This window comes from Salvelinus fontinalis, chromosome 41 (assembly GCF_029448725.1).
Source record: "Salvelinus fontinalis isolate EN_2023a chromosome 41, ASM2944872v1, whole genome shotgun sequence".
NCBI classification, from domain to species: Eukaryota; Metazoa; Chordata; class Actinopteri; order Salmoniformes; family Salmonidae; genus Salvelinus; species Salvelinus fontinalis.
Genome location: NC_074705.1, coordinates 10,321,334 through 10,465,512, shown reverse-complemented (window position 1 = coordinate 10,465,512; position 144,179 = coordinate 10,321,334). Strand labels below are relative to the sequence as shown.

Below are 144,179 nucleotides of genomic sequence, written 5' to 3'. Positions count from 1 at the left end.
TTTTGGTTACTATATGATTCCATGTGTTATTTAATGTCTTCACTATTATTCTACAATATAGGAAATAGTCAAAATAAATAAAACCCCTGGAATGAGTAGGTGTGTCCAAACTTTTGACTGGTACTGTACAGTATATGTGGAATTAAATTAAACAATATTGTATGTTGATGCTAATCTTATGCTAATGCTAATGATAACAATAGCCTAATATATTCAATATGCTGTAAACTATTGTCTTTTAACAGTTTCACTCAATTCATTTGATTCAGCCCAATAATTATGACACACCCCTCACTATTTTCATTGGTTGCACTAATTGCACTGTTTTGTCTACATCGCCTGGTTCAAGCGTTCGTGACATTACCCTGAAGGAGGCACATTGAGGCCGAAACATTGGTAATTTACACAATAAATTACTGGGAGTTTATACATAGTGTGCTACTCTCTTTGTTTTCATAGAGTTAGCAGGGTTAGCGGAGTTAGCAGGGTTAGCGGAGTTAGCAGGGTTAGCGGAGTTAGCAAGGTTAGCAGAGTTAACAGGGTTAGCAGAGTTAACAGAGTTAGCGGGGTTAGCAGAAGTCCCAAGGCAAACTTTCACTTCCTGATGCAGCTTTTTTCACGTGAACATTAACTCTTTACTGTTTCCTTTTAATTGTGCATTTTTGCTAAAGACCACAGGTTCTGTATACCCCCCTTCCCTCTTTAAAAGGCCCCTTTAACAACCTTCCAAGGACTCCAGATGAATTGCGAGAGACAGCTTTTGAATAGTTTCTGTCTATCAACTCATTTTCAGTATAATTTAATTTGTAAATTAAATCCCTGAACAAATTTGGCATAGGAAAAAGCATGAAGTAACACAATTTGGCCTTAATTGAAATCCTTACCACAATACCACAATTTAAAAGTTATCCTTCATTGCGGCATTGACTTTTGGTTTGATTCTATTTCTGAGCACTATGAGACACAGGTTTAGTGTTTATAAACAAATGAAGTGTAAATTAATGCTTCACTCTCTCTAAAAAGGGTTTACAGAGTTCCGGCAGATTGTTTTTGATGTTGTGTCTGGAATCCTCTTTGACCTTTTCACCCTTATTATGGGCTGCCCGTTGCTAGCCTGTTGAGTAGTTACACCATGTTTAATGGAGTCCTGGCCCGCCTAGTTGCACTAATGCCCTTGTCTGACATTCAGACCAAATCATGGAGATTCCAGGGAGTATGTTTGCATTTGTTTCATGGTCTTAAGGGTAAATATCCACTGCTATTGGGTAGCATGAGGGCAATGTATATAGTGATTACGAGGCAATTAAATGCAGTAAAATCAACTAGTTAGCAATTACAATATTTCCAATTACGATATTGTAGACCGTAAAGCAGGAGTGGGCAACTCCAGTCCTCGAGGGCCTGATTTGTGTCACACTTTTTCTCCATCCCTAGCAAACACAGCTGATGAATCAAATTGCATTCTAAACTGAAGATCATGATTAGGTGATTATTGGAGTCAGGTTTGTTAGCTGGGGCTGGGGCAAAACTGTGACACCAATCAGGCCCCCAAAGACTGGAATTGCCCATCCCTGCCTTACATGTGAAGTGTTCACATGTGAAGTGTTCCAAAACATGTTTTCATATGATTTCACATGTGAAATCATATGTTTTTTCTCTAAAGGTACAAGTCTGTAACAATTGCCTATCAAGGTCCAACACTAAAATAATGATTAGTCTCTTGCCCCTTTGTTTGGAAATGATATCTTCTTTATCTTGAATAACGACTGACTTAATTATCGGAGACAAACGGTGCTATGCGAGACATTTGGCACTCCACCACTCCTCTACTCCTCCACTCTACCTCTCAACCACTCCTCCACCACTCCTCCTCCTCCTCTCCGCCACTCCACTCCACCACCACTCCTCCTCCTCTCCGCCACTCCACTCCACCACTCCTCCTCCACTCCACCACTCCTCCTCCACTCCACCACTCCTCTACTCCTCCACTCCTCCTCTCCACCACTCCTCCACCACTCCTCCTCCACTCCACCAATCCTCCTCCACTCCACCACTCCTCTACTCCTCCACCACTCCACCCCTCCTCCACTCCTCCTCTCCACCACTCCTCATCCTCCACTCCACCAATCCTCCTCCACTCCACCACTCCACCACTCCTCTACTCCTCCACCACTCCACCTCTCCTCCACTCCTCCTCTCCTCCACCACTCCTCCTCTCCACTCCTCCTCTCCTCTCCTCCACAACTTCACAACTCCTCCTCTCCACAACTCCTCCTCTCCACAACTCCTCCTCTCCTCCACTCCTCCACCACCACTCCTCCTCTCCACTCTACTCCACCACTCCACCACTCTACTCCACCACTCCTCCACTCCACTCCTCCTCTCCTCCACTCTACCACTCCTCTCCTCCACCTCTCCTCCACTCCTCCTCTCCACCACTCCTCCTCCTCCACCACTCCTCCTCTCCTCCACCACTCCTCCTCCTCCTCCTCCTCCTCCACCACCACCACTCCTCCTCCTCTCCTCTCCTCTCCTCCACTCCACCTCTCCTCCACCACTCCTCTACTCCACCACTCCTCCTCTCCTCCACTCCACCACCACTCCTCCTCTACACCACTCCACCACTCCACCTCCTCTCCTCCTCTGCAGTCTCTCTCTGTCTGTTGGATTCACATCAGGAACTTTTCTTCCCTAGATTCACCTGTGAACCTGGCCGCGTTGAGCAGTTAGATTTTTCTACTATGTGCCTCGGAGCTACGTTGTGAACCTTCAAAGGGCTGGCTCACTCCGTAAAGCCTCTGTGAGACTCAGAGTGGGATCGGGATCTAAGCCCCCGGCCGTCGAATGCTCCGGAGCATTCCGCGGACCTGGAGGATTCAGGAAGCTGATGGGGATTGACAAGGCCACTCGGACGAGGAGGGGGAGAGGGAGAGGAGGGGAAGAGAGACGCTACCCGGACGAGGAGGGAGAGGGAGAGGCGGGGAAGAGAGACGCTACCCGGGCGAGCAGGGAGAGGGGGAGAGGCGGGGAAGAGAGATGCTACTCGGACGAGGAGGGAGAGAGGGAGAGACGGGGAAGAGAGACGCTACTCGGACGAGGAGGGAGAGAGGGAGAGGCGGGGAAGAGAGACGCTACCCGGATGAGGAGGGAGAGAGGGAGAGGCGGGGAAGAGAGACGCTACCCGGACGAGGAGGGAGAGAGGGAGAGGCGGGGAAGAGAGACGATACCCGGACGAGGAGGTATAGACTGGATAGTGCATCTGTCCCATTCCCATCAGGGGATAAATGGTTCTGTACCCCTTAGAAATAGAAGCGCAAGAACAGACACGACAATTTCATTGTTACACTTGACTAGGAATGTCCATTTTAGTCATTATATTTCTATGCTGTACCCTGTCTTTGCTAACCTGCATCCTGAAAATAAGTGACAGTTCAGGGAGAATCCTCTGCAGAGACGCCACATGGCAATGCCCGTGTGTGTGTGTGTGTGTGTGTGTGTGTGTGTGTGTGTGTGTAGAGCTCATGGGAATAAGTGCTGTTGAATCCTCTTTTTAATCTGTCCGTCAAGGTTATTGAAAGTGCTGTCTTCCTTATTACCAGCCAGCCTTGGTACGTACATGAACGCACACGTGTACAAGAACACACACAATCACAAAATGCAAGATGGCGCCGACAGAGATGGTCGCCTCGCTTCGCGTTCTTAGGGAACTATGCAGTATTTAGTTTTTTTATGTAATATTTCTTACATTGTTACCCCAGGAAATCTTAACTCTTATTACATACAGCTGGGAAGAACTTTTGAATATAAGAGCAACGTCAACTTACCAACATTACGACCAGGAATACGACTTTCCCGAAGCGGATCCTCTGTTCGTAACCACCACCCAAGACAATGGATCTGATCCCAGAAGGCAACCCAAAACAACGGCGCCGCAGAATTGGCAGACGGAGCGGTCTTCTGGTCAGGCTCCGTAGACGGGCACATCGCTCACCACTCCAAAGTATACTACTCGCCAATGTCCAGTCTCTTGGCAACAAGGTAGACAAAATTCGCGCAAGGGTTGCCTTCCAGAGACACATCAGAGATCGTAACATTCTCTGTTTCACGGAAACATGGCTCACTCGGGATATGTTATCAGAGTCAGTACAGCCACCCAGTTTCTTCACGCATTGCGCCGACAGAAACAAACATCTCTCTGGTAAGAAGAAGGGCGGGGGTGTATGCCTTATGATTAACGACTTGTGGTGTAATGATAACAACATACAGGAACTCAAGTCTTGACCTAGAATTCCTTACAATCAAATGCAGACTGCATTATCTACCAAGAGAATTATCTTTGGTTATAAACACAGCCGTGCATATCCCCTCCCAAGCAGACACCTCCACATCCCTGAAAGAACTTCACAGGACTCTATGTAAACTGGAAACCATATACCCTGAGTATACCCTTTTGGCCCGACAGTCTAGGGGGGATGGTAACGAGACCCATAACATAACTCATGCAAATTATAGCAGTGAAAAAGTAAGAGTGAGAACGAAATAACCACAGACAACTAAATTACCGTCAAACACTCATGGTTTATTTGAAAACACACGGTAATGGGGGGGAGCAGGTAAAGGGGCTGAGCTGGACCCAAGGAAAGAAATAATAAGTATCCAAAAACACCACCAAGCTAGACTAGCCTAATTCATCAACAGCTAACTAACTAACCAAAAATACAGTGGGTGTTCCGCCCAGTTCTAACTAGTGTTTTTATACAAAGTATTCCTACGGGTAATGTATGCCCATGGGCGACTTATCTTGGTACCCCCTTTTCCCACCGTCAAACAAACACCATAACAAAACCAATACTCACAGGTGGGGACAAAGTGACATGTAGTTGCAAAAACCAAACAAGAGATCTACAGACAGATGGCATTGACAGAGAGATTGAGCTCCAGAGAAAACAACTGACAGGGTTTTTAAACCAAGGGAAAGGGACTGTGATTGGGTAAGGGAAAAGGAGCAGGTGTCTTCCGATTAGCAACTGATTGGTGACTGATTAATTCCACCTGTGAGGGGAGAAGGAGAGAAAAGAAATACACACACAGGATACACACATAGGATACCTGTATCCGTAACACTGAGGCTGCATTTATTATAGCTGGGGATTTTAACAAAGCTAATCTGAAAACAAGGCTCCCTAAATTGTATCAGCATATCGAATGTGCGACTCGAGCTGGCAGCATTCTGCATTCTAACTTCCGCGACGCATACAAAGCCCTCCCCCGCCCTCATTTCGGCAAATCTGACCACAACTCCATTTTGTTGCTCCCAGCCTATAGACAGAAACTAAAAACAGGAAACCCCCGTGCTCAGGTCTGTTCAACGCTGGTCCGACCAATCGGATTCCACGCTTCAAGATTGTTTCGATCACGTGGACTGGGATATGTTCCGGATAGCCTCAGACAACAACATTGCTGACTCGGTGAGCAAGTTCATTAGCAAGTGCATTGGTGATGTTGTACCCACGGTGACTATTAAAACTTTCCCTAACCAGAAACCGTGGATTGATGGTAGCATTCATGCAAAACTGAAAGCGCGAACCATTGCTTTTAATCATGGCAAGGCGACCGGAAACATGACCGAATACAAACAGTGTAGCTATTCCCTCCGCAAGGCATTCAAACAAGCTAAGCGTCAGTATAGAGACAAAGTAGAGTCACAATTCAACGGCTCAAACACAAGACGTATGTGGCAGGGTCTACAGTCAATCACGGATTACAAAAAGAAAACCAGCCCCGTCGCGCCTTGCTCCCAGACAAATTAAACAACTTCTTTGCTCGCTTTGGGGACAATACAGTGCCACTGACACGGCACGCTACCTAAACCTGTGGGCTCTCCTTCACCGTGGCCAATGTGAGTAAATTTTTAAAACATGTTAACCCTCGCAAGGCTGCTGACTCAGACGGCATCCCTAGCACGTCCTAAGAGCATGTGCAGACTAGGACATATTAAATCAATCCTTATCCCAGTCTGCTGTGCCCACATGCTTCAAGAGGGCCCCCATTGCTCCTGTTCCCAAGAAAGCTATGGTAACTGAGCCAAACGACAATCGCCCCATAGCACTCACTTCTGTCATCATGAAGTGCTTTGAGACACTAGTCAAGGATCATATCACCTCCACCTTACCTGATACTGTCACAGAGCCTGGAGTAGTGGGTGCGGAGTCAAACGCAGAGAACAGAGGATACTGGGGAAACCGGACTTTATTTCGGTTTCCAATGCGAACGCCCAAAACAACAGGCGAAATAATCACAAAAATGTCCAACCCAACACAGGGCACAAACGGACAGGAACACGGCGCGCACAACCTCGACTAACAGAAACAAGCCCGCTCAAAAACAGGCTTAAATAGTCCTGAATCAAAACAAAATAAGAGACAGGTGCAACCAATAAGACAAAACAAACAGAAAAGGAAAAGGGGATCGGTGGCAGCAAGTAGACCGGCGACGACGACCGCCGAGCGCCGCCCGAACAGGCAGGGGAGCCACCTTCGGTGGGAGTCGTGACAGATACCCTAGACCAACTCCAATTTGCTTACCGCCCCAATAGGTCCACAGACGACGCAATCGCAATCACACTGCACACTGCCCAAACCCACCTGGACAAGAGGAATACCTATGTAAGAATACTGTTCATCGACTACAGCTTAGCATTTAACACCATAGTACCCTCCAAACTTGTCATTAAGGTTGAGACCCTGGGTCTCGACCTCGCCTTGTGCAACTGGGTCCTGGACTTTCTGACGGGCCGCCCCCAGGTGGTGAGGGTAGTAAACAACAGCTCCACCTCGCTGATCCTCAACACTGGGGCCCCACAAGGGTACGTTCTCAGCCCTCTCCTGTACTCCTTGTTCACCCATGACTGCGTGGTCATGCACGCCTCCAACTCAATTATCAAGTTTGCAGACAACACTACAGTGGTAGGCTTGATTACCAACAACGACGAGATAGCCTACAGGGAGGAGGTGAGGGCCCTCGGTGTGTGGTGTCAGGAAAATAACCTCACACTCAACGTCAACAAAACAAAGGAGATGATCGTGGACTTCAGGAAACAGCAGAGGGAGCACCCTCCTATCCACATCGACGGGACAGTAGTGGAGAAGGTGGAACGTTTTAAGTTCCTCAGTGTACACATCAGGGACAAACTGAAATGGTCCACTCACACAGACAGCGTTGTGAAGAAGGCATAACAGCGCCTCAGGAGGCTGAAGAAATGTGGCTTGTCACCGAAAACAGTCACAAACTTTTACAGATGCACAATCGAGAACATCCTGTCGGGCTGTATCACCGCCTGGTATGGCAACTGCTCCACCCACAACCGTAAGGCTCTCCAGTGGGTAGTGCAGTCTGCACAACGCATCACCGGGGGCAAACTACCTGCCCTCCAGGACACCTACATCACCCGATGTCACAGGAAGGCCAAAAAGATCATCATGGACAAAAACCACTCAAGCCACTGCCTGTTCACTCCGCTATCATCCAGAAGGCGAGGTCAGTACAGGTGCATCAAGCTGGGACTGATAGACTGAAAAACAGCTTCTATCTCAAGGGCATCAGACTGTTAAACAGCCATCACTAGCACAGAGTGGCTGCTGGCAACATATAAACATAGACTCAAAATCTCCAGCCACTTTAATAATTAAATGCAATAAATGCATCACTAGCCACTTTAAACAATGCCACTTTATATAATGTTTACATACCCTACATTACTCATCTCAAATGTATATACTGTACTCTATACCATCTACTGCATCTTGCCTATGCCGCACGGCAATCACTCATCCATATATTTATATGTACATATTCCTAATCATCCTTTTACACTTGTGTGTAGACAGTGTTGTTGTGAAATTGTTAGATTACTTGTTAGATATTACTGCACGGTCGGAACTAGAAGCACAAGCATTTCGCTACACTCGCATTAACATCTGCTAACCATGTGTATGTGACCAATAACATTTTATTTTATTTTATTTGAGCCTATGCACACACAGGCACACGCACAGATGCACAAACACACACTATAAATATTTTTTAAGAATGCATGTTTAAAGGTCAAAAGCAGCAGTTTTTATATCAAATCATTTCTGGGTAATAAGTACGTTCAGTACATAAAAACATAATAGAATGTTCAATTGAACGGAAACGGTGCTGTACTGAATGACCAGTTGAAAAATGGGGAGTGGTTGAGTACTGGGTTCAAAATGTACAGCTGCCTTTTAAATATGTCACTCATTGCTTCAATCCACTTCTCCGCACACCCACCGAACACAGCAAACATACCTCAAAGTCAGTTCAAGAACATAAAAGAACATTTGGGGAGAATGTGTCTTTCAATACAAACCGTTACGCAACGTAGCAAACATTCAAGTGATCTGAATGCACAAATAAAATAAAATAAAATAAAACTTTATTTATACAGCACATTTCAGACATGGAAGGCGACGCAATGTGCTTTACAGGAAAACACAAATCAACAATGAAAGTAAAAGCTGTATCATTTACTACACAGCATACATGAGATAAAAAACAAAAGAATGACAAAAACTGAACTGTGTAGATTAGATTTTCTCCCAGATTTTCTCCCAGCAACTATCAGGAAATAACACTGATCACATTTTTATTTGATTTTACAATGTTAGTTTCATCAGCTGTTGTACAATATGATATATTTAATTTTTATTGAACCTTTATTTAACTAGGCAAGTCAGTTAAGAACAAATTCTTATTTACAATGACGGCCTACTCCGGTCAAACCTGGACGATGCTTGGCCAATTGTGCGCCGCCCTATGGGACTCCCAGTCACAGGAAAAACAGAATTTTGACTGCACTGGTCCTTGAAAGTAAAAAAGTACACTTTTTTTAGCAAAAGGACGAACTAGAGGGTTGATGGTTGATCAGATTTCATGAGACAGTCCTGTTCTCGGGAGAAAAAACCCTTCCTCTTGACATTTGAAACCCCTATTTCTCAAACTGAACATATCACCGTCGGAAAAACGAATGTAATAAAGATTGGATAGTGAAGGGGAAGGGGAGGTAAAGAGGAAGAATAATGATAGCAAGCGGTATGATCTAGATCAAATCTGTAAATGTTACGAGGTGAAAGGCCCATTGATCTTATCAACTCATTGTTCCTGCACCGTAAGGATTTATGACGAGGTGTATCAGTGTATTGATGGCTGTTCTCGTCGGACCCAATGCTCTCTCTCTCCCTCTCTTCTCTCCTCCCATAGCTTAGACTTAGACTGTAGCGATACAAAGCTCCACACGCATACAGTACAGCAGATCTGGGTTCAATTACTAATACTAATACTAATACTAATACTATAAAAAACATTTGAAATAGTTTAGCAGGGATTGATTGAGCTTGTCTGGCGCAGTTGAACCAATAGAATAGTCACAAAACTGCAAACCCTGCCCATCTGGCACTCAGGGCAGGCCAACGCTAAAATTATTTCAAAGATTTCAAATACTATGTGAACCCAGGTCTGCAGTACAATAACTCATTTAAATTGATTTACATCTCCAGACCCAACATTAAGTTGTCAATTGAATTCTCATTAGAATTCAGACTCTCGTTTGAATAATGTCATGCGGCTCAACGTAGACGGATGAAAGACAGACAGTTGACAGCTTGTCGGAGTATGAGTTTTAATCAAACGAGGGGAAAATGCCACTGTGATATTGATGCTGTGGTCTTTAGCTCCCTCACCATGACTGTTTTGTTGTGGTTATTCTACAACATTTGGTTGACAGCTATCTTATTATGGATGTGCACGTTACATTTTGACTAATGCAATACTTGTAAAATATGGTCCCAGTTTGTCATTTATTTATTATTTAGAATCCACATTCATGTCCATTGCACTTTAGTGGAACATAATGTATCACTTTAAGTGTGAAATAATGGAGGACTTCCCTAGGAAGCTGCAAGAGCTACACAAAGTCCATAAAAGCATTGCATTTTAAGCTTGTCCATTTGTAACATCCGCCTCCAAATAAATTGCATGATCAACCAAATGGAACTAAACGTAATTAAGCCCAGTACAAGGTTAATTTGGTCAGTAATGGTATTAAATGAGTATATGGAGATAGTTCCCTTTCTAAATACCAATTCATTAAATCCCTGTTATTAAAATATGAAACGGGGAAATTACACAGAGCATATACACATTAACGGTCATTAGTAATAGTTTCATGTATTTGTCTTAGCAAAAGCCTCGCCAGAGAGTCTCAAGGTGAATTTTTACGTTCAATATCATTAATCATCACTTCAGTAACCTTTTATTCCAAATCTAAAATTGTCATTACTTGTGCACATACTCATGTATTCATATCTTTCTATGGTTAGGCTTGGTCAAGGTCCACGCATCAGGAGAGCTATTCAAATACACAAAATAAACTGGGTGTTATAAGAATCTTTATAAGCGTAATAATTGGTAAGTGGATGTATTGATTCAAGTTGAGGTAGCTGTGATATAAAGGAAAATTGCATTTTATATTCACATTTAACTGTAATTCAGATTCTGATGTTATTGTCTTGCATTCGTCGTGGTCTTTTGTGTTTGGCCCAAGGCTGTTCTCCGCAATGACTGTATTCTTACCTTAGTATTCAAAGTACACATTTACCTTCACTACTTTATGTTCAAGTTTACTTTGTCAACTTTATGGACCTTGTATTTCTTTAAGAGTGCAAAGGCACAGAAATCACTACTTTATACTAATATATTCATGTTTCCTCAATAAAACAAATAGAAATAGAGAATATCCGTCCTTGAAACAACTAATATCGATCACAAAGTAACTCAATGACTCTCCACAGACTTTCTCTCTTTATCATTGGGTCTAGAACCCATGTCTGTCATTGAGTCTAGAACCCAAACACTGTTCCACTCAGCTGTGTGGTGTCTTCTGGTTTCTCTTTCAGCGGTCCCTGGATACGTTGGAAATGTCAATTTTTCATAGAAAAAATCTATTGTTGCACCTGTCCCAAAAACCTCTCATCCGCTCTGACCTCTCTTCTGATTAAATCTCTTGAAAAGATCATCAAGACATACATCATCAACACCACCAGTCACCTTCTTGAACCCCCTCCAATTTGCATGCTGGTCAGAGAGGGGGACATATGATGCCATCCTTTCGCTCTTACATCTGGTGTACATGCATTTGGAGGGCGGTAAAACCCATGTGCGTATCATGTTTGTAGATTTCTCCTCGGCATTTAACACAACCAATTCGTTGGTCCTCGCGGACAGACTGAGAGGAGACTTCGGACTTGACGCTATGCTTATCACATGGATCACCAACTTCCTAACTGATAGGTCTCAGCAGGTATGAGTTGGCAACACACTCTCTGAGGTGCGCACTACTTCAGTAGGAACCGCACAGGGCAGTGTTCTTTCACCAGTACTATTCATGCTGTATACAGACAGCTGCCGGAGCCGGTTCCCAGGGCGCCACCTGATCAAATGTGCTGACAATAATGCTTTGGTCCGTCTTCTTGTAGGGGATGAGACGGAGCACGGATCAGCTCTAAATGATTTTACTGTCTGGTGTGAGTCATCCCATCCAATATTAAATACATCAAAAACAAAGGACGTGGTGATTGACTTTCAAAGGAACACTACCATGCACACACCATCCCTGATAAAAGATGAGCCCATTGAAATAGTGGAGGAGTACAAATACCTTGGGCTAGTCATTGACAACAAGCTGTCCTGGGATCAGTGTACTGACACTATTTTTAAGAAAGGCCAACAGAGACTGTATTTCCCACGAAAACTGTACTTTTTTATGTTGATCTAACAATCATGGTTCTCTTTTATAAATCATTAATTGAGAGCATTCTGTCCTACTGCTTGACCTGCTGGTTTGGGAATATCAAGGTGGCACAGAAAAATAGGTTGGGCAAGATAGTCAGGACTTGTGGAGAAATCATGGGGCAGAAACAGCAAGAATTGTCATCTCTCTACCAGGGCAGATCCCTCCAGAAGGCAAATAAAATAGCAGTTGTCTCTTCCCATGCACTCCACCCTGAATTCCAGCTCCTTCCCTCTGGACGCAGGTATAGACTATCCAAGGTTTAAAAAAATAGGGCCAAGTACTCTTTTATTCCGAATGCAATTCTGAAATGTAACAAATGTTTGACTAATTGCTCTTAGCACTTGCACTATGAAACAGCACTTACCGTGCCTATTTTTTTGTAAATATCCTTCGCTATTTATTTTACATTTTTAGATGTTATATGTTTTATGACTGCTGCAAGATGAATTGCCTCTTTGAGGACCTTAAAGTTTTCTGAATCTGAATGTTATTTAAATATCTGTCTTTTATTCCCAAGTTCTCTCCCATATTAAATAGTTGAACCCTTGATGAAATGAATTGGTTTAGGTTATACCATGTTAACTGGGGGTTGGGCGAGATCAACACTGTCCATAATCCTCTATACCCCAGGGACCAGTAGATGTAGTGTGGGTGTGTGTGTCGGCGCGAACCATTTTCCCCTGAGACGTTTCCACGTGACCCTCCCAAATAGCCATCTCAAATTAGCCAGGCCCGATGTGCTCTACTAGCATCTTAACTGTTATGAGAGCTCACATGTACGAGCTGTGTGGCATGGTGGGCTGCATCCCAAATGGAACCCTACTCCCAATCTAGTGCACTACTTTTGACCAGGGCTCATGGGGTTATATAGGGAATAAAAGAGGAACCCTGGCCATGGTAAGGAGGCTATGAAAAGTACCAGGAGACAATAGCCTTCAACTGACAGGCTCATTAATGGGTAAAATTGTCTTTACACAGGTCACCTGAGAACTATAATTAAACGCATTATAGATTCATATTTTTTATTGAGGCAATAACTGTAAATATTACCATCCAAGAGGGTAGGGTGTTGGTCAACAATGTGTATTTGAGAAAAAAGGAGGGGGTGTTTAGGTGAGATTTGTAATGCTGCTCACGCATCTTCACGCAGGCACGTGTACAAAGGCTCATACACGGGTTTAGACACATGCACCATGCACGTTCACACACACGCGCACACACACACACACACACACACACACACACACACACACACACACACACACACACACACACACACACACACACACACACACACACACACACACACACACACACACACACACACACACACACAGAGGCCTGTGAGGTTTGATAGATGTGTCACATCGGAGCGTTGAATGAAAGCCAATTACATTTATAATGTCAAACGTTGAACAGAAATTAGCCACAGCGTTATTATGGGCAAACTAATTGCAAGGAAATGCTCAAATGATTCAAATCACCGGGGCTATTTCAAGACATTAGGCATTTGAAGATAGCTACAACACTAACAATTTGTACCACCCATTTTATAATTACATTTAATAGGTTGTCTTATCAGAGCTCCAAATGTGGATTTGGATTATCACTCCCTTGACTAGATGGACAGGGCCAAATTGTATTTGTCTCTCCGTGACGAGTGCTCACATCCATCGCATAAGAGAAGGGGAAAGAGATAATATTTGGAGGTTAAATTCCGGAATTGCCTCTTGAAAAGGTAAAAAATTAAGCAGAACACTATTGGCCCACTTGCTTTTGTGTTTCAAAGCAGGCAACCTGGAAGGTCTACCATTGGCATTCAGGGCCACTTGACTTCCAATGCAATAGATTTCCTACAGTATGCAAAGATGTACAGTTCATGGAGAGGCCCCGTCTTCAGCATTGACCCCATCCATGCTATTGACCCCCTGCATTGTGAAGCCTCTTGGAACTCAAATGGGATGCTAATATGCAGCAGGAGAATAGTCTAGGCTGTTAAGCATATGTAGCCCTTGTGTTACTAAGGCTGCCTTATTAGTCTTTTCACGAGGCCCCACATTTCAAAACATTAGAATAACAACACAATTGGTTTCGCCGAGACGGGAATCGCCCTCTCCAACCAAGGTCAGATACTGTAGAAGGTATCTTGGGAATGACGTTAACCTCTTTTTCATGAAACTTGACGTTTCTGCTCCATCGACATAAACCAAGCGCTTTATTGGTGCGTTGTGGGTCCGTAAATCCCCCTACAGTTTTTCACGAGACGTCAGTATGAAGATACGAGCCCTCGGCGCTACACATCCAACACCGGCTGTACTTTACTGTAGTCACGCTGTCTGATGATACCTACAGAACGCCTGAGTCGATCTCTGTGTAGTCACGCCCTCACATCTAACATCGAAGCAGCTTAGGTTTTTGCTGCCACACCCGGAAGCCTTATCCACGGGTGTACAATCAGCAACATAAGCAATAGGCCCTTTATCCTTAAGTCCGCATCATCTTGCAGGCTGGCAAGGAAACATGGGGCTCTGCTCCGGTGTTAAGGAGAGATCACTGACAGTGTGTCCTCTGAGTTTCTCCCTGTTACGGAAGAGCGTTATTCTTCGTCAGGGGCATTTTACGTGTTCATCGGTGGTGCCTGATGCTTTCTGATTGAATTGAATGGGCTGTTTGTTAGATGTTTTTGTAGAGAAATGGAATGGTCTGGAAGCCTATGTAATGTGTCTCCTTAGAAGGAGGTCAAAAGGAATGGGAATCAGTCAGGGTTTAGCTATGGGATGACCATGGTCTTCAGAGCAAGGATGATTCAAGAGGAAAACAGGCTCTATGGCGTCTGTCTGCAGTTGATGATATTCTGATCCATGACGTTCGCACGCACGCACGCACGCACGCGCGCACACACACACACACACACACACACACACACACACCTCATCATCCCTCCCCAACATCTTGCCGCTTCCCAACATGGGCATGGTGGGGTCTTTGGAGGTTTCTGTGCCTAGCCCTGCCTGGTTGTGAGTCATTAGCCATTCCAGACGTAGCAGGGCGATCAGCAGAGCCAGCCTGGCCTGAGACAATTAGAGAGCCCAGAGGTGGCTGCACATCACAATGAGCCCAGCAGCCATGATTAAAACATCAACCGCACTGAATATGCTCTGCCTACTGGGGAAGGGGGGAGGAGATAGGAGCTAAGGCATTAGAGGCTACAGCGATGTTATTCTATTACGTGTCGGTTTAACCAGCTTCAAGAGTTTTTGATGTTCTGATGGAGAACTGAGTAAATGATCGATGCTGGATCAATAGTAATAATAGCAGACTGTTTTGCTGAAAAATGTAGGTATCAGCTTCCATGAGGAAAATGTCTTTGAGTGTTATGTTATTCTCTTTTTTCCTGTAAATATGCTATTTGCATAAAATGTAAACGGTTGAATTAAGCTTTAAGTGTCGGCATTGTTCTGACATCACTGGATAATTCTATTGGCTTTCTTCTATTCCCCATGGTGGATTGCCCTCCTTCTCCTCCCTCTCCTACCTCTCCTCTTTCCGCTCCTCCTTCTCCTCCCTCTCCTCCCCCACCTCCACCCTGAGTGTCTCTGTCCCATAATCACCACTGATTCCCTGTCTCCCACACCATAGCAGACCCCCAGAGGAGCCTCCCTCCCTCCACTCCTCTCCCTATCCCAGTCCCTCATCCCCCCAGTATGAAGCCCTCTGTGCCCAGCCTCTTGTCCCTCTGTCCCAGTCCAGTCTGGCTCTATGATCCAGACACCATGGAGGAGTAGAGCCCCAGAGAGCTCCTCTGCTGTGTCAGTAGGACTCCCTGGCGCCATCAAGAGCCCCCCCCCCCCCCCCTCCCCTCTGGCTGTAGTAATTTACTGTGAGCTGTGGAGTGCACTGAACGAGCAGCCCCAGTGCAATTTGGGTGCATGGTGAACACAAACACTACATAACCCATGATGCTTTTTGGCTGAAGGTGTGAAAACCTCAAGACATTTAGACCTTGGTAGGTGGAATTATTTGCCATTAGTTGCATGCATGTTATGATGTTATGGATTCTGACGATAGATATATTGGTGTTGAATCCATTCTTATCAATTGGAAATAAGACATCGCTGGTGATATTGTAGGATGATATAGATAGATATAACTAGAGGGCTTAACGTATATACAAGATAATTAAGAATAAAGGGAATAGTAATTGTCTAACATGTAATAATCTGCTTTGATGAAGATGTGGCTGTCAACGTTGTCTCATTGAATTTTGAATCATCGCAGCACACGCTCCTGCTCTGACAAACGCTATAACACCTAATTAAATGTGACGGTTGGCATTATTCAAATTCGGAAACAGTTGTACCTCAAAGAGCAAAGAAAATGATCAAATTGATTTGATGATGGTTAAATTGCGAGAGAAGACATGGTCGAACCAGCCCATGCAAATGAGTCCAATTTAGAATCTTGTATTCGGGCTGGGAAGCGGCGTTGCAAAAATGATCAGGCCAGCCAGTCACAGATATTAAAATGAATTATATCAAATCGGAATTTTAGTCACGCTACATTAACTAATATAACGTTATTAACATTTCAAGAGGGGAAAAAAGCTTTTGCCTGCAAAATTAACAGTGACTGGAGTGACCTGCAGGCATGCTCGTCTGATCAGTCTAATGACAGCATAATGGCATATTTACATTAAAACCTCGCCAGCTAATATGGGATTCAGAATTAGACGTTACATCAAGGATTATTTATTCTGGCCTACTTGGCCTCTTCTGCGACTATTTCTTCTCTTACTTCAATGGAAACCCCAAAACTTTTTCATTCAGAGTCTCCAAACTCTGTAGTTCTCTTTCCCTCTCTATTCTCATTCTCTCTCTCTCTCTTTCTCTCTCTCTCTCTCTCTCTCTCTCTCTCTCTCTCTCTCTCTCTCTCTCTCTCTCTCTCTCTCTCTCTCTCTCTCTCTCTCTCTCTCTCTCTCTCTCTGTCTACATCCTAATGGTCTCTTTAGTTACAGCTCTTTGTCTTTCATCTACTCCTCTCGTTCTCTTGTCTGTCTTTCTTTCTCTCTCTCATTTTCTCAGGGGATGAATTCAGTCTTTCACCTGGGTAGAGGGCCACACTCATCGGTTATTTCTTCGCTGGAAACAGAGAGTGAATTTTGTATTTTAATTGTTTCACTTTCGTTTTGTTTTGCTTTGGTATCCCCACATCCCTTTTCCCATCTCTTTAACTTCTACTTGGTCACAATCCCGGATCCGGGAGCACCCCCATCAGTAAAAAAGCTGACTAGCATAGCCTAGCATAGCGTCACAAGTAAATACTAGCATCTAAATATCATTAAATCACAAGTCCAAGACACCAGATGACCACGATAGCAAAAGACACAACTTTTTTTCCCACCATTTTTTTCCTGCATAGGTAGCTATCACAAATTTGACCAAATAAAGATATAAATAGTCACTAACCAAGAAACAACTTCATCAGATGACAGTCTGATAACATATTTATTGTAAAGCATATGTTTTGTTCGAAAACTTTGCATATTTCAGGTATAAATCATAGTTTTACATTGCAGCCACCATCACAACTCTCACCAAAGCAACTAGAATAACTACAGAGACCAACGTGAATTACCTAAATACTCATCATAAAACATTCATGAAAAATACACAGAAAATGAAAGACAAAGATCTTGTGAATCCAGACAATATTTCAGATTTTTTAAGTGTTTTACAGCGAAAACACAATATAGCATTATATTAGCTTACTACAATAGCCAACCACACAACAGCATTGATTCAAGCCAACAATAGCGATAACGAATAAACCAGAAAAATATATTAATTTTTTCACTAACCTTCTCAAACTTCTTCAGATGACAGTCCTATAACATCATATTACACAATACATATACAGTTTGTTCGAAAATGTGCATATTTAGCGGCACAAATCGTGGTTATACAATGAGAATAGTAGCCAAGCTGCCAACAATATGTCGGGAGAAATCTTGGGAGAGGCACCTAATCTAATCATTAACTAATCATAAACTTGACTAAAAAATACAGGTTAGACAGCAAATGAAAGATACATTAGTTCTTAATGCAACCGCTGTGTTAGATTTTTAAAATTAACGTTACTACGACATACAGCGTGCGTTAAAGCGAGACCGCACCGAAATTAATGGCGGAAGAGTAGTTTTACATTTTTCAACAGAACAACGAATTAACATCATAAATACTTCTTACTTTTTGATGAGCTCCCATCAGAATCTTGGGAAAGTTGTCCTTTGTCCAGAGGAATCGTTGCTCGGTTGTAGATTGTCGCCTTCAACTGTGGAATTAGCAGTAAACATTAGCCATGTGGCGAAGACGTGTCCAACTCACCATAACGCAGCACAAATAAAATACCGAAAATCGCAATATACTGATATAAACTGATATAACTCGGTTTAAAATAACAACATTATGATGTCTTTAACACCTATATCAAATAGAATCAGAGCCGGATATATCTAAGGCCTATAACGGTAGCTTTCTAGAAAGCGATCCTGAGGTCTGTCTTGCGTCATGGCGAATGAAGGAAAGACTGGACCCCCCGTTCCCAGTCCATTTATATGGCCTCAGATCTGCCTAGCAACTCCATTCCAATTCTCACTATTTGCTGACATCTAGGGGAAGGCGTATGCAGTGCATCTCAACCAATAGAAGACATGCAAATGAATAAACTGACCTGAGAACAGCCTGGCTGATTTCAGATTTCTTACTTTCTCACAGGAAAATTGCTCCAACTTGAGTTCTGTTTTACTCACAGATATAATTCAAACGGTTTTAGAAACTAGAGAGTGTTTTCTATCCAATAGTAATAATAATATGCATATTGTACGAGCAAGAATTGAGTGCGAGGCAGTTTAATTTGGGAACAACATTTTTACAAAGTGAAAACAGCACCCCCTATTGAGAAAAAGTTTTAAGTTCAAGGACTGGGAAAAAAAGATATACAGACTAACACTTAAAGACAAGCTTTTAAGATAATCATATCTAATGTGCTCTTCTGGTTTCAAATCGCAATTTATATACAACAGCATAAACTTTTACTTTAACCACAAAAATGGGATAAAAAAAGGCAGGACTAATTTGCACAATACCCATAGCCATCAACCCAGTACATTGTCACGATCGTCATAATGATTGGACCAAGATGCAGCGTGGTATGTTACCATCCCTTTATTTAGGAAGAGAAAACTCAAAGAACAAAAACAATAACGCGAACAAACGAAACGTGAAGCTCAAAATAGTGCTAACAGGCAACTATACATAGTCAAGATCCCACAAATCACAATGGGGAAATGGCTACCTAAATATGATCCCCAATCAGAGGCAGCTGTTTATCGTTGTCTCTGATTGGGAACCATACCAGGCCAACATAGATATATAATTCCCCTAGATAACCCACCCTTAATCACACCCCGACCTAACCAACATAGAGAATAAACAGCTCTCTATGGTCAGGGCGTGGCATACATGTAGTTTCACAGGACTTCATTTATCTGAGACGCCGAAGCTTCCCACCATTAGCTCTGACAAATTGAAAACCCTAGTCATTGGCGATTCCATTACCCGCAGCATTAGACTTAAAACGAATCATCCAGCGATCATACACTGTTTACCAGGGGGCAGGGCTACCGACGTTAAGGCTAATCTGAAGATGGTGCTGGCTAAAGCTAAAACTGGCGAGTGTAGAGAGTATAGAGATATTGTTATCCACGTCGGCACCAACGATGTTAGGATGAAACAGTCAGAGGTCACCAAGCGCACCATAGCTTCAGCGTGTAAATCAGCTAGAAAGATGTGTCGGCATCAAGTAATTGTCTCTGGCCCCATCCCAGTTAGGGGGAGTGATAAGCTCTACAGCAGTCTCACAACTCAATCGCTGGTTGAAAACTGTTTTCTGCCCCTCCCAAAAGATAGAATTTGTAGATAATTGGACTCCATCCTAGCTGGAGGGGTGCTCTCATCTTATCTACCATCATAGACAGGGCTCTAACTCCTCTAGCTCCACAATGAAATAGGGTGCAGGCCAGGCAGCAGGCTGTTAGCCAGCCTGCCAGCTTAGTGGAGTCTGCCACTAGCACAGTCAGTGTAGTCAGCTCAGCTATCCCCATTGAGACCGTGTCTGTGCCTCGACCTAGGTTGGGCAAACTTAACATGGCGGTGTTCGCCTTAGCAATCTCACTAGGATAAAGACCTCCTACATTCCTGCCATTATTGAAAGAGATCGTGATACCTCACATCTCAAAATAGGGCTACTTAATGTTAGATCCCTCACTTCAAAGGCAGTTATAGTCAATGAACTAATCACTGATCATAATCTTGATGTGATTGGCCTGACTGAAACATGGTTTAACTTCTTATGGCTGCAAGCCCGAGGCCGCCCACAATATGACAACAGCCAGCTCAAGCGCAGGGCGCGAAATTCAAAATATATATTTTTTAAATATTTAACTTTCACACATTAACAAGTCCAAAACAGCAAATGAAAGGTACACATTTTGTGAATCCAGCCAACATGTCCGATTTTTAAAATGTTTTACAGCAAAAACAGCACGTATATTTATGTTAGCTCACCACCAAATACAAAAAAAGGACAGACATTTTTCACAGCACAGGTAGCATGCACAAAGCCAACCTAACTAACCAAGAACCAACCAAACTAACCAACAAACAACTTCATCAGATGACAGTCTTATAACATGTTATAAAATAAATCTGTTTTGTTCAAAAAATTTGCATATTTCAGGTATAAATCATAGTTTACATTGCAGCTACAATCAGAAATTGCACCGAAAGCAGACAGAATAATTACAGACACCAACGTCAAATATCTAATTACTCATCATAAAACATTTCTGAAAAATACATAGTGTACAGCAAATGAAAGACAGGCATCTTGTGATTCCAGCCAATATTTCCGATTTATTAAGTGTTTTACAGCGAAAACACAATATAGCGTTATATTAGCTTACCACAATAGCCAGAAAGACAATCCATTTCCCAGTAGTAAAAGTTAGCGATCGTAACAAACCAGCAAAGGATATATAATTTGACTAACCTTGATATTCTTTATCAGATGACAGTCCTATAACATCAGGTTATACATACACTTATGTTTTGTTCGAAAATGTGCATATTTAGAGCTGAAATCAGTGGTTAAACATGTTGCTATCTTAGCTACTTTTTCCACAACGTCTAAACAGCACTGATATTTTTCTGACACGTTTTCTGACACACATATTCTGACCAAATAGCTATTCATAAACATAACTAAAAAATACATGTTGTATAGGAAATGATAGATCCATTAGTTCTTAATGAAATTGCAGTGTTAGAATTCTAAAAAATAACTTCATTACGACATCCAGCTTCGGTATAGCTGAGTACCCCAAAGTTGGGCGCCGGCGACTAGTTCACATGCACGACAGATATATGAAATAGCATCATAAAATGTTTCTTACTTTTGGTGATCTTCCATCAGAATGTTGGACAAGGTGTCCTTTGTCAAGAACAATCGTTGTTTGGATTTAGAACGTTCATTTTCCCTCTTGAATTAGCAAGCGCACTTGCTAAGTGGCTCGAAGCTCTCCTTGTCAACAAACGGAAGAGAACGGAACACGGCAAAACTTCCGAAAAAATTTCAATAATCTGATGAAACTATATTGAAAAAACATACTTTACGATGATATGGTCACATGTATCAAATAAAATCAAAGCCGGAGATATTAGTCACCTATAACAGCAGCTAAACAGAAGGCAATTCCAAGTCCCCTTTCGCGCTCTCCAGAAAACAGGAAATGGGCGGACACGTCATACAAAGAGCTTGTATTCCACTTCAGACCAAGATAAACACAACATTTCTTCTCTCACCGCCTCTTGACATCCAGGGGAAGGTGTACGAATTGCACGTATACTAATACGTATCATGCCCATGTATAGGCAGGAAGTAGAACAGAGCATCGATTTCAGACTTTCCACTTCCTGGTCAGGAAGTTTGTGCCAAATGAGTTCTGTTTGACTCACAGATATAATTCAAACGGTTTTAGAAACTAGAGAGTGTTTTCTATCCAATAGTAATAATAATATGCATATTGTACGAGCAAGAATTGAGTACGAGGCCGTTTGAAATGGGCACCTTTTATCAGAGCTACTCAATACTGCCCCTGCAGCCATAAAAAGTTAAGCCTGATGAATTTACTGTGTTAAATGAGGCCTCACCTCCTGGTTACACTAGTGACCATATCCCCCGTGCATCCTGCAAAGGCGGAGGTGTTGCTAACATTTACGATAGCAAATTTCAATTTACCCCCCAAAAATGCAGTTTTCGTCTTTTGAGCTTCTAGTCATGAAATCTATGCAGCCTACTCAATCACTTTTTATAGCTACTGTTTACAGGCATCCTGGGCCATATACAGCGTTCCTCACTGAGTTCCCTGAATTCCTATCGGACCTTGTAGTCATAGCAGATAATATTCAAATTTTTGGTGATTTTAATATTCACATGGAAAAGTCCACAGACCCACTCCAAAAGGCTTTCAGAGCCATCATCGATTCAGTGGGTTTTGTCCAACATGTCTCTGGACCTACTCACTGTCACAGTGATACTCTGGACCTAGTTTTGTCCCATGGAATAAATGTTGTAGATCTTAATGTTTTTCCTCATAATCCTGGACTATCGGACCACCATTTTATTACGTTTGCAATCGCAACAAATAATCTGCTCAGACCCCAACCAAGGAGCATCAAAAGTCGTGTTATAAATTCTCCGACAGCACAAAGATTCCTCGATGCCCTTCCAGACTCCATGGCTTTCACTTCAGCAGTAATAAATTCATGAACTTCTTTGAGGAAAAAATCATGATCATTAGAAAGCAAATTATGGACTCCTCTTTAAATCTGCGTATTCCTCCAAAGCTCAGCTGTCCTGAGTCTGCACAACTCTGCCAGGACCTAGGATCAAGAGAGACACTTAAGTGTTTTCGTACTATATCTCTTGACACAATGATGAAAATAATCATGGCCTCTAAACCGTCAAGCTGCATACTGGACCCTATTCCAACTAAACTATTGAAAGAGCTGCTTCCTGTGCTTGGCCCACCTATGTTGAACATAATAAACATCTCTCTATCCACCGCATGAGTACCAAACTCACTAAAAGTGGCAGTAATAAAGCCTCTCTTGAAAAAGCCGAACCTTGACCCAGAAAATATAAAAAACTATCGGCCTATATTGAATCTTCCATTCCTCTCAAATTTTTTTGAAATAGCTGTTGCGCATCAACTCACTGCCTTCCTGAAGACAAACAATGGATACAAAATGCTTCAGTCTGGTTTTAGACCCCATCATAGCACTGAGACTGCACTTGTGAAGGTGGCAAATGACCTTTTAATGGCGTCAGACCGAGGCTCTGCATCTGTCCTTGTGCTCCTAGACCTTAGTGCTGCCTTTGATACCATCGAACACCACATTCTTTTGGAGAGATTGGAAACCCAAATTGGTCTACACGGACAAGTTCTGGCCTTGTTTAGATCTTATCTGTCGGAAAGATATCAGTTTGTCTCTGTGAATGGTTTGTCCTCTGACAAATCAACTGTACATTTCGGTGTTCCTCAAGGTTCCGTTTTAGGACCACTATTCTTTTCACTATATATTTTACCTCTTGGGGATGTCATTCGAAAACATAATGTTAACTTTCACTGCTATGCGGATGACACACAGCTGTACATTTCAATGAAACATGATGAGGCCCCAAAATTGCCCTCGCTAGAAGCCTGTGTTTCAGACATAAGGAAGTGGATGGCTGCAAACTTTCTACTTTTAAACTCGGACAAAACAGAGATGCTTGTTCTAGGTCTCAAGAAACAAAGAGATCTTCTATTGAATCTGACAATTAATCTTGATGGTTGTAAAGTCGTCTCAAATAAAACTGTGAAGGACCTCGGCGTTACTCTGGACCCTGATCTCTCTTTTGACGAACATATCAAGACTGTTTCAAGGACAGCTTTTTTCCATCTACGTAACATTGCAAAAATCAGAAACTTTCTGTCCAAAAATGATGCAGAAAAATGAATCCATGCTTTTGTTAACTTCTTGCGACTATAGGGGGTGCTGTTTCAAATTAGCATAATTGTCTCTACAGATGAAACGGCTTCCTACTCAATTCTTGATCGTACAATATGCATATTATTGTTATTATTGGATAGAAAACACTATCTAGTTTCTATAGCCGTTTGAATTATGTCTCTGAGTGGAACAGAACTCTTTCTACAGCGAAATCCATGACAGGTTTTGCGAAGGTCTGAGAGCGAAGCTCTGATCTCAGTTCAGTTTAAAGGGGTGTGTATATCCTATGGAACGACACGAACTGCACCCGCCTTCCCCTGGATGTCAGTAACCAATGAGAAGTGGAATGGGCTTCCTGCGTAGCTCTCAGAGGTTATAAAACACCAAGGAGTGAGGTACGCCATCTTTTCGACGTTGAACTTTACGCAGAGAGAGACCCCGGGATGCCATTTTCGAACGCTTAGTAATGAACTTTAGATATATCAGTCTGTAATTTAATTTGATATAGGTGTTAGAAACATCATAACGAAGCTATTTGAAACCGAGTTATATCAGATTATGCGAGTATATTGCTATTTTTCGGAATTTCCTCAGTATTGCGTAATGAGGATTTGGACACGTTAGCTAATGTTAGCAATTGTTAGCTATAGTTAGCTGCTATATCAGAAGTTGAATGCAACGTTTTACAACCAAGCAACGATTCTTTTGGACAAAAGTACCACTTGGCCAAGATTCCGATGGAAGCTCGTCGAAAAGTAAGAGCTATTTATGATGTTATTCCATTTTTATGTGGAAAAATGTAAACTCAATAACGGTAAATAGTGACGCCGTTATTGCGGCACTAGTCTGTCTGTAACGCACACTGTATGTCTAGTAACGTTAATTTAAAAAATCTAACTTAGCGGTTGCATTAATAACTAATGCATCTTTCATTTCATGGCCAACCTGTATTTTTTTTGTCAAGTTTATGAATAGTTTTCGATAAAAATAGTTGTATTATCATGATGCTGCCGGGCAGATTGCTTGAGTAGTTGGACAGTATTTCCATTGTGTAAGCACGATTTGTGCCGCTAAATATGCACATTTTCGATCAAACTGTATATGTATGTTGTAATGTGATGTTACAGGAGTGTCATCTGAAGAATTCTGAGAAGGTTAGTGAAAAAAATTAATATATTTTGGCGATGTTTACGTTATCGCTCTCTTTGGCTAGAATCAATGCTCTGGTAACGTTTGCATATGTGGTATGCTAATATAACGATTTATTGTGTTTTCGCTGTAAGACACTTAGAAAATCTGAAATATTGTCTGTATTCACAGGATCTGTGTCTTTCGATTAGTGTATGCTGTGTATTTTTACGAAATGTTTGATGATTAGTAAGTAGGTAAACACGTTGCTCTATGTAGTTATTCTAGTCCATTTGTGACGGTGGGTGCAATTGTAACCTATGACATCTACCTGAAATATGCACATTCTTCTAACAAAACCTATCCTATACCATAAATATGTTATCAGACTGTCATCTGAGGAGGTTTTTTCTTGGTTAGTGGCTATCAATATCTTAGTTTAGCCGAATTGGTGATAGCTACTGGTGTTGAGAGAAAATGGTGGACAAGAAAAATGGTGATTTTTCCTAACGTGTTTAGCTAATAGATTTACATATTGTGTCTTTCCTGTAAAACATTTAAAAAATCTGAAATGGTGGCTTCATTCACAGGATTTGTATCTTTCATTAGGTGTCTTGGACTTGTGATTTAATGATATTTAGATGCTACTATTTAATTGTGACGCTATGCTAGCGATGCTAATAAGTGTGGAGGGGGTGGGGGGTGATCCCGGACCCGGGGTAGGTGCTCGGTAGAGGTTAATTCTAGGTTAGACTACTGCAATGCTCTACTTTCCGGCTACCCGGATAAAGCACTAAATAAACTTCAGTTAGTGCTAAATACGGCTGCTAGAATCCTGACTAGAACCAAAAATATTGATCATATTACTCCAGTGCTAGCCTCCCCTACACTGGCTTCCTGTTAAGGCAAGGGCTGATGTCAAGGTTTTACTGCTAACCTACAAAGCATTACATGGGCTTGCTCCTACCTATCTTTCCGATTTGGTCCTGCCGTACATACCTACACGTACGCTACGGTCACAAGACGCAAGCCTCCTAATTGTCCCTAGAATTTCTAAGCAAACAGCTGGAGGCAGGGCTTTCTTCTATAGAGCTCCATTTTTATGGAATGGTCTGCCTACCCATGTGAGAGACGCAGACTCGGTCTCAACTTTTAAGTCTTTACTGAAGACTCATCTCTTCAGTGGGTCATATGATTGAGTGTAGTCTGGCCCAGGAGTATGAAGGTGAACGGAAAGGCTCTGGAGCAACGAACCGCCCTTGCTGTCTCTGCCTGGCCGGTTCCCCTCTCTCCACTGGGATTCTCTGCCTCTAACCCTATTACAGGGGCTGAGTCACTGGCTTACTGGTGTTCTTTCTTGCCGTCCCTAGGAGGGGTGCGTCACTTGAGTGGGTTGAGTCACTGACAGTTTGTTATATCTGGAGTACTTCTCCTGTCTTATCCGGTGTCCTGTGTGAATTTAAGTATGCTCTCTCTAATTCTCTCTTTCTCTCTTTCTTTCTCTCTCTCGGAGGACCTGAGCCCTAGGACCATGCCTCAGGACTACCTGGCATGATGACTCCTTGCTGTCCCCAGTCCACCTGGCCGTGCTGCTGCTCCAGCTTCAACTGTTCTGCCTGCGGCTATGGAACCCTGACCTGTTCACCGGACGTGCTACCTGTCCCAGACCTGCTGTTTTCAACTCTCTAGAGACAGCAGGAGCGGTAGAGATACTCTTAATGATTGGCTATGAAAAGCCAACTGACATTTACTCCTGAGGTGCTGACTTGCTGCACCCTCGACAACTACTGTGATTATTATTATTTGACCATGCTGGTCATTTATGAACATTTGAACATCTTGGCCATGTTCGGATATAATCTCCACCCGGCACAACCTGAAGAGGACTGGCCACCCCTCGTAGCCTGGTTCCTCTCTAGGTTTCTTCCGAGGTTTTGGCCTTTCTAGGGAGTTTGTCCTAGCCACTGTGCTTCTACACCTGCATTGCTTGCTGTTTGGGGTTTTAGGCTGGGTTTCTGTACAGCACTTTGAGATATCAGCTGATGTAAGAAGGGCTATATAAATACATTTGATTTGATTTGATTTGATATACCCATCAAGGCTAGCAAATGTTTAAAGGGGTGGTCCACTCAAAATAAAACATGATTTTTTTCCATTTCCCTGGCTGTTGTTTATTTCTTAAGACAGCCAGGGTAGGTGGAAAAATCGTATTGGTTGTATTTTCAGTGGAACGTTCCTTTAAATTTTTTCTCAGTTTGTTTTTCTTACCCTGGCCAGCCAGGTTTGTTATGGTTCCATTGTTTTTTAGAGGGGGGAACAATTTACAAGCTGCACAGGCTGAGTTATTGTGTCTGGTTGGTGGAGACCTCGTGCCGCCACATCTAACAACAGACAGCGCCGCTTCTCTCCTCTGCTCTCCTTCTCTCATTTCCACTCCTCCGCCCACGTGTCTGCAACCACTCTGCTCATCTGCAGCCAGCAATTTTTTTTTTTTTTTTTTTTTTTTTTTTTTTTTTTACAAATGACAGTCTTCTCCTTTATTTTTCAAGGAGAGGAAGCTTCCTTAGACAGAAACAGGATTATGTTTATGGTAGCAACAACACCTTGTGTCATTAGACGTTTGTATTTAGGGTTCATTAAAAAGGGCCTGCTGGTATCCCTTGGACATGCTTGTTTAGACTTGAAATCTCTGTAGTTTGCAGTGAGAGTGGACAGACAGGGTGGTGTGTGTGTGCATTACATATGTTCCTGGGTGAGTAAGCTACTTGTTTATTAGGGACCTGGTTTATTAAAGTGTAGAGAAGGTTGCTTTCCGACAACCGTTATTCAACAGCACTTTAAACCCATGCATGGTGACAATATATTTTGAGTCAAGGTTTAATCTTTAATTGGGCAATCGGCAATTGCTACATCCATTTTTGGACTTATAAATGAATCATGTATACCCATTGATTCTTGAAAAATAGAACTTGAGTGCTTCATGCGCTTAGTTCACCTGTCATACCTCATCAGAACCCCAAGTATAAGCTTGTTTTACCTCAATGTTTGTAAATGATGTCAATGTAAACACAATGTATAGTATCAAAACCTGGTTAAAACTAAAATGTTGACATCATGGCCAGTCAGTTGTTGAATCCAGAGCTCCGTTTAGGAATTTGAGAGTGGTTATATTTCTCCAGCCCCACCCCTCAGCGTTTTACCAAAACAGTGGCAGGGTCGCCGCTTTGTCATTGTTCAACTGCAGATTTCCCCTTTAAACGGTATCGTTGCACAATGGCATTTTTGAGAGGAAAGTGCTTGGATCTGTGTCCCTCTATGTATGTACAGGTTGCCAGCCTCTGCTTTTGACATTCTTTACATAGGTGAAGGCGCTGCATGTGTATTTAGGAATGCAAAGTGACAACGTGACTGTGCTCGGTACACAGTTAGCCATCTGGTCCATCAGTTCACCTGCTCCGGTCATACTAGCAGATGAGCTCAACCCTAAAGTCTGTGGAGATATTTGGCATATTCAGAGTGGGTACAGATTTACATGAAATCGAAGACTGCGTCATTCTAGAAACATTCAGAAACATTGCGCTGACTTAGTGTACCCACTGTTCTGTTTATTAGTATATATACAGTATGTATACAGTATGTACTGTACTGGACTGTCGCATTCCGCTTCGCTCCACATTCCGCTTCGCTCCACAGGTAGTATTACCATTTCATTTTCATTTTCATTACAGTACAACGGTTTGATTTGTTTGATCTTAGCTAGCTACATAGCCGTCTTTGTATCAAACATAATTGTGTAGTTATTGAGGTTCGCTAGCCAGCTATTTTCGTCCTAACGTAACGCAACGTAGCCAACACTGCTAGCTAGCCAGCTAGCCACCGAATAGCAGCATTGTAGAAACGAGTGCATTACAACGGAACGACTTGATTAGTGTAGTGTTAGCTGGCTACACAGTTGTCTTTGCTATCTTTGATTTGTTTGATCTTAGCTAGCTACTTAGCTAGCTACATAGCCGTCTTTGTATCAAAGATAATTGTGTAGTTATTGAGGTTCGCTGAGGTTCGCTAGCCAGGTATTCTCGTCCTAACGTAACGTAACGTAGTCAACCCTGCTAGCTAGCCAGCTAGCCACCGATTAGCAGCACTGTAGAAACGATTACATTACAACGGAACGACTTGATTAGTGTAGTGTTAGCTAGCTACATAGTTGCCTTTGCTATCTTTGTATCTAGGATAATTGTGTAGTTTTGAGTAATTATCGGTTAGCTAGCCAGCTATTTTCGCCTGCCGCGCTGCCGTCCTCCTACCTAGCCAACACTGCTAGCTAACACTGCTAGCTAGCCAACTTCTACCGAATAGCAGCACTGTAGAAACTTACATTACAACGGAACGACTTGATTAGCGTAGTGTTAGCTAGTTGTCTTTGCTGTCCTTGTATCCAAGATAATTGTGTAGTTTAGAGAAATTTAGAGAAATTGTCGAGGTTACCTAGCCAGCTTCACTTTCAACAACGCAGCCACTGCTAGCCAGCCTACTTCACCAGCCAGCAGTACTATATCATTTTAGTCAATAAGATATTTTATTTTATTTTTTTGCAACGTAAGCTTAACTTTCTGAACATTCGAGACGTGTAGTCCACTTGTCATTCTAATCTCCTTTGCATTAGCGTAGCCTCTTCTGTAGCCTGTCAACTATGTGTCTGTCTATCCCTGTTCTCTCCTCTCTGCACAGACCATACAAACGCTTCACACCGCGTGGCCGCGGCCACCCTAACCTGGTGGTCCCAGCCCACACGACCCACGTGGAGTTCCAGGTCTCCGGTAGCCTCTGGAACTGCCGATCTGCGGCCAACAAGGCAGAGCTCATCTCAGCCTATGCTTCCCTCCAGTCCCTCGACTTCTTGGCACTGACGGAAACATGGCTCACCACAGATAACACTGCTACTCCTACTGCTCTCTCTTCGTCTGCCCACGTGTTCTCGCACACCCCGAGAGCTTCTGGTCAGCGGGGTGGTGGCACCGGGATCCTCATCTCTCCTAAGTGGTCATTCTCTCTTTCCCCCCTTACCCATCTGTCTATCGCCTCCTTTGAATTCCATGCTGTCACAGTTACCAGCCCTTTCAAGCTTAACATCCTTATCATTTATCGCCCTCCAGGTTCCCTCGGAGAGTTCATCAATGAGCTTGATGCCTTGATAAGCTCCTTTCCTGAGGACGGCTCACCTCTCACAGTTCTGGGTGACTTTAACCTCCCCACGTCTACCTTTGACTCATTCCTCTCTGCCTCCTTCTTTCCACTCCTCTCCTCTTTTGACCTCACCCTCTCACCTTCCCCCCCTACTCACAAGGCAGGCAATACGCTTGACCTCATCTTTACTAGATGCTGTTCTTCCACTAACCTCATTGCAACTCCCCTCCAAGTCTCCGACCACTACCTTGTATCCTTTTCCCTCTCGCTCCCATCCAACACTTCCCACACTGCCCCTACTCGGATGGTATCGCGCCGTCCCAACCTTCGCTCTCTCTCCCCCGCTACTCTCTCCTCTTCCATCCTATCATCTCTTCCCTCTGCTCAAACCTTCTCCAACCTATCTCCTGATTCTGCCTCCTCAACCCTCCTCTCCTCCCTTTCTGCATCCTTTGACTCTCTATGTCCCCTATCCTCCAGGCCGGCTCGGTCCTCCCCTCCCGCTCCGTGGCTCGACGACTCATTGCGAGCTCACAGAACAGGGCTCCGGGCAGCCGAGCGGAAATGGAGGAAAACTCGCCTCCCTGCGGACCTGGCATCCTTTCACTCCCTCCTCTCTACATTTTCCTCTTCTGTCTCTGCTGCTAAAGCCACTTTCTACCACTCTAAATTCCAAGCATCTGCCTCTAACCCTAGGAAGCTCTTTGCCACCTTCTCCTCCCTCCTGAATCCTCCTCCCCCCTCCCCCCCCCTCCTCCCTCTCTGCAGACGACTTCGTCAACCATTTCGAAAAGAAGGTCGACGACATCCGATCCTCGTTTGCTAAGTCAAACGACACCGCTGGTTCTGCTCACACTGTCCTACCCTGTGCTCTGACCTCTTTCTCCCCTCTCTCTCCAGATGAAATCTCGCGTCTTGTGACGGCCGGCCGCCCAACAACCTGCCCGCTTGACCCTATCCCCTCCTCTCTTCTCCAGACCATTTCCGGAGACCTTCTCCCTTACCTCACCTCGCTCATCAACTCATCCTTGACCGCTGGCTACGTCCCTTCCGTCTTCAAGAGAGCGAGAGTTGCACCCCTTCTGAAAAAACCTACACTCGATCCCTCCGATGTCAACAACTACAGACCAGTATCCCTTCTTTCTTTTCTCTCCAAAACTCTTGAACGTGCCGTCCTTGGCCAGCTCTCCTGCTATCTCTCTCAGAATGACCTTCTTGATCCAAATCAGTCAGGTGTCAAGACTAGTCATTCAACTGAGACTGCTCTTCTCTGTATCACGGAGGCGCTCCGCACTGCTAAAGCTAACTCTCTCTCCTCTGCTCTCATCCTTCTAGACCTATCGGCTGCCTTCGATACTGTGAACCATCAGATCCTCCTCTCCACCCTCTCCGAGTTGGGCATCTCCGGCGCGGCCCACGCTTGGATTGCGTCCTACCTGACAGGTCGCTCCTACCAGGTGGCGTGGCGAGAATCTGTCTCCTCACCACGCGCTCTCACCACTGGTGTCCCCCAGGGCTCTGTTCTAGGCCCTCTCCTATTCTCGCTATACACCAAGTCACTTGGCTCTGTCATAACCTCACATGGTCTCTCCTATCATTGCTATGCAGACGACACACAATTAATCTTCTCCTTTCCCCCTTCTGATGACCAGGTGGCGAATCACATCTCTGCATGTCTGGCAGACATATCAGTGTGGATGACGGATCATCACCTCAAGCTGAACCTCGGCAAGACGGAGCTGCTCTTCCTCCCGGGGAAGGACTGCCCGTTCCATGATCTCGCCATCACGGTTGACAACTCCATTGTGTCCTCCTCCCAGAGCGCTAAGAACCTTGGCGTGATCCTGGACAACACCCTGTCGTTCTCAACTAACATCAAGGCGGTGGCCCGTTCCTGTAGGTTCATGCTCTACAACATCCGCAGAGTACGACCCTGCCTCACACAGGAAGCGGCGCAGGTCCTAATCCAGGCACTTGTCATCTCCCGTCTGGATTACTGCAACTCGCTGTTGGCTGGGCTCCCTGCCTGTGCCATTAAACCCCTACAACTCATCCAGAATGCCGCAGCCCGTCTGGTGTTCAACCTTCCCAAGTTCTCTCACGTCACCCCGCTCCTCCGCTCTCTCCACTGGCTTCCAGTTGAAGCTCGCATCCGCTACAAGACCATGGTGCTTGCCTACGGAGCTGTGAGGGGAACGGCACCTCAGTACCTTCAGGCTCTGATCAGGCCCTACACCCAAACAAGGGCACTGCGTTCATCCACCTCTGGCCTGCTCGCCTCCCTACCACTGAGGAAGTACAGTTCCCGCTCAGCCCAGTCAAAACTGTTCGCTGCTCTGGCACCCCAATGGGGGAACAAACTCCCTCACGACGCCAGGACAGAGGAGTCAATCACCACCTTCCGGAGACACCTGAAACCCCACCTCTTCAAGGAATACCTAGGATAGGATAAAGCAATCCTTCTGCCCCCCCCCCCCCCCTTAAAATATTTAGATGCACTATTGTAAAGTGGCTGTTCCACTGGATGTCATAAGGTGAATGCACCAATTTGTAAGTCGCTCTGGATAAGAGCGTCTGCTAAATGACTTAAATGTAAATGTAATGTAAATGTATATTTTATAACAGTTATAAAGACAAACAGAAAAGAAGGAAAAAGATAGTCACATACACAAAATAAATTACATACAAAACAACCTCCAATAGCAGCAGGTATAATTTTGAAGTACAGTTAGCATTATAACGTAGTAATAAATAGCAGCAGGTATAATTTTAAAGTACAGTTAGCATTATAACGTAGTAATAAATAGCAGCAGATATAATTGTAAAGTACAGTTAGCATTATAACATAGTAATAATTGCTCAGGCGGCTCAGGCGCCTCTGGACTGAAGGGAGGCTCAGGCGCCTCTGGACTGAAGGGCGGCTCAGGCGCCTCTGGACTGAAGGGCGGCTCAGGACAGACGGAAGGCTCAGGCGGCTCAGGCGGCTCAGGACAGACGGACGGCTCGGGCGTCTCAGGCGGCGCTGGACAGGAGGGCGGCTCAGGCGGCGTTGGACAGGAGGGCGGCTCAGGCGGCGCTGGACAGGAGGGAGACTCTGACAGCGCTGGACAGACGGGAGCACCTGGAGGAAGGAAACGGAGAGACAGCCTGGTGCGTGGGGCTGCCACCTGAGGCCTGGTACTTAGAGGAGGCACCGGATAGACCGGACCGTGGAGGCGCACTACAGGTCTCGAGCACCGAGCCTGCCCAACCCTACCTGGCTGAATGCTCCCCGTAGCCAAGCCAGTGTGGCGAGGTGGAATAGGCCGCACTGGGCTGTGCTGGCGAACCGGGGACACCATGCGTAGGGCTGGTGCCATGTACCCAGGCCCGAGGAGACGCACTGGAAACCAGATGCGTTGAGCCGGCTTCATGGCACCTGGCTCGATGCCCACTCTAGTCCGGCCGATACGAGGAGCTGCTATGTACCTCACCGGGCTATGCCTGCGCACCGGGGACACCGTGCGCCTCACGGCATAACACGGTGCCTGCCCAGTCCCTCTCTCTCCGCGGTAAGCACGGGGAGTTGGCTCAGGTCTCCTACCTGACTTAACCACACTCCCCGTGTGCCTCCCCCCCAATAGATTTTTGGGGCTGCCTCTCGGGCTTCCAACCGCGCTGCCGTGCTGCCTCCTCATACCACCGCCTCTCAGCTTTCGCTGCCTCCAGCTCTGCTTTCGAGCGGCGATATTCACCAGCCTGAGCCCAAGGTCCTTCTCTGTTTAAAATCTCCTCCCATGTCCAGGAGTCCTGAGATTTCGGCCGCTGCTGCTGCTGCTGCTGCCCATTACCACACTGCTTGGTCCGGTTGTGGTGGGTGAGTCTGTAACGTTCTTCGTCGGGCGAAAGAGAGGAGGACCAAGATGCAGCGTGGTGAGTATTCATTTTAATCAGAATACTTAAACAACGAACAAAACAATAAACCGACAAACGAACGAACAACGTAACAGTCTATAGTGAACACAAACACACAGGAAACAGGAACAATCACCCACAACCCACAATACAAAACAGGCTACCTAAATATGGTTCCTAATCAGAGACAACGACTAACACCTGCCTCTGATGGAGAACCATATCAGGCCAAACACATAGAAACAGACAAACTAGACATACAACATAGAATGCCCACTCAGATCACACCCTGACCAAACAAAACATAGAAACATACAAAGCAAACTATGGTCAGGGCGTGACAATTTTAAAGTACAGTTAGCATTGTAAGGTACTAATAAATAGCAGCAGGTATAATTTAAAAGTACAGTTAGCATTATAATGTAGTAATAAATAGCAGCAGATTTCATTTAATAATGCAGATATATTTTCAGAGCTTTTGAATCAAGTAGTACCAACTATGTATATGAAATATTACACTTTTGAAGAGATTTCTTCTAATAAAGGACAGTAAGGGGACCATACTTGCAGGAATGTGGGTCCATTGTTCACTTTTCTAATGGCAAAAAAATCTGCTTGTTTTTGACAACAATTGAAAAGTGGATGGGTTTTGATTTTTCCAACACATAAGAATACATTTCTTTGCAAAGTATGAAATAATTATCAGCAACCTTGTCTTGCCTGAGTCAAGCATAGTATTTGCCATGTGAATAAGGAGGTAAAGGCTTGGGGATTGTACCAATTCTATATCTAAAATAATCTGAGTGGCTGTATAAATAAAGCACCAGAAATCCATTTGTTTATTGCAGTGCCAGAATATATGCAAAACAAGTTCCTTTCTCTGTCCTGCATTTCAGGCAATATGGTGAAGTATCTGGGAACATACTGTTTAATTTAACAGGGGTAAGATGAAACTTGAAAATGAATTTGTTCTGTTTCGTTTTTAAACGAGACAGAGAGAACAACAGAAAGACCAATATGATGGTGGATGGTGTAATGGACAGAAACTAAAAGACATCAGATGGGGTTGGAGGGTAGGAGACTAGGGGAAGGAGAGAGGTGGGGGCGGCAGTTGGGGGGTGTGGGGTGTGGGGGGTTTAGTGTAGGCTGCTGAAAAAACAGTTTGTCTCCCCCAACGGCGAGCCTCTGCCACTTAACAAATGAAATCACAGTGGAAACGTGGCGTATTAATATCATAATGAAGGCGAGAGTGGCCATTAGAGGGGTGTAATGTGCCTCCAGGGGTCCGTGATGGATGTTCACCGGCGCTCGGGCCTTATTTGCACACAGTCACCTCTGTGGTGGACAACCATTAGGCCCCGACATAGGAGGTAAGGGATGGGGCGGCTGGGCTGGACAGCACCACAGAGAAGGGATTTTATTAGACAAACTGACAGCAGTTTGTGTAGGGGAGTATGTGTGCGGAAGGCTGGTGGTGTGAGGGGGGGGGGGGGCAGTGTGTGTCTACTCTTTCTAACAGACAGAGACTGTGCTCTCATTCCCTGCTCTGTCTAATGTCTCTCTCTGTGGGGTGATTCTGTATACTCCTGTAATTAAGACAAATTGGCCTCGAATGTGGTATTATGTTTACAGCAACATATAGTATGTCTGTAAATATTTATACTGTAGGATAGAGACATTATCATCATACAGTGGCTTATGTGATTAGAAAATGTGTCACTTTCGTATTTTCTATTTCTCCAGGTCTCACAACAACAAGATATCCTTCCATCCCTGTCAATCTATCACTCTCCCACTTCCTTCCCCCATCTCTCTCTCTTTCCTCCACATCTCTTTCTCTCCCTCCATCCCTCCCTGTTTCTCTTCCTCTCTCTCTCTCTCTCTTTCTCAGTCTCTCTCTCTCTTTCCTCCCCATCTCTCACTCTCTCTGCCTCCCTCCCTCTTTCTTTCTCTCTCTCTTTCCCAGTCTCTCTCTCTCTGCCATCTCTCTCTCGCTCTCTCTCTCTTTCTCTCTCTCTCTCTCAAATCAATTCAATTCAATTCAAGGGGATTTATTGGCATGGGAAACATATGTTAACATTGCCAAAGCAAATGAGGTAGATAATATACAAAAGTGAAATAAACAATAAAAATAAACAGTTAACATTACACTCATAGAAGTTCTAAAAGAATAAAGACATTACAAATGTCATATTATGTATATTTACAGTGTTGTAACGATGTACAAATGGTTAAAGTACAAAAAGGAAAATAAATAAGCATAAATATGGGTTGTATTTACAATGTTGTTTGTTCTTCACTGGTTGCCCTTTTCTTGTGGCAACAGGTCACAAATCTTGCTGCTGTGATGGCACACTGTGGAATTTCACCCAGTAGATATGGGAGTTTATCAAAATCGGGTTTGTTTTCAAATTCTTTGTGGATCTGTGTAATCTGAGGGAAATATGTGTCTCTAATATGGTCATACATTGGGCAGGAGGTTAGGAAGTGCAGCTCAGTTTCCACCCGTTTTTTCTTCTCTTGAGAGCCAGGTCTGCCTACGGCGGCCTTTCTCAACAGCAAGGTTATGCTCACTGAGTCTGTATAGTCAAAGCTTTCCTTGGGTCAGTCACAGTGGTCAGGTATTCTGCCACCGTGGATTCTCTGTTTAGGGCCAAATAGCATTCTAGTTTGTTCAGTTTTTTTGTTAATTCTTTCCAATGTGTCAAGTAATTATCTTTTTGTTTTCTCAGGATTTGGTTGTGTCTAATTGTGTTGCTGTCCTGGGGCTCTGTGGGGTGTGTTTGTGTTTGTGAACAGAGCCCCAGGACAGGCTCATTTAGGGGACTCTTCACCAGGTTCATCTCTCTGTAGAGGATGGCTTTGTTATGAAAGGTTTGGGAATCGCTTCCTTTTAGATGGTTGTAGACTTTAACTGCTCTTTTCTGGATTTTGATAATTAGCGGGTATCGGCCTAATTCTGCTCTGCATGCATTATTTGGTGTTCTACGTTGTACACGGAGGATATTTTTGCAGAATTCTGCATGCAGAGTCTCAATTAGTGTTTGTCCCATTTGGATAATTCTTGGTTGGTGAGCAGACCCCAGACCTCACAACCATAAAGGGCAATAGGTTCTATAACTGATTGAAGTATTTTTTGCCAGATCTGAATTGGTATGTCGAATTTTATGTTCCTTTTGATGGCATAGAATGCCCTTCTTGCCTTGTCTCTCAGATTGTTCACAGCTTTGTGGAAGTTACCTGTGGCACTGATGTTTAGGCCAAGGTATGTATAGTTTTTTGTGTGTTCTAGGGAAACGGTGTCTAGATGGCATTTTTACACTGCTCAAAAAAATAAAGGGAACACTTAAACAACACAATGTAACTCCAAGTCAATCACACTTCTGTGAAATCAAACTGTCCACTTAGGAAGCAACACTGATTGACAATAAATTTCACATGCTGTTGTGCAAATGGAATAGACAAAAGGTGGAAATTATAGGCAATTAGCAAGACACCCCCAAAAAAGGAGTGATTCTGCAGGTGGTGACCACAGACCACTTCTCAGTTCCTATGCTTCCTGGCTGATGTTTTGGTCACTTTTGAATGCTGGCTGTGCTCTCACTCTAGTGGTAGCATGAGACGGAGTCTACAACCCACACAAGTGGCTCAGGTAGTGCAGTTCATCCAGGATGGCACATCAATGCGAGCGTGGGAAGAAGGTTTGCTGTGTCTGTCAGCGTAGTGTCCAGAGCATGGAGGCGCTACCAGGAGACAGGCCAGTACATCAGGAGACGTGGAGGAGGACGTAGGAGGGCAACAACCCAGCAGCAGGACCGCTACCTCCGCCTTTGTGCAAGGAGGTGCACTGCCTGAGCCCTGCAAAATGACCTCCACTCCACTCTACTGAGATTTACTGTCAGGGCCCAGGTCTGGCAAAATCTGTGCAGAAGATCTAGGTGCTGCTGTTTTGCTGCTCATCAGCAAACAGTAGACATTTGACTTCAGATTCTAGTAGGGTGAGGCCGGGTGCTACAGACTTTTTTAGTGCCCTCGCCAATTCGTTGATATATATGTTGAAGAGGGTGGGGCTTAAGCTGCATCCCTGTCTCACCCCACGGCCCTGTGGGAAGAAATGTGTGTGCGTTTTTTGCCTATTTTAACAGCACACTTGTTGTTTGTGTACATGGATTTTATAATGTCGTATGTTTTTCCCCCAACACCACTTTCCATCAATTTGTATAGCAGACCCTCATGCCAAATTGAGTCGAAGGCTTTTTTGAAATCAACAAAGCATGAGAAGACTTTGCCTTTGTTTTGGTTTGTTTGTTTGTCAATTAGGGTGTGCAGGGTGAATACATGGTCTGTCGTATGATAATTTGGTAAAAAGCCCATTTGACTCAGTACATTGTTTTCACGGAGGAAATGTACGAGTCTGCTGTTAATGATAACGCAGAGGATTTTCCCAAGGTTGCTGTTGACGCATATCCCATAGTAGTTATTGGGTTTAAATGGTCTCGACTTTTGTGGATTGGGGTGATCTTTCCTTGGTTCCAAATATTGGGGAAGATGCCAGAGCTAAGGATGATGTTAAAGAGATTTAGTATAGCCAATTGGAATTTGTTGTCTGTATATTTGATCATTTCATTGAGGATACCATCAACACCACAGGCCTTTTTGGGTTGGAGTGTAACGGCTTGTAACGGCTCTGGTGAAGGAGAAGAGGACCAAGGTGGAGCGTGGTAAGTGTTCGTTTTAATAAACAAAATAAACTGAACACTGAAATGACAAAAATAATAAATACCGAGAACGAAAAAGTTCTGTAAGGAATACGCACAAAACAGAAAACAATCACCCACACCCTAAATGGGGAAAACAGGCTACCTAAGTATGATTCTCAATCAGAGACAACGATCAACAGCTGCCTCTGATTGAGAACCATACCAGGCCAAACACAGAAATAGAAACCATAGAAAAACAACATAGAATGCCCACCCCAACTCACGCCCTGACCAAACCAAAATAAAGACATAAAAAAGGAACTATGGTCAGAACGTGACATGGAGGGGTTTTATTTTGTCCTGTAGTTCATTAAATGTAATTGGAGAATCCAGTGAGTTCTGGTAGTCTTTAATAGTTTATTCTAAGATTTGTATTTGATCATGTATATGTGTTTGCTGTTTGTTCTTTGTTATAGAGCACAAAAGATTGGAGAAGTGGTTTACCCATACATCTCCATTTTGGATAGATAATATTTTGTGTTGTTGTTTGTTTAGTGTTTTCCAATTTTCCCAGAAGTGATTAGAGTCTATGGATTCTTCAATTACATTGAGCTGATTTCTGACGTGCTGTTCCTTCTTTTTCCGTAGTGTATTTCTGTATTGCTTTAGTGATTCACCGTAGTGAAGGCGTAGACTCAGGTTTTCTGGGTCTCTATGTTTTTGGTTGGACAGGTTTGTCAATTTCTTTCTTAGATTTTTGCATTCTTCATCAAACCATTTGTCAGTGTTGTTCATTTTCTTCGGTTTTCTATTTGAGATTTTTAGATTTGATAGGGAAGGTCAAATATACTGTTAAGATGTTCTACTGCCAAGTTTACACCTTCACTATTACAGTGGAACATTTTGTCCAGGAAGTTTTTGGTAGGTTTCCAAACTGCATTCTTTCCATCTATAGCATTTCTTAAAATTACTCAGTTCCTTTGGCTTTGATGCCTCTTGAGTATTGCTCTGATGATTGAGTATGGCTCTGTTCAAGTAGACTGTGATTTTGCTGTGGTCTGATAGGGGTATCAGTGGGCTGACTGTAAACGCTCTGAGAAACTCTGGGTTGAGGTCAGTGATAAAGTAGTCTACAGTACTACTGCCAAGAAATGAGCTATAGGTGTACCTACCATAGGAGTCCCCTCGAAGCCTACCACTGACATACCCAGCGTGCGACAGAGCTGCAGGAGTTGTGACCCGTTTTTGTTGGTTATGTTGTCATAGTTGTGCCTAGGGGGGCATATGGGGGAGGGAATGCTGTCACCTCCAGGCAGGTGTTTGTCCCCCTGTGTGCTGAGGGTGTCAGGTTCTTATCCGGTTCTGGCATTTAGGTCGCCACAGACTAGTACATGTCCCTTGGCCTGGAAATGATTGATTTCCCCCTCCAGGATAGAGAAGCTCTCTTCATTAAAGTATGGGGATTCTAGTGGGGGGATATATGTAACACACAGGAGGACATTTTTGTCTGTTAAGATCATTTCCTTTTGAATTTCTAGCCAAATGTTCCTGTTTTGATTAATTTAATGGAGTGAGTTAGGTCTGCTCTATATCAAATTAGCATACCCCCTGAGTCCCTTCCTTGCTTCACACCTGGTAGTTTGGTGGATGGGACGACCAGCTTTTTGTAACCGAGAAGGAAGCCAGTTGGTCTGTCTCCTCTATACCGGGTTTCTTGTAGGATGACAATGTCTGTATTTCTGATTTCTTTGATGAAGTCCAGGTTCTTGCTCTTTAGGCCAAAGGCAGAAGACCTCAGGCCTTGGATATTCCAGGATGAGCTAGTGAAGGCTTTGTGTTCCATAAAGTGTCCAATGTTTTTCGTCGTGTGGTTTGGCCTCAGGCCAGTAAGTGTGAGCAGAGCCTGCTGAGCATCTGGTACATGCCATTGGCTTGGGCTAGTGTAAGAGTGGGGGTTGGTCCTGTTTGCCCGCTCACGGCCTGGGCGTATCTCTCTCTCTCTCTCTCTCTCTCTCTCTCTCTCTCTCTCTCTCTCTCTCTCTCTCTCTTTCTCTCTCTCTCTCTCTCTCTCTCTCTCTCTCTCTCTCTCTCTCTCTCTCTCTCTCTCTCTCTCTCTCTCTCCTACCCATCTCTCTCTCTTCCTCTCCCTCTCCCCCCTCTCCCCCTCTCATCCCCATCTCTCTCTCCCCCTCTCCATCTCTCTGCCCCCCCCTCTATCTCTCTCTCTCTCCTACCCCCCCCCTCTCTCTCTCTCTCACACACACACACACACACACACACACACACACACACACACACACACACACACACACACACACACACACACACACACACACACACACACACACACACACACACACACACACACACACACACACACACCCTCTCTCTCAGCACATTTCAAAAGAATGAATTACTATCTGCTGTCACTAGGCACAGGCCAAGAATTCATTTTTGTGGGTCAAGTGTTTCAGAATGTCATCTTTGACAGGAACCATCTCATACAATAAATACAGGGACAGACCTTGACTTCAACTGTTTTTCCCTTTTATATGCATACTGGGGGGATCCACTGCCATTGTGTGAATACAACCAGCCTTCAGAAAAAGAGTAGGAGAAAAAGAAGTAGAAGAGAGAGAGGGGGAAAGAGCGAGAGGTATAGAGAAATCAATATTGAATTAAAACAACCAAACCACATGTAAAGCTATGTGTGGAGGGAGGGAGGGAGGGTTTGGTGTTTCTGCAATGGTTCACTGTAAGTACGACTAAAGAGCATACACAAAAACAACCTGTTTCGAAACACCAACCAGAGCGTGTAACACTGCAAAGTCCAATCAATACCCCTCCTAAATGAACCGATGAGCTATTGAAGCTAATGAAAAGCCTATCTAACACGGCCCTGCCATTCAATACATAGAGCAGAGGGGACCACAGCTAACACAAGGTATGTCTTCTACTTTGTTTATTTTAACAAGGGACAAGGCTGGGGGTATGCATTGTGTGTGTGTTTGTTGGGACTGTGGTGTGATGGAGAGACCGGGGGGGGGGTTTACGGCATCGGCGTTCTAAGAGAAACAATCTATTTAAGGGGTGCTCAGGGGACCTTCTAAACAAATGTTGAGTAATTCCAGCCAGCAGTAATTACCCTTGTCTCTGACAAGGAGAGTGTGGTAGTGTCTCCTTCACCCTCGGCCCTGGCCAGAAGGCAGCGAGACACAGGCAGCGTTCAGGCTTCCATATCTGGATGTCGCGCTTGTGTACGTGTGGCTGCGGTCCAGCAGTCAATACTACAGTGTACACAAAAAAAACTCACCCCCTCCTCCCTCTCTGTTTCTCGTTCTCTCTCTATCTCTCTCTCTCTCGTTCACTCTCTCTCTCCCTTGCTCCCTAGCATCTGAAAGAAGGGGGGCTCTGAACATTCCTGGCTCCACTACAGATTGTATTTGCTACATTGGCCAAGGAGAAAATGTGTTATATAAATTTATGAGTATGGGCCAATATGACACGTTACATGTTATGCCTGAGCTGTATTGGAATAAACAGAAACAGCTTGGGTTTTAAACAACATTGATTTATGAGTGAATTCGATCACCGTCCTATCAGTAGTGAAATTCAGTCGGCGTGTGGAAATGCATTGTTTCCAAGAGATGTACTGTAATGTTTAGGGTGGAACCCAAGAGATGTACTGTAATGTTTAGGGTGGAACCCAAGAAATGTACTGTAATGTTTAGGGTGGAACCCAAGAGATGTACTGTAATGTTTAGGGTGGAACCCAAGAGAAAATAAGAATCTCCCAGCAAACACTCAACAACACAAACATCATGTTCCCGGCAAAGACAGTCTTTGAGTGTAGCCATTTCAATACTAGAAACAACAGATACCATTGCTGATACTGTAAGCCAGTGAGGGGAAAACGTATATGGACAAAAGATGGACTATGGTAGGCCTGCTGCACTGAGTTGTGGTAATACTGTGTATCTCCATCGATTCACACTAGCATTCATTCTGCAATGTTCTTCTATCAGACAATGAAGTCGAAACAAACTAACAAGTCATATCACATTGTTTTGTACCTTGTGAATTTGTATCATTCATTAGAGCAATTCATGTGTAAAGTGTATCAAACAAACAAATACATTTTCACCTCAACCTCTGAAAGCCAAGGAGTCCAGAGACGACTTTACTTCATCCCGGCTGATCGATTGGGATCTCTAAGCTGATCTCCATGCAAATTTCACCTCAATCAATCCCTCCGCTCGGTCAATCGATACAACAGCTTTGTTTGACATTGGCAGTGTGATTTTATAATTACACGACCAGAGAATAATCCTAGCAGAAATGGGAAACGGATCACTGGGGTTATCTGGATGGAAGGATGGAAGAAAGACAGTAGGGTTAAAAAACAAAAGAAACAGAGTGAAGGCTGGTCTGGTGTGAGTAGAGATGGCTCCAGAGAAGGGGGAGGAGAGGGGAGTGAGCGTGATGTGACAGCCCAGCGTGGGCAGGGGACAGACGGGTACAGCTCTGGACATCACCCCCCCCAGCCCCCCTCTCCCCCGCCTCCTCTTCTCCCCCACTGATGGACAGATGCAGAACTGACAATGACCTCCCTCACCTACCTCTCACTCTGTATGTTGACACTGGCCACTGGGGTGGGTGGGTGGGTGGAGAGAGAGAGAGAGAGATAACACAGCATGTATTTTTCAACCTGCTGAAAGGTCCAACTGGCCACAGTGCTAGACCAGTACCTGTTCACTTCCAGTGAAAACGTCACTCAATCCTGACTCCACCCCATACTTTTGGCATCCAGTTCTCCCAAACAAGTCACTCCGAAACTCATTCTGATTAGAGTGGTGGTGAAAGTCACTAACAAAGACAGTGATTGGAGTGAGAGGGAGGTTGAGAGAGAGAGAAGATTCACCCTACCTGAGGATTCCAAATCAAATGCCACAGCTTAAATGCCACAGCAGAGGCTCTTCTACTCCCATTCTATCATTCTCTCTCGCTCTCTCTCTCTCTCTCTTTCTTTCTCTTTCTCTCGCTCTCTCTGCTGCTCAGTGCTCTTTGATTGGGAGAGAGATGATAGAGTAGTGGGGGAGAGATGATAAAGCTGCTTAGCCCTGGATAACTGGTGGTTTGGTGTTACTGCGGCAACACTGTAATTAATCGCCAATGAGGGATGTGGGGAAGGGGAGGAGGAGAGGCAGGATTTGGGAGGAGGGTTTCGTGCCTCACGGTCCCCTGGAAAACTGTTTCCCACGTGGCCACACCTGCGGTCAGAAAGCAACGGGCTACATCGAGTGGCCCCGTTTCCACGGTTGCAGCAGTCATGGCCTGCAGGGAGCTCTGCTTGGCTCGTGGCCCGGAAAAGACATGGACACATGCACATGGACTCAACACAGACACACGCACAGAGACACACACACTTGATACACACACATACAGCCTTGTCTCTGTACACCTTTCATCTAGGGTGAGATTTGGAGAGGCTTCGCTCCGCAAAGGCTTCTTAATTCTCCCTTAATTCACGAGCGCCCCAGATTCACTGAGCTGGGAATAACCTGAGAATGATAATGAAGAGGCCTCAGAGAGGGGGAGAGGTGAAAGATAGAAGAGAGAGAGAGACAGGGGTAGGGTCCCCATGCTTTTGAATGTGCTCAGAATGATTTGAGGGCTTTTCTGGGAGTCTTTCAAAGGAAGACGTATCTTATTAGCGCTGATTACTAGTCATGCCGTATCCTGCGCCGAGGGTTTACCTGGGTTCACCCTTTCACTGACACTGTAAGGGCTGTCGTTCTCCTCATCCTCGGACGAGGAGAGGAGAGAAGGATCAGTAGACCAAAATGCAGCTTTAGGGAAATAAGCCATCTCTTTATTATTAACGACGGCAACACGAAAACAAAACACTTTCAAAATACAAAACAAGAAAACGACGTAGACGAAAACCTGAACATGAACTTACTTAACTAAAACGTAAAACTCACGGACAGGAACAGACTACATCAAAAACGAACGAACAACCAAACAGTCCCGTATGGTGCAAAACATAACACAGATACGGAAGACAATCACCCACAAACAAACAGTGAGAACACCCTACCTAAATATGACTCTTAATTAGAGGAAAACGCAAACCACCTGCCTCTAATCAAGAGCCATACCAGGCAACCCAAAACCAACATAGAAACAGAAAACATAGACTGCCCACCCAAAACACACGCCCTGACCATAAACACATACAAAAACAACATAAAACAGGTCAGGACCGTTACAGAACCCCCCCTCAAGGTGCGAACGCCGGGCGCACCAGCACAAAGTCCAGGGGAGGGTCTGGGTGGGCAGTTGACCATGGTGGTGGCTCCGGCTCTGGACGCTGTCCCCACACCACCATAGTCACTCCCCGCTTCTGTCTTCCCCTCCCAATGACCACCCTAAAACTAACATCCCCTAAATGAACGGCCAGCACCGGGAGAAGGGGCAGCACCGGGACAAGGGGCAGCACCGGGACAAGGGGCAGCACCGGGACAAGGGGCAGCACCGGGACAAGGGGCAGCACCAGGATAAGGACCAGCACCGGGATAAGGGGCAGCACCGGGATAAGGGGCAGCACCGGGACAAGGGGCAGCACCGGGACAAGGGGCAGCACCGGGATAAGGGGCAGCACCGGGACAAGGGGCAGCACCGGGACAAGGGGCAGCACCGGGACAAGGGGCAGGTCCCGGCTGATATACTCAGGCAGATCCTGACTGAACGGCTCTTGACGCTCATGGCTGGCTGACGGCTCTCGACGCTCATGGCAGGCTGACGGCTCTCGACGCTCATGGCAGGCTGACGGCTCTCGACGCTCATGGCAGGCTGACGGCTCTCGACGCTCATGGCAGGCTGACGGCTCTCGACGCTCATGGCAGGCTGACGGCTCTCGACGCTCATGGCAGGCTGACGGCTCTCGACGCTCATGGCTCTCTGACGGCTCTGGCTGCTCATGGCTCGCTGGCGGCTCTGGCAGATCCTGTCTGGTTGGCGGCTCTGGCAGATCCTGTCTGGTTGGCGGCTCTGGCAGATCCTGTCTGGTTGGCGGCTCTGGCAGATCCTGTCTGGTTGGCGGCTCTGGCAGATCCTGTCTGGCGGGCGGCTCTGGCAGATCCTGTCTGGCGGGCGGCTCTAGCGGCTCCTGTCTGGCAGACGGCTCTGTAGGCTCATGGCAGACGGGCGGCTTAGCAGGCTCATGGCAGACGGACGGCTTTGCAGGCTCATTGCAGACGGATGGCTCAGACGGCGCTGGGGAGACGGATGGCTCAGATGGCGCTGGGGAGACGGATGGCTCAGATGGCGCTGGGGAGACGGATGGCTCAGATGGCGCTGGGGAGACGGATGGCTCAGATGGCGCTGGGGAGACGGATGGCTCAGATGGCGCTGGTAAGACGGATGGCTCTGGCCGGATACGGCGCACTGTAGACCTGGTGCGTGGTGCCGGAACTGGAGGCACCGGGCTAAGGATAAGCACCTTCCTACTAGTGCGGGGAGCAGGGACAGGGCACACTGTACTCTCAAAGCCCACTCTATAACTGATGCGAGGTACCGGCACTGGTGACACCGGGCTGAGGACAAGCACATCAGGATTAGTAGGGGGAGAAGATACAGTGTGTACAGGGCTCTGGAGACGCACAGGAGGCTTAGTGCGTGGTGCCGGAACTGGAGGCACCGAACTGGATACACGCACTACAGAGAGAGTGCGTGGAGGAGGAACTGGGCTCAGGAGACGCACTGGTAGCCTAGTGCGTAGTGTAGGCACTGTAGGTACTAGGCTGGGGCGGGGAGGTGGCGCCGGAAATACCGGACCGTGGAGGCGTACTGGCACTCTTGAGCATTGAGCCTGCCCAACCCTACCTGGTTGAATGCTCCCGGTCACCCGACCAATGCGGGGAGGTGGAATAACCCGCACCGGCCTATGTAGGCGAACCGGGGAAACCATGCGTAAGGCAGGTGCCATGTATGCCGGCCCGAGGAGACGCACTGGAGACCAGACTCGTTGAGCCGGCCTCATGACACCTGGCTCAATACCCAATCTAGCCCTGCCAGTGCGGGGAGGTGGAATAACCCGCACTGGGCTATGCACTCGTACAGGAGACACCGTGCGCTCTACTGCGTAACACGGCGCCTGCCCGTACTCCCGCTCTCCACGGTAAGCCTGGGAAGTGGGCGCAGGTCTCCTACCTGCCCTTGACCCACTACCTCTTAGCCCCCCCCCAAGAAATTTTTGGGTGTTACTTACGGGCTTTTTGGGCTTCCGTGCCAGACGCGTTCCCTCATAACTCCGGTTCCTCTCTCCGGTAGCCTCTGCTCTCCTCAGTGCCTCCAGCTGCTCCCATGGGAGGCGATCCCTACCAGCCAGGATCTCCTCCCATGTGTAGCAACCCTTTCCGTCCAATATATCGTCCCATGTCCATTGCTCCTTCTTTTCCTGTCCCTTACTCCGTTGAGTTTTCCCTTGCCGCTTGGTCCTAGCGTGGTGGGTGATTCTGTAAGGGCTGTCGTTCTCCTCATCCTCGGACGAGGAGAGGAGAGAAGGATCAGTAGACCAAAATGCAGCTTTAGGGAAATAAGCCATCTCTTTATTATTAACGACGGCAACACGAAAACAAAACACTTTCAAAATACAAAACAAGAAAACGACGTAGACGAAAACCTGAACATGAACTTACTTAACTAAAACGTAAAACTCACGGACAGGAACAGACTACATCAAAAACGAACGAACAACCAAACAGTCCCGTATGGTGCAAAACATAACACAGATACGGAAGACAATCACCCACAAACAAACAGTGAGAACACCCTACCTAAATATGACTCTTAATTAGAGGAAAACGCAAACCACCTGCCTCTAATCAAGAGCCATACCAGGCAACCCAAAACCAACATAGAAACAGAAAACATAGACTGCCCACCCAAAACACACGCCCTGACCATAAACACATACAAAAACAACATAAAACAGGTCAGGACCGTTACAGACACGTTGAGAATGAATGGTTCAGCCATGGTTTGATTAAGTGATAGAAAACGGACTATACAGCTTCAAACGGACTATACAGCTTCAAACGGACTATACAGCTTCAAACGGACTATACAGCTTCAAACGGACTATACAGCTTCAAACAGACTATACAGCTTCAAATGGACTATACAGCTTCAAACGGACTATACAGCTTCAAACGGACTATACAGCTTCAAACGGACTATACAGCTTCAAACGGACTATACAGCTTCAAGTAGTGAGTGGAGTTACAAACAAGCTATGCTAAACAAGTTAAATGTCTTACCTGTGATTAAATGTTTCACACACATTGCGACGTGTAGCCTAGCGTAGGCCTGAAGCCACAGGGCTCTTCTCGCAAGCTCTATTTCCGTATGTGGGGGCATTGCGAATCGTAGGTCGGGATTTTTGACCTGGTTGCATGTACATTGAACAACACAGCAGATTTTTGGCATGTTTTGTTATTTTCTGTACAACAAAAAAATCGACGACCAAGTTGCCTCTTTTACACTGGGAAAGAATGCTTGTTTTCCCCAATTTGTGAGCGTCATTATTATTATGTGAATATCGATTCGGACTGTAGTAATAACGCTCGAAAGAAGAGACGAACAACATATCCTGTGGAATATCATAACGAACAATCTCATCAGGTGTTTCCAAATAATAATCCATTAATTAATGGATGTCACGGTGGGTTTCCCTTGTTGGGAAAAAGCCAAAATGCAACTGAAATCTGTTTTTGTGGTTGGTTTGCATGCTATAAAATATTGTTAATTTACATGTTTTTTATTTTATTTAGCTATCATGCCCAATTTGAAGACGTTAGCTCAAACTTCCCTGACCTGAGAGAGTCGCAGCTGACTTGGCCCATTTAAGATAACATGCTACAGATAAATGAAATCATGCTGATTTAGACATAGAATAAATAGCTAGCTAGTTAGTAACGCGGTAGTATAAAGTTAGAATTTACAATCAACAATGTAGTTAGAAGTGGGTCAGATTTAGATTTTGTCTACAAGTAGCCGTACGCTAGAGCTAACGAGTAATGTTCATAAAAGAGGTTCACTTGTTGCTTGATCAGTGGGTAGGCCTATTATCTGGCCAAAACTACATGAAAATTGATCAAAATATATGAACAGTATTGCAGTCATTTTAGCAGTTCAGTATTATTTCGATTTTAGAAAGCAAAGCAATCGACATCCTATCCTAAACTTGTCCTTGGTTAGCTATGTCGTTTTGAGCCGCATCCCATTTCTTGTAAGCCGCCTAGCCCTGGCCACTCGCCTTCACTCCCCTCAAAGATGTACAAGCATTGGCTAGGTGTAAATGGCTTGTCTACTAATACGATTACACTAGTCCACTGCTTTTAATCTTCGAGGGGCTGTGAATGAGTGCACAGGTGAGAAAGGGTGCATGCGCACTTATGCTGTCTTCCCGTTTTCTAGTTAGACATCAATCATCGTTGACTTCTCAGATAAATAGCCATGTTGCTAGTTAGTTGTCATTACTTTGAGCAAAGTTGCCACTATGCTCTGAATTACTGGTAATGAAGGATTATTTTAGTTATTTATTTATGTATTTATTATTTGAGTGGTCCCAACGATTGTCTGTCACCTCAGACCATGGATGGAGAGATGAGAGAGCATCTTCAACGAGAAGCAAGCAAGGTATTTTAAGGCCAGGCATCACACTTTTCCGACCATCAAAATAAAGTTCTGAACTGGTTAGAACCCAACAAAAAGTACAGGTTTATATCATTCCTTTCTGTTCCTTTTTAACCTGTGAACTCAACAGTTGTTTACATTTAGCTCATGAAATTACCTCACCAATCAGTGTGGATAGAGCAGGCAAGCTAGTTGTTTACATGCGTGATGGACAGACAAGTGTAACCTATGGCGCAAGACGTGGAGGAAGCTTGAAGCGCTGGAGATGTTGTTATGACATGCAGTAGGTGAATTAGGTCCACAGAATTATACCTAGGAGGAGAAGCTTCTATGGAGGAACTTTGAATGTCCTTTGAGCTAGCTAGCCAACAATCTTGAGCTAACTAGCTAACAAGCTTGTGTGTGCAGAGCGGCACCAGAATTGAAAACACATCTTACATTTTTGTAGTTAATAAATCCAACATGAGACATGATAACTAAAGTATCCTTAACTAGCACTGGAAAAGTGTATTCATTTCTTCTCTAGCTAATAAAAAATCTCTCTCTATTTTCTGAATCACGATTGTAAAGTCAGTACAGTAGCCTATGCTTTGGAGGGGGGAGGGGCAGTGGTGGAAAAAGTTCCCAACTATCATATTTGAGTAAAAGTAAAGATACCTTAATAGAAAATGACAAAAGTAAAAGTCACCCAGTAAAATTCTACTTGAGTAAAAGTATACAAGTATTTGGTTTAAAATATGCTTAAGTATCAAAAGTAAAAGTATAAATCATTTCAAATTCATTATATTAAGCAAACCAGATGGCCCGATTTTATTGTTTTTTTTACTTATGGAAAGCCACGGGCACACTCCAACATTCAGACAGAAGCATTCAAAATGTAACGAGTACTTTTGGGTGTCAAGGAAAATGTATGGAGTAAAAAGTACAATATTTTCTTAAGGAATGTATTGAAGTAAAAGTAGTCAAAAACATAAATAGCAGGTAGCAGGTAGCTGAAACACAGACAGGCGACATGCAAAGATTTTCAGCTTGTAGGCAGACACTGGAATATGTTTCTGAGTGGCAGAGTGAGGGCTTTGCGTAGGTGCTTTGTTGCGTCTTGTTGTGCCTGGAATGTAAAATAATGCTATTAACCGGTTCTCATGCTTTTAAAATAACGCTTCTGTTCCGGAACAGTATGGATCACTTTCGCTCCATGTTCTGTTTCTGTTCCTTAAAAAAAACATAATTTTCTGGTTTTCGGGAAACTGTTCCCTGAACCAGTTTCAACCCCTTCTCTTAAGGATTTCACAACCTGCATCTTCTTTGTATTGTTCAAGGTAAGCTATAGCCAGTGTTGTTGGAGTGACAGTACTATTGAAGACAAGCTTGAAGACAAGCTGCTATAGCTAACATTAGCCTAAATGTTTCACCGACTATTTCACCAGCCATGGTATTTTTCATCCCTGTATCCCACAAAACACGTTAGGTAGCTAATAAGTTCATGTTAATTAATTGAGAGATAGGGAGACAGAGATCAGAGAGCAGTTTGAAGAGGAAGAGAGACCCTTCTTTGCGTGCGTGTACAGTATGTGTGTATTTAAAAGACAAATTGGGTTCTCCATGACAATTTACTTTAATGTGGACCCAAATAAATATGATAAGGTACTGAAACATGTTTTTTTCCCCTCTGGGCAAGATGGTGAAGGGACGCACATGGATCTGGCGGCCAGCGCTGGATCCAACGTGGTCGTCACCATGGAGCACTCATGTAAGGTAAGAAAGATGACCTAGTAGTTTGTGTGTCTTAGAGATCTCTTTGTGGATGCTTGTCAGAGAGAGAGAGAGAGAGATAATAATCATGACTCTCAATATGAATCATTATTATCAATATGAATTAAATCCTTCTCGCCCACTGCCATCCGGCCTTCAACAACACCAGGTCGCAGTCAGCACACGACACTACACTGTCACTTTATTGGCTTTTGCACACTAGTACTGTACTATTTTGCTTACTTCTCTACAGTTGTATGTATTTATATTTTGGATGATTGTCTTGTAGTGTTGTGAGTATTGTATTGTTTTTACTTTGCCTTTATGACAAACTAATTTAATCTCATCTCTCGGCAAATGAGATTGTCCCTCCTGGCCATGGAGACGTTGGCAACTCGTTCTCGTTCCTGACAGCTGAATTTAAATGATTATCATAATTGTTGTTATCTTTCATGCCATCCAGTGTTGTAGATAGTCAAATCAAACAGCTCTTTCTATAACGTTTTTCTTTTGAAGGATTTGTTGTTGATGATTCATAATCAGACTAAAATTCAAATGTATGTATCTATTATTGTACAGTATAATAATGTGTTCTAGTAATGATTATTTCATGCAAACAATACCAGCAGTTGCTACTTTCGAAATAATAAATAAAGTGACAATCTCTTTTGAAACAAGCTGAGTGTTGGTGTTTTTCTCTCATGCCTCAGCGGGATTAGAAACATCTTTGAATGCTGTTTCCTCAGTTTGAACTTTTTGGCTGCAGTCAACTTTAAAATCTCAGAACTCGGGTTCTGATAAAGATATCTCAGTTAACAAAAATCTAAAAGTCCAAATCTGACGATGTGAAGGTTTTTCCCTCGGCCGCTACACATATTATTTTGCCAATTCAATGTTCAAACAAATCATGTGAAGTACTATGATACTGTATCTGTCAACGTTGGTATGAAGATATACGGGAGACAGGCGCAGGAATGCGTAATAGTTAAAAAAAATTATACCCCGAATTACGGCGTGCCGTGTAAGGGCACGGGGGCGGAGACCAAACACACGTACACAAAACATAGGGTTGAAACCAAACCAAAAAAGCAAGGAGTACATCGAATAAATACACACATGCACAATGATTAACCTGTCTAGGATCAGCGTGGCGCTAGCGGCACCCCCCCCCCCCCCCACTGAAAAACCAGTGCCGCGAAATTCAAAAAAAATATTTTTTTAAAATATTTAACTTTCACACATTAAAGTCCAATACAGCTAATGAAAGACACAGATCTTATGAATCCAGTCAACATTTCCGATTTTTAAAATGTTTTACAGGGAAGACACAATATGTAAAGATGTACATCTATTACCTAAAAACACATTAGCATAATCCACCATCTTTTATTTGTCCACCAACACCAGTAGCCATCACCAATTCGGCTAAACTAAGATATTTATAGCCCCTAACCAACAAAAAAACTCATTAGATGACAGTCTGATAACATATTTATGGTATGGGATAGGTTTTGTTAGAAAAAAGTGCATATTTCAGGTATATGGCATAGTTTACAATTGCACCCACCATCACAAATGGACTAGAATAATTACAATGAGCAACGTGTTTACCTAACTACTAATCATCAAACATTTCGTAAAAATACACAGCATACACGAATCGAAAGACACAGATCCTGTGAATACAGACAATATTTCAGATTTTCTAAGTGTCTTACAGCGAAAACACAATAAATCGTTATATTAGCATAGCACATAGCACATAGCAGCCCAGCATTGATTCTAGCCAAAGTGAGCGATAAAAGTCAACATCGCCAAAAGATATTAATTTTTTCACTAACCTTCTCAGAATTCTTCCGATGACACTCCTGTAACATCACATTACAACATGCATATACAGTTTGATCGAAAATGTTTATATTTAGCCACCAAAATCATGGTTAGACAATGTGAAATGTAGACAAGCTGGTAAAGAAAACGTCCTTGCGCCACTTAGACAGTGATCTACTCTTATACATAAATACTCATAAACGTGACTAAAAAATATAGGGTGGACAGGGATTGATAGACAATTTAATTCTTAATACAATTGCGTTATTACATTTTTTAATTTATCCTTACTTTTCAATACAGTTTGCGCCAAGCGAAGCTACGTCAAAAAACATGGCGTCCTAAGCCACTAAAATGTTTCGACAGAAACACGATTTATCATAATAAAAATGTCCTACCTTGAGCTGTTCTTCCATCAGTATCTTGGGCAAAGGATCCTTTCTTGGGAGAAATCGTCTTTTGGTGGAAAGCTGTCCTCTTGCCATGTGGAAATGTCAACTACGTTCGGGATGAACTGAAAAGCGTGCCCAACTTTTCACATCGTTGCAAAAATAAATGTCCCAAAATCGCACTAAACGGATATAAATTGCTATAAAACGCTTTTAATTAACTACTTTGTGATGTTTGTAACTCCTATAACGAGTGAAAAGATGACCGGAGAAATATAACAGGCTAAACTAACGCTTGGAACAGGAGAGGGTCGGTGTCTTCCACGCGCGTTACGCAGCAAGAAAAGACTTGCTAGCTAAAGGTTTTTTTCATTTGTAGGGCCTGTGAACGAGCAATCGAGCCCGTTGGAATCGTCATCACGTAAAGGCATCCAGGGGAAGACGTAAGAAGTGTCCGTATAGTCATAGCAACGACAGAGCCCTTTTAAATGACTTCAGAAAAGTGGCCAACGTTTCTCAAATCTGACTCCATGTCAGGGAAATTGCTGTAGAATGGGCTCTGTTCCACTTAGAGACAAAATTTCAACTCCTATAGAAACTATAGACTGTTTTCTATCCAATAATAATAATAATATGCATATTGTACGATCAAGGATTTTGTGGGAAGCCGTTTAAAAAATTAGCCACATTAGCATAAATAGTCTAAACAGCGCCCCCATCCCCAACAGGTTAACACACGGGACGAATCATCTGCGCAGTCCACAAGGGCACGAAAGCCCAAAACACACAGCACAGGCACTCACACGCAGCAACGGACATTGTGACAATAATCGACCCCCCAATGGAAACCAAAGGGCACATATATACAAACACTAATCAGTTGGAATAGGGGACAGGTGTGCGTGGTGAAAGTTCCGGAGGGATCCGTGACAGTACCATCCGACGTGCTGCAGCGCAAAGACACCGGCCTCGAGGACGATCACAGGAACGCAGTGCTGGTCGATCAGGACCCGATGCAGCTGCCGAAGTTGCGTCATCGTTAGACAGGTCGGCATCGGCTGACCAGCGGCATCGAACAGACCAGTAGCAGTGGCGTCGGACAGCCCGGTTGTGGCGGCGTCAGACGGGCCAGTTGTAGCTGCTGAAGTTACGTCGTCGGACAGACCCGTTGTGGCGACGTCGGACGACCCAGATGCAGCCGCTGAAGTTACGTCGTCAGACAGACCCGTTGTGGCGACGTCGGACGACCCAGATGCAGCCGCTGAAGTTACGTCGTCAGACAGACCCGTTGTGGCGACGTCGGACGACCTAGTGCAGCTGCTGAAGTTACGTCGTCGGACAGACCCGTTGTGGCGACGTCGGACGACCCAGATGCAGCTGCTGAAGTAGCGGCGGCGGTGGACGGACCAGTCGCAGCGTCGTCGGACGGGTCATTCCCGCTGTCTCCCTCAATGGTCAACTATTCTGTCACGTTGGTAACAATGATTCGGGAGACAGGCACAGGAATGCGTAACAGAATTTAAAAAAATGTTACCCAAATTACGGCGTGCCGTGTAAAGGCACGGGGACGAAGACCAAACACGTTACAAAAACACAGGGTTGAAACCCAAACAAAAGAGCGAGGAATACCTCGAATAAATAACACTAGCGCACAATGATTATCACACGGGACGAGACCCGCAATCATCTGCGCAATACACAAGGGCACGAAAGCCCAAAACACAGCACAGGTACTCACACGCACCAACGGACATTGTAACAATAATCGACCCCCCAATGGAAACCAAAGGGCACATATATACAAACACTAATCAGTTGGAATATGGGACAGGTGTGCGTGGTGAAAGTTCCCGGAGGGATCCGCGACAGTATCCTTATAGAGCATGCAGCTCAGCCTAGAAGAGTCTACTGTACACCAGCCTCTCTTAGTCTGCCTCTCTTGATCTGCCGCTGGAGTGTCTTGACAGGCACCCAACATATGAAACAGCATTTCATCCCGTGGAGAACAACTCACCAGAAGCACTCAAAATAAAAGAGTGCAAGCGGCGTCGAACGATAAACGGAGCTGGACACTCCGTGACTTATTTACTGGCATTGTATTATGTAGAGAGAAGAAGAGCCGGAAATATCGCTACAGGCAGCTAGCGAACATAATGGGGCCCCTCTCAATCTTCCCAGGAGTTGGATTGGCTGCGTTGGTTTTCACAAACACTATCCGATCAAGCACCCGGAGACATCGGCAACTAGACAGATGATTAGTCACTGTTAACAGTAGGGAAAAAAACACAGCGAGAGAGCGGATATTAATGATTCAATACAGTTGGGTGACAGATGATTCTGTTACTGCGTAGATAAAGTGTCAGCGGCCTTGTATCAATCATAATAGGCTTCTTATTGAGCATCAAGAAACATGTTTAATATCATTAAATCTAGATCTGTATCCCCCCCTCCTATTTCTCCCTCCTTCCCTCCATTTCACATCTGGCAGTTATCCACGTGTGTAAGAGAGAGGAGATAGAGAGAGGAGTGGGGGTGCTGGGGTGGGGGAGAGAGGGAGAAGGTAGGGGGAATAGAGAGAGAGCGAGAACGAGAGAGCGGAAAGAAAAAACTCCAGGGGCAATCATTCTTGGCAGTGCTCTGGCAGCTTGTGCGTTTTTGTCATTTCAGACTGTTTCACAGTGGCACCTGCAGCGAGGTGCAATAACGCTTTACGGACTGCTGCTGATGTCATCACATTTTGACAAACTTCTCAATCTGAAATGACCTTGGTCTGTTGACACTGGCCGGCCTCTGTCTGCCTCTCCTCTGCTGTTCGTCACTGTCCTTGGAAGGCGTTGAGAGAGACGGCTGCGTGTGTTTGTCTTTGAACACAGACCTCTATTGTACTTCTACTTTTGTCCAATTGAAACAGCACTACTCAGTCTGTTTCCATCTTCTATACTAGGTTTGTACATTTTGGGCTGGGTCTTGGTAAATGTAGCTGGAAGGCTATCAAACTACAGAAACAAACAGGTAGACAGGCAGGCTGACATCAATTTGGATCTCTCCATCACACAGAGGATTAAACAGGGATTCCCATCTCATTCCTGTTCTGTCTATCCCTCCATCCCTCCCTCACTCCCTACTGACCCCCCATTCCCAACCACACACAATTCCACGGTCTGGTCTGGAATCCTACTGGTTGTAATGAAGTCATTCCATCCACACCTGATTGGTTGACATTGACATTCCCTCTCCCCCTTCTTCGTCCATTGCGGTCCTCCGTCCACCCACCTCCCACTGGACTAACACGCGTGAACTCGTGTGGAAAATGTAAGATAAGTGGGTGGTGATGGTGTGGATTGTAAGTTGTCTTAACTAAAATAAAACAACCAGACAAACTACTAATTGGATGTAACCATTGGTAGTCATACATGGTGTGATTCTGTAGCCGAGAGAGTAGCCACACCGTCTAACCTCTATGAACCAATGGAGGCTCCTCAGAGGAGGAAGGGGAGTGTCACGGCAGCCTTCCCTCTCTTCACTAAAAGAGGGGGTGAAACAGGGATCGGACCAACACGCAGCGTAGCCAGTGCTCAACATGTTTACTAAACAAAAAACAGTGAACACTTACAACGAACAAAAATAACAAAGTGTGGCAAACCGAAACAGTCCTATCTGGTGCAGAACACAAACACAGAGACAGGAAACAACCCCCCACAATCCCCAACACAAAACAAGCCACCTATATATGATTCTCAATCAGGGACAACGATTGACAGCTGTCTCTGATTTAGAACCATATTAGGCTGGACACAGAAACAGACAAACTAGACACACAACATAGAATTCCCACCCAGCTCACGTCCTGACCAACACTAAACAAGCAAAACACATAAGAACTATGGTCAGGACGTGACAGGGAGGACCATCCTCCTCAGTGAAATGTCTTTTTTATTATTATTGTGAAACATTTAAAAAGTTATCCTTTTTAGACAAAACTAAACTAAATATATTCATGTCACCAAATAATTTATTGAAATACATTGTTTTGCAATGAAGGTCTACAGTAACTTCAAAAGCACTGTCTGGGGTAGCGCCATGATGTAGCCGGAGGTCAGCTAGCGTCTGTCCTCCTCTGGCTACATTGACTTCAATACAAAACCTAGGAGGCTCGTAGGCCTCACACCCTTCCATAGACATACATGGTAATTATGACCACTTCCGGAGGACGTCCTCCAACCAATCAAAGCTTTTGCAGTATAAACTGACATGTTGTCCATCCAATCAGAGAACTAGGATCAGAGAACGAACCTAGTGTGTTGAATTGGGATTGTGCCACAGAGCATTATGGGGATTCTATGTGTTGAGAAGTTTGGTGACACTGTTGGATTAAGAGTGAAGAATGATAGTTTAGCATTTTGGGGATATTATTCCATTCAAATTAGTTTTTTCAAATTACAGGAGATGTAGGAGGTATATTATGAATTGTTTTCTTGGTTTTAGAACTTTATTATTGTGTCCAGTTAGTACAAATTATTTAAATATGCCTTGCTAACTTCAGTAGCTAGCTAGCTACCAGCGCGAGTGTGTAGTTTTCTCTGCCAGAATGGTAGAATGGCCAATGCTGCCGAAAATGTTGTGGACTTTTTGTTGAAGAACCCCTTACATTTTCTGGGGTACATGGAAAAGTTGCGAATTAAATGCAGGGGTCGACCTCTGCCTGAGCTCAGTTTCATGAAGAAGGATGAAAAGTTGAGGGCGTTCAATACCAACTGGTATCAAAAGTATATCTGGTTAACAGGGAACTTTCATCAAGCCGCCTTTATTGCTGACCTTACCTGCTTTTGGAAAGTCTGAGACTTGGTGGAAAGGTGGGTACAGTGACCTGAAGAACATTGATCGTTCAGCTAAATGGCAAAACAAAAGCAGGGAGCATATACATGCCCACATCAGATTCAAGCTTCAGGGAAAAAAACTGCATAGATTATGATGAAGGTCTGCGTATTCAAACTGTGCAACACAACCAGAAAGTAAGAAGAAACAGGGATGTTATCAAGCTGCTTATCAACACAACTGCGTTTTTGGGCATGCAATAATTTACTTTTAGAGGACACGACGAGAGGGAAAGTTCCACCAACAAGGGCAACTACAAGGAGCTTGCAGAGGTAATTGCACGTTACGATGCTTTACTTGCTGAACATATGGAACTTTCTACTGTCTTTTCTGCTTTGTCGAAAACAATTCCGAACGATTTGATAGTTTCCATCGCATCATCCATTAAAAGTTAGATTAAAGAGAGTCGTTGACACAGCAGATTCTTTCTTGTACACTCAAGTAGACTTTCCACTTTCTTCTGGTATTTATTTAGCAAAAATGATAACACATAATCACTCCGGACAGACACAAGCAAAAAGTAATTACATAAATGTTGCAGCAGCCTAGGCTACACTCAAACATTAGAAATCTGGGATGAAAACGAGACCATGTTTCAGTCTGATCAACTGTAGGCTACTAATAAGAACAGATGCATACAGCCTATGCACCCTGTCCATCTGGTCAGGGTAAACTAATTGGTAACGTTATGTATTTATAGTCCATTTGTGTGTCAGGAGAAAATGTGTATGTGATCAAATTTAGTTTCTATTCAAAATTTGGCTGGCTTGGCTGCCTATATTTTTTACATCCAAAACGATTAACTGGAATTAATTAATCAACATAATAGTGATGACAGATTTTAGTACATTTTTTATAAGGCCTACAGTTGCATAGGCCTGCATGATGCAAACATGCATAAAGCAAGCTCAGCCCTGTGAGTTCTATTGTCTATCAGTTGTTGTCTATGTGTCTGGGTAGAGGAAATCCCCCTCCTAATCTAGTCTAAATATAATGTATATGAACCAATATAAGGTAGGTGCAGTTTGACAGGGTTTTCATCCCCCCCAGGGCCAGGAGTTTTTTAAAACCATGTGACCTGATTAGGAAAAACTGTTCACATCATAGCCCATATAAAACCATTTTACAGCTGATTAATCACTGTCATACACTGTCATAGAGTTTTCCTAGTTATATAAGGAAAAACTCCAGGTCTCAGTGGGTAAAAATTGCCCCATCGCTCTGGGACCAGTCTGCCTGCAGTTGTCAGTTATCATCAGGAATGTGGACGATCGGGGCTTTATTCAGGAACGTTTCTTTGGATACTTTGATGTGTCAAGTGGGCGAGATGCGCAGTCTGTGTTTGACTTGATTCATTTTGAGATGTCTGAGTTTAAGTTCATAGAGCAAGTAGTTGTCCAAACCTACCGTGGCGCAGCTGTAATGGAATGTATCTGCTATTTGTATTTACAGCTAAGTCCCCTCCTGTTCCCTGATTTAAGAGGTGATGACTACTCCACTTCACTACCATAGTCAACTTTCTCCTGACAATAACTGAAGACCCTTCTCATGTGGACGCTCATCCACTGGCACATTGAATGTTTCCCCTCCAAGCACTGTGAGTCCCCCTATCAATTTTCTCTCATTACTGTATGTAGAGCCAATCACATACACACTCACATTATTACACATCAATGATTTTACTCCTTGCTTGAACTAGCTCATTCGTATGTCTTTTGTCTAACTGTGTAGTGTGTTGTGTTATTGTTTTTTGTCTTCCCAGTCAAATCCTGTCCTGCACTGGTCAAGCCTCTGAACACCTCAACCCATGCCTCATACCTCATTCAATCCCTGCTGTGTACCCTTTCCAACACTTTGTAGCCCTCTCATTCCCATTCCCCATAATATTGTACCATAAATGACTTTATTAAATGCTTTAGGTTAAAATAATTATTCTTTGACAATTTTTGAAAACACACTTTGTTGTCTCCGTGCATTCTGCGCCTATACCGTGGGTCTCCCATCCTCCTCAATTATTAAAGTCAGCAGCCTCCACTGCTATGAACAGAGGTCCTCATAAGAAAGTGGAACCAAACCGCCTATGTTGACAGCCAGGTCTCACGTGACATTGTAAATGTGAATTCGGTATTTACAGTTGAAGTCGGAAGTTTACATACACCTTAGCCAAATACATTTAAACTCAGTTTCACAATTCCAGACATTTAATCCTAGTAAAAATGTGCTTTCTTAGTTAGGATCACCACTCTATTTTAAGAATGTGAAATGTCAAAATAATAGTAGAGAGAATGATTTATTTCAGCTTTGATTTCTTTCATCACATTCCCAGTGGGTCAGAAGATGACATATGCTCAATTAGTATTTCGTAGCATTGATTTTAAATTGTTTAACTTGGGTCAAACGTTTTGGGTAGCCTTCCACAAGCTTCCCACAATGAGTTGGGTGAATTTTGGCCCATTCCTCCTGACAGAGCTGGTGTAACTGAGTCAGGTTTGTAGGCCTCCTTGCTCACACACACTTTTTCAATTCTGTCCACAAATTTTCTATAGTATTGAGGTCAGGGATTTGTGATGACCACTCCAATACCTTGACTTTGTTGTCCTTAAGCCATTTTGCCACAACTTTGGAAGTATGCTTGGGGTCATTGTCCATTTGGAAGACCCATTTGCAACCAAGCTTTAACTTCCTGACTGATGTCTTGAGATGTTGCTTCAATATATCCACATAATTTTCCTCCCTCATGATGTCATCTATTTTGTGAAGTGCACCAGTCCCTCCTGCAGCAAAGCACCCCCACAACATGATGCTGCCACCCTGTGCTTCACAGTTGGAATGGTGTTCTTCGGCTTGCAAGCATCCCCCTTTTTCCTCCAAACATAACAATGGTCATTATGGCCAAACAGTTCTATTTTTGGTTCATCAAACCAGAGGACATTTCTCCAAAAAATTATGATCTTTGTCCCCATGTGCAGTTGCAAACCGTAGTCTGGCTTTTTTATAGCAGTTTTGGAGCAGTGGCTTCTTCCTTGCTGAATGGCCTTTCAGGTTATGTCGATATAGGACTCGTTTTACTGTGGATATAGATACGTTTGTACCTGTTTCCTCCAGCATCTTCACAAGGTCCTTTGCTGTTGTTCTGGGATTGACTTGCACTTTTCGCACCAAGGTATGTTCATCTCTAGGAGACAGAGCGCGTCTCCTTCCTGAGCGGTATGACGACTGCGTGGTCCCATGGTGTTTATACTTGCATACTATTGTTTGTACAGATGAATGTGGTACCTTCAGGCATTTGGAAATTGCTCCCAAGGATGAACCAGACTTGTGGAGGTCTACAATCTTTTTTCTGAGGTCTTTGCTGATTTCTTTTGATTTTCCTATGATGTCAAGCAAAGAGGCACTGAGTTTGAAGGTAGGCCTTGAAATACATCTACAGGTACACCTCCAATTGACTCAAAAGATGTCAATTAGAATTAGAATATCAGAAGCTTCTAAAGCCATGACATCATTTTCTGGATTTTTCCAAGCTGTTTAAAGGCAAAGTCAACTTAGTGTTGACTGTGAACTTCTGACCCACTGGAATTGTGATACAGTGAGTGAAATAATTTGTCTGTAAACAATTGTTGGAAAATTTACTTGTGGCATGTACAAAGTAGATGTCCAAACCAACTTGCCAAAACTATAGTTTGTTAACAAGAAATCTGTGGAGTGGTTGAAAAACGAGTTTTAATGACTCCAACCTAAGTGTATGTAAACTTCCGACTTCAACTGTACATACAAAATAATACGAAAATGCTCTGAGACCAGGTTGACGGGGAAGGATAAGGAATGTCCCTTGCTTCAGCTTCAATTCCATGTGATAGTTTTTTTTGTCTTTCTCCCAAATATTTTACTCCACTGTCTACAGAAAGGAACAAACGATGGAAAGACTATTGTGAAATGATCTGAACAAAAAGCAGTCAAGCAGTCAGTCTGACAAACAAACACACACACACTAGACGATAGATTCGAGGAGAAAACCACCAAAAATCCCTTCAGAACTTCACAGTCTGTCTTTTGTCAGGCTATCTAGCGCTGCAATCACACTATGTGAACGCACGCTGATGCCCCTCAGTAGGCCTCTGCTGCATATCTGTCTGCCTGTCCATCTGTCACGGCTGAGTCTAATATGACAGCCTCTGCCTGTGTGTCTGAGAGCGTTAAAGCACAGTGGAATCTGACAACACAAAGCAGCAAGAGCTCTAAAATAACGATGAAAGCTCTACTCTGTACCCATTGTTTTAATAAAGCTCTACTCTATAACCATTGTTTTAATAAAGCTCTACTCTATAACCATTGTTTTAATCGAGCTCTACTCTATAACCATTGTTTTTAATAAAGCTCTACTTTATAACCATTGTTTTAATAAAGCTCTACTCTATAGCCATTGTTTTAATAAAGCTATACTCTATAACCATTGTTTTAATAAAGCTCTACTCTATAGCCATTGTTTTTAATAAAGCTCTACTCTATAACCATTGTTTTAATAAAGCTCTACTCTCCTGTGACGACCGACTCAACAGAGTGTTCCTTTTAAGCACTAAAGGTGGGAGAAGGGAGATGAAATGAAGACATCAGCATCTGACTCCCTGTCATTGAGGGGGACTGGATGAAACGGATCTCCGCTTGTTTGAGTCATTAGCGGACGTTTGGGGCTCAGTAATAGACGGAGCACCGCACTGATAAGGGACGTTAAACCCGCCATATTTTCTATTAGCTCTATCAACTCTAATCTAAAATGTATGGGCAGGGATACGGATAGGCTACATCTCTGATGACTTGTGATGATAGTCAATGAAGATACTGTACATCTATGAATAACAATGCTTTAGTGAAGAGAGAACATTTGATCTTGTCTCTATCGGATATGATAAGGCATCATGAATGAAACTGAATAAGTGAATGGTGTATTGGCTTGAGTATAACAAATGGCGGTTATCTCTTAGACTGAACTGTCCATGTATTTATCGACAACCTGAAGTAAGTGTCAATTAGGCTTTCTCCATAAGTTTCAGACATACAATTTGCATGACAAAATGCAACGTGTTATCAATATCTCAATGTCAATGTCATGCATTATGTATTATTGATGTATTATCATAAAAAGAATACATTATTAATAATGTATAATTTGCATAGGGAAAGGACTAATAAACCAGAGTTACATATTAAGCATCAGCAAAAAATATCCAGTCAGTCTGTCCTGGCAACCTTAAAGGGATTGTTCACTCAAATGACAAAAAAATAGCTCATTGTAATTTGGGTGAACTATCCCTTTAAAAACATTCTAAGATATATATTGTTTTGCGATGTCTCTCTGAAACCTCCAAGCACATGTGTTTTTAAAGGGCACAAATTAATGTCATGTCTTCTGAGAGGCAGGCAGGGAGGCATCAAGGCTGACTAGCTGCCTGAAGAGTGACAGAGTTGGGAATGGACCAGCTCTAGGAAAACAGACATTGTTGAGGAAACAAAGTCTGTGCACTCTTCAAGATTATACTTAAGAATGTGTCTTACGTTTTGTTCTAAAAACCTACACCCCAAATCATTTCCTCAAAAATATTACCTGTTTGAAAACAGACACACAGATGAAAGATTAAGTAGTAGAATGTATTTTCTTAAGAACGCAAAATTCTTATTCTAAAACACTGAAATTGATTAAAATAGGAACTTTGAACCACTAAGGGCCACTTTCAACAACACTTTGCTAAAAGAAACACGACGCTAATAAAACAAATGCTAATTTAAAAAAAATAGTACCTTGTGTTCTTTGCTATCAGTCCCTCTCAACATTAATATATTGTTTTTGTGCATCTGAGGGAAACAAGTAGGAGGTCACGATTTAGAACAATACATGTTGATTCCAATTACGGTAAAAAGCAATGAACAAGATGCGCTAATGATGAAAAAAAAAGGTGTTTGTGTACGCTATCAAGAGCCAGTGTGGAATATTTAATATCAGATTTATTTCCATGATGTGTGTTGTGATGAGACTTCAAATTATTATTTTCCACACAGTGTCTGCATCAACACAGCAACACATTGTGGGTATTTACTTCTCTGTTAGAGTGGTGAAACAATCAAGGCTTGGATCATAGCGACTCTTCAAGACGGCACCGATTATTAGATCGTCCCCCACTTCATCGTCAACGAGTGGCGGGAATAAAACAGACAAAATGCTTAATAAATGGCCAAGGTGTTTTATTTTATTCACATCCCCCCCCAAAAAAGGAAAAAAACACAATTTTCAATTAATGAAGCTGGAAAATGTGTATGGGGTCCCTCCAGACTCGCATTAACTATGACTGGAGGGGCCAATCATACTTAGATCTGTGCTGTGGTCTACATTTCCTATGCAGGACATGCCCACTACTCTCCTCCTTTCCTTTCCTCTCCTCTCCATCCTCCTCTCACACCCTCCACCACCCATGCTGAGGGTTGTCGGTGCAGGGCCACTATTAGTGCTGGAGAGATAAAACTGCTCCCAATTAGCGCATCACTGACCACGCTGTGGGTTCTCTTCACCCGTTAACACTGCCTGAGAGAGGGAGGGAGGAGGATGAGCAGGGAGGGAGAGAAAGGGAGAAGCGATGGACAGTGAGAGAGAAAAAAAGAGAAAGGATAGAGTGGGATAAAAGAGCGAGGGAGTGAAATGGGGCTTAAGCATTCATTTTGAGTGGAGAGACAGGTCCCATTAGCATTTAACAGCGGTTGTGCAACTTGGTGCGGAGGTTATGATGCAAATGAGGAGGAATTAAAAGTGGACAGTGGTTTGTCATTGATGGATTGCAGTCTGGCAGTGCTCACCACTTCCTAGTGTCCATCAGAGGCGATTACTGTGTAATTAAACCTTATTTCTGGACTCTCCGGCGCATAATTACTTGTGGGGGGGGGGGGGGGGGGGTGGAATATGGAACCATCATCTAAAAGCTGTGGCGGCAGAATGCGTTAGCGTGATGGTCTCTCCGCTGTCTCAGTCCAATGTCAGATCCAGCCGGCTGACAGTGCAGAAGAACAGTCACTTTTAATAAGAGGTGAAAACATATTAAACGACACAGTATGCTGATTATAGTGGAATTAGGCTTTCAAGTGCTCCAGTCCTTTGTGTTATTTGCATAATGTATTCTTTCTATCCACCTCTTCTAGAGCTTTGGGCAATGTCCTCTCACAATTTGAATCTATTGCACATTTAAGGCTACTTAAAGAGAATTATCACGTTGCATATTTGAATTGTTGTGCAGGGAGAGGTATGTTAGTTGTATCCTATTGAGTCTTGCTCTGGCCAGGTGATTCTAGGTGTGCAGTGGTGACCAGAGTAACCCTCCAAGTTCACACATACACGTACACAAACACACACGCACGCAGGCACGCACACACACCAATATTTGCAATGCAAATGAAGAGCACAGGAGTAAGTTCCTCTTTGATATCAACAAAATGACAACACATTGATTTAACAGAGCTCCACTAATGATCTACCGGTACTCATAAGATTACCATAACAATACATACATATATAACGGTTTCAATGAAACCCGAATAAGCTAACATTATGCACTGTATCTATAAACCCATCCAAGGTTTGTATTGTAATGAGAAGACCTTGGACCTGCAACATATTGTTGCTATGTAGACTCTCAGGGCCAAACTGTAATAGAATGTACATACACGCAATAAGGATGGGACTGGTTGTAGCTTTTCAAATCAACTTAATATTTCATGTTTTGCTTCAAAAACAAGGCAAGAAAAAAGAGCAGTGGCTGAACCTCAAATCTCACAGACCTCATAAAGAGATAACATGTAGCAAAGTACATTAGACAAAGACCAAGCAGAAACTCCATTGCTCAGCAACCTGAAATCTCAGTCTGCTTTGCACAGCTAATTACACTGTAGCTAGCTTCCTACGCTTACCATCAACCATATAATGATGCTTTCAAAACTGGTAGAGAAAAAAGCACCTAATTTACATTCAGAGTAGTCATTTTATGTGAATTCTTTGTGTGAGGTAAGGTTTTAGTGTTTGTACTTGACACTTTCCCCACAAAAATACATTAATTGTTACATTTTAATGAGAGAAATGTATGACTACACTTTGGTGCACTGCAACATAACAGAAATATTTTAATTGCACACGTTGTAGGTTGAGGTGGCACAAGGTTTCTTAAAAAATGTGCATTATCTACTGTATACTGCATACACAGTGCATCTTGCTGTGAAGATATTCCATAATATCTGTGTTTGATGTCAAATAATTTGCCCTACAGGAAATGTACATTGTGTAAAAACAACATTTAACATTAAAGTATATTTAAACAATTCAAAAAAAGATTACAAAGATCTCGCAGAGCAGGGACTTTGTTTTTTCAAAAGTACAGCCTTGATTTAAATCGAAACTACACTTTTAGAAAAAATGGTTCCAAAAGGGTTCTTTGCAGAGGGATAGGGTTCTACCAAGAACGGTTTTGATCTGAAGAACCCCTTTTGGAAGACAACATTTCTCTGTAAGGCAGAGTTCTACCTAGAATTATAACATCCTAAGAACTGTTTTTGGAAGAAAGGGTTCTTTGATGGTTCTTTGGAAGGCAAGAAGGATTCTTCGGAAAGGCAATAAGGGGTCTTTGGAAGGCAAGAGGGATTCTACGTAGAACAATATATCATATTTTCCAGCATGCTCTATTTCAGGGTGATTTTTAGAATTTTTTCAAATGTGTTTTTGCATGTACATTGATTGGTTGATTAATTTTATGCTACACAAAGATAAATAACATATATTTTTTAACTAAACCAATCTGTTAGTAGTTGGACTTATTGCCCACGTTAAAGAGATGGTTGTTACAGTTTCGATCATTGAGGTAGTCTCAGTATTCAATCTTCCCTAATTCTGAATGAATGTTGCAGGTGATAAAAAATGTGACTTGTTGGATATCCTAACTCTGGCTGGATTCCATTAGGAATTACACATCACTTTGCAAGCTAGCATAATGTGAATTGCAGGCCTGAAGTGGTCTGTAAACCAAGGTTTCATAACACCACTGTGTTAGGGTATAACTAGGCCCTCAATGAAAGGCCTCGTGATATATACACTGAGTGTGAAAAACATTAGGAACACCTGCTCTTTCCATGACATAGACTGACCAAGTGAAAGCTATGATCCCTTATTGATGTCAACAGTTAAAACCACTTCAAGGGGAGGAGACAGGTTAAAGAATGATTTTTAAGCCTTGAGACAATTGAGACATGGATTGTGTACGTGTGCCATTCAGAGGGTGAATGGGAAAAACAAAAGATTTAAGTGCATTTGAACGGGATATGGTAGTAGGTGCCAGGCACACCAGTTTGGGTGTGTCAAGAACTGCAAAGCTGCTGGGTTTATCCCGCTCAACAGCTTCCTCTGTGTATCAAGAATTGTACACCACCCAAAGGGTATCCAGCTAACTTGACACAACTGTGGGAAGCATTGGAGTCAACATGGGCCAGCATCCCTTTGGAACGCTTTCGTCACCTTGTAGAGTCCATGCCCTGACAAATGAAGGCGCTTCTGAGGGCAAAAGGGGGGAGGGGGTGCAACTCATTAGTAAGAAGGTGTTCCTAATGTTTTGTACAATCAGTGTATAATGTATTGTTATAATTCCTTTAAAGGCTGGTGGAACCATTCATAAAGGGTTCTAGGAAGAACCTTTAGATTATAAAATGGTTCTTGGTTCGATCCTTCAGAGGGTTCTAGGTAGAACCATATACAGGGGGTTCTTTTTAAGAATCCTACATAGAGGGCTTTAGGTAAAGGGTTCTACCTAGCACCAAAAAAGGTTCCCCTATGGGGACAAACCGGAGAACCCTGTATGGTTCTACGTAGCACCTTTTTTTCTAAGAGTGTAAACTCTGTACTGTTATGTTGGCATTCAACACAGTTAGATGTCATAAAAACAAGCTTTATTTTCAAGGAACACAAAAACCCAATTGAAGACTTTAGATCTTAAAAAATACAACCAGAAGATATTATTTCAAGAAAACATCTTTAATTAATCAGTTGTTGTCTTTTGTACCTCAGACAGATTACATGAAAATACATTTAAGTCGACTGCAAGTATGGCAACATATTCACACATATAAACATGTATGTGGTGCATTTTGTTTGTATTTATGTATATAAATATGTACAACAGAAACACGTTACACTCAGTTAAAGTTTTGTGCAAGTGTGTTTTATATATACTAATTATATATAAAATCCCACACAAACCAAATCATATTCATGTGTGCCCACGTAATATACACAATCACACAACTACAGTTCACCAAAGATTAAAGCAACGCATTGGTTGATGCATCAAGAGAAACCTCGGAGAGGACCTGCAAAGTCCAACAGTTTTCTCCCGTCCACCAGAAATTTTTCCTTGCGGGGTGTTGTGTGTCTATATGTCGCTCGGTGTTTTGAATGAGTGTGCATCCAGCTGTCAGACACACGTTAGACTCTACCACCATCTCCTCTGCTCAGTGCCTCTGAGGTAGACTCAAGTGATTTCCTGCTCCCACCCATTTCCTTTTTGTTTTTCTTTTGTTCGATTTTTCAACAAATGTAGGACATTCAAAAGACATAAATGAACTACTACATGTATAATATGTAGCCATGAGGTAGAAATGTTTTAAAGAACACTATAATTAAATGATTGAATAGAAAGCGGGAAAAATAAACAAACACGGAAACCACCAATAACATTGTTTGCCAGTTCTGGTACAAAGAAAAAATGAAGCCACGTACATAGCAACAAACAAAGAAAATAAGATTGGCTGGAAAGTACAATTCAAGTGATTTGGTTGTGTCGAAAGTACTGTATATGTGAAGGGATGGGCTTTTTGTGCTCTCATGTACATCAGTTTAGAGAGGGCAGACTGAATTATGGGATAGACCGCGTTGTGGTCAGTCTGTTGACAGACTTCACTGCAGTTTCCATGTGCTGTTGCCGCGCTGTCACACACACACACACACGCACACGCACGCACACGCACACACAAACAAACACACCTCAGCGTGTCTTTTCCTCTCCTCAGTGAGAGTGAATGGAGAAGTGAGATTCACAGGCCTGGGCTGCGGGTCAAGGAGAAGGTAGGGAGACTCCATTTTCTATTTCCAGAACAAGCCTTCTAGCGATGAGCTTTTACACATACAGTACACTCAGGCTGTGAGAATCAGCCTGTTGACACTGTATCATGTTTGTGAAACATTTGAACATTCCGATAAATGAACGTTTTGTGAAAGTGCATTCAGGTAATTCTTAAGTACCTCCAGAGGTAAAGTGGAGAGCTCAACATGGATGCTTTGTGTTTTAAGGTTTGTTTGTGTGTAGTTTAGCAATAAAACATCGTACATTTCACCCACCTACCAATATTTTATATGAGTGAAGTATAATTTGAGTCAAAGTTTCAAAGGCCATGTAAGTGGTTGTATTATGGTCATGTTACTTCCGTGGATCTACCCTTTTATCTACCCAAGAGAGAAAAATTGGAGAAGTGTTCAATCTTAAATATCCGAGACATCGTGGTAGACTAGCGAGTGTGCAGTCACAGCAAGTTACATCTAAATTCCATTGAGTGCTAAAATGGAAAAGGTATGCAAACTAGAATTGGAAATATTACCAATCAAAGGAAGAGATAAACGTTACACTAGTCACAAGTTGACAAAACAAAGAAAAACGTAAACGCAAGCAACATGGTACTGGCAATCTCAGTGCTCGGAGGATTGCAAACCCATGATTATTAAAGACGAGACAAAAATACACACAAAAGAATGCTATAGTGCAGCTGTTGTACAATAATAATACACCTACGGTACTTCAAGATCACCATTGTAGTGCTTAGCAACAGTCACGTACAGAGAACAAAAGAAGAGCAACAAAATACATTCAAATGCAATGAGCTATGAATCACTGTTCTGTGGGTCTTTTGGAACTGACCACAGTAGGTTGACTGAACGTTTCTTAAAGGTCCAATGCAGCTGTTTTTATCTCAATATCAAATCATTTCTGGGTAACATTGAAGTACCTTACTGTGATTGCTTTCAATTAAAATGGTAAACAAAAAAAACAAAAAATATACAGTGGAGCAAAAAAGTATTTAGTCAGCCACCAATTGTGCAAGTTCTCCCACTTAAAAAGATGAGAGAGGCCTGTAATTTTCATCATAGGTACACTTCGACTATGACAGACAAAATTAGAAAAATAAATCCAGAAAATCACATTGTAGGATTTTTTATGAATTTATTTGCAAATTATGGTGGAAAATAAGTATTTGGTCAATAACAAAAGTTTATCTCAATACTTTGTTATATACCCTTTGTTGGCAATGACAGAGGTCAAACGTTTTCTGTAAGTCTTCACAAGGTTTTCACACACTGTTGCTGGTATTTTGGCCCATTCCTCCATGCAGATCTCCTCTAGAGCAGTGATGTTTTGGGGCTGTTGCTGGGCAACACAGACTTTCAACTCCCTCCAAAAATGTTCTATGGGGTTGAGATCTGGAGACTGGCTAGGCCACTCCAGGACCTTGAAATGCTTCTCACGAAGCCACTCCTTCGTTGCCCGGGCGGTGTGTTTGGGATCATTGTCATGCTGAAAGACCCAGCCACGTTTCATCTTCAATGCCCTTGCTGATGGAAGGAGGTTTTCACTCAAAATCTCACGATACATGGCCCCATTCATTCTGTCCTTTACACGGATCAGTCGTCCTGGTCCCATTGCAGAAAAACAGCCCCAAAGCATGATGTTTCCACCCCCATGATTCACAGTAGGTATGGTGTTCGTTGGATGCAACTCAGCATTCTTTGTCCTCCAAACACGACGAGTTGAGTTTTTACCAAAAAGTTCTATTTTGGTTTCATCTGACCATATGACATTCTCCCAATCTTCTTCTGGATCATCCAAATGCTCTCTAGCAAACTTCAGACGGGCCTGGGCATGTACTGGCTTAAGCAGGGGGACACGTCTGGCACTGCAGGATTTGAGTCCCTGGCGGCGTAGTGTGTTACTGATGGGAGGCTTTGTTACTTTGGTCCCAGCTCTCTGCAGGTCATTCACTAGGTCCCCCTGTGTGGTTCTGGGATTTTTGCTCACCTTTCTTGTGATCATTTTGACCCCACGGGGTGATATCTTGCGTGGAGCCCCAGATCGAGGGAGAGTATCAGTGGTCTTGTATGTCTTCCATTTCCTAATAATTGCTCCCACAGTTGATTTATTCAAACCAAGCTGCTTACCTATTGCAGATTCAGTCTTCCCAGCCTGGTGCAGGTCTACAATTTTGTTTCTGGTGTCCTTTGACAGCTCTTTGGTCTTGGCCATAGTGGAGTTTGGAGTGTGACTGTTTGAGGTTGTGGACATTTGTCTTTTATACTGATAACAAGTTCAAACAGGTGCCATTAATACAGGTAACGAGTGGAGGACAGAGGAGCCTCTTAAAGAAGAAGTTACAGGTCTGTGAGAGTCAGAAATCTTGCTTGTTTGTAGGTGACCAAATACTTATTTTCCACCATAATTTGCAAATAAATTCATTAAAAAATCCTACAATGTGATTTTCTGATTTTCTTTCCTCATTTTGTCTGTCATAGTTGAAGTGTACCTATGATGAAAATTACAGGCCTCTCTCAGTGGGAGAACTTGCACAATTGGTGGCTGACTAAATACTTTTTTGCCCCACTGTAGCTCTCAGCAAAGGGCAATTTCTCAAGCAAGAATTTTGATAGGACATCTGGGAGTGGTCTGAGTGTGGAGGGGAAAACAGAACATGTGCTGTTATTGGCAGAGAGGTTTGGAACTCTCTTTCTTATTGGTCTAATAACTAATTTACCGCATGGTGATATCACCATGAATGGCCAAAACTCCATCCCACCAAAACAGACAGCAATTTCAGGCAGTCTTTTCAAACAGCTCTTACACTAAAATTACATTATCATAATTTTTACAATTTCCCAGTATTATTCCAACCTCATAGTGTGGAATTATATAGAAAACACAGAAAAATCACGTTTTTGACTGTACTGGGCCTTTAAGAGCCATGACGAGTGTCAAATTAGTAGTATATTCACCCTGACCATGTTCTTGGGGTAATATTTGCACATACTAAACAATGAGGATGCGATTGGCCAAATATCTTAAACAATTTCGAGCTCTTACCCGCAAGCCCTTGTTGAGTCTCCTTGCAGATATGACACAACTGGATAGGTGTTTGCAATATGACCGAAAATCACCAGAGCATTCCAGAGGTCTAGGTGGCTCTACAGCCATACTGCTGTGAACAATCCAAGCATGTCAGATCTGATAAGCCAATGAGGACCTCTGGTAAGGAACTAAAAACCGGTTTGGAATTGAGCCCCCGGTGCTGAACCTCTGACCTCGTTGATGAATAAAGAAATCAGCCTTTTCTCATTCAAACTGACTCAACTCTCTGACGTAGAGCAGTCAATAGCAACTAGCCATTTTGGATCTGAGGCTGTCCCCGACTGCTTTGCTGCCTCCTAGGTGAGTTTGAAACCAACTGAAGTGGAACAGAAAGTCCGTGTGATCCCGATGTTGCATTTATTCTGGGAAATACGGAATCACACACTGTGTCACGGCACCGTTCGCTTTCTTCCATTTGGTTTCTGCTTCATCGTCAAGTACAGTAGTTCTATGGCTTCCTGTGGTAACGCAATAGCAACCGAAGTCCACCGTTCCATCTAAAGAGTTGTGGGTTGTTGACAACAATATAACCCACTATACGTGGTCATCAGTGCCCCATTCAAACACCAGGTGAACAACGCTCTTGATTCAATCGATACACAAGGCAGGATCAGAAAAACACACTAGGGCATCGCATTTTCGAAAAACCTCAAAATGGACACTGAACTCATCACCAAATTCTTCACTTAATCACCTCCGTATTGACTTATTTGTCCCGTCATTCCAGAACTAAATCTGGTTACATTCATTTTCATCTCCTCGACCGTCTCGCCTAGAAGGTTTGAGGTAAACCTAAAACTGTTTCTCTAGATATTATATAAATGACTAAAATCCTGGTCTTAATACTCTCAGAGGATCGTAGTGCTTATGTGTGGTGATGTCGTTGAGGTACTGTACAATTCACAAACACTTTCCTGAGTTTTTTTGCAGACAGAGGACCAAAAGAGATGAAGTGTATGGATCGGGGGTCCAGATTACTGTCACCCCCTGAGGAATACTGTTGATACTTGGTGAAATGGCAGGAGAAAAAGATTGACCATCTCCATTGGCAACCGCCACTCTAATTTTAATCTCGCTGTTGAAGTTTAAAGCTCTTAATATCAGCACATGCCATTAATGTAGATTGTGAGGCAAACGAAATCATTATACATAAAAAAAAGAAATTACAATTTAGAAAGCACCACTACAGGCACTTGGTTAGCCAACTACATTTTAGGGGACAACAACAAAGGTATATATACACACAGGGTCCTCCTCTGTCTCAAGTTGACCTCTTCAAAATGTGTAAACAATGCCTGGCTTTAGCAGTGTCAAGCATCCTAATGAAATCTCTGCTCGTTACCTGCAAAACCATCAGGTATCACTCCAACCAAGTCTCTTGATGTTTCTCCACCTCTGGTGTCAGGTCTCACGTGTGGGGGGGTTACGTCGCCCCTCTTGTGTGCCTTCCTCTTTGGTTAGCACCACAGCCAGGTCAAAGCTCCTCTTTCTTGAGGACTTTCCCCCCCGAGGTTCACTGACCGCACCCAAACATTTTGTTCCACTCGGTGTACGTGTCGATCTCTTTCTGCGATATACTGGGCTGGAATTTGCAAAAAACACTGTCAAAGTCCTGGTAGATGAGGGGTCGTATCTGACCTGTGGGCATGATGCTCACCGAGAGGTCCAGGCCTTGGGAGGAGGTGTGCAGCATGCCCACCAGGGCCTCCTGGCAAAGCCTTGCCACGTCCAGGCCGGAGAAGCCCTCGGTGCGCTGGACCAGCAGCACCAGCTCCTCCTCACTGAGACAGTACTTACGCTGGGACTGGGACAGCAGCTGGCTCAGCATTCGGTGGCGGGACGAACCGTCTGGCAGCGGCACCAGGACCCGCCGGCCAAAGTACCGTCGCAGCCCCTCGTCCATGTCCTGAGGCTTGCTGGTGGAGCAGACCACCAGGACGTGGTTGTTGGAGTCATCGGCCGGCCCCAGGAGCAGCGCATCAAGCTGGGCCAGGAGCTCGGCCTTGAGCCGGTAAACGGGGCTCTCGTTGTTGAGCTGGGCCGACAGCAGCATGTCCACGTCGCTGATGAACAGCACTGAGGGCTGGCGGCAGCGCGCCACCAGAAAGGAGGCCTGCAGGATCTTGTCACCCTCTGCCAACCACTTGGTGGCCAAGGTGGAGCATCTGAGCTGCAGGAAGGGCGCCCCCAGCTGGCTGGCCATGCAGCGGCCCAGCAACGTCCGGCCCGTCCCTCTGGGGCCAAACAGTAGAATGCACCTCGGGGCCGAACCTAGGCCGCTGAACATGTCCGGACGTAGCATGGGCCAGAGAACCTCCTCCTTCAGAGTGGCCTTGGCCAGCTCCAGGCCTGCAATGTCACTCCAGTCCACCGGGGGTCCCTGCTGCAGGATTTCAGAGGTCACCATGTCCAGGAGGTGGGGGTCACTGCTCTTCAGCTGCTCCTCAGCGGGCCGGGAGGATGAGGTTGCCCCCGTCAGGGAGAGGTGGGAGAGGTGCACGCGGTGCTCGTCCCCTTGGTCGTTCAGGGAGGGAGAGGTGAAGCTGCCCAGGGAGTCGGCCGAGCGCGAGCCACCCAGGGTGGAGGCATAGGACGGAGGGGTGAGTGCTCCGCCTGCAGACTGCTCAGAGGCCATGGGCTGCTTGTGGGGATTAAATGGCAAAGATGACTTGTCAGCATTCCTGTCAAAACTGTTCCCTCCGCCCGCATTTGAGATGCTGCTGTCCGGTACCCTGTACATGGGGCTCTCTGCGGAGCTGCGCGCCTGGCCATAGACAAAATTTCCATAAGTGGAGTCCATCTCTCCTTGCCCTGTCATATAGAAGGCTTTTCTCTTCAGAGAGTTGGACGAGCTGCCATTCAGAGGCGTGGGCGCGATGGGGCCGAGGTTGTGCGACTGGTAGGGGTACCCGGGGAGCGTGGAGGAGGGGGGCAGGGGGGTGGGAGCGGCGATCCCTGACGGTAGGTAGGAGGATGGAGGGGGGGCTCCCCCGGGGCTGTAGCCTGGCCCCACAGCGCTCTGGGAGGGGTACCCGGCATGGGGGTAATTGTAGCCCGAGAGGTTGGAGGATCCCCCATTGTAGGTCGGGACCAGGGAGGGATGTGGGGGCGGAGGAGGGGGCTGCAAGAGACCGGAGCTGTGCAGTGGGGAGGTGGTGACCTGGGAGCTGTAGCCCAGGTAGGAGCCACTGTAGCTGGGGCCGTATTCCTGAGAGGAGCCTGCAGAGGAGTGGAGGGCCGTGGCTGTGTGACTACCACAGCTGCTGCTGGAGTAACCAGGCTCTGTCAGGCCGCTGGAGGCCAGGCCCGGGGACGGAGAGCTGCACATACCAGCCACCTCCGCCGCCACCCCTCCTTTCCTCATGGACATCCCCTCGGGGACGCAGTAGACCCCCTCCTGCCAGGCCTCACCCTCCCCCTTCCTGCCGTTCATCCCGGCCTCGGCGTAGGAGTTCAGCAGGGCCCTCTCACTGGGCATCTCCAGGATGCCAGAGTACTTCTCAGCGTACTTCTTGAGCAGGTTGGAGGCGGTGAGCGCAGAGATGTCGTCGTTGGCCCAGGCGTACTGGTATGTGCTGCCGCCGCGCTGCAGGTGACCCCGGTAAGCCTCGGCCTTGTGGGCCGGCGAGCGCGTGGTGGAGGTGATGTCAAAGTGCTGCTCCGCCCACTGCGCGTGCTCTGGGGTCCACTGCATCTTTAGGCCTGCAACGGCAAGAACATAGAGACAGACAGGACAGTTAGGTTGGTACAGCCACTCAAAATTCAGCATCTCTTCACTTAGGCTCTCTGTCAATTGGTCTTCATTATGCTGTCAACGGATTGATTTTAATGGCTGTGATGTGATGACAGTTTATTGGGAGTGATCAAACACTGTCATGCTTATGATAGTACGCACTGTATTCTGCTTAATCATGGAGATTCACCGCTGCCATTTCTTCAATATAAAATCGAGAATACAACTCATGAATATGTATATGAATCTGAGCTCGGAGGTTATACAGTGGGTCATTTATGAGGTTATACAGTGGGTCATTTATGACATGATTCACACATCATGATCAATAATTAACATCCATGATGACTAATGTACTACTGAGCAAAATGTGTTCTAGTTTAATGAAATTTTACATTACGTGCTACTGTATATTGAATAATAATTACTGTCAATAATAATTGTATATTTTATTTTTGACGTCCATCAGTTTCATTTAGTGATTGGCTTAAAGCGGCAATATGTAACATTTTGGGCGACCCGACCAAATTCACATAGAAATGTATTTTATAGATCTGTTATTCTCATTGAAAGCAAGTCTAAGAAGCGGTAGATCTGTTCTATGTGCGCTATTTTCATGCTTTCTGTTCTTAAGATTTGTTTTTGCGTCTTTTACTTTCGGTTTTGTTCACCAGCTTCAAACAGCTAAAAATACAATATTTTGGTTATGGAAAATATATTACACAGCGGTTTAGATGGTACAATGATTCTCTATACTATACTTGCTTGTTTTGTCACATAAACTGAAATTAGGCAAACTATTATAATTTTTGCATCCAGGAAATGCCAGAGCGATTTCTGCAAAGTGCATCTTTAAATAAACGTAAAATATTACATTCTTGAAAATGACTAACTAACGAACATTCTTGACATTTAAGTCGTCTGATTATTTTCGGCCTCTCGCGTTTCTTTTGTTTCTAGGAACACGGATGGTAAATAAGACACGAGTACTGACAGATCACACGAAGGACACCGCCTCTCTGCCTTGGGACCGGGCTGGCCGCTACCAGGTTAGGACAAAATAATGCACCCTGCACAGAACAATATGACACAGACATGGCAGGTCACTCCATAATCCCTCTCTCATCTCAGGCGGCCGGAGATGGTTTCAGAACGCACCTCGCCTAGTGCAGCAAAGCAATCTCCCCCCGCCGTCAGTGTTCTGCTGCTTTCATCAATACACACACACACACACCAGAGCCACAGCTGGCTATGAATTACAACACCCTGTGTATGAGGCCTCCGCCGTACACCGCACAGTGCCGGACTGCACCTCCACCCCGTCACCTCTCTCTCTCTCTCTCTGCCTTTCCATCTCCATTTTCTCCTACCTTTCTCTTTCCCTTTCTCTCTCGCACCTTTTCCCTGTCCACCCTCTCTCATTACCCCCTCCCATCTTTGTCCTCATGCCTTTTTCTCTCTCTCCCCCCTCCTCTGGCTCGTTTGCTCCATCTCACACACACTTCAGTCACCTAGCTCCCTTTGTTGCCTCTGAGGCTCAAGAGCCACTATTTTATATAATCCCCGAAGACTATCTGCAAATACTAACACACGCACACACACAGTCATCTCACTATCAAAGCATGGTGCTATCAAAGGCCAGACCCACATCGTCGTAGGAGCCTCCTCTCAGATCGGACTCTGTTTGATTTGATTTAACACACAGCGGATTATGAGGATCATTTATGACCATCCTCTGTCCTTTCTTCAGTCTCAGTAGCATGTCTTATGAATCCACTGTTGGAGACCCTTTAAGCACTGTATGCCTTACAATTATCGTACCACGGACGTTCCTTTAGTTTTTTTTAAGTGGAACTGGCGTGAACACACACACACACACACACACACACACACACACACACACACACACACACACACACACACACACACACACACACACACACACACACACACACACACATTCACTAACACACATATTCACAAACACACATCTCCAGTACGTTCGGCGTGTCAGCGTAGCATGGTGTTTGTTTGGTAATAGAGCGGGGGGAATCCCCCAGACTCCTCTCTGATTCTCTCTCCCAGACGTCTCGCCAGACACCAGCAGCTAATTAGCAGGATGACGATTTGCTAATTGTGTTCATTTACAAGGTTTTAGCCGAGGGGAGTCTTGCCGGGGCTGGCACGCATGTCACGCTCCTTTATGTAATGACTATATGAAACTCGACGGAGAGAAAGGGCTTGGAAATACTTCAACCTGGATCATATTGATCAATAAACAGCAATCAGCTAAAAGAATGGACCAGTGGGGTGTGTTTCATGACATGACGTTTCATTGACAATGGTTTCTGAAAAATAACTGCTGCATAATGGGAATAATTGTTGCTATTGATAATTATTCACATAGCATCTGTATTCTTTTCTTGTTTTGTAAAACAATTATATTTCTGCACAGTAAAATGCATTTGAATATACAACTAGAATGTTTACTCAATGTATATTTTGGGCTTAGAGGTTCAACACAGAAGTGAACTAATTGCCAAAATGTAAAAAAGTTGAAGTTTAGGTAAGGATGGGAGTTAAAAACAAAAAGGTATTCATTTGCCAATGCAGCTCATTTGAAAATTCTTAAACATAATGCATCCAGATTTAAATACATTTAAATTTAAAAAAAACATCAGCAGAAAATATTCTTCTCAACTCTGTGATTTTCCGGTTCATAATAATATTTGTCATGGTTAGCTAATGGAGAACGTTACATCTTGTACCCAGCAAGACATTATTACACCCGATAGCTATGTGGGTGGTTATTGCAGTAATTCTCACATCCTTTACACTAATTGTGAGGTTCAATAACCTCACAACTTCCCCAATATACGATAGCTGCAATATTTGTCCAAAGTTCTAAAATACTTCGATGGCATTTCAATTTTTGGGGTAAATGTAATTTATTTGAAGAATGATCTTTTCAATTGTAGATATCAGAGTATTAAGTAGTTCATAGGTTATGGTAGTAACAGTTTGGGTGGGAAAAGACCCTTCTGTACTCTCTTAAAAATATAGTATCTCTCTTCAATATTTCAACACAACAGTATATCTTCTTGTATCTCTCTCACAATACCCTGGTCTACCCAAACAACATCTCTCTCTCTCTCTCTCTCTCTCTCTCTCTCTCTCTCTCTCTCTCTCTCTCTCTCTCTCTCTCTCTCTCTCCTTGGAGTGCTAGCTAGTCTCTCCCCTCACAGTGTTATTATTAACTAGAGATGCCTCCTTCCCTCCTCCCTGCCTGTGTTGGAGAATTCAGTCTGACTCCTAGTACTGTGTACTGGGCCTTGCTCTGGGGACCACGGTTCAGCTGCCAGCATGTCAATGGAGAGAAACACACAGCAGGGAAGAAGGGAAAGAGAAGGGGGATGACAGAGGGGGAGAGGGACAATGGAAGAGAGAGAAGCTATAGGGGAAATGGAGGGTGAGAGAGAGGATATGCAGCGCCAACGGATACAAGCACACACACACACACACACACACACACACACACACACACACACACACACACACACACACACACACACACACACACACACACACACACACACACACACACACACACACACACACACACACACACACACACACACACACATAAATACACACCCACACACACACACACACACACACACAAATAAATACACACCCACACGGCCTTCAACGCAGTAAAAAAACAACAACACATCTTCCAAATTCCAGCCCACTTAAACAACCCCCTAACCTCCCTTTTATCACCCTAATATTAACATAGAAAACCTCAATCACCCCTATCTTATTTAAATCCATTTAGAAAACATGGAATCTTTATAATTCCATCATCAATAAAGCTAACACTTCTAAGAGACGTGTCAGGCTCCATCAGTGCCTTCATCTCTCCAATCAGGGGGCTAATGTAAAGCCACAGCATGCGTCTCAATGGTATCCTATTCCCTACACAGTGCACTACTTTTGACCATAGCCCTATAGGCCCTGGTCCAGAGGTGCAGAATATAGGGAATAGGGTGCTATTTGAGACGCATCCAGAGTGATTACCTCCACTGTGCAAATGAGGGCCAAATGATAACTTGCACTATTTAAATCAGGTAACACTGATTACTCTCCCGTTATTCAGATGAGGGCATATGAGTTTGAACTCAAGGCTTTGAACCTCATGCACTTCCACAAACACATGGAATAAGGCCCTAAGACTGGCACTTGAATCATACATTGTAGTCTATGTGATGGTTAAAACATGGAATACACAAATCTCTATGGAATATGGAATATGGATGGATCCCCACGAATGACCATGTAGCAAAATTGTCAAGAGCAACTAGACTTTGATCAGGAACTGTGTGTGTGTGTGTGTGTGTGTGTGTGTGTGTGTGTGTGTGTGTGTGTGTGTGTGTGAGAGCGTGTGTGTGTGCGCTCTCTGAGAGAGAGTGAGAGTGTGTGAGTCTGGCCGAGCATTAATTCACTCATCTGCAACAACATCCAACTACATTTGGATACGTCCAGAGAGCATCAAGGCATATCTGTGTCCTTTCTGTCCGTCATATAGAAGATCAAATCAAACTCATTTCTGCTTCTGGACATTGGCATCAACGCGGCTGTATATTAGAACGGGGTGTGTGTGTGTGTGTGCGTGCGTGTGTGTCTGTGTGTGTGGAGTAAACAGGTCTTCAGAAAGCACTAATGAGCTCTTTGAAGCTGTGTGATTCTGTACAGAGTGTGTGATCGACTACCTATTTCAGCCCTGTCATAATTAAGATCCATGCCTTTACAGAGACAGACACGTGAACAAACACACATCCAAAGATCCTTCTCTTCCGACGAGTCATCTCATATTATGCCAAACAAGTTATGCCGCAATATATTCAAAACACGTTCAGCAGCGGGTTTTGAAATTAAATGTGGTGAAAGACTGAATTTGTGGCAGCAACTGATTGACAAGTGATCTAACTTCATCAAATGAGAATAAGAGACCAATTAAATTTCATGAGGAAACGGTCACAGCAATTACTGAAATAGAGCAGAGGGCATCATTTAACCCCGAATTCAGCGAGATATTGTGTGTGTGTGTGCGTGTGCGTGTGTGTGTCACCTTGTTAATGAGGCTGCCACATTGACACTGTTACTAAGCCAGTGGCGATGCCGTATTGGCACGCTACCTGCCGTGTAAAATAATGTGATTAAGCCCTCTAAAATGCAATTAATTAAGTAATTAGTCGTGAATGAGTGTCAGACACTGCAATCAAAATTGCTTCAGTGTTTTGGTTAATTGATTGCACCTCTGCACTTACAAATACTGATGTCAGGTCCCTAAGCTAAGAAGTTACAGTTTGACTCTTAGCGTATGACCCAGCTATAACATTGCATCAATGTTGTCATCTGGATTCCTAAACGCTTGTGTACTTCTAATGAAGGTAACTATTGTGTGGTGGCCCACGAATACTCATAGTGCTGTTCAGAAATGTGGGTACCTGTATACAATAGATTGTCAGGCAAAAAACTCCACTTAGAATCAAGCTGCCTGTTTATAGAGCTTGAAACAGAAGAGAAAGCAAGGACTTGGGAGTCTGGGGTTCAACCTCAAAGACAACAGAACAAATGAAGTTATATTTGAAGTATTTCTTTCTCTTCTGTTGGTATGTAAATGCGGATTTAAAGAGGTACTTTGTGTCTGAGAAGATGGAGCTGAAACACCTCACGTGAATGTTTAAATTCCCATGTCTGAGGATTAGATCATTTCATCCCCAAAAATATTATCTGTCATTCCACAGATCCCTTCCAAAACTGAAATATATATAAAACAAAATTAAAATAAAATAGCTTGAACCCAAAGCCTGACAAATTAGTTACAAACCCCCACAGACCAAGCAAAGACCAACCCCCCCCCCCAATTTCTTCTGAAACTGTAAAGATAAACAACAACCAAGCGTTGCAGTCTTTGAAGCACGTATTTTGAAGCCCAACCGCTGTTCGGTGGCCTACCATGACAACAACTAGAAGCACAGACAGCGAGCAGTGACTTTCCACTTTCAATACAGACACAAAAGATAAGCTGTCATCAACGAAAATTAGATTTTATATTAAAAAACATATAACACCAACTGGAATTCAGGAAATTCTGAGTGACAGTTCATTTTAGAAAATCCGACAGATACCCATTAAATATTCCTAGTAATTTGGTGATCCCTCATCCCTACTAATTCTCCCTCACGTATGGATTTGCTCTAGAAATTATAACCCGCCAGCTTTCAGGGAGAGTTAAAGTGATAGTTCACTCTCCAGTAAAGGTTTGCCAGATGTTTTCAGACCTTAAAAGTGAGCTAATGTTGCGAAGAGTCCATGTCCCATGACAATACAGACACTTTTGATTACTCCATTGAGCACTAACAAATCTACCTAGGCAAATATAGTGACACTATCCGCCGAGCTGCATAATAAATTGACACTGGATAAATTGCCTTTTACTAGACCTACTATCAGAGCTCTGGGTTAAACGGAGAGCGCAGTTAAACAAATGCTCCGGATCAAGGAAATTGTGCATGGCTTCACGTGTCAGTCAGGGAGGAAATTGAGAGATATTCAGAGTGAGCTCTAAGCCGCGGCGGCGACACGGGGACGCTAACGCCCTAGCGCCTCGCCATTCATCTTTAATGCAGTCGGGCCTGTCATTCAGACAGTCCATTTTCTGTGACTGGCGCACCGTGCCTAATCACCCGGTTATACCCACGATGGCTTTCTCAAAGACACAGCACACACATACATAAACACACACCGGGCCTGTAGCCCACTGAGACAAGACACCAGATCATTTTAACCCAGTGTTAACACCGACAATGCCTTTCACCGCTGTTAGCCAACATAATGACCCCCCCTCTTACTCCTCCCTCATCTCCAACACATACCACACACACCATCACACACAAACTGCAATCCTGCAGATTCATCTTAACAAGCATGGACATGTCCTAATACGTCCCCAGAATGTGCTGACATTCTCAGGACGGTAGAAAAAACAGGGCTCATTTAAAACAGTAAGCCACTGCTGAGGGACCTCATCTACATATATTCTAAACCTGTTAGAGGTGATTTGTTCCAAATGACACCCTATTCCCTATACAGTACACTACTTTTCACCAGTGCTATACGGGCCCTGTTCAAACGTAGTGCACTTTATAGGTAATAAGGTGCCATTTGGGAGGGGCCCAAGATCTCCTTTCTTTAGGGGGTTTGCAGGGGTTAACACAGGGCTAGGTGGTATTGATACACCCAGCCTGGATCTATACCGGCGGTGCCACCGCGACTTTGTTTACCTGCTTGTTAAGTAATTAAAATAGATTTCAGACTGAAGGCCCTAATCCTTTTAGAAACCACATTGATTGGACGACCGGCAGAGGAGAGTCATTGTGTCATTCAGTTCAACGTTTATTTTTTAACACAGGTGGTGTGTGTGTGTGTGTGTATGTGTGTGTGTGTGTGTGTGTGTGTGTGTGTGTGTGTGTGTGTGTGTGTGTGTGTGTGTGTGTGTGTGTGTGTGTGTGTGTGTGTGTGTGTGTGTGTGTGTGTGCGTGTGTGTGTGTGTGTGTGTGTGTGTGTGCACACGTGCGTGCCTACATGTCTATGTGCACTGTGTGTTCCTCGTGAAATCGAAACTTGGAAAAGTCCTCGACGTGGAGGACGTCATTAAGGGACTGTGGACTCTGAGGGGGTGTAGTAGAAAGGCAGCGAGAGAGGCCCACCTACAGATAATGGAGGGGAAGGCTCTCACCTCGTCTAAAGCTGTCTGTCTGCGTAAATAAAATGAGATAATTATTGAGTGAACAAGAGGCGAGACACTGAACGTCGCGAGGCGCACTCTTTTTTTTTACCGTTGTGGTCGGTAAATCAACGCAAACAGGTTGCTTTCAGACATTAAGTGCCCGCTAAGCACAGTAGATGCATCATATTTCAAGAGCGCTGCGTTTGTGTGGGTGAGGAGGCAGGGAAATGGAGTGTGATGGTTATCCATTACCTTACACGGTGTTGGACCATGATCATTTTCAAGTGACTCATTTCTGGAAGTACCATCTATTGGGTGCTTGGGGAGAGAAGACTGATAGGTAATCCAGAAGAACTATTCACAGGGTTTTTACCGCGGCAGCACAAAGAGACACTAGAAGAGAAAGACTCTTTCCCAGCTCATTATTCTAATGTACTAGTCAGAGAATAATCCACACGACAACGCGTACAAATGCAACGAAATCACAGAGCAGGCCATTGGATTCACGGTCCGTAGGTACTAAATGAGACACAATATCAGTAATGCATACATCTCATTGTCAAATCAAATCAAATGTATTTGTTCCAAACACAGTTTACAGCAGGTATAAAAGATGCACCGAAATGCTTATGTCCTAGCTCCCTCAACAATACAGTACATTAACTAGTGATTAATAATAACAATGCAGTACATTAACCAGTGATTAATAGTAACAATGCAGTACATTAACCAGTGATTAATAATAACAATACAGTACATTAACCAGTGATTAATAATAACAATGCAGTACATTAACCAGTGATTAATAGTAACAATGCAGTACATTAACCAGTGATTAATAATAACAATGCAGTACATTAACCAGTGATTAATAGTAACAATGCAGTACATTAACCAGTGATTAATAATAACAATGCAGTACATTAACCAGTGATTAATAGTAACAATGCAGTACATTAACCAGTGATTAATAATAACAATGCAGTACATTAACCAGTGATTAATAATAACAATACAGTACATTAACCAGTGATTAATAATAACAATGCAGTACATTAACCAGTGATTAATAATCACAATGCAGTACATTAACCAGTGATTAATAATAACAATGCAGTACATTAACCAGTGATTAATAATAACAATGCAGTACATTAACCAGTGATTAATAATAACAATGCAGTACATTAACCAGTGATTAATAATAACAATGCAGTACATTAACCAGTGATTAATAATAACAATGCAGTACATTAACCAGTGATTAATAATAACAATGAGAAGAGTCCAAAATAGTAGATGTAATAGAGCTAGTTGTACATTAATAATGGACTGGATTTACACTGTATTTTTTAATATTAAGTGGGTAGTGAGATCAATAGTATATAATAGAACAGCAGCGTTGACTGAGTGTGTGTGTGTGTGTGTGTGTGTGTGTGTGTGTGTGTGTGTGTGTGTGTGTGTGTGTGTGTGTGTGTGTGTGTGTGTGTGTGTGTGTGTGTGTGTGTGAGAGAGAGAGTTCTGTGTGTGCTTATGTGTGTGTTTATGGGTGTTTGTGTGTTTGTGTGTAAGGGTTGGATATGTGGGTAGTCAGTGCAAATAATTTCTATGGTCCATATATAGTCTCCGGTGCAAATAGTCTCTAATGTGCAGCAGATCTGTGCAGGGAGACAGCTAGGTTAAGTTTTTCCGCAGTCTGATGGCCTGGTGGTTGAAGCTGTCTCGGAGCCTGTTGGTGCGGGACCTGATATTCCGATACCGCTTGCCGGATGGTAGCAAAGTGAAAAGTCTGTGGCTCGGGTGACTGGAGTCCTTGATGATCTTTTGGGCCTTCCTCAGGCACCGCCTGGTGTAGATGTCCTGAAAGGCAGGAAGGCCGCCCCAAGTGATGTATTAGGCCCTCTATAGGGCCTTCTGGTTTAGGGCGAAGCAGTTGCCATACCAGGAGTACCAGGCTGTCAAATGTGCAGCTGTAGAACTTCATTAGGATCCGAGATCCCATGCCGAATTTCTTCAGGCGCCTACGGTGGTAGTGTAATTGGACCATGTCAGGTTCTCTGTGATGTGGACGCCGAGGAACTTGGAGCTTTAGACCCTCTCCACTGCAGCCCTGTCAATGACAATAGGGGAGGGCTCCTCCCCCTGTTTCCTGTCGTCCACGATCAGCTCCTTGGTTTGGCTGACGCTGAGGGAGAGGCCGTTCCCTGACAACACAAGGAGCAGAGGAGGGGGCTGAGCATGCACCCGTATGGGGCCCCCGTGTTGAGGGTCAGCGTGGCAGAGGTGCTACTGCCTACCCTCACCACCTGGGGTCTGCCTGTCAGGAAGTCCAGGATCCAATTGCAGATGGTCCTCATACCCAGGGCCTGAGCTTTGTGTCAAGCTTGAAGAGGACTATGGTGTTGAACGCTGAGCTGTAGGCAATGAACAGCATTCTCACATAGGTGTTCCTCTTGTCCAGGTGGGATAGGGTAGGGTGTCAGGTAAGGTGGAGCTGATGTGGTCCTTGACCAGCCTCTTGAAGCACTTCATGACAACAGATGTAAGTTCTACAGGATGTTAGCAGTTGATGTTATTCTTCAACAACACAGACCCCAAAGCAAATCAGGGGGAGAAAAATCGATTTATTCAAAGAGAACAAAACATAGTTGTTATGCTTGAAAGTGGATGTTCGATGTTCATTCTTCCCTGTTCTCGTTGTTTCTCCACTGACACAGGATGTAGTTTATACCGACGCCTAGCCTGTTGTTGACTAACTAGAATTCCCTGCAGTAAAATTGGGCCAATGGCCAAATACAAAGTATTCTGTTTCAGGCTTCAATGTATAGATAGTTTGGACCAATGAGAACTTGCCACACGCAGCTATGAGTCCCAAACTGGAAGCCCTACACAGATTCTAAACAGATGTTGAACTGAAAAACAACTAGTTCCATTGATCTCTAGTTCTCTGCGCTTTGTATTTATCGTTGAATATTCTTACAAAGGTGATAGTAATTTAGGCGGGCTGCCTTAGTTTGCTTGGGTAAAGGGACAACGATGGACATCTTGAAGCATGTGGTCACCACAGACTGGGACAGGGAGAGTTTGAATACTCCAACCAGCTGGTCTGCACATGCTCTGAGGACGCGGCCGGGAATGCCGTCTGCTCTGCGAGTATTCACATGCTTGAAGGTCCTACTCACATCAGTCACAGAGATTGAGAGCTCAGTCCTCTACAGCAGTGGGGGGCCTCGTAGAGGAATCAGTGTTGACTTCCTCGAAACGAGCATACAGTAGAAGATGCTTAGCTTGTCTAGGAGAAAGGCATCTGTGTTCGCCATGCTGATAGTTTTCCCCTTGTAGTCCGTAATGGTTTGTAGTCCTTGCCACATGCTTCAAGCGTCAGAGCTGTCTAAATGCAATCCCTGTACTGTCTTTTTTTCGTCTTTTGATTTATTTCTGGAGGCCGTAGCTGGTCTTTTTGTATTCATCCATATTCCCAGAAATCCAAGTTGAATGCGCTGGTTCGCGCTCTCAGTTTTGCACGGATGTTGCTATTGACCTACAGTTTCTGTTTGGGATATGTGTGAATAGTCATTGTTGGGATAACATCCTCTATGCATTTCCTGATGAACCCTGTGACTGAGTCTGTGTACTCGTTGATGTTATTGTCAGAGGCACCCCAGAAAATCTCTCAGTCTTGTAGCATAAATTCTGATTGGTCAGACCAGCGTTTAACAAATCTTACCATGGCTTTTCCTGCTTTAATTTTTGTTTGTAGACTTGCAGGATCAGAATGAAGGTGTGGTCTGATTTTCCGAAGGGGGTCGAAGGAGGGCTTTGTGTCCGTCTCGGAAATGGAGAATGGTCCAACTTATTTTTCCTGCAAGAGGCAAGAGATGTGTTGGTGGAATTTTGGGAGAACTTTCATTAGATTTATTTTGTTAAAGTCCCCTACAACGAATGTGGACTCGAGATATGCTGTTTTCAATTTGTTCATATTCCTGTGTGATTCCTTGAGTGTGGTGTCGACTTGAAAAATATTGTTCATGGAAATCAAATGTCAATTAAAGCCAATTTGGTACATTTCATGTACAAGAAATACCTACAATTACTATTATCTTCATTTGAAAGAGTTTTGTCACACCTTCTGACAACAGTGGAACCAGAGTTTCCTCTTGAATGGTTATTGAACACCAGCCACTGATGCATCACTTTGTCTGTTGTCACTGGCTTTCAGTCTGTGTGTGTGTACTGCGGCAGGCACGGTAACGTTAAGCTTTTGACAGACGAGTCAGGCATGGCTGTCAAAGTGACACTGTTTGTGAATGAGTGTATGTGTTTGCGTGCTTGTGTGCATCGAATGCATGCGCTTCTTGATAGTGGTTGGTGTCAGAATAAATTCTACACTGCCATAGCCAACAGTGCAAACCCCTCCAACAGAGACAGGAGTCACCAGTTAAGAGTTCTGCTGCTGCTAATTATCTGATGATAGCCACCCTGACAATCCTCCAAAAGAGGAAAAGGCGGGCGACCGCGTGTTGGTGAGATGGGGGTCAGAGGCCCGCTCCAAACAGGAGTTGGCTCAGATTAAAAACTGCCTTCAGCAGAGCACAGCCTGTCTCTACTGCTGAACAGCACCATTCTGAAATAACCCCAACCTCCATATTGAACTGTAAATGCATGGGATCAGTTTGGGAGTCAAAGGTGTCAAGTCTTTCACACTTCACATCAGGCACTGCCAGCTCAGGCGGGTTTTTCATCCAACAAAAATCTACATGAAGGGATACAGACACACCAAATAAAAGGACATTATTGACAGTTTGCAATTATTTCATTCATGCCTGAAATTATACGGAATAAGAAAAATGTGCTTACTTTAATATTGCTAATAATATTTTACAATTTGGTAAAACATGACGAAAACCATTGGTTAATTCCAGACTCCTTTGGAGTCTAAAATACCTCTACTTTGAATTCAATGTGGATTTCATTCTGGTGTAATTCACACAGGTTGTCTAAACACTCAAACAGTGGATCAATATGGCCATCGATCTGTGGCATTGAGACTGAGCCAGACGTGTCGAGGGGGCAAGAGATTCTCACTAGCGTTCCCCAGTCTACCTCTGAGGAGCGGCAACACACTCACACCCCACACTCTCAAAATAAAAATAACTCCAGCCAAACTACACCACACTTATTTCAGTCTCTTTGCTCCCGAGACATTTGTGCCTTTGGAAGTTGGAATAAGCTGTTAGTTTAACACTATGAGGACATCCATTACAGTTCTCTGAGTGAATATCAATCCAGCCAGGCAGTCAGCGTAACATCATCACAGGTTCTCAGACTGAACTGACGCCGTCGATTCCTTTGAATAATTCATCTGGACTGAGTGATAAGATGCCCTCTGATGCAGCTCTGAGACTGAGGGGTAGATTTGGAAAATTCCAAACTTTACAAGAACCAGCCCGTGACTGACTGATCAATATATATTTCAGACAACTCACTCATGATATCACACCACAAGACGAGGAAAGACACAGATACTTGCTTCATTTACAAAGAGAAGATCTTAGTGTCTTAATGTCATTAGTCATTATTTCCTCTCCTATCCTCTATTTTCCCTTTTGTTTTACAATAACTGCTTTAGTATTACATCAAATTAGTGGGGAGGAAATCAAAAAATCGTTATTGTAAGTATAATTACAATTGACAAAAAGAATATCAATCATCGCTTATTTCCATTTCACAGAGAGACCAGGTTAGTCAATTCCTCAAACAAGTTCCAGACAGGTATTTGGAAGCATCAAACTAAACAGGCAAAACCACGGCGATTACAAAACGCCTACCTCCTTAATATGGCATCTCGGCGGATGGAGCGTGATGGGGGGTAGCAATAAGCCAGACGGTGTCTCAGAGGAATAAGAGAGAGCAGATTTAATGTAATCATAAGGGAAGCTCATCTTTCAGGGAACAGTAATAATGAGCAATCAATAAGGGCCCTAACAGAGTTAGAGAGAGTGCCTGACAGCAGCTGTAGGCCTGTTAACAGGCAGTGTCTGCTCTCATATTACTGGGGTGGGTGCACCATGACACACACACACACACACACACACACACACACACACACACACACACACACACACACACACACACACACACACACACACACACACACACACACACACACACACACACACACACACACACACACACACACACACACCTGGTGTCACCAGCAGTGTGTCAGTCTCTATCGATCTCTGGCTTTAATCACATTCACTGTTAATGTACCCGAAAGGTGTTAGAGTGGTCTAAGCTGTACTACAGATAAACTAGTGTAAAGCGGATATTAGAAACACACTTTTCGTGTGAGCACCGTCAAACGTTTGACCAGTATCTCACTTCAAAAAACAAGGACATTGATTTGAATGAGAACGCCTAAAATGGCTTCGTAATGGTCAAAGTGAAAGAGTACAATGAACCTTAACGGCGCTGAGGAGATGACATCATTAGCTTCGGTGAAAATATCTGACCCTAAATCAGTTGCTATGGGCAACGTCTACCCCCTTCCTCTGGACAACACAGTACTGCAAAAGTCAGTCATCTCCTACCTTACTGTGATCACACTTTCAGACAATCAGTGAGAGAGAGAGAGAGAGAGAGGGGGGGCTAACAGAAAGAGAGAGCGAGAGAGAAAAAGAGAGAGAGAGAGAGAGAGAGAGAGAGAGAGAGGGAGAGAGAGAGAGAGAGGAAAGTAAAATAAAGGAAAGGAAATGCGACACACCACACTGACACTCTCACTTGACTGACCCTCCAAGACCTGGTACACATTAACCCAATTACAACATGCTAGCCCAGGTAGCCTAGCTCTACACATTAACCCAATTACAACATGCTAGCCCAGGTAGCCTAGCTCTACACATTAGCCCAATTACAACATGCTAGCCCAGGTAGCCTAGCTCTACACATTAATTAGCCCAATTACAACATGCTAGCCCAGGTAGCCTAGCTCTACACATTAGCCCGATTACAACATGCTAGCCCAGGTAGCCTAGCTCTACACATTAGCCCAATTACAACATGATAGCCATGCTAGCCTAGCTCACACCCAATTACAAATCAAAACAAATTTTACTGGTCCCTAGACATATTTTGCAGATGTTATCGCAGGTGCAGCGAAATGCTCGTGTTTCTAGCTCCAGCAGTGCAATATACGTAATAATACACACAATACACACAAATTAAGAAATAGAACGAGCAATGTCAGAGTTGAGAGTATTTTTTATTTAACCTTTATTTAACTAGGCAAGTCAGTTAAGAACAAATTCTCATTTACAATGACTGGGTTAACTGCCTTGTTCAGGGGCAGAACGACAGATCTTTATCTTGTCAGCTCAGGGATTCAATCTAGCAACCTTTCGGTTACTGGCCCAACGCTCTAACCACTAGGCTACCTGCCGCCCCAAGCTATATATAAATATATACAGTGTATATATTGTTGTATATAGACCATATGGACATCAAAGGTGTGATATGAATATCAAAGGTGTGTACAGCAGTAGTTATATAGAATGAGCCTTGACTAGAACACAGTATATAGATATAAAATGGGTAAAACATTATGTAAACATTATTAAATGGAGCAAGTGTTCAATGACCATGTACATTGGGAAACACGACACATGTACCTGTGTGAGCAAGGCTTGCTGGGCTATAATCCACTACAGGTACCTGTGTGAGCTGGAGGATGGAGCAACATGCTAGCCCAGCTAGCCTTACTCACACAGGTACCTGTGTCATGTAATAATCTTCCCAGTGTGAAATAGTTCTAAATCGTTTTGATTGTGTTCTGATTGTGACGTCATGCTGTATAATATCTTCCAGCGAAAATGTTCCCAGTTAATTGCACGCACATCTCTTTATGTGGATGGCTGAGCTCGTCTCTTTATGTGGATGGCTGAGCTTGTCTCTTTATGTGGATGGCTGAGCTCGTCTCTTTATGTGGATGGCTGAGCTCGTCTCTTTATGTGGATGGCTGAGCTCGTCTCTTTATGTGGATGGCTGAGCTCGTCTCTTTATGTGGATGGCTGAGCTCATCTCTTCATGTGGATGGCTGAGCTCGTCTCTTCATGTGGATGGCTGAGCTCGTCTCTTCATGTGGATGGCTGAGCTCGTCTCTTCATGTGGATGGCTGAGCTCGTCTCTTTCTGTGGATGGCTGAGCTCGTCTCTTTATGTGGATGTCTGAGCTAGTCTCTTTATGTGAATGGCTGAGCTCGTCTCTTTATGTGGATGGCTGAGCTCGTCTCTGTATGTGGATGGCTGAGCTCGTCTCTTCATGTGGATGTCTGAGCTCATCTCTTTATGTGGATGGCTGAGCTCGTCTCTTTATGTGGATGGCTGAGCTCGTCTCTTTATGTGGATGGCTGAGCTCGTCTCTTTATGTGGATGGCTGAGCTCGTCTCTTTAAGTGGATGGCTGAGCTCGTGTGGATGTTTCTCTCACATCCTGCCTCGACCTGACTTCACAATCAGAACGATTGAGAACTATTTCACACTGGGAAGATTTGTACATGACAACCTGCAGTGAATTACAACATCCTAACCCAGCTAGACTAGCTCACACAGGTACCTGTAGTGAATTACATATAACATTTTTGCAATGGGCCTTATTATAGGACAACAACCACCCAAGCCACTGCCTGTTCACACTGCTATCATCCAGAAGGTGAGGTCAGTACTGGTGCATCAAAGCTGGGACCGAGAGATTGAGAAACAGCTTCTATCTTAAGGCCATCAGACTGCTAAACAGCAATCACTAACTCAGAGAGGCTGCCTACATTGAGACCCAATCACTGGACACTTTAATAACTGGATCACTAGTCAATTTAAATAATGCCACTTTAATAATGTTTACATACCTTACATTACTCATATCAGATGTATATACTGTATTATATACCATCTACTGCACCTTGCCTATGCCGCTCGGCCATCTACTTCCCGCGCCGACAGAGATGGCCGCCTCGCTTAGCGTTCCTAGGAAACTATGCAGTATTTAGTTTTTTTACATGTTATTTCTTACATTGGTACCCCAGGTAATCTTAGGTTTTATTACATACAGTCGGGAGGAACTATTGGATATAAGAGCAACGTCAACTCACCATCATTACGACCAGGAATACGACTTTCCCGAAGCGGATCCTCTATTTTGCCCACCACCCAGGACTATGGATCCCAGCCGGCAACCCAAAACAACGACGCTGTAGAAGGGGCAGACGGAGCGGTCTTCTGGTCAGGCTCCGTAGACGGGCACATCGCGCACCGCTCCCGAGCATACTACTCGCCAATGTCCAGTCTCTTGACAACAAGGTAGATGAAATCTGAGCAAGGGTAGCATTCCAGAGAGACATAAGAGACTGTAACGTTCTTTGCTTCACGGAAACATGGCTCACTCGAGACACGCTATCGGAGTCGGTACAGCTAGCTGGTTTCTTCACACATCGCGCCGACAGAAACAAGCATCTTTCTGGTAAGAAGAAGGGCGGGGGAGGGTATGCCTTATGATTAACGAGACGTGGTGTGATCATAACAACATACAGGAACTCAAGTCCTTCTGTTCACCTGACTTAGAATTCCTTACAATCAAATGTCGACCGCATTATCTACCAAGAGAATTCTCTTCGATTATAATCACAGCCGCATATATTCCTCCCCAAGCAGACACATTGATGGCCCTGAACGAACTTCAATTGACTCTATGTAAACAGGAAACCACATATCCTGAGGCTGCATTCATTGTAGCTGGGGATTTTAACAAAGCTAATCTGAAAACAAGACTCCCTAAATTCTATCAGCATATCGATTGTGCAACCAGGAATGGTAAAACCCTAGATCATTGTTATTCTAACTTCCGCGACGCATATAAGGCCCTCCACCGCCCTCCTTTCGGAAAAGCTGACCACGACTCCATTTTGTTGCTCCCAGCCTATAGACAGAAACTAAAACAGGAAGCTCCCGCGCTCAGGTCTGTTCAACGCTGGTCCGACCAATCTGATTCCACGCTTCAAGATTGCTTCGATCACGTGGACTGGGATATGTTCCGCATTGCATCAAACAACAACATTGACGAATACGCTGATTCGGTGAGCGAGTTAATTAGCAAGTGCATCGGCGATGTCATACACACAGCAACTATTAAAACATTCCCAAACCAGAAACTGTGGATTGATGGCAGCATTTGCACGAAACTGAAAGCGCGAACCACCATTTTAATCAGGGCAAGGTGACCGGAAACATGACCGAATACAAACAGTGTAGCTATTCCCTCCGCAAGGCAAACAAACAAGCTAAGCGTCAGTATAGAGACAAAGTAGAGTCGCAATTCAACGGCTCAGACACAAGAGGTATGTGGCAGGGTCTACAGTCAATCACGGATTACAAAAAGAAAACAAGCCCCATCGCGGACCAGAATGTCTTGCTCCCAGACAGACTAAACAACTTCTTTGCTCGCTTTGAGGACAATACAGTGCCACTGACACGGCCTGATACCAAAACCTGCGGACTCTCCTTCACTGCAGCCGACGTGAGTAAAACATTTAAGCGCGTTAACCCTCGCAAGGCTGCAGGCCCAGACGGCATCCCCAGCCGCGTCCTCAGAGCATGCGCAGACCAGCTGGCTGGTGTGTTTACGGACATATTCAATCAATCCTTATCCCAGTCTGCTGTTCCCACATGCTTCAAGAGGGCCACCATTGTTCCTGTTCCCAAGAAAGCTAAGGTAACTGAGCTAAACGACTACCACCCCGTAGCACTCACTTCCGTCATCATGAAGTGCTTTGAGAGACTAGTCAACGACCATATCACCTCCACCCTACCTGACACCCTAGACCCACTCCAATTTGCTTACCGCCCCAATAGGTCCACAGACGAGGCAATCGCAACCACACTGCACACTGCCCTAACCCATCTAGACAAGAGGAATACCTATGTGAGAATGCTGTTCATCGACTACAGCTCAGCATTTAACACCATTGTACCCTCCAAACTCGTCATCAAGCTCGAGACCCTGGGTCTCGACCCCGCCCTGTGCAACTGGGTCATGGACTTCCTGACAGGCCGCCCCCAGGTGGTGAGGGTAGGTAACAACATCTCCACCCCGCTGATCCTCAACACTGGGGCCCCACAAGGGTGCGTTCTGAGCCCTCTCCTGTACTCACTGTTCACCCACGACTGCGTGGCCATGCACGCCTCCAACTCAATCATCAAGTTTGCAGACGACACTACAGTGGTAGGCTTGATTACTAATAATGACGAGGCGGCCTACAGGGAGGAGGTGAGGGCCCTCGGTGTGTGGTGTCAGGAAAATAACCTCACACTCAACGCCAACAAAACAAAGGAGATGATCGTGGACTTGAGGAAACAGCAGAGGGAACACCCCCCTATCCACATCGACGGGACAGTAGTGGAGAGGGTAGTAAGTTTTAAGTTCCTCGGCGTACACATCACGGACAAACTGAATTGGTCCACCCACACAGACAGCGTTGTGAAGAAGGCGCAGCAGCGCCACTTTAAACAATGCCACTTCATATAATGTTTACATACCCTACATTACTCATCTCATATGTATATACTGTACTCAATACCATCTACTGCATCTTGCCTATGCCGTTCTGTACCATCACTCACTCATATATTTTTATGTACATATTCTTCATTCCTTTACACTTGTGTGTATTAGGTAGTTGTTGGGAATTGTTAGATTACTTGTTAGATATTACTGCACTGTTGGAACTAGAAGCACAAGCATTTCGCTACACTCGCATTAACATCTACTAACCATGTGTATGTGACCAATAAAATTTGATTTGATTTCTTATAGAGGTGTGGGCAATTATGAACTGTGTATTAAATGAGCTATTCAAACATATTCCTAAATTGACTTCAGCCAAGAGAAATGAGGCTATGAGGCAGTGTCTAACATGGGAATCTCTTCAGATTACTTTTGTTTCCTATCCCACAGCACCACACATCACTGAGCCAGCCTGTGTGTGCTGTGTGTGTGTGTGTGTGTGTGTGTGTGTGTGTGTGTGTGTGTGTGTGTGTGTGTGTGTGTGTGTGTGTGTGTGTGTGTGTGTGTGTGTGTGTGTGTGTGTGTGTGTGTGTGTGTGCATTAAGGCTGGGTAAACTACAGCCCTCTCTCCCTAGGGAGCACTTACTCACTCCAAGAAGCAGAGCTGGAGGATGGAGCTAAACAAGGGTTCATTGGCCAAAATATCTCCTCTCTCTCCACACGCACGCACGCACGCACGCACGCACGCACACACACACACACACACACACACACACACACACACACACACACACACACACACAAACACTTTCCCGTAAGCAATATCCCCTGAAGCACTCATCCACTGAGAATAGCCAAACAGTGGTGGAGCGAAGAAAAGACAGAGAGAATGAATGGAAACAGAGATAAGCGAGTCTAGGAGCTGGACTAGGTCCAGGGGAGCAGGGGGACAAACCACAGCCTGCCTCTACGACCACTTCTTACTGCGTCCGTAACATGTCAACCTAATGGCATGGACATGCAGCCAATTGATTTGTAAACCAATAGGCCTGTCCCTCTTGCACATTCAGATTACTTAGTTCACCGGTTCAGCACGGAATGAATAGTCTTCTCCAACACTCACTCTGACCACAGAGATGGTACTGGGAGGGTACATGAGGGTAAAAGGGGAGGGGAATATGCATATCTTTATGTTTACAGATTGCTCATGTACATTAATTAGACATAGACGAATGCAAGTGGACACAAGTATGTAGACAGCCCATTCCATGTGAACCTCGTTTTCCAAATGAACCTCGTTTTTCTTTTCATCAAAATAATAATTTGACTGCTAACCATATAGTAATCTATATCATGTTTAATGGAAGCTAGGGATATTTGACAGTCTGAAAGATATGTTGTGGTCCTCAATGTGAAAATGGTGGGAAACCATGACCCCAGGACTGAAGTAATGATCATCTCAGGTTATTTACAAGTGATGGAGTGTGGTTGATGACTGATGTGGCCGCACACGGACACTAAGCTCTAAATCTAATATCTATTAAATACAACCGTACAATATCTCTCGCTGACCACCGGCACAGTACAAAGGATTTCAACTATAGTTGTGAGAGGTGAGAATAACTTCATATTATCCACAGTCCGAGCACATTTCACTCATGTCTGTGTTCAAGTGAATCACCATGAAAATCCCTTTATCTACAAAGGCACTGTAGTCCATGTTGTACAGTGCTGCTATTATGGTCTGTCGAGGTCCGTCTCCCCCACGCTACGCGGCCCTCTCCTTTTTTTCACTAACGTCTCCACACTGACTCCTCTGTCTCACTGCTAAGTGGGGAAACATTCATTTGAAATGCTTGAAGATATGAGAGAGACTAAGATTGATTTGCCCTAGGTGACCTATAAATTTACAGTATTAAGGATTAGATGTAGTCTTTATCACGTTATTCAGGTGTGGCCTAAAAATCCGATATTTGGTACTGTCGTTCCACGCATGTGCGCATGCGCGAACACACAATGAAAGACGTACTTAAAGATAGCACTCAACTACTATAATCTCCTAATACACATACATTTTCCCTCGTGTTAGGATGATTTCACACCCCTGTAATCGTTAGGGGGAGGGCTGGAGAAATAAGGCATTATGAGCATTGTGCCTGGGAGACCACAATGGGCATGCAGATTACAGAAACAAGCCGTTTAGCAGGTAGACATCTCAGAGCTTAGCTCTATCTCAGCTAGACTATAGCAAGTCATAGGAGAGAGTCTTAATTGTGCTAACAGAACACCACATAACCATATTGATAATGATTCTACTGAAATCAGACTAACTTCCGGTAAATGTGTAATATCAGGAAATCTACATATTTAAGGTACAGAAGCTAACTGTTTGTCTTGTCTAGACCCTGATCTTACCAATCTTATGTCTGAACCAACCCAGTATGTAATGTGCTACTAATGAACGAGCAGGCCCATTGGCAGGCAGGCGGGCAGCTCTAATTCTCCTTCACAGGCGATCATGTTGCAGCGGAGAGCCAGATCAATACCATTTGCTCGATACACGGGAGGACTGAAATCAATAAAAGCGCTTTTATTGAGTAATTAAACACCCATTACAGTCCCAGGCAGCCAAACAATACATTTGATAATCCTCTAAGACGCAGATCCACAGTGGTGATTAATACCCGGGTGAATGCATGGCCAGGGTGACATAAAGGCTCTAGACTAGATGACACTATGCTAAGGGATAGCCTAGCGAGCTAATACCATACTTTAAACAGGACTGGACTGCCGTCCAAGTGAGCAGAGATTCTAGTGCTTCAGAACAAATTAAAGGGTGTGGTACTGTACCCAGCTAGCACAGAACATTCCCGGAAGGTTCTCCTTTGGTTTTCCTACAATGTTCTTGGAATCAAAATGTGTTAGCTGGGTAGTACATTCTAAAGGTTATGTCTGTTGTTAAGAATATTCTGCTATTAGGATTATTAGTGGAGAATGCTGGGGGAAAGGTGTCTGTAGCAAATAACTGGGTTGCATTGTAAAATTCATGGAAAGAGAGGGATAACTGACATTGGCGCCGGACAAATATGGGTAAGTTGAAATGTTGCAGTATCACGAGCTTCAATAAAACCCATTCTGGAGAACAGTAAGTGAACCTTTTGCTTTCTTAACAATACATTGTGAATTTAATATGGTGCTTTGAAGTACAACCATAAAACTATCACCTCTAGCTGTCTCTAAAATGACAAATGTGTTCGACCCTGAGAAAAATCTACAGCTACCAGTTAGTGATGTGGGGAAAAATCGATACAGTTACATATCGGGATATTATTTTTGACGATATTTCGCATCGTACCATTTTGACAATACTACAATATTATTTTTGCGCTAGTTGGCTGTACCTGCACTAAAACTCCAGTATTTTCCCTTTATAGCTTGTTCTCCATCTTCGAATCGCAATACATATAGAACCGTGAGAATCACAATACATATTGTATCGACACCTAAGTATGGTGATAATATTGTACCGTGAGGTCCCTGCCAATTACCAGCCCTTTCTACTACCACTTTAAAAATCCTCGCACCACTTTTCATAATATTGCAACAATGATTTTATTCCATTCATACGGCCCAGTTCTTTTTGAAACTTTTTTAAGGACCCATGCTTTTTACACTTTCACAACTCGTCAAAATACCCACAATCTCGCCCTTGTTGGAGAGCGTTTAGCCTTGTTGCGCCAACAATATGGCGCCTGGGTAATTCGTCTTAAATATGAATGGTCCATTCAGTCTGCTCAATGGACTCTTCTGGCAAAACCCCCCTTTTCTTTTCTGACAACAATATTCAGCGCAGCGCTCTTGGCAGTTTCCCGGCCAAAGTAACAAAAGAGGAACTCGAATACGTCGCGGGCGGTTTCAAAAGCATTAAGCCTTCAGTGAAATGCCTAGTTCTTGGCGAAAGCAAAGTGATTTGACAACAATGGACAAATCATACAGTGGTTTATGAGCTTTGCAGGACACAACGGCAGTCTTTATTCCAAAGCACACATTAGTAATCATGTCATTGAGCCCCCCCAGGGTTCTCATTGGCCCGGAGGAGTGTGGGGAACAGGATTAATGTGAGGACCGGGTGGAGGGTGGAAGTTGGCCAAGTCTCTCAATTCAACACTAAATGTGATGAGGTTCTTTTGCCACACACACTCTAAGAACAGAAACACATACAAGAAGAACACCCACACACACAAACACCGATTTTTGCATGTTTTCTATCTAATAAGACTAAAACAAGCGAGTGGTGAGTTAAAAGTAGAAGAGGATATATTTTCTACATGTCAAACAAAACCTTCTGAAAATAATGGAAGCAATTGCATCGGTTGGGTTTAAAAAAAAAAAAAATCTTCCTCTTTGACCCAAAACAACTCCCACGACTGATGCACACCCACTCAAAAGTCAATACCACGCGTGTATCTGCCTATATGGATAATGTATGAAACCAGGTTGAGGAGCTCAGAGCTGCATCTCATTACCCAGTGCATACAGTACATCCTTAGCCGAGTCTACATTCTCACACACAGCCAAACCCTGCACCCGACACAAACACACAAAAACTGATAGAGACTCTAACACACAAATTGGCAAGCACACCCACAAAGACACAAACATGCTTGCATACACATTGCCGCACACAGACACACACCCTTCTCCACAGGTCCCCCGCAGATCAACCTGATTATGCACACGCTTCTGCTGGACGCGGCACTTTACAAAACACTACTCTCCTCCATCCTCGCTGTCTGTTTCTCTCCCCTCCCTCCCGGAGACAGGCCACAGGCTGCCGTGCTGGCCATGCCGCACACACACACACACACACACACACACACACACACACACACACACACACACACACACACACACACACACACACACACACACACACACACACACACACACACACACACACACACACACACACACACACACACACACACACACACACACACACACATAACACACCCAGCCCAGCCACTCAAGGTCCTTTATGCCACCCCCTGGTAGCCTGCCAAGCTGTCAGACACACACACACACACACACACACACAACTCTGCGGAGAGAGGGGCTGGGTGAATAAATATGCCAGGCAGGGACTTACTTGACCGCGGCTGACAAGAGAAAGAGAGAGAGAGATTGCGCGATTCTCCAATGATCGTCTGCCTAATCAAGCTGTACACCAGCCGAGACGCACAGAGTAAGATATAGGATCAGATCACAGGCAGATGAGAGATGAGAGATGACTCAATTCTATCCCTCTCTCTGCTGCTGTCTTTTCTCTCCACCCAGCAGCCCTGAAAAAAAGCAGTCATCGTTTAATAACTGGTTCCCTCATCAGGCAATTCGCATATCAACGCACCGTTTAACTCAGATGTCCATATCAATAACTTAATTAGAATCATCGAAGGTCTCATTTGAAAATACAATGTACAGGATAAGACGTGGTGTATAGTGGATCTAACGAAGCCGAATATCCGTTAGCAGGACGTTGGCTTTAATAAGTCTTTAGCATATTTAACTTTTCCCATCACCTCAGTAGAATGTGTTAATATCTAAGAGAATCTTAGCCATGGGTAGTATGGAGAGATTGAGCAGGAGAGAAGCCACGCGGGGTGAGAAATGACTGATTAAAATTCCAAATGGGCAGTGAAAAAAAGAGAGGGGGAAAAATCCATAGCTTCGATTTGATTAAACCTATGAAAATGGTGCATTACATCAAAAACAGGGGAACTTCAAACACTTTGAGCACTTGCCATGCACAGGGAAGATATTCTTTTAATTCCTGTATTCACACCAAGGTGAATTCAGCTGAACTCTGGATGAAGAAACAGTGCGATGTTCCCAAGATGAGTGCTGTCTGTCTCAAGTGTTCACAGATGAGTGTAATTGCATGATGGGTAAAGTGTTTGAAACGGTAGATGGTCACTAGTGGACTGTTGTCTGACACTGCTTCTCCATCCAGGCCCCATACTGATTCCTTTACTCTACTAATTTACTACCACAAATCTCAACACACACCTGAGCTTTCACACTTGTCTTTCTGCACCATACACAATTACAACGTCAGGAAAAAAACTCCCTGAAACCCACTTGTAATGTTGAATGATGGGAAAAGTATTTTACGGTAAAAAAATGATAACAATAGATTTTACAATAATGGGGCCCACTTAAAATAGCATACTCAAAATACTAAATAGGCTAATGAATACAAAGTGCTGACTATCGTCACCATAATGAAAACATCCATACATACAAAAAAAGACATCCCTCCCCTTATTACTGGGTATATGGTGATACCTAAAGTACTGTGCCTTCAGAAAGTATTCATACCTCTTGAATTACAGTATTCCACACTCTGTTGTGTAACAGCTTGAATTCAAAATGTATTACATGTATTTATTTTCATTTATACACAATACCCCATAATGACAAAGTGAAAACATGTTTATAGACATTTTTTGCAAATGTTTTGAAAATGAAATACATTCATGTCTGATTTGCATAAGTATTCACACCCTGAGTCTATAATTTGTAGAAGCACCTGCAAAGATTACAGCTGTGAATCTTTCTGGTTTAGTCTCTAAGAGCTTTGCACACCTGGATTGTGCAACATTTGAACATTATTCTTTTAAAAATGAATCAAGCTCTGTCAAATTGGTTGTTGGTCATTGCTAGACAATAATTTGTAGCTCTTGCAATACATTTTCAAGTAGATTTGAGTCAAAACTGTAACTTGGGCACTCAGGAACATCCACTGTTATCTTGGTAAGAAACTCCAGTGTAGATTTGGCTTTCTATTTTAGGTTATTGTCCTTCTGAAAGGTGAATTCATCTCTCAATGTCTGGTGGAAAGCAGACTGAATCAGGTTTTCCTCTAGGATTTTGCCTGTGCTAAGCTCAATTCTATAGATTTTTTATCCTGAAAAACTCCCCAGTCTTAACGATTACAAGCATACCCATAACATGATGCAGCCACCACTATGCTTGAAAATATGGAGAGTGGTACTCAGTAATGTGTTGTATTAACACAAATAATTAATGGCTTTGACACATTTTTTGCAGCATTACTTTAGTGCCTTATTGCAAACAGGATGCATGTTTTGGAATATTTGTATTCTGTATAGGCTTCCTTCTTTTCACTCTGTCAATTAGGTTAGTGCTGTTGAGTAAATACAATGTTGTTGATCCATCCTCAGTTTTCTCCTATAACAGATATTAAACTCTGAAACTATTTTAAAGTCACCAATGGCCTCATGGTGAAATTCCTGAGCAGTTTCCTTCCTCTCCGGCAACTGAGTTAGGAAGGACACCTGTACCTTTGTAGTGACTGGGTATATTGACACACCATCCAAAGTGTGTATCAAATGTCTGCTTGTTTTATTCTGTGACTTCTTAAGCACATTTTTACTCCTGGACTTATTTAGACTTGCCATAGAAAGGGGCTTGAATAATTATTGACTCAAGGCATTTCAGCTTTCCATTTTTTATGAATTTGTAAAAATTTCAAAAAACATAATTCCACTTTGACATAATGGGGTATTGTGTGTGGGCCAGTGACAACAAATCTAAATTGAATTCATTTTACATTCAGGCTGTAATACAACAAAATGTAGAAAAGGTGTGAATACTTTCTGAAGGCATTGTATATATGCTCCTAGACCAGATACAGTAACAAGTATTACTGTACTAAACCAGATGCTCTACATCAGGAGACCTCTTTCTCTCCTAAACCCCCACAAGACACAGGGCTGTCAGCACTCAGAATGATAACAGCATGGTGACAGTCTGAGGGAGGGGAAGAACAAACAGATCACCGTTCAAATGGCTAGAGGAAGGATTTAGGCGTTTGTCTCTGGGACTATCATACTTTCCAAAAGAATGCCTTTGCCCATACACTGTCAGTCAGAGGAACACCAAACACACAAAAACATCTAAACAGACAGCCAGAGCTGACAGACTGATCCAAAAGAAATGAAGGAGGAGGAAGAGGAGGAGGGGGTGGAGGAGGAGAGCGAGGAGGGGCAGGCTGGATGTCAAGGATTTACGGATTGGCGGCCGTTCATCTTTGCAGCAGCAGAACGAATGCTTCTTCGTCTCACAGACAGTATAGCAACAGACAGCTGCCTCCCGTTTCCAGCGCTGTGTGCCTCTCTAACTTAGATCACTGAGAGAGTTGTCAGCACACACAGAAAGACACGCACAAAGACAACATAGCCAGCTGCCACAAGTCCAGGGACTAGTTTTTGGAGAGAGAGAGAGAGAGAGGGAGAGAGAGAGAGAGAGAGAGGGGGAGAGGGAGAGGGAGAGAGGGGATTTGCATGAGCCAGGCTCCCTTGGGGTCATTCCTTGCTCGCTGAAATGGGGAGAGCACAAAAGACAACACTTAACATATTTGCTAAAAGATGACAACCCTGCCTAGATCTCATTTGAAGCCGGCCTTTGTCAGGAGCTGCAGACGAGAGAAATCCACTGATATTTGCGAGAGAGAGAGAGAGCGTCTGACAAGTGTCTCTTTCTTTAACATTACAAGGAATCCATCTACATACATCTTCCTGAGCAGTAATCCCCCAGGGTTCAGTATATGCAAGGGAGTCATTTTGGAACGTTAATAAGAGAGAGGGCTTCTTTAATGGTAAACATTACAGACGGATAGAAACTGTCAGGCTAATTCCTGTCTTTAGTCCCACAGGGAATAGTCCAGCTAGCCTTAACGCCAAACCGCTCTCTGTATTCATTCTGAGTCAGAGGGAAAATCACTAGCTAGATAAACAAAGTAATCGCGAGGAGACTGTTATATGTTAGTGTCTCTGTTTGTGAAGACCGTTTTCTTTAACCCTCTCTAATATCTCTACTATCCCCTTCATTATCTCTTTGAGCAACTATTACGGCGCTTCTGACAAAGACATAAAATGAGACATTATGTACATAATGAGGGGAATCATTGGTGCTGTCAGTTTCAGTTTCTAATATAGTAGGGATGTGTAGTGGATAGTGATATTTAGTGTTTAGATCTTTAGTACAAGATTATAATACTATGTGAAAGTGAATGCACACACACACACACACACACACACACGCACACACACACACATACATCCAACACACCTACACATACACACACTCCACCCCCCGTCCCCCGTCCCACACACACAACTCTCATTACATCAGTAACAGCCAGTATAAATGACACGGGGTATAAGTCACTCTCTGTGCCTGTAGCCTCCACAACTTCCTTCTCTCTATCAATTTATCAGGAGAACCACCGGGTAGAAACACACCATTAAGAGACTGCTCAGTGCATACCAGCTATCCATCACTACACTAAATGACGTAGAACGTCAACTTCCTTATTTAGGAAATAACCAAATTAAATCCAGTAAATATCAGTACAGATAGTTGTCCTGATTTTTAAAAAAAAGGAATAAATCGTGTTTAATGTTGACACGGGCTTTTGCCTTGACTTATGTGACATGAGATCACTCATCTGTAGGGGCCCAAACTGAGATATTTGGATTTGCAAACAGGCTCCATGATGTGTGTAATAGAATCGGAAACAGAATACAGATGTGCTGTATAAATCAAGCAAAATACATTTGAGAACGAATCAAGCAACAGCATTATAGCAAGGGGACATTTTTACAATGAAACGGAATATCTCGATCTGAAACAGTCTTCATCTTTATTCCAGAGAAGTTCTTGGCTGTATTAGCCTGCACTATAACAAGCTGCATTATGTGGGCTAATCTAATGAAAACAAATCTATTCTATCATCAGGCAAATATATAGTGGATTTACATGAAATTAATGAATTAGTAAAGTAAGGGGGTGGAAAAGGATAATCAATCGACATATGTGACTGACTACAGGTGCGTTTCAGAGAGAGAGAGAGAGAGAGAGAGAGAGAGAGAGGCTAATATTAACATTCATCTCTATACTAAGGTATAAAACACTAAGTGAAAACTTAGTGACAAATTAACATGACAAATTAACAAAATGTTGATGTTGAAGAAAGTAGGCTAAGTCCTGTTTGTTATTTCTCGGAACACACAGAGAAATACAAATTAGACTTGGTGCATAATATTCTGTCTGGCCTACCTTGTGATGAATGTTTCACTACATTATCTAATGAACAGACACTATTTTTTGTGACTTCAAAAAAGTTAATTCTTGTTCATTTTGAATTGCACACCTCACATTATAGTTTGTATGATGCATACGGATCAGCGCCACAAAGCCAGTCCAGAAATGGGATAGGCCTAAATCTTCTATGCTCACATATTCAGGATGAAGTCGAATTATTGTCATGCTCATTCGGGATATTTTGGTTTTGATGCAAAATATCTCAATAGTCTTTTATCAATTTGAAATATGTGTCTAATAGCCTAACTAGGCTATATATTTCAGTGATCAATGTTGATAAAGGCCTAATGGTGACAAAGATGACCTCTTAATGTGTTATTAATAGCTGCTTAAAACTGCTGTTTGTCATTTCTGATGAGGTTAATAATCAATTACTATCTATAATTCTTATTTGTAGGGTAGGTTTCTGGTATAAGAAACATTCTATTCAAACAAATGACTGATATATTGTGATTATATTACAGATTGTTTGCCACACCTGAGACTAACAAAAGCTAACCTTACAGTCTATTCTCCTAATCATTTGATTATACTAATTTACTAGTAGTATATCCATAATAACAACGTTTGAAGATTAGTATAACACGTGTACCGGTATATTCGTCATAATTTAAGCAGACTAATATATTCGGAATATAGCCTACATAACAAGTGAACCTGGGACACATTACTGTTAGTCTACTATTGCCCAAGCTCAGCGCGTGAAAGGGGTTGTGGGTGCAGCAATTCCTGAAAACATATCGGCATCATAATGGTGTGCCTTCAAAACCAGCACAGACAGACGTCAAGGGTCCGTTTGCATTCACGGCGACCATCTGATGCGAGGAATATTCCATTAGGTATACTATAGTAATCATTTGTTTTCCGAGAGTGGCAACAATTCGGCCTAGATAGAGTCTGATGCAAAATGATTTTGATATTTTAATCGTTTTAACTTGGACACAAGCCTGAGGATGATAGGCCTAATAGCATGGACAAATCAACATGTAGGCCTACATTGCTAAACTCTCACAAAACAATGTACACGCATGCAACACATCTCAGTATACATCAGTAACATTTCCTGACATTATTTTAAAGAAACTGACACAAAACGCATGCTTGAACACAAGCACGGTCAAAACAACCACCATTTAAAAATAACAACAACAGTTCATCAAATGAAAGATTGGAAAAAATAACCTACCATAGACGCTGCTGCTACTGATCATTTCTCGCTGCGAATAACGGGGAAGAAGAGGGGAGAGCATTGGAATTGGAATTTGGACGAGGAGGAATTCCAAAGGTTGTTTTACATAAGAAGCACTACTCTCCTTCTAGTCAGGGCTTCTCAATACTCATTCTAACCTACATGCATACTATTACAGGGAAAGTGTACCCTGGCAGCAAAACGCTGTTGGATAGCGCTGTAGAGGGGGGGGGGGGGGGGGGGGGGGCAAATCATATGATGGTGCACCCACTTGGTTCACACCAGATCATTTGCCCATTGATTACTGTTATTATGTTATCGAGAAATTACATGTGGTGATATCGCTCTCGCCTAATAAAAATACACTAGCTCTAGCATAGGCTACTCTCGTGCTTTAACAATAGATGGCGTGTCACAAGGACTGTGATATTGCATCCGCTCATACGAACGATAAGATGCATAGGGATACTTGTTGTAATCACCGTATGCATGTATAAAAGTTGGATACTTTGAAACAATTCAAATATCGGCCCAGCATCCCCCCCCACATGCACTGTCATTCGAACCGAGCAATAGCCCTTGGATCGCCTAAATAAGAACACAACATACCCATGCGGTTTTAAGTGACACTAATCCAAAACGCAAATGCGCTACTTTACAATCCTAAAACGAACAAACTCGTTGATAAATGATTTGCAAAACCACTAAAACTTGTTTTTAACTGTGAATGCTTAAATCCCGTATGATTCATTGCGTCTCGGAGGGTGGTGGTGTCTTTACGGATAAAGCGCTTGGGTGCCCTGCTAAGGCAAGACTCGCCTAATATCGGCTACTTTAATTGCGGACATCTCGAATCTAGTTCTGGAAAGGCTTACCTGTATGTGCGACAGGTCGACCTCTGGGGTTAGAGCAACATCGATCCACGGTAGAGTTTGCTGATGAATGACTGTGCGGTGGGTTAAGCGAGGCTGCCTGCGATTTAAAACCATTCCAAGTTAGCGCAGGCAACACTGACCACAGCCACTGCCATGTTGGAATTTCAAACCCTAAAACAGCTGCTTCGGAGACTGACCAGTATGCCTCGCATTGCGCATGTGTCTAGCTGCAAAGACCAGAAATTCAAAGTCCCGCGTAAAGGGGGTAATTATGCAAGGTTATTATCTTGTTATACCGACAGACATCGAGGCAGCATTGTATTGGGAAATAAGCAGAAGCTCGTGATTGTGTTCAAGTAAAAGCTACAGTAGACTATTGTAGGCTATGAGATTGGATCTGTCTAAGCAGATACTTTTAATCTATGGATTATTTATAATAGCGTGCTGATAAAAAAAAGATAAATTGCAAATAAGAAATCAATAACCATTGTCCCATATTTAGAGAACAATCTGGGAATGTAGCCTATCGTGTGAATGTGTGCTTGCTGTGTGACACACGCGCGCACACACAGACACGCACTCATTCCACTAGCCCTAGTGCTGTATCTCCCAATGATAATTATAGCACCAATGTAGAATTATCTATCTGAGTCCTAATTAGAGCTGAACTGTCCCAGTTAACACACTATCAGAGCATCAGTAGGGAGATCACATTTAAACAAGACATCAAAGATGGAACAACTGTCAGATGAAGTTCAGTGTGTCAAATAAAGGCTCAATTGAAACATCCCAATTATCATGGCAGATATCTTTTATTTATTTACACAATCGAAGTCCTGGTAATAAGAGCCAGGAATTGATTTGTATACAGTTGAAATAAAGGGAATAAGTACATTTTAAAAAATAGTGAGACGTCTGCGATGGTCTTCAGTGCTCACAAAAGAACAGTTGACGACACTGAGTGCACACTTTTGCTCGCCCCCGCACACACACCTAGACACACAAAGAGGTTCAATTGGGAATTATTTTTTAAAGTGCTATAAAACTGTCCCCAAAAGGGGTTGCTATTTCGATGACCATTTTGAACAGAGAATCACTTCAATTCCCACTGTATGCTCCCATCTGTTCCACTCTGTTCCCCTTCAATTTAACCCCTGATCACACATGGCCTGGCTGGCTGACTGACTGGCTAGGGCTGGCTCTATACTGTAGGGTTTCACTGGCCTTTTACGGGACCTCTGGTTTGGACATCATCAGTTCAGCATGGAGCTATTCCAAATCCCAGTGCTCCAGTTTCCATCACACCTCCCTATACAGGTTCCAATGTAGGTCTACCACCTTGTGGTCCACAGGTATACCTCCAGACAGTGAGACAGACCAACAGACAGACAGATAGATAGACAGATAGACAAGCAGACAGACAGACCAACAGATAGACCAACAGACCGTCAGACAAGCAGATATACAGACATTTTCCACGCTAAAAAATAAGAGGTGCAATTTACACTGTACAAAGTGAGTGTAAATTGAGTGTACAAAACATTAGGAACACCTACTCTTTCCATGCCATAGACTGGCCAGGTGAATTCAATTGAAAGCTATGATCCCTTATTAATGTCACCTGTTAAATCAACTTCATTCAGTGTAGCTGAAGGGAAGGATACAGGTTAGAAAAAGATCTTGAGACAATTGAGACATGGATTGTGCATGTGTGCCATTCAGAGGTTGAATGGGCAAAACAAAATATTTAAGTGCCTTTGAATGGGGTACGGTAGTAGGTGCCAGATATACTGGTTTGAGTGTGTCAAGAACTGCAGTGCTGCTGGGTTTTTCACGCTCAACAGTTTTACGTCAAGTTGGACATCCAACCAACTTGACACAACTGTGGGAAGCATTGGAGTCAACATGGACTGCTTTCGACACCTTGTAGAGTCCATGCCCCGACAAATTGAGTCTGTTCTGAGGGCAAAAGGCGAGGTGAAACTCAATATTAGGAAGATGTTCTTAATGTTTTGTACACTCACCGTATTTGCATATTTTGTTCACATGCTGAGTAAATCTCACTATTTTGTTGCAAAAAAGTGCTTGACACATTGAGAGAATGTCCCCCTCCCCATTATGTTGAAACCTGGACTCTAAACTGGACTGAGGCCGATAGGAGGCCACAGCTGAATGTGAGTCACACTACTAGGAGTGGTATTGCTGTGGTGATAGAAAGTGATGCAACAGAGACAGAGGGTTGAATCATTCAGAGGGTTTGGGGGCTGAGAATGGAGGGGGTTTGGCTCGCCTTGTGTGTGCCAGCCACCGTGATGGTGTACCTACGTGGCTGTGAGGTCCACACAGCTGCCGACTGGCTTGGAGGTCATTCTGAGATACAGCCACGCTGTGATTCTTGATGCTGCTGTGGGTGTGTAAACACACACTCACACACACACAAATACACACACATACAAACACACATGCATACACACAAATATACACAAACACATGCATACACATACAGTGCACACACACATACATGAAAATACGCACGCAAGGACACACACACCTTGTGTCCGGCATTTTGTCCTTGTGACAGCAAGCAGGACACATGGAATTATTAGACTTCTTTGACGTCTCCTTTTCTTTCTGTATAATATCCACACTTCACATACACTCCGAATTTCTTCAGAATTTTGTTGGTTTCTCTCTACTTGCGTAATATCTTTGTCCCTTTCCGTTTGATCCACTACACTATTCTTTTTTTGTAGGAAATGGTGGAGTACCTAGAGTATTTCAGACTTGATGTAGAAAGTACTGTGTAGGCTCCACACATAAATTACCCTCCTGTGGTAGGCAGAATATTTGCATCTAATTTGCAAATTGCAGTGAAGACAGCAATTCAAGGGATACTGAATATTCAACGGTAGCATGAAATATTTGACACTAATCTGTAAAATACCACCTAGTGTACGAATCTCCCAAAGTCATCTATCATTCGGATTTAGTTTTCAAATTAACCACAAGTCCAATTTGAAAGAGAATTTGCAAGAAAGCTCAGTCCGCCACCACCAACATGATTCCCTAAGAGTAATGGATAGGCTAGATAAACTGTGTGTGTGTGTGTGTGTGTGTGTGTGTGTGTGTGTGTGTGTGTGTGTGTGTGTGTGTGTGTGTGTGTGTGTGTGTGTGTGTGTGTGTGTGTGTGTGTGTGTGTGTGTGTGTGTGTGTGTGTGTGTGTGTGTGTGTGTGTGTGTGTGTGTGTGTGTACTGTATGTGTAAGCATGGCCTTGTTGAATTTGAGCAGGCCTAGCCGTGATTTTACTGCTACATTCATCTAAATGGATTTGAAGTCATTAACCATTTCAGAGGTAATGATGTGGTGCTACCACTAATGAGCTTTAGCTCTTAATTGAATAGGAGGGGGTGTACAGTGATGCTAAACCCACAGTAGACGTTCAACTCCACCCTCCTCGTTTCCATCGTACCACACACACACTGTAGACACACACATGCATGTGACATTTGGTGATGCACACACACATACACACCCTCGACGTTGACAACGTTTTTCCTTCCTTACACTCACAGGGGTTAGAGAAGGGGTTCCTAGTCACGTGACTGTCTGGATTACAGCCTCTCCGCCCGAGGACTTTGATGTCACCCTTCATCACTTCAAGACCACAAGCTGTACTTTTGTTTTACATCAATTACAGGAGAAATCTCTGTTTTTTTCCCAGTCATCCTGAAAATGAAAAGAAAAACATTGTCTGGTGTCATATTATGATTGAATTATGTATTATCTAGTAGGCTACTGAAGTGCTGGATCCAAAAACATCTTAAAAAGCTTAATTTGAGATGCATCTCAAAACAGGCAGCTTTGTATAAAGGCAAAGTAGTTTTATCAACTGTCACACAGATCAAACATTTAAATTGAGAGAATGTGTTTTACATACATTAAGAATACAAATCTATTTTCTTTCCTTGATGTCTATAATCCTCAAATCACAGATATAATTGTACTCCTCATTTATAAATCATTATGCAAACATTTACCTGCAATATTTATTAACAGATAAAGATGTCAAGTACAATTTGAATGAAGCTGAAATCTAACATCAAAATCTCACCTTTCTAAATTCCCTACAATACAATTCGTTCCCTTGGTAATAGTACCTATGTGAAATAAGATCGTGTTGGTGTCTCTTATCAAGTACAGTTACACTGCATGGAAAGCCCCAGTGAATAGAGAACACTGATATAAAAATAACACTCTCAAAAAGCAATGAAAGCCTAAGGGAGAAAAATGAGAGTATTTACAATGAAACCCAGTCACTGTTCCATGTGCCTAGCGTTCAGAGAATCAGGAAGGAAATAGACTGAGTAGGCAGGCTGAAAGGCCTGTGTGTCTCTGCTGGTGTGTGGTCTGCTGTCCTTTATGGACTGAGACTAAGACCCTGATGGGTCGGAGCTTAGATTGAACGGAGCCTATTGACAATAAGCAACTCAATCTGGCAATAAAGGCAATGTGATTTACTGTAAACGCCACTGGGCCCACTGAGTCACGGCTGTAGAGGCGCAAACACATAGGGACACACACGCGCGTGCTGGCTCACACACAAGCGCACGCACACACACACACACACACACACACACACACACACACACACACACACACACACACACACACACACACACACACACACACACACACACACACACACACACACACACACACACACACACACACACATTCAGGCACACACACATACACACTCTCTCTCTCCCGCCTGGTTGGTTTGCCTCTGTCTGCTACGTGAGTCGCCCCACACACTCGCTATGTGCAGCCAGTCATGCGGCTCAGCAGCAGTGACTTTGACAAATAACTAGGAAGTCCCACTGTTGGCTTAAAACTCCAAGTTGTTCAGTTGCATTTCTGCATTTGTCCTGCCTTAATGGCTGTGGAAGTGGCTTTCGAGGTAATCTGTCATTGATTGATTAGGTGCTGGCCAAATCCCCTCACCGAGTGCATTGGTAGGCTGGCCGCCCGCTGCTGCTGCTGCTGTGTGAATGTGCAAGGGAATGGCTGTATTAGGGGAGTGTGTGTGTATGTGTGTGTGTGTGCGTGCGTGTGCGTGTGTGTTAACGCTGCCTGCTACACAAACACACACTTACATCCACTCAGGTGGACAGGCTCATGAGAGGACTCCCACTGCAGCGGGCAAGGACACCATACATGCTGTTGTTTGTTATTGCTGCTCAATAGAAACATGCTTTAGGCCTGCGAAACCAGCCAGACAAAACATGTCCTTTCCATAAACATGCAGACATGTTGTGTCAGTCAGATTTCAGGTGGTAGCTAATAAGTGTCATTGTATCAACTGCTGTTGATTAGATTATTTATAATACAGCACATCGCATCAATACAGCACAGTGGATCACTCAGAGCATAGTGGAAAGATGATCACATTGAGAAGTGTTTGTCAATTAGATTGCAGTCTAATCCATACATGATAAGGTCAGACTTGTTAAGCATGCATAGGGTAGTCAATACAGTGCATTCGGAAAGTATCCAGACCGCTTCCCTTTTTCCACATTTTGTTACCTTCCAGCCTTATTCTAAAATGGATTCAATTACTTTTTTCCTCATCAATCTACACACAGCAACAACAAAAAACATTTTGCACATTTAAAAAAAAAAAAAAAAATGAACAGAAATATCTTATTTAAGTAAGCTCCAGAGTTACTCTATGGAGATGGGAGAACCTTCCAGAAGGACAACCATCTCTGCGGCACTCCACCAATCAGGCCTTTAAGGTAGAGGGGCCAGACGGAAGCCACTCCTCGATAAAAGGCACATGACAGCCTGCTTTTTGTTTGCCAAATGCCATCTAAAGGACTCTCAGACCATGAGAAACAAGACTCTCTGGTATGATGAAACCAAGATTGAACTCTTTGGCCTGAATGCCAAACCTGGTACCATCCCTACGGTGAAGCATGGTGGTGGCAGCATCATGCTGTTGTGATGTTTTTCAACTCCCCAAATAGAGGTGTGCCAAGCTTGTAGCGTCGTACTCAAGAAGACTGTAATCGCTAACAAAGGTGCTTCAACAAAGTAAAGGGTAAAGGGTCTGAATACTTATGTAAATGTAATATTTCTGTAAATAAAAATATAAATTTGCAAAAATTTCTAAAAACCTGTTTTTGCTTTGTCATTATGGGGTATTGTGTGTAGAATGATGAGGGAATAAAAAAAAATCTATTTTAGAATAAGGTTGTAACGTAACAAAATGTGGAAAAAGTCAGGAGGTCTGAATACTTTCCGAATGCACTGTACATTGTAGACCTTTAAATAGTCTAATGTTTTCCATGTGGTATGCTTTAATGATTAAATTACATTAATTCATATTATATTTGATTTAACACTATGCAATAATTTAAATGTATTCGAATTAAATCAACATAAAATCACCTGTCCATTTCACATTCTCCTTCATTCTATATCACAACTAAAACTAAAGAACATCCTCTTAACAGTTCTCAATCAAAGAATAACATGTTAGTCTCAAAAAAGCCAGAGACGTCTGGGCCATGAACAATTTTACATTAATTTTAATGGAGACACTTAAATGGTAATTATTCCAACTCGGCTCAAATGTGGAACTAACAAATGGAATTCAATCAGGGCTGGCACATAATGACCGTCATTAGGCCACCAAAAATTATAATGACATCCTATCTGCATTTCAACCTGACGACTCTTTTACGTTGGGATATCGAAGCCAACTCACATCGCCATGGTGATAAGCCGTATTTTTTTTTAACGCCGCTCATGACTGGTAACCACCTCATTGTTTGTGGCGTAGTCTTCCGCTGAATGAACGACTGGCTTCATCTAATTAACTACTTGAAAGGTCTATTCTTGAGTTCGCCCTTAATTGAGAGTGGGAGAGTGCTGGCGTCATTGACCGCCATGGCTCTCTGACTCCTATCTAGGCCTTTTCACATGATGCAGTTCTGCTCTGGCCTGGCCTTTTCACATGATGCAGTTCTGCTCTGGCCTGGCCTTTTCACATGATGCAGTCCTGCTGCATTTAGCAGACGTGGTGCAGTCCTTTGAAACAGTAGGCATCTTGTATATTCTCTGCCTGGTAATGGGTCAAAATCTCAAGGGATAAAACAATGTGTGAGTGAACAATTGTCTTGATAGTATCACACTCAAATCTTTCAATTAGGGGCAAATCCTGACTTGCCCCAAATGTATGTGTAATTTCAACCCTTTTTTAGGTAACGTTCTAGTACATTATAGGATTGTGCATCTTGGTCCTTAGAGATAGAGTATTTCAGTGATGGGTTATTACAGGTTCACTGCAGGTCTACCTCATACAGTATGGGAATGTGTACCTCCTGTTGTTACAGTGAGGGGGTTACAGGTCACAGAGAGCACAGTATTATATTTACTTTGCTTGGTGCAGCACAGACAGCAACACTCCACAACATCTCATGGTCACCAATGTGTCTACACAATTAGCAAGGGGCTGTGTATGTTCAGCGTGTGTGTGTGTGTGTGTGTGTATATATATGTATGTATGTGTATATATATACACTGCTCAAAAAAATAAAGGGAACACTAAAATAACACATCCTAGATCTGAATGAATGAAATATTCTTATTAAATACTTTTTTCTTTACATAGTTGAATGTGCTGACAACAAAATCACACAAAAATGATCAATGGAAATCAAATTTATCAACCCATGGAGGTCTGGATTTGGAGTCACACTCAAATTAAAGTGTAAAACCACAATACAGGCTGATCCAACTTTGATGTAATGTCCTTAAAACAAGTCAAAATGAGGCTCAGTAGTGTGTGTGGCCTCCACGTGCCTGTATGACCTCCCTACAACGCCTGGGCATGCTCCTGATGAGGTGGCGGATGGTTAACTGAGGGATCTCCTGCCAGACCTGGACTAAAGCATCCGCCAACTCCTGGACAGTCTGTGGTGCAACGTGGCGTTGGTGGATGGAGCGAGACATGATGTCCCAGATGTGCTCAATTGGATTCAGGTCTGGGAAACGGGCGGGCCAGTCCATAACATCAATGCCTTCCTCTTGCAGGAACTGCTGACACACTCCAGCCACATGAGGTCTAGCATTGTCTTGCATTAGGAGGAACCCAGGGCCAACCGCACCAGCATATGGTCTCACAAGGGGTCTGAGGATCTCATCTCGGTACCTAATGGCAGTCAGGCTACCTCTGGCGAGCACATGGAGGGCTGTGCGGCCCCCCAAAGAAATGCCACCCCACACCATGACTGACCCACCGCCAAACCGGTCATGCTGGAGGATGTTGCAGGCAGCAGAACATTCTCCATGGCGTCTCCAGTTTCTGTCACGTCTGTCACATGTGCTCATGTGCTCAGTGTGAACCTGCTTTCATCTGTGAAGAGCACAGGGTGCCGGTGGCAAATTTGCCAATCTTGGTGTTCTCTGGCAAATGCCAAACGTCCTGCACAGTGCCTGGCTGTAAGCACAACCCCCACCTGTGGACGTCGGGCCCTCATACCACCCTCATGGAGTCTGTTTCTGACTGTTTGAGCAGACACATGCACATTTGTGGCCTGCTGGAGGTCATTTTGCAGGGCTCTGGCAGTGCTCCTCCTTGCACAAAGGCGGAGGTAGCGGTCCTGCTGCTGGGTTGTTGCCCTCCTACGGCCTCCTCCACGTCTCCTGATGTACTGGCCTGTCTCCTGGTAGCGCCTCCATGCTCTGGACACTACGCTGACAGACACAGCAAACCTTCTTGCCACAGCTCGCATTGATGTGCCATCCTGGATGAGCTGCACTACCTGAGCCACTTGTGTGGGTTGTAGACTCCATCTCATGCTACCACTAGAGTGAAAGCACCGCCAGCATTCAAAAGTGACCAAAACATCAGCCAGGAAGCATAGGAACTGAGAAGTGGTCTGTGGTCACCACCTCCAGAACCACTCCTTTATTGGGGGTGTCTTGCTAATTGCCTATAATTTCCACCTGTAGTCTATTCCATTTGCACAACAGCATGTGAAATGTAATGTCAATCAGTGTTGCTTCCTAAGTGGACAGTTTGATTTCACAGAAGTGTAATTGACTTGGAGTTACATTGTGTTGTTTAAGTGTTCCCTTTATTTTTTTGAGCAGTGTATATATATATATATAGCTGGGTGTGCTAGACCATGTCACTGAGGTTTACTCTCTTGATTCAATAGCGCTCCACTTGGATGGACTCTATCAGATAGCTGAGGCCCAATGAAGGCTGCTGTTCAACGGGGCTTAAAGTACAACACTGCTGCAGGTCCGCAGCGGGAAGGTACCTGGTCTTCAGATAGTGTTAATGTTGTAAATGACTATTGTAGCTGGAAACAGCTGATTTTTAATGGAATATCTACATAGGTGTACAGAGGCCCATAATCAGCAACCATCACTCCTGTGTTCCAATGGCACGTTGTGTTAACATATCCAAGTTTATCATTTTAAAAGGCTAATTGATCATTAGAAAACCCATTTGTGATTATGTTAGCACAGCTGAAAACTGTTGTTCTGATTAAAGAAGCAATAAAACTGTCCTTCTTTAGACTAGTGGGGTAATTGCCAAGAAACTAAAGATCTGGTACAACGCTGTGTACTGTACTACTCCTGAGTAAGAGGACAAGTACATTAGAGTGTCTAGTTTGAGAAACAGACGCCTCACAAGTTGTCACGCCCTGACCATAGAGAGCCTTTTTATTCTCTATTTTGGTTAGGTCGGGGTGTGACTAGGGGGGGGGGGGGGGGGTCCTATCTAGGGGTTTTTATTTCTATGTTGGCCAGGTATGGTTCCCAATCAGAGGCAGCTGTTTATCATTGTCTCTGATTGGGGATCATATTTAGGCAGCCATTTCCCCACTGTGTTTTGTGGGATCTTGTTTTGTGTTAGTGCATGTAGCACCTCTTATGTTACGGTTCGTTGTTTGTTTCCTTTTGTTTTTGTAAGTTTCACACAAATAAATATGTGGAACTCAGAGCATGCTGCGTCTTGGTTCGTCTCTACACACTACCGTGAGAGAAGATCCCACCACAACAGGACCAAGCAGCGTGCCCAGGTAGAGAATGTATCCTGGGCTTGGGAGGAGATAAAGGAGGAGAAGACATCCTGGACTTGGGAGAAAATCATGTCAGGACACGAAAGCCTTCCGTGGAAGGAGACGCAAGGAGAGAAGGGAGGACAGCGACGACGCCGGGGTTCATGGCACACGGGGTGGTCGGCGGAGCCGAGGAGTGAGCCAGATCCAGTCTGGGAGAAGAGGGAGAAACTGGAGGAGAAGGAACGGAGAGAGTCAGAGACCCTCGGAGAGCTGATGGAGAAACTGGAGGAGAGAGAAATTAGAGAGTTGTTGGGTTGGTGTATGATGCACGACATTCACCCTAAGGAGCATGTCATCAGTTTACTGCCACCTGAGTCAGCTCTCCATACTCGTCCTGAGGAGCGTGCTAGCAGTCTGGTTAAAACTGTGCCGGGTCCACGCACCAGGTCTCCAGTGCGCCACCACAGCCCTGTACGTCCTGTGCCAGCTCTCCTCACTCGCCTTGAGGAGCGTGTCATTTGTCCAGTACCATGTGTGCCGGCTCTACGCACCAAGTCTCCAGTGCGCCTCCACAGCCCAGGACGTCCTGAGCCATCTCAGGCGCACTCGCCGTGCGAAGTGTGTCATCATTCCGGTACAATTTGTGCCGGCTCTACGCACCAGGTCTCCAGTGCGCCTCCACAGTCCGGTATATCCTGTGCCTGCTCCTCGCACTTGCCCTGAAGTGCGTGTCAACAGTCCGGTGCCACCTGTGCCGGCCCCACGCACCAGGTCTCCAGTGCGCCTCCACAGTCCGGGATATCCTGTGCCTGCTCCCCGCACTCGCCCTGAAGAGTGTGTCACCAGTCCGGTGCAACCTGTGCCGGCCCCACGCATCAGGCCTCCAGTGCGCCTCCCCAGTCCGGTACGTCCTGTGCCTGTTCCCCGCACTCGCCCTAAAGAGCGTGTCACCAGTCCGGTGCAACCTGTACCGGCCCCAAGCACCAGGTCTCCAGTGCGCCTCCACAGTCCGGTATATCCTGTGTCTGCTCCCCGCACTCGCCCTGAAGAGTGTGTCACCAGTCCGGTGCCACCTGTGCCGGCTCCACGTATCAGGCCTCCAGTGTGCCTCCCCAGTGCAGTACGTCCTGTGCCTGTTCCTCGCACGCGCCCTGAAGTGCATGTCACCAGTCCAGAGCTTCCGGCGACGGCCCCCAGTCCGGAGCTTCTGGCGATGGATCACAGTCCGGAGCTTCCGGCGACGGTCCACAGTCCGGAACCTCCTGCGCGGTCCACAGTCCGGAACCTCCTACGACGGTCCACAGTCCGGAACCTCCTATAACGGTCCACAGTACGGAACCTCCAGCGAGGGTCAACGGTCCGGAACTTTCAGGCAAGATGTCCAGTCCAGCTCTAGGGCCGGAGCCTTCTTCTGTGCTGGTGCCCAGTCCAGGCACGGCGTCCAGTCCCGCTCCATGGCTGGAGCCTTACTCTGTGCCGGTGCCCAGTCTAGGCATGGCGTACAGTCCCGCTCCATGGAAGAAGCCTTCCTCTGCCGATGTCCAGTCCAGGCACGGCGTCCAGTCCCGCTCCAGGGCCGGAGCCTTCCTCTGTGCCGGTGCCCAGTCCAGGCACGGCGTCCAGTCCCGCTCCAGGGCCGGAGCCTTCCTCTGTACCGGTGCCCAGTCCAGGCACGGCATCCAGTCCCGCTCCAGGTTCGGAGCCTTCCTCTGCACCAGTGCCCAGCCCAGGCACGGCGTCCAGTCCCGCTCTAGGGCCGGAGCCTTCCTCTGCGCCGGTGCCCAGTCCAGGCACGGCGGCCATTCCCGCTCCATGGCAGGAGCTTTCCTCTGCGCCGGTGCCCAGTCCAGGCACGGCGGCCATTCCCGCTCCATGGCAGGAGCTTTCCTCTGCGCCGGTGCCCAGTCCAGGCACGGCGGCCATTCCCGCTCCAGGGCCGGAGCCTTCCTCTGCGCCGGTGCCCAGCCCAGGCACGACGGCCATTCCCGCTCCATGGCAGGAGCCTTCCTCTGTGCCGGTGCCCAGTCCAGGCACGGCGTACAGTCCCGCTCCAGGGCCGGAGCCTTCCTCTGCGCCGATGTCCAGTCCAGGCACGGCATCCAGTCCCGCTCCAGGGCCGGAGCCTTCCTCTGCGCCGGTGCCCAGCCCAGGCATGGCGGCCATTCCCGCTCCATGGCAGGAGCCTTCCTCTGCGCCGATGTCCAGTCCAGGCACAGCGTCCAGTCCCGCTCCATGGCAGGAGCCTTCCTCTGCGCCGGTGCCTAGTCCAGGCACGGCGTGCAGTCCCGCTCCAAGGCCGGAGTCTTCCTCGGCGCCGATGCCCAGTCGGGGTGCGGCGTCCAACCCAGCTCCATGGCCGGGGCCCTCCTCTGCGCCGATGCCCAGTCCGTCCACGGCGTTCTACCCGTCTCCATGGCCGTACCCGTGGTCTGGGCAGGGGCAAAGACCATAGAGAGCCTTTTCATTCTCTATTTTGGCTAGGTCGGGGTGTGACTAGGGGGGTGTTCCTAGCTTGGTCTTTTTGTTTTTCTATGTTGGCCTGGTATGGTTCCCAATCAGAGGCAGCTGTTTATCGTTGTCTCTGATTGGGGATCATATTTAGGCAGCCATTTCCCCACTGTTTTTTGTGGGATCTTGTTTTGAGTTAGTGCATGTAGCACCTCTTATGTTACGGTTCGTTGTTTGTTTCTTTTTGTTTCACATAAATAAAGATGTGGAACTCAGAGCACGCTGCGCCTTGGTCCGTCTCTACACACAACCGTGACACAAGTCCTCAACTGGCAGCTTCATTCAATAGTACCCGCAAAACACCAGTCTCAACGTCAACAGTGAAGAGGCGACTCCGGGATGCTGGCCTCAAAAACAAGGACATTTCTAAGTGACCCCAAACTTTTGAACTGTAGTTTATATGTTCCTTGTATGAGTGGAGAGTGTTCCAGTTGATTCTATTTTCATTTGTTTCTGATTTTTTAATGACTTACAGTCTCATGATGATTATCATGCTGTCATAAAGCTGTCTGTAGAAAAGGACCCAGGCTAAGCCTTTCTTTCATGGTGCGATTGGATACCAGAGACTACATTCAAAAACCCAGCTGCATTTAATTTTCCAACCTCTCTGCAAAATGACTTCTGAATTGTATCTGTGCTCACTAAAAACATTCCTCTCAGAGCCTGAACATGAATGAAAGAACCTCGGAGAGATAACAAAGAGCTCACCAAAACAGTTGAAATGACCAAAAGATTCAGAAGGCATTTCTCCTAGAATACCTTGAAGATAATGGTATCTTGGCCTGGGTTACAGAGAGTAAAGAGATGCTATAGCTGGGCTGTTGGGCTGCACTGAGGCATTTCCAATTTCAGTTTGAACCCGTAGCATTGGCCCGCGTCATCTGACAAATGACTGCTAATGTGAGATCACAGGCCACTTATGGGAGATTATTGTGGGTTAAGGTGAGGCCGTCGGGAAATCCCCGCCCAGACAATGTTTTGGAGGATGTGCATGGCTTGAATGGGAGGTGCAGTACAGGTATAGAATGAGCTGATTTGTCTGCAAGGCAATCACTGAGGGGGACGTTTTCATCACGCAGAAGAGCGCAGATCTGTGAAAAGATACCGTAAAACTTCTGCAGCACAAACGAATTTGACAGACGATGTTGCCCTTCATGTGTTTTCTCGCCGCACTTTGTGAATGCAACAGTAACAGCGGCTAAAACCTTCAAACAATAATTTGTACCCCTAACAAGGGTGAAATCGTCTGTGATTGGTTGATTTGAGGAGACATGTGGTTTTGTGATAGGCTGGCCACAACACCCGTGAGCTTCCACTGTCGGTTCTTGAATCTAGTGGCTGATGCCAGTTTGAAACAGAGAACTTTGTCTGTTTGTCTTGACCCTCAGGACACTGTGTGTTCCTGTTCTAATGTCTTACAAGGACACACATCTTATCCGGCATGAGAGTGTGTGTAGCGCGATGCCTTCAGGAAGTATCAGGAAACCCATACTATAGAATTCCAGGGGCTATATGCTCATGCAGAATGCAGTGCTTTGCTACAGAGCAAGCTACACCAGGAGGCCAGGAGAAGCCTGCCTTAACTAGGATAGCTACGTTATAACAACTACATGTAAATGTGTGAGAATTTGACCTTTGCAATTGAAACAGATGTAAGTAAATGCCTCAGTGACATGGATAGGGAAGTTCAGAGTAAGACAGGCAGTCTCACCTCGCACCGGCTCAGTCCTCTCCCGTTTTCTCTCCCTCTTTCTACTGACTCCTTTAATGGAAGAAAATTAAAACGGCCCTCAACTCCACACAGCATCCAGTTGTAAATCTCTCTCCCTGCGGCTTACAGTTCAAATTAACGGCCCAATGTAAGTATTTGAATTTCATGAATTGCAATAATACTTACATCACAAGATTGTGAAGTCATGTCTCGAACGGCGATGATATGATACATTTAGAACCATGTGCAAAGTGGTCCCCAGATAGATCCTGATGCATTATAATAGAGTTTATTGGCCAACCCCTGAGTGCAGATATTCATGTTTCATACTTGAAGGCTTCGCTGCCTTCCACACTGGAGCGTTTAGGTGGGAGCATTAAGTAGTAAAGGAGATTAAAGGACTGTTGGCTTTTCTTAATAACTGGGGCATTCACTCATGGGGTGAGACATATTTTCAGTCTGATAGCAGTCTGCCGACTACGCCACAGCCTGGCTTAAACAATTGAATAAATATAAAGGCCTTAAAAGTGTAGTGATTTACCGTGAAAATGGCAAAAGTACAAGTTAAATACTTCTGATTCATTATGGCATATTGATGAGGTATTTCAAGCCATTTTTATTTGTATTTTGATAGGCAAAGTAAAGGTGTTTGCGTTTTTGCCTGTGGGTTACTTGGGTGCATATGTCTGGGTGCGTGTCTGTTAGTATGTGTGTGTTTGGGTGGGACGTGCATCCGTCCATGCATGTCTGTCTCTGTGTGTGTGTGTGTGCCACGCACGCCCGTGCCTGTGTGTGTGGCACAGAAGAGGACACAGTTGATGACTCTCATCTCCTTCCTTGCGACTGTGTGGAGTCAGTGAGCCGTGGCAGGGCTGCCATAACTACTAGTTGAGCACTGTCAGCCACATGACCCTCTCCTCTGTACCAGGAGATGTGCTTCCCTGACAGACAGGCCTTTCCAAACAACAGACGTGGGCATTGAATGTCTCACAGAAATGGCAGTGCTTCTTCACTGAGTACTCAACCTCCTGTCACATAGAGTGACTATAAAGTGAATAGATTGTATTTTAAAGAGCATCTTCACATGGTAAACAATGTTTCAGCTTTTAGCATAGCAACATTGTCCTTTATAGGCTGTAGACTACAAGCTCTGATCAATATGTCGGCTAAATCTATTGGCCGTTCTTTGACAAAAAAAACTTCTGCAACACTAGCTGTAGCATATATTTCCTAATGGCCAGATTGAGTCTATCTCTTAACCTTCATGTACCTGCCCTCTCCAGACCAATGCTCCATTCCCAATCAATGCCACCTCGGCTAGAGCTGAACAGCCCTTAATAACATACTGGTTCCATGTAGACAAACAGGTCAGTGTTGTTCTCCTGCTACCCAGCTTCCTGTCCTGTCCCTTCACTATCTGGGCCCAGCATCTCTGTTTGTGTCTGTTAATTGGGGAGTTAATTGATATGTACCTGAGTTCGATCCTGCCGTGTGTCAGGCTCCACCGCTAGCACCGGGGTCACGACCTGCATCCGGGTGCCGGTCCCCTGAGAGTAAGCCTGCAGCGTGGAGTCTACAGCGCCAGGCCAACTAACACCACAAACAATTAAAACAGCTACACTGTCTCTCTGAGTCTCTCTCTGGGTCTCTCTCTCTCCGGGCATAGAAGGAGTGTTCCATCCATCTACTGCTGTTCTGAAGGAGCCGGGTAAAGGTTTGTCCATCTGCTAGGCTGTTGGCTGGGCCCGATGGTCGTTCCCCTGGCCTATATAACGATGCTGGGGAAAGAGTGGGGCCGGAGAAATCGATACCAGCACAACAGCTGTGTAGCTGGAGGTGGAGGGGGGAAGGTGAGGGAGGTGAGGGATGTTTTGGGGTGTCCTTTTTTTAACCACCTGAGCCACTTACATCACGTGGAAGACAAGAACCCCATCCTGTATTTATGCCATTTGTTTAAACACACAATGATAACCAGTTACTGGTCAATGCATATTTATTATTCAAAACAGCAATAAAAGGCCTTGAGACTCATCTGAATAGGGCTGAATCATACAGAATGAATCACCAACGTCATCTTCTGAGAAAACAACATATATCATATCATACAGTAACAACAGAACAAATGTCTGACGCAATAACAACAGCACATTCCAAGCAGCGCTCTTACACAGAGAAGTGTATAGTATAGTGAATGTCGATGTAAATGTAGTTGAAATCCAACTCTCCGTCTGAGCCCTTTGCTCCTCAGTCCAGTTGCATGGCTCCCGTCTCCCCAGCCCTCCCTCACAACAAGCAGGGGGGAGAGGGAGCCATCCCTGGGTCTAAATATGCAGTGTCCGTGGCTAGGGAGACCTGCTGCCAAAGCCAGTGTGAATCCTAATGATCACAGAGCGGCCTGCGGGCCCCCTCTCTTCCTCTCCGCTCCAGGGGCCCGAGCTAAGCGAGGACGTTGGGGACTTCTCAGAAGACAGGGATTCTTATCGCCTGGAGGAGCCTGAAGGCACTGTCATCAAAACTCCAGACCCCACTCTCTACCCTTTTTCTCCCTCCTCCTATTCCTCTTCTTCTCCCTCCTCTTGCTGCTGTTCATTCACTTATCCTCATCCTCCTCTTCACCTGTATACTTTCCTCGTCCCCTCATCCTCCACCTCATTCCCCTCCTCCTTCCATCACTCTCTACTTCCTTCTACCCTCCTCTTCTCTCCACCATCCTCCTCCTCTTTTTCCTTTCATTCCCGTGCAGAATATGTGAAGCAGCATGCTGGTCTGTCATCAGTGTGGGGGGGGGAATCTGAGTGGACGTGACTACGTCCTTTAGGAACCTGCGTGACATGAACATGAGACCTGCCTCCTTCTCATGCATTCTGGAACACTGTGAGACTCCAATAATTTCCAATAGGCCAAGTTTGGAGAGTTTCATTCTGTATATGTTCCAGCTTTCAAGGCAGATGCACAGCTGATCCACAGGTTGTATAGAAATATCAGAGAATGTGTCAGGGTATATTGTAATGCATCTGAACGTTTTAATCTATATTTTACCTGTTATTTCACATCTCATTCCCCACCAATGTAGTTGTTGCATTAATATAAAGAGCGAGAGAGAAGCAGAGAGAGAGAGTGATGGGCAAAGAGAGAGCGAGAGAGCTAGAGACTCGTACTGTATGAGAGAGAGATAGAGAGAGAGAGCGAGAGAGAGAGAGAGAGAGAGAGAGAGAGAGAGAGAGAGAGAGAGAGAGAGAGAGAGAGAGAGAGAGAGAGATATGAGAGAGAGAGAGAGAGAGATATGAGAGAGAGAGAGAGAGAGAGAGAGAGAGAGAGAGAGAGAGAGAGAGAGAGAGATGAGAGAGAGAGAGAGCGAGAAATAATGAGAGAGAGAGAGAGAAAGAGAGAGAGAGAGAGAGAGAGAGAGAGAGAGAGAGAGAGAGAGATGGGAGAGAAGCAGAGAGAGAGAAAGAGAGAGCGAGAGAGAGAGAGGGGAGATGAATCATGGATAAGTAGAGACACTGCCTGAAAAGTGATACTAGCCTAAAGGCCTTTTCACTATCCATCACATTCAACAGTGGGTCTCACAGCTCCTCTACCATATGTGATGTGCCATTTAAACAATGTTGCCAACAAGTCTGTTATATTCTTAACAAAAATGAACTGCTCAGGACCTGAGTTAACAGCTATTACTAAATCGTGTATTTCATACTGTACAAGGATACATGCAGGATAGAAATATCTGTGTCGTTCCCTGAAATGAGTGCCTTTTGCGCCCTGTAATAGTTTAAGTAGAATTTTGCACAAATATTGAACTGTAAAAGCCTGTTATAATTAATTAAGTGCCCATTAATATAGACCGCATGGAGAATTCAATAATTCCATTTTTTTTATATGGATAAAGGCTTGCTAAAATGTCAAAATTCAACATTCTGACATTCAACAAGTCTCTCCGTGCACCCTCTATGACTTTTAGGAAGATCTTAACCCACGTGTCTCCAAGTTTTCACCATCATCGCAAAGTTCTAGTTTTTTTGTTGTTGCTTTGACAAAGTCATTTCTGACTTTTAACAATACATTTTTTTTTGTGAAGCATTCATTTCCCCCTCCCTGTTGCACACAACAAGTTTCCATTCCTCCTGTCACAAGGGGATTCATGGCTGACTTCTGATGAAATCGTCAACCCTGTTACAGTCAACACTGTTACTTCATTTGGTACTTAGTAGGCACCTACTGCAGTATTCTTTTAAATGTAACCTCTTGAGATGGGATGTTTTTTATTAGGTTGAACATGTGATCTTTACGACAGCATGTTTAAATGAGGTCAAATCCACCCGTTTTTTATACCAAGTTACACTTCTCAAAAGGGCACACACACACACACACACACACACACACACACACACACACACACACACACACACACACACACACACACACACACACACACACACACACACACACACACACACACACACACACACACACACACACACACACACACACACACACACACACACACACACACACACACACACACACACACACACACACACACACGCACACACACACACAGTACATATACATACAATAAATTAACGAATCAATAATATTCTTCCCACAAACCCCTCCCTAGTGACAACCCACTGCAACAACTGTTCATTAATTAATCCACTGACAAACAAACAGAGGCAACGTAGTTGAACACAAGTCATCCTAGAGGAAAAGTTACACTCTCCCGGGTTGAGGAGAAAATCTTCAAAAATTGAATTTAATTGGATCCCTTGCCTCTTGTTTGTCATGAGAAAAGATAGACAGAAATAAAATCAGCATCTCTTTGACCACTCTTCTTCCTGAAGAACCTGTCATGAGTCCCAAATGGCACCCTATTCCCTATATAGTGCACTACTTTTGACGAGAGCCCTATGGGCCCTAGTCAAAAGTGGTGCACTATATAGGGAATATGGTGATATTTGTAATGCACCCTGGTTTCCCAGAGAAAGGTGCCATTGTCTGGTGTCACTCTGAATAGACTGGCGGCAGGACATTAGTGAAGACTGATGCCACTCATTATGTACTTACACAGTTTACTCACTCACACAGTCTGGTTACTGGTTGGTTTGTTAGTTCAACCTGTTTTCAATATATCCAGGGAAAACCCCTAATAACATTAGCCTAGTCCTACAACCATTTTGTAATTTTGCAGTATTTTTTGCTCATCATGGTAACTTGTCCAAAACACAAAGTATACTCGACAGTACTGTACTCATCTGCTCAAAATTATGCATGCAAATATAAGCCTTAAAAATACACGTACTGTATATATGTTCCTTCCTCTTATTTGATTATGCACTTGCAATGACACTCCCCCTCAGCCCTCCAAAACCAAACCAAACCGACTTATAGGGTCACACCGTTGAAGCAAAATAGAAACTATGGAGGATGACTCTAACATGACGATATACCTTTGCTGGTAATACATTGTTTCTGAAGGAGGAAGTTGAAGAGCTGCTTTCACCAAAGACAAGGACCAGCCTCCATCCGTAAGAAGTGGAGCTTGTGAAAGCAGTGATTACCTTCCTCTATCTTCTCCCACTACTCCTCGAGAGGGAACGAAGCCAGGTCCTCCTCTGATAAGAGTACCACTCAATTACCCGTCTCCAAAATTACATAACTGTATCGTTTCAATGTCGGCCATGTTTTTACGGGCTCGATGTGGCTCGTAGTGGCCCATTTGGGGTCTGTATTGAGTGTGTGTGTAGGTTAGAGGGTGGGCTTGAGACTCCTCTTGTAGTGCGTGTTGATATTGAAATTCCTAATAGGAGGTAATTGAAAATGGGCACTTTTGGGCTGTCGACTAGTGTTCTCCTCCTGGATGAATGGCCATGGTGTAATCATGTGCTAGACTTCCTATCGTGACGAACCAGGGAACGGCTTCAGTCAGCCAAACAAGTGCTCTTATTCCGCGTCTAGATCTAAATGCACATTGGAAAAGAATAATATCACACCTATCTGAAAAATTGTATATGGAAAGAAAAAAGGGAAAACAATGACAGACAATGATAGCCTAACAAAGACTATTCTTGAGTATGACATCGCTATTTTTTTATTTTTTATTTTTTTTTCACCTTTATTTAACCAGGTAGGCTAGTTGAGAACAAGTTCTCATTTGCAACTGCGACCTGGCCAAGATAAAGCATAGCAGTGTGAACAGACAACAACACAGAGTTACACATGGAGTAAACAATAAACAAGTCAATAACATGGTAGGAAAAAGAGAATCTATATACAATGTGTGCAAAAGGCATGAGGTAGGCAATAAATCGAATAATTACAATTTAGCAAATTAACACTGGAGTGATAAATCATCAGATGATCATGTGCAAGAAGAGATACTGGTGTGCAAAAGAGCAGAAAAGTAAATAAATAAAATCAGTATGGGGGTGAGGTAGGTAAATTGGGTGGGTAGTTTACAGATGGACTATGTACAGCTGCAGCGATCGGTTAGCTGCTCGGACAGCAGATTTTTAAAGTTGTTGAGGGAGATAAAAGTCTCGAACTTCAGAGATTTTTGCAATTCGTTCCAGTCGCAGGCAGCAGAGAACTGGAAGGAAAGGCGTCCAAATGAGGTTTTGGCTTTAGGGATGATCAGTGAGATACACCTGCTGGAGCGCGTGCTACGGGTGGGTGTAGCCATCGTGACCAGTGAACTGAGATAAGGCGGCACTTTACCTAGCATAGCCTTGTAGATGACCTGGAGCCAGTGGGTCTGACGACGAACATGTAGCGAGGGCCAGCCGACTAGGGCATACAGGTAGCAGTGGTGGGTCGTATAAGGTGCTTTAGTAACAAAACGGATGGCACTGTGATAAACTGCATCCAGTTTGCTGAGTAGAGTATTGGAAGCTATTTTGTAGATGACATCGCCGAAGTCGAGGATCGGTAGGATAGTCAGTTTTACTAGGGTAAGTTTGGCGGCGTGAGTGAAGGAGGCTTTGTTCCGGAATAGAAAGCCGACTCTAGATTTGATTTTGGATTGGAGATGTTTGATATGAGTCTGGAAGGAGAGTTTGCAGTCTAGCCAGACACCTAGGTACTTATAGATGTCCACATATTCTAGGTCGGAACCGTCCAGGGTGGTGATGCTAGTCGGGCGTGCGGGTGCAGGCAGCGAACGGTTGAAAAGCATGCATTTGGTTTTACTAGCGTTTAAGAGCAGTTGGAGGCCACGGAAGGAGTGTTGTATGGCATTGAAGCTCGTTTGGAGGTTAGATAGCACAGTGTCCAGGGAAGGGCCGGAAGTATACAGAATGGTGTCGTCTGCGTAGAGGTGGATCAGGGAATCGCCCGCAGCAAGAGCAACATCATTGATGTATACAGAGAAAAGAGTCGGCCCGAGAATTGAACCCTGTGGTACCCCCATAGAGACTGCCAGAGGACCGGACAACATGCCCTCCGATTTGACACACTGAACTCTGTCTGCAAAGTAGTTGGTGAACCAGGCAAGGCAGTCATTAGAAAAACCGAGGCTATTGAGTCTGCCGATAAGAATATGGTGATTGACAGAGTCGAATGCCTTGGCCAGGTCGATGAAGACGGCTGCACAGTAATGTCTTTTATCGATGGCGGTTATGATATCATTTAGTACCTTGAGCGTGGCTGAGGTGCACCCTTGACCGGCTCGGAAACCGGATTGCACAGCGGAGAAGGTACGGTGGGATTCGAGATGGTCAGTGATCTGTTTATTGACTTGGCTTTCGAAGATCTTAGCTAGGCAGGGCAGGATGGATATAGGTCTGTAACAGTTTGGGTCCAGGGTGTCTCCCCCTTTGAAGAGGGGGATGACAGCGGCAGCTTTCCAATCCTTGGGGATCTCAGATGATACGAAGGAGAGGTTGAACAGGCTGGTAATAGGGGGTGCGACAATGGCGGAATTATTCAAATGCATTTTATATTTCTGTGTGTCCCCTATAGAGTGTTTGTGTTAGACTACTAATCATTACCATGTAGTCATCCAAATGGTTAAATTGGCCATGGTTTCACATAGCTGTTGGTGTCATTATGATTGGGCCTGACCAGGAAAAACTTTGGACCTTACAGCCCATAAACTAAGAATAATAGAGGATTGAACAGTGAGCAGTGCGACGTACTCCGGTCACTGAGCCACCGACTTAACCAATCAGTTAATTAACTTGACCAGTGCTCTTCCTCTGTCTCCGTTTCCCTCTGTAGTCGCTGCCTCTGAATCTCCCTATTCAACAGACTCGGGGGAAGAGAGGAATTAAGATGCAGCGAGATCTCACAAGTGCTGTAGCAGCTATAGCTAAACCTTTCTGCTTTCTTTTTTATCTTCTCCCCTCCGCAGCCTTCAGACAGCGCGTGGTTAGAGTGTGGGGCGATAATGGGTATTCAGCAAACCTAAGTTAGGTGGGCGAGAGGAGCTGCAACCTTGAGTTTCCCCCCAAAGTGAGACAAATGTCCAATTCTATCAGCGAAGAGTGAATAAAATAAGTGAATGAGTGGAGGAATGCCCTGGCTGATGTGGAGAGAGAAGAGCCTATTGTCGTGTTAGGAGAGCTACTCAGGAGAGAGGGATTGTGTTGACACACAATAGGAGTCCTCTCAGCTGCTTTTCATAACAGTGGTACAATGGTATGTCCGCACTATAAATCGCAGCAACTTGATAAGCCATTGAATAGATGTTTAGTCATTTGTAACCGCCACGTATAAGCTTGAAGGAAATGATGTACCAAAATATTTGTGGACATTTTCGCCAAAAAGTTGGTGAAAAATGTAGAACCATATTCCTGAGTAAAATGAAAGGGCACCAAAAAGACCAGTGAGAGATATTCATATGGTCAATAAGTTGGTAAACAGAAGGAGAAAGTGATGCTATTTTATCCTGTTGAATAAGGAGTGTAAACGCAGGCCTTGCGAAGGACTGAGAGCAAGAGATAGATTTCCAATGGGATTCATGCAGTTAACTGTAGGGTTGACTGCATGTCCATGTGTGTATGCCCTGTTTATTCCCACAGATCCCACAAGATCTGTAATAATCCTATACCGTAGGGTTTAAACTAAACTGCCCTGTTTATTCCTCAAACAAGATCCCACAAGATCTGTAATAATCCTATACCGTAGGGTTTAAACTAAACTGCCCTGTTTATTCCTCAAACAAGATCCCACAAGATCTGTAATAATCCTATACCGTAGGGTTTAAACTAAACTGCCCTGTTTATTCCTCAAACAAGATCCCACAAGATCTGTAATAATCCTATACCGTAGGGTTTAAACTAAACTGCCCTGTTTATTCCTCAAACAAGATCCCACAAGATCTGTAATAATCCGATAACAATATAATCGAAATCCCACTCTGTCCACATCTCTTAATCAGTCACAATATCTTGCTTCCACAAACATAAGCTCTAATACTACAGATAAAAGGGAGGATCATTGTCTGATAAACAGCTTTGACTGAGCAATGTGGAGGGAATGGACTTGGACCGCTGCCAGTTCATTGAGTGTCGCACAATGGGGTGTGGCGGAAGGAAGGGGCAGTTTGGTATTGGCGATTGGCAGACAACTGGGTGGGGTTATTCGGTGAGGAGGAGGGGCCCCATCTCTAAACCCCCCTCCCTTCCTACACACACACACACACACACACACACACACACACACACACACACACACACACACACACACACACACACACACACACACACACACACACACACACACACACACACACCCTTCCTACAGAAAAAGACCAATGAAAAAAAGGGGGCACACACATAGTCGAGAAATGGAAGTAAAACATAATAGAAACCCTTTCTGTGGGAGATGTCTTTGTCAGAGCCCTCAGTAGCCTGCCGCTAATCATTGACGGAATGATTAAGGAAGATGAGGAAGGCTTTTTCCGCGAGTGAAGGATCTGATTGTTGGTCTCCTCCTCTGCGGTGTCCGGAGTAGTGCGGTCGGCGGTGGAGATCGATACACTCAATCACAGCACAGAGAGGCTCTGTCAGTCACACTAAGCTAGACTATTATAATGGAGTGGGTGGACAGGGAAGAACTCCTCACTGTGTTAAGAGATCTAGAGATCTCGTTCCGCTCCTCACAGGGGGCACTAATGAACTCGGGCGGGAGATGCGCTAACCCTCACCTGCAAGACATGAACACACAAACACACACACTCACATATGTACACACGCATATACCCAGGGGGGCAGATGTAAACACAGACACAAACACACAGCTGTGTAGACCCATATGCACACACACACACACACACACACACACACACACACACACACACACACACACACACACACACACACACACACACACACACACACACACACACACACACACACACACACACACACACACACACACACACACACACACACACACACACACAACAACACACATGTACACACACACATACATCGACATTATGCTCTGTTTGCACTTATCATGATACATCAAATACATTGGGATATAACCAAATGTGTCATTTTAATTCAAATATATATAACACAAAAACTATAATATTGGATATTGGAGAATATTTCTGCAAGCATTCCTTCTCTGAACACTACAGTTTGTCATTGTCAAACAAAGGGAAAGGTCTCTGTCTTAAAACTGCCATTGGGGGAAGATGTAGCTGACGAAATAGTATAAAATGAATCATCAGATTATTTCTCTCTTCTGAGTATTCACTCAAAAAGCCCAAAACCTTGGAAAGTACATTACACAATTGATACTGTTTATCCACATTTGCTGTTTGAAAAGGAAAAAACACAAATAAAGGCTACTTTTGTAAAGCTGACCTGGCCAAGCCAGAATCCTGGTAGCAAAGAATCTCCACTATGATAGACATTGCCTCATCTTCCCCAGAAAACCTTGTGATTGAGTTTGCATGCTTTCACCCCCTCATCCCCCTCCACCCTTATATCCCACACTATATATATCCCTGCCACCTTCCTACGGAGCAGTGAAGACTTGTTAGTACCCCAAGAGGGAGGAGGTTTGGGCGGAGCAGGGCAGCTGTGTCCCTGACAGAGAATGGATGGTCAGGGTCCATCTGTTTACTGCAGCCCTAGACAGACATGATGTATACATCTTCAGCAGCCAATGGGTGTCATCAATCGCTCGCCATGGCGACCGGCCATGACAGCTACGCCGTAGCAACCCCGTAGCAACCTCATAGGAGCCCCAGGTGTGTGTGAGGAGAGAGAAGGCTGCTATCACAACACAGCGCAATCAGCGCCATGTGTGTGTGTGTGCATGTGTGTGTGTGTAGCATCCCAATATAGATGTATGTCTGTCCGTCTGTATCTTTTTCTCCATAGCTCTCAATTTCAGAACGTTGGTCCATCTAACTCTGTATCTGTTTGGTTTCCAAAGCTGCTTTTCTACAGGAAAAGGGAGTCCAGATGAATGTTACAGTATGTTGCCTCCTCATCTTCGCGCTGCCGTCCCAGAATCAAATAGAAGCCAACCTTGTCAGCCTCCACTGGGTGGATCCAAAGACGGATCGGAGCACTGGCCTTGCTACTGACCATTCAGAATATGTAAACAGCTCCACTTCCCTTGAGCTGTCACAGTTTGAAAGTCCAGTGTGCATTTTTTACACCGGCATCCGTACACATCTGGTCTCTCCCTCTCTCTGCATTGACTTGTGCAAGGCTTTTTAAATAGCGTTTGCTGCAATACACAACCTGTTTAAAAATCAGAGGCAGAAATGTGTAGGTTTTTCCAGCCTAGCTCAGTTTGTGATGGAAATGTTATTACAGAAGGAGATAGGAATGAATGGCCATCCAGGATGAGCTAGCGTAGCTGGAGAGGAAGTACACGAGGCCCTTGGTGTCCCAAGGACAAAGACACTTGAGCTCTAAAAAGGGTTGATACAATCACACACATATTTACAAATAGTGCATGTTAGACCCATGTTAGTCAAGCATATTATCATACCTTTAGCTACTGTATATTATCTTGTGGGTGACTTATCTGTCTATATACAGTGGCTTGCGAAAGTATTCACCTCCTTGGCAATTTTCCTATTTTGTTGTCTTACAACCTGGAAATAAAATAGATTTTTGGGGGGTTTGTATCATTTGATTTACATAACATGCCTACCACTCTGAAGATACAAAATATGTTTTATTGTGAAACAAACAAGAAATATGACAAAAAAACTGAAAACTTGAGCGTGCATAATTATTAATCCCCCCAAAGTCAATACTTTGTAGAGCCACCTTTTGCAGCAATTACAGCTGCAAGTCTCTTGGGGTATGTCTCTATAAGCTTGGCACATCTAGCCACTGGGATTTTTGCCCATTCTTCAAAGCAAAACTGCTCCAGCTCCTTCAAGTTGGATGGGTTCCGCTGGTGTACAGCAATCTTTTAGTCATATCACAGATTCTCAATTGGATTGAGGTCTGGGCTTTGACTAAGTCATTTCAAGACATTTAAATGTTCCCCTTAAACCACTTGAGTGTTGCTTTAGCAAACGTGCTTGCTCATTTTTTTCTTGAAGCAATGGCTTTTTTCTTGTCACTCTTCCGTAAAGCCCAGCTCTGTGGAGGGTACGGCTTAAAGTGGTCCTATGGACAGATATTCCAATCTCCACTGTGGAGCTTTGCAGCTCCTTCAGGGTTATCGTTGGTCTCTTTGTTGCCTCTCTGATTAATGCCTTCCTTGCCTGGTCCGTGAGTTTTGGTGGACGGCCCTCTCTGGCAGGTTTGTTGTGGTGCCATATTCTTTCAATGTTGTACTTCTCCACAACTTTGTCCCTGACCTGTTTGGAGAGCTCCTTGGTCTTCATGGTGCCGCTTGGTTGGCGGTACCCCTTGCTTAGTCGTGTTGCAGACTCTGGGGCCTTTCAGAACAGGTGTATATACTGAGATCATGTGACAGATCATGTGACACTTAGATTACACACAGGTGGACTTTATTTAACTAATTATGTGACTTCTGAAGGTAATTGGTTGCACCAGATCTTATTTAGGGGCTTCATAGCAAAGAGGGTGAATACATATGCACGCATCACTTTTCTGTTTTCAATTTATCAGTTTTTTTTTGACTAAGTTACTTTTTTCATTTCACTTCACCAATTTTGACTATTTTGTGTATGTCCATTACATGACATCCAAATAAAATCAATTTAAATTACAGATTGTAATGCAACAAAATAGGAAAAACGCCAGGTGGTATGAATACTTTTGCAAGGCACTGTATGAATCTTTACATTGTTATGTCTTTGCAATGTTAACAAGGCACATTCCATATACCTTGAGTTGGTGTATGTTCTCTCCTTAGAGAGTTATCTGTTGAAGCCAGCATACATTCAGTCTGAAAATAAAAACTTTCACGTTTTAATAGTCATATGTACAGGATACACATCATATACACTGTCCAAAGAAATGCTTACTTGCAGGTTCCTTCAGAACAATGCAACAACAATAAATAATAAAATATAAGAATACAAACAAAGTAAATGATTCAGTAGAATAGAATAAACATTTTAGCACAAGTATAGTACAGGAAGGCACAATTTATAATCCAATATTTACACATGTTTTGTGGAAGAGGGGATTGTGTGTGTGTGTGTGTGTGTGTGTGTGTGTGTGTGTGTGTGTGTGTGTGTGTGTGTGTGTGTGTGTGTGTGTGTGTGTGTGTGTGTGTGTGTGTGTGTGTGTAGGTGGGTGGGTGGGTGGGTGGGTCTGTGTGTGGGTGGGTGGGTGAGTGTGTGTGTGTGTGTGTGTGTGTGTGTGTGTGTGTGTGTGTGTGTGTGTGTGTGTGTGTGTGTGTGTGTGTGTGTGTGTGTGTGTGTGTGTGTGTGTGGGTGTGGGTGTGCATGAGTGAGTGCATGTGTGCTAAGATGTGGAGAATCAGAGCAGGTGGTCAGTCCAGTTCAAGTGTTCAGCAATCTGAAGACTTGTAGATAGAAACTGTCTCTGAACCTGTTGGTATCAGACCTCATGCTCCGATAGCGTCTGCCCGACGGTAAGGGAGTGGGCAGCTCGTGGCTGGGGTCCCTGTGGGGTTGTGTTAGGTGTTAGCCATGGTGCTTTTCTAAACTGAGTATTCCCAAGGGCATTCAAATGTCATGTAATACTGCTATCATAGTGTTGTCGATAAAAAGTGCTGATATTTGTTTATTCATGTGTGTTTCTTATAAATATGAACTACGATGTCGCGTGTAGCTCAATTGGTAGAGCATGGTGCTTGCAATACCAGGGTTGAGGGGACCAGCATGAAAATCTGGGCACTCACTACTGTAAATCGCTGTGGATTAGAGCGTCTGCTAAATAATTAAAATGTAAATTATATATTTTTTAATATATTGAGTACATAAAAAGACAACTAACCACCAATTCTCCTGGATATCCCCAAACTAATAATAAATAATATATATATTTTTGTAATCAATTAATATTTAAGTGTCAAAGAAAATGCACTCCCAGAACATAGTGTTTAAACGCTCCCCTTTTAATCTAATCGAATTGTTAAAGTCCTGCTTTCTGTTTTTTCCATCTCAATGTGTCACAAGCAACCTCTCGTCCCTTCCCCATTTTGTCACACGGCTGCATCCCTTGTCCTGTGGAGTGTAATTATTTCCCTCTAATTGGAAGTGAATCAAGCTCGGTAAACACAAACACAGCGTCTCTTTAGATTAATACACTGCGGTAATGTGTTAGGCATGGACGGTGGCTTTCAATGGGTTCTGGCCTAGTTCCAAGTAGTCGGAATATGATTCTCATTATAGGACTGTGACACCCAACCTGGGAGATATGGGCAGACGCTAACAATACCATTGTGAACAGGCCTGCACAGTAAAAAACAATAGAATAACAGCACTATCCTGTGTCCGACACTGAGCTTGGCTTTTGTTTACAACAAAACAGGATGTTGTGTTGTCAAATATTAATTATGCATTGGCCAAAATCTGCAAGTCAATGTTACTGTACTCAAAGCTGCTTTTCTCCTGCTAGGAAAATGGAGAAACCTAGAGCAATGTTGATTTGTTGCATACTCTATGTTGATTACAGTGGAGGCTGCTGAGGGGAGGACGGCTCATAATAACAGCTGGAACGGCACAAATGGAATGGCATCAAACACATGGAAACCATGTATTTGATACCATTCCACCGATTCCGTTCCAGTCATTACCACGAGCCCGTCCTCCTTAATTAAGGTTCCACCAACCTCCTGTGGTTGATTATCAAATATCGATCGTTACTGAATTAGAATAGACACGTGAAAACGAGGGGTGCAATACTTGCTGAAGAAGCAGTCTTCTCATAGAACTATGCACTATTTATCTGCTAAAAGTAAAAACAAATGATATCACTTCCTCTCTCTATGTGTACAGCCCATAAGATCAAACCTGAACGTTCCCAAACGCATTCAAATAGAATCAAAAGCCAAAGATAAAACGTGAAAAATATTCTCTAGTCTGTTTTTTTTAGTCTCCAGCATAACATTTAGTCCAACTAATTACTTAAGCAGTTGTCAAAGGTTTGAGATCAGCTCTTGAATTCAAATGAACACCGTCCATGGGTACCGCCGGACGGTTTTGCATATATTATGAATATTTCAGCTTTTGCCGGTAACCTTGGTGTCGTTTGGCAGATAGAGACTGGCAGCGAGCCATTTAAAAGCTTCTTTGCTGCAGCGAGGAGGAGCCAGGGTATTAAGCTTTATCTACACTTGACATTTAGAATCATTTGTAATTAATTCATTTACAAAGTCTTTCTCTCTCTAAATGGCCATGAGCAGAAAGGTAACATTGATTGTTTTCATGAAAAGGACACATACGCACGTGTGTGTACACACACACACACACACACACACACACACACACACACACACACACACACACACACACACACACACACAATACACACAATAGTGAGATGCAATTTGTTGCATGCCAGTAGTTTAATGGTTACAGGTTAACACTTAACACAGGTGTGTATCTTCTACTACTGTAACATTCAGGCTGTTGTGTAGTATGCTGATGGAAGTCCGAGTTCCCAAGTATTAGAATATCCTGAAAGGTTGTGAATGTGAAATGACGGACACAGGTCTCTAGACCTCTGTTTCCCTGTCATCTCTCCCAGCAGGGAATATCTCAGGAACACTCCAGAGGGCAGGGGTGTGGGGTGTGTGCATGTCTCATGAGCTCTCCTGGTCAGGCATGGAGGTGTCACATCACCACATGTAGCAGAGAATGGCACCCAGGAGAGAGAGAGAGAGAGAGAGAGAGAGAGAGAGAGAGAGAGAGAGAGAGAGAGAGAGAGAGAGAGAGAGAGAGAGAGAGAGAGAGAGAGAGAGAGAGAGAGAGAGAGCAGTGAACAGAAGAGAGAGTCATAGACAACACACACATGAGTCAACAATAAACATGGACCAACAATGACAGTGTATCTTTCTTCCTGGTACAGTTTATTTAGAGCACTCAGCAGGTGTAAAGGACTGCAGTCTGTCTTTGCGTCAAGCCTTCCTCCCTTCCCAATCATCACCAATGTTTAGTCCATAGGGGAAGCTATGCTCTTCAGTCTGAAAGACTGACAGAAATTAATTGTGGGGGTGGTGTGTGTGTGTGTGTGTTTGTGTTTGTGTGTGTGCATGCTTGTGTGAGGGGTTGCCAACTGGAATTAAGGAATGTGAATGGGCCAACTGGTGGAATGGCGGTCTCCAGCGGTGTTGGAGTGTTTTCAGACCCTCTCTTCCCATGATCCCCTATGATTCTCCCTCTGGAGATGATGATGAGATGAATGGCAGCGAAGATGTCTGTGTGTGTGTGTGTGTGTGTGTGTGTGTGTGTGTTTTGTGTGTGTGTGTGCGTGTGTGTGTGTGTGTGTGTGTGTGTGTGTGTGTGTGTGTGTGTGTGTGTGTGTGTGTGTGTGTGTGTGTGTGTGTGTGTGTGTGTGTGTGTGTGTGTGTGTGTGTGTGTGTGTGCACGCATGCGCGTGCGCGTGAGTGCTTGTGGACATGTTAGAATAGTAAACAAACAAACATTTTATCGACTGGGGACATTTTGTTAGTCCCCACAAGGTCAAATGCTATTTCTAGGGGGTTTAGGGTTAAGTTTAGAATTAGTATTAGGGTTAGAATTACATTAAGGGTTATGGTTAGGAGCTAGGGTTAGTTTTAGGGTTAGGTTTTAGGGTTAGGGTTAAGTTTAGGGTTAAGTACTTGTGTGTGCGAGTGTGCTTGTGTGCATACCATGGTAATGGAGAAACAGTTTTCTTCATTTTTTAAATAAAGTCATAGATAACCAGAGGTGGTTTTTGCCGCTAAATAATCACCTATTTTGATATCATTATGTGTGTTGCAGTGAAGTGTTTCCCCCCGGATTTCAACTGTATCCATCTTTGTTGTGTTGACTGCAATACTTACAGCACAAGACGGGACCCGGGATTTATCTGAGCTGTCACCATCCCCTCCTTTCAGAGGTGTTTCTGAGTGTACTGAGAGCTCTGCCAACACCTGTGATGATTGTATGTCTTTAAAGGCTACGAGGGAAGGCCAACACTGCAGAGTGTACGTCCAAAATCTATTCTTTGTATAATAGAATCCTATAGGCCTGATCAGAAGTAGTGCACTATACAGGGAATAGGGTGCCATTTGGGATGCAGTCAGAGTATTCAGGGTGCCATCCAGTGGCAACATCAGAGAAAATGTCAAAGATTCTGAAGGCTTGGTTAAATATGACTGGATTTCTTTGCCTTAAACCTTCAATGACATTTTTGGCTGTCAGAAAGGTCAGGTATAGCTCCTGTGTAATGCTAGCTCCTATTGGGATGAACTTTACTATGGGTTAATACATTTCACTCATTTTTTTGTGTTGTCAGTTTCCTGGTATGTCGCAATGCTCTTTATCCACTGCATAGGCTATGTGTTTGTTCCCTACAGTACAGTAATGTTTTGGCATGACATGTAGTATATCCCTTATATAACAATATCGTTCAGCAAGTTAGTTAGAGTCTGAAAAAGAAACAAATGTCATAAAGCAAACGTTCATGTAGTTGTTTTGTACTTCATCCATTCACAATTTCAATGTGTATTTTCAGGCTCAAGAAAAGGGAATGAAAAGTTACAATTGAATGGTGTAAAAACATTATAAATAATAACAAATAAGTAAATACCGTCAGGGGTAAATGCTATCGACCTCTCTAAGCTAAGTCATGGACAAGACACATCCTCAATACACCTATAACCACTGACACAATACCTCTATACTGATGGAAGAACCTTTCACAGTGCTACATAGGGCCCTACACAAAGCCTATTAAAAAGTGTCTTCAATTGGTTTGATCTTGACGGGACAAAAAGGCTTTCATTGCCATGACCATGCACTGTTTGACACTTTTTGTATTTTGCAGCTTTTGAGTATTCAGTTTTGAATATTCAAACGAGAAGAGGCAGAATGCTGCATGCCTTGATAGCACTTAGAAGGACTAACGTCTTTGACACACACACACACACACACACACACACACACACACACACACACACACACACACACACACACACACACACACACACACACACACACACACACACACACACACACACACACACATGGACGAAAGGGATAACAGAGTGTGGCAGACAGCACCAGCTGTAACTTACTGCTAAAACTTACTGCTAAAACAAACATAGCCTTACTCAATGTGCAATGATTCCAATTTCGATGTAGACGTTGCAAGCACTGGACAAAGACGTTCCTTATCAGGGGATATCTTTGCTTCACACGTTTTTGAAATTCTAGAGAACACAGACCATTTGTGGATTTGCACCATATCCGGACAAATTCTGAATCCAGATGTGTCTTTTAGACATATATGATGCTGGAATATCACACGTGGACATTTCCTATTTCCGAATATGGACCAATTCACTATCTTGAGATATGTGACATCCTATTTTCTCTCTTCATGTTGACAAAATACTGACTGTATATATCACATATCTGTGTTTTCTCAGCACATTCAAGATGAATGTATTGATTCCAGATATGCTTTTCTTGGCTAAGGTCCATATCTGGATCTTGATGTGCTGAAAATACGATTTCTGATGCATTTCTGAGTTTTCAGCACATGGTCAATCATTTGACAAATATGAAATCCACATTTTTCTTTCATGCACAAATCATTTTGGGATATCATACATGATATGGTGTTGAGTCATGATATCGAGTTATTAGATATCCTGAGATAGGCCTATGTGGACATCTTCTTTTCTCTATATCATGACAAATACTGAAAGTAGGCCTGCATAGTATATTTTCTCAGCACAAGTAATACATAGAGTGCATTCAGAAAGTATTCCAACCCCTTGAATTTTTACAAATTTTGTTACGTTACAGCCTTATTCTAAAATTGATTAAATCATCCCCTCATCCATCTACACACAATACCACATAATGACAAAACAAAAACAGGTTTTTAGAAATGTTTGCAAATGTATTAAAAAAATGTAACTGAAATATCACATTTACATAAGTATTAAGACACTTTACTCTGTACTTTGTTGAAGCACCTTTGGCAGCGATTACAGCCTTGAGTCTTCCTGGGTATGACGCTATAAGCTTGGCACACCTGTATTTGGGGAGTATCTCCCATTCTTCTCTGCAGATCCTCTCAAGCTGTCAGGTTGGATGGGGAGCGTTACTGCACAGCTATTTTCATGTCTCTCCAGAGATGTTCGATCGGGTTCAAGTCTGGGCTCTGGCTGGGCCACTCAAGGACATTCAGAGACTTGTCCCAAAGCCACTCCTGCGTTGTCTTGGCTGTGTGCTTAGGGTCGTTGTCCTGTTGGAAGGTGAACCTTCGTCCCACTCTGAGGTCCTGAGCGCTCTCGAGCAGGTTTTCATCAAGGATCTCCCTGTGCTTTGCTCCGTTCAACTTTCCCTCGATCCTGACTAATCTCCCAGTCCTTGCCACTGAACAACATCCCCACAGCATGATGATGCCACCAACAGCCTTTTGGCAAACCTCAAGCAGTCTGTCATGTGCATTTTACTGAAGAGTGGCTTACAGTGAGAACAAGATATCCTTCTCGTCGGACTCATTAAAGGTAAAAGTTTCTTCCAGTCCGTGGTGAGTAATCGCTTTTCCGATGTTCCCGAAGTTATTTTCGGGCGTAAGCGACAGTAGCAACAACATTATGTACATAATAAGTTAAAAAATAATTTACAGAATTGAAGGAATTATGGAAGGCACTAAATACGAGGAAATTCTTGAGGGAAACCTGTTTCAGTCTTCCAAAGATTTGAGACTGGGACAGAGGTTCACCTTCCAGCAGGACAATGACCCTAAGCATACCGCTAAAGCAACACTCGAGTGATTTAAGGGGAAACATTTAAATGTCTTGGAATGGCCTAGTCAAAGCCCAGACCTCAACCCAATTGAGAATCTGTGGTATGACTTAAAGATTGCTGTACACCAGCGGAACCCATCTAACTTGAAGGAGCTGGAGCAGTTTTGCCTTGAAGAATGGGCAAAAATCCCAGTGGCTAGATGTGCCAAGCTTATAGAGACATACCCCAACAGACTAGCAGCTGTAATTGCTGCAAAAGGTGGCTCTAAAAAGTGTTGGCTTTGGGGGTGAATAGTTTAGCAAGCTCAAGTGTTCTGTTTTTTTTGTCATATTTCTTGTTTGTTTCACAATAAAAGATATTTAGCATCTTCAAAGTGGTAGGCATGTTGTGTAAATCAAATGATACAAACCCCCCAAAATCTATTTTATTTCCAGGTTGTAAGGCAATAAAATAGGAAAAATGCCAAGGAGGTGAATACTTTCACAAGCCACTGTATATAGACATGTGTGTGCCTTTCCAAATCATGTCTAATCAATTGAATTTACTACCTGTGGACTCCAATCAAGTTGTAGAAACATCTCAAGGATGATCAATGGAAAGAGGGTCTGAATATAGCAAAGGGTCTGAATACCTATGTAAATAAGGTATTCTGTTTATATTTTTAGAAAAACTGTTTTTGCGTTGTCATTATGTGGTATTGTAGATTGATTGATGAGCAATTTTAGTTTTTTTTACCCATTTTCGAATAAGGCTGTAACGTAACAAAATGTGGGAAAAGTCAAGGGGTCTGAATACTTTCCGAATGCACTGCATTTCTATCTGTTGTTGAATACATGTTGTTTAGTATATTTTGTCAATTTAGTATGTTAAGTTTCATTTTCTCTGTGAGAAGCAAGTTCATTTAAAGTTATATGTCATTTGGTTTATGTGGATACACCATTTCAATGTTGTTAACACCCAGTAACCCAAAACCTGATCTAATTAGTGTAGTCATACGGAATTTGCGGCAAATTTGCAGCGAACAGTAGAATATTCGCCACGTTTCCAACAATTGTTTGCCATAAGTTCACAAGTCGCCGCAAATTTGCCAAAACATTTTGCCCAAAGCCTGTTTAATTTCAGTAAGGGAAATCATGTTTTCCACACCATGGAGTCAGAAAATGGCGCTTGGGACACTGGAGAGTGCAGTCAGGGTTTTCCAATCTGTGGGCTGAAATTGGAAATGAAGGTCAGACCATCCCCATTCTGATGTCAATAAAAGTCAGCTTTCCTCCATTGCTCCACTTCGCTGACCATGTATTACTTACTGTCTATTCTGTTCACGTTGGTGCTAACTGATACAGTAGCTGTAGACACCATGCAACAGAATTTGACTGGATGCTATGCAAAGAACATGAATGTATGTAGAGGTGATAGTGTTCTGACCACTATTCAGAATAAATTGTTGCCTACAAAGTGCTGTATGTCCATAAAATGTTATTGTCCATATTAAGAAAGCCTGCGTGTGTTTACGCACATAACTGCTTTTGTGTCTTTACCTACGCAAT

The 144,179-nt window shown here is 43.9% G+C and overlaps 1 protein-coding gene and 1 long non-coding RNA gene across 2 annotated transcripts; one reads left to right on the top strand and one right to left on the bottom strand.

The window, feature by feature from the left end:
* The first annotated feature begins 57,913 nt into the window (after positions 1–57,913).
* LOC129840597 (uncharacterized) lies at positions 57,914–62,979 on the top strand. The gene is made up of 3 exons (XR_008757220.1): positions 57,914–58,710; positions 59,891–60,035; positions 60,201–62,979. It is a non-coding gene; the product is annotated as an uncharacterized LOC129840597 (long non-coding RNA).
* A 5,486-nt stretch (positions 62,980–68,465) lies between these two features.
* Positions 68,466–108,234, bottom strand: LOC129840297 (fidgetin-like). The gene is made up of 3 exons (XM_055908096.1): positions 108,011–108,234; positions 107,133–107,163; positions 68,466–76,380 (listed from the first exon to the last, which is right to left on the bottom strand). Exons 1-3 carry the CDS (start codon positions 108,122–108,124, stop codon positions 74,192–74,194), a joined length of 2,334 nt encoding a protein of 777 aa, XP_055764071.1. The 5' UTR covers positions 108,125–108,234; the 3' UTR covers positions 68,466–74,191.
* Between the last annotated feature and the right edge of the window lie 35,945 nt (positions 108,235–144,179).

What these genes read in the sequence shown, in the direction of transcription:
- LOC129840297 (XM_055908096.1), bottom strand. Translation starts at nt 108,124, where the DNA reads ATGGTTTTAAATCGCAGGCAGCCTCGCTTAACCCACCGCACAGTCATT. An exon ending in TCGACCTGTCGCACATACAG is followed by an intron (nt 107,164 to 108,010) that starts GTAAGCCTTTCC and finishes CGTTATTCGCAG; the next exon opens with CGAGAAATGATCAGTAGCAG. An exon ending in CAGTAGCAGCAGCGTCTATG is followed by an intron (nt 76,381 to 107,132) that starts GTAGGTTATTTT and finishes TTGCCGTTGCAG; the next exon opens with GCCTAAAGATGCAGTGGACC.